Source organism: Equus przewalskii, chromosome 6, assembly GCF_037783145.1.
Source record: "Equus przewalskii isolate Varuska chromosome 6, EquPr2, whole genome shotgun sequence".
Classification (NCBI taxonomy): Eukaryota; Metazoa; Chordata; class Mammalia; order Perissodactyla; family Equidae; genus Equus; species Equus przewalskii.
In genome coordinates this window covers 33,901,081-34,012,611 of record NC_091836.1, presented here as the reverse complement: position 1 = coordinate 34,012,611, position 111,531 = coordinate 33,901,081, and the positions used below count along the sequence as shown (strand labels likewise).

Here is a 111,531-nt window from a genome sequence, read left to right as displayed (position 1 = left end):
CTCTTCCTCCCCGACCCACGTTACCTTATCTTGGCTTCTACATTCTCCACCTGAAACAGATTCTACCAGGCCCCAATATTCCCTTTTCCCCCTTCACATGACCTTCAGATGTAATGGAAATAGACAGGTCTGTTATTGCCAAGCTGTATGTTGCTTTTGTGACCATTGGGATATTATTCATCCTCTCTGCATTTGTTTTCTCAGCGACAAAATGTGACCATCAACATTTCCCTACCTACCTCATTAAATTTTCGAGCTTAAATGAGACCATGCGTGGTGAAAACAGTCTGTAAGAGCACTAGGTGAGCAGAGGTGTGTCTGGGGCATCTGTGAGAAGGGCTCTGTGCTTAACCTTCTGGGCTCCTAGGAGGGTCAGGAGATTGGAGGATGCCAGCTCATTCCCCATCTTCTTCCTCCCCGCTCCCTCCGTACATACCACACCCTTCTGGTCGGGCCTTTCCCCCTAATTCCTGTAGACACAGCTGCGGGCGCCCTTTCCCTGGAATTTCTTTCCTGTCATTCCCAGTCTCAGGAGATGCTTCACAGCAGCTAATGAATAGCTAATAGCCATGCTAATGGGGCTCTGGGGCTCCTCCTCCAGCACCTGGAGTACTCCACACACGAAGACACACACATTGCCCAGGTCTCCTTTCTCGCCACCTTTGAGTCTCCAGCACCGTGCTCACTACTACATTCGAGTAGGTGGAGGCCCAGTGATGCGGGCTGAGGAGGAGCCCGAGGGAAACCACCGGCAAAGGCGTCAGGGAAAGCGGGAGTTCCCGACGCGGCCGGCAGGGGGCGCGATGGGGCCTCTCCCGAGGCTCCCGGCGGTCAGCTCTCGCCGCCACCCCGCAGCGCTAGGCGAGAGCACGCTGTCTCAGTCATTTATTAATCACCGTAATTAGCGGTAACGACCTCGCCGCCGGCGCTGCCCGCCCGCCGCAGCTCTGCCAGGGTGGGCCGGCTGTGAGTTCCACCTCTGAGGGGCAAACTTCTAAGTTTCCCTGAAACGGTCGGCGTCTCTGTCGTCCTCTGTGGCAAACACATCCAACGTTTTGGTTTCTTCATCTCGTCCTAAGTGAGTTCTTGGAAAACTTAGAATCCCGAAGGAAAACCTGCTACCTGGGTGGGTCACTTAGTTGGCCTGGCCTGGCCCAGGCCCGCCGGCTACCTCTGCCCTCCCTGCTGTGGGTCCCGGCCTCTCTTAGCTCCGGACTTGCCCATCACCAACACGGTCCTCCTCACGTGGGGTGGCGGCGGGGGTCGGTTGGGGAGGTGGGGAGTAAAGCCCTCGACCTCCCGCCGATATCCCCACTCAGGTGCTCAAGGCCCCAAATCATCACTTGGTCTCCACTACTGGGGAGGCCGTGGGAGGCGCCCCTCCGTCCTGGACCTTGGGGCAGAAGCGCTTTGGCCTCCCCCTCCACGCCGCCCTCCCATCTTACCCCCATCCCCGGATTCGACGTCCCCATGGGGCAGGGTCTTACCGTTGAGAGAAGAATCGCCGGGGGGCAGCAGGCTGTGGTTGAGCGCCGCCATGGAGGAGTTGAAACCGAAGAGTAGGTCGCTGGAGTTGGAGATGTCCCCGGCCAGGGAGTCCGCGAACAAGTTCATCTGCAGCAGCGTTTTGAGCAAGTAGCGCAGCATGGCTCGACCCGACTGGGACCGGGGCGGGGGGCTCGGGGCCCAGCCCCTGGGTCTGAGACCCGCGGGCCAGGAGCCGTAAGCCCCTCCACAGCCTCTGCGCGCTGCCCCAGCCACGGTGCCGCTCTCCCGCCGGCGCGCCAGGGTCCGGTGCGTGCCTCCGCGTGCCCTCCTCCTTCCCTCGTCCTTCTCTCCACGCCCCAGTGCTGGGGTCCCCCGGGACCCGGCGGGCGGAAAGCAGGTGCCACGTCGATCACGGCGTAATTAAGGGATTAATCCGCCTCCCTTCACCCTCCCACCCCTACCCCGACGGCCACTAGCAGGGCCAGAGACTAGAGTCGCGCAGCGCGTGAGTTGGAGTCCCCGCCCCGCGCCGCGAGTCCCGAGTCCCGAGTCCCGAGTCCCGCGTCGGGTTCTGCACAGTGCAGGAGAGTTTCCCTCCCTTCTCAAAGCACTCAAGATGAGGGACGAGGCTCTGTCGGACTCTGCCCTTGCCTGACTTTAGAACAGGAATCTCTCCTCTCTTGTCCTGGCCCTCAAGGAAACTGAGGCAAAGCGCAAGACCTCTCCTCTAGCTCTCAAAGCCCTGGCTCCCGTTCCTCCCAAGTCCCGGGGCTTATCGGCGTAAGTGCAGGAGGCTGCGCTGGTCTGGAGCGGGAGTTGGGGGTGGGTGGAGAATAATTTCCCTTTGCCCCGCAGTCGCCTAGAGGCCAGAGCGTGAGGCGGCGCGTCTTGATCCGGGAGTCCTGCTCCAGACGCCCTAATCTAGTAGTTCCTGCAGGAGACTCAGAACAGGGATAAAACTGGAGGGGAAAGCCCAGGGAAACCCAGGCATCTCGCACCTATTTGCATACTTCTCGCATCTATTTGCATACTTTTGCATTACTCTGCTCTGACGTGTTTCATTAAATTTTTTTACCCTTTTGAGGAGACTGAAGGGGGCCTAGGGAGTCCGGGACAAAGAGAAAGAGAGCGATATTGTTTCTGTAAAGGCAAATGCAAGAGAAGAGATGGAGTTGATGGAAAACTCGTGCAAATCTGCTCAAACCTGACAAAGGTCGTCCTTCTTGGGGGGGGGGGCGGGGTAGGGGGAGCATGACCCCCCCCCCCAGTCCCAGCATGCTTCTGACTTTTCTGGAGTTCTTTTTACCTGAAGATCTCCCAGTCCCCCACCCCTGCAGACACACACACACGCACACACACACACACACACACACTTTCCTAGGCTGGAGATGGTTGGTGTTGGGGTGTCAGGGCAAGAGAGGGACCCGGGTCTTCCTGTCTGGGGTAAGGCCCTGCTGATGGCTGAGTGCCCCGGGTTCTGACTCAGCCGTCAGCCTCAGTGTGATGAGACCACCTTCGTTGGGCGGCTGCTTCTGACCGGGGAGGGGGCAGGTGAAGAGGTCGCGATCCAGAGAGGTGGGCGCTACACAGTCATAGACCCCAGAATAAGCGGAGTCAACAGTTGGAGTATTTCAGGCAGACAGCGCTCAAGCGAACCGGAGACATTGTCAGGGGGTGGGGAGCTTGTCTCAAAACGCCTCCCTCAGTCCACACGCCGGCTCTTGGGGCCTCAGACTAACGGGCATTTAGGTGTCCTCCTACCCCCTCGCCTCAGCTCTGCGCGTGACTTCGCAAGGCTGGAAACAAAAATGTGCTGGGGATTGCAGGGCGGGGACAGCCCCAGGGGAGGCAGCGCCCTGGGAGCTGTTCTTTCAGCACCTCGCCTGCCCTGGCTGGACTAGCGGTCTGGTGCCCCGAGGACGACTTGAACCTGAGCGGACCTTGAGGCTGGGACGAGTTCGGGTAGCGACACATTCTTTCTCAAGTACCAGGATACTATGAGATGGGATTAGAGGTCTGTCCCTTTCTCTAGGGCCAGGCTTCATTCAGGTAAGAGAGATGGTAAGGGATGTATGTCCTCACCAGAAATATATCCCTTCAGGAATGACCAACCCAGAAGTGAGTTTCAATCCTAAATTTGCCAATTAGAAGACATCGCCGCTCTGGACCTCAGTTTCCTCGTCTGTTAAGGAGGAATCGGACTACTTGCTCTACTCTGACACTTCAGATTCCCAGTTCAGGGGCCCTCTGTTTCTCCTCCTGCTGACCAGAGTTACTGGGGTTCCAGCTCACCAGAGGCTGAACCAGGACTGAAATCCAGCATCCTGGCAGCCCTGCTCTGGGGCTGGCAAGGCTGCTGCAGACAGGAAACCGCATCCCACCATGCGGCTCCTGCCCCATCCTAATCCCCTGATTTGCTCCCAGTTGGCCTCTCAGCAAACACAGGGCCTGCCAGCGTCTAGGGGCTTGTCACCCTGTTAGCGGATTTGTTCCTGGAGACGGCGCAGTTAATTGGCCCTTTATGTGGGGATCAGGACGTATTTGCTCAGGTCTCCCTGAGCGGAGGCTGCGACTCAGCCCGTGGGCAAGCCTGCTTCCTAATGCCTGTCATCCTGGGTTTGGAGGCTGGACAAATAGTGGGGCCACTCTCTTCCTTTCCAGGACTCTCCTGGCCCAAATCTCCTGTCCCTCTTCTACACTTCACTCCTTCTCTGTACTCTCTTTTTCCTCTTCCCACCTTTTTTATTGATTTTGTCTGCTCTTTCCTTCTTTGTACTCCCCTGTATCTCTAGAATACTCACCCTTTAAACCAACTGAGACATAATGCCAAAAGAGGGAGGAGTGCTCACCTGGGGTGTACTGGAGAATGAATACCTTCCATCCATAGCATGAGCTCCCTTACCCCGACCCTAGTGGTACTGGAACCCTGGGCCTGACAGGGGATGGGGCAGAGAAGGCCCAGCCGGGATCGCACATCCTTGCTCTTCTTCAGCCCTCTCCTCCCCTTCCCTTCTTTACTTAAGGTCACGGGGGAAGCCCAGAAACTGGCCCTGCACTCTTTCAAGTCCAGCTTCTCTCTGGGCTGTTCCCACAGGCAGTTCTGGAAGGAGATTACTCGTCTCCTCACTGCCTGCCCCTCCCCACCCACAAATTACCAACACGACTCTGGCTTCTACCTCTTGCTTAGAGAGAGCAGGTAACTCACTGGATCTGCCTCCATTTCCTGACCTGTAGACTATAGGAGCTTGTACAGCACCTCAAACACTCTGAGTATGTGCACTGTCAGTGGAGGGCCTGTGTCTGGGAGTCCATGCAATTTGTTTATAAGTTTCCACCTTAGGCTGAAGAAAGAATCAGAGTTGAGTTCAGGGCCTCTCTCTTCTGCTGCCTCAGGAGACTACTTCTTTTCCAGGATTTTTTAAATAATACAGTCTGCACTTTAGAAAGGGTAAGAAAGAGAAAAGGAGGTTTTGAAGGGGAGTTGGCAGAAAGAGGAGCAAATAGCAGGAGGCAGGGAGGATAGGAGGAGTTGAGTCTGTAGAAATGGACGGTAAGTGTATTCTGACAGGGCTATGGCATCTGGTGGGAAGAAATGTGTGTGTGTGTGTAGGGAACTACTCAAGTGGAGCCACAGAAAAGAGCCTGGGACCAGGCGTTATGTGGTAGATGCGGAAGAGGGATATTTCTTTCCCAGCTTTGTATTTTGGGTGAGTTGGTTTGCAGAGGAGCATGGAAAATGGGAAAGGGAAATCAGTATGAGTAACACAAGAACCCTGCACAAGAGTGGTTTTTGGGAATCATGAGCCTCTAAAGGAACTCTTTGCCCCTCCCCTCAGCACTGGTGTGTGTGTGTGTGTGTGTGTGTGCGCGCCTGTGTGTGTGTGAGTGTCAAGGGAGGGAGTAGCTATCCCAGACCAACTTCCTTGGCCTAGTGCCAGCACATAGGCCAGAGAATGTGGCTGGGAATTTTCAGTGACCAAGCTGGGGGCTGTATGGGAGGCTTCTTGGTGGTCCAAAGTCTGCATGCCAGCTGGTAGCGGATGAAGCTGCTGGCATGTAATTGCCCAGGAGGGCAGTCTGAGGACAACCCCCCTGTCTCACACTGATTACTGCCACAGACTCTCCTTAGTGCATGTGTGCACGCACGCGCACACACACACACACACTGCCCAGTCCATTTACATCCCCCTAGAGCTTGCAGCCTCCCATCACTCTTTCTGCCTGGGCACTGATACACACTGAGCATATGTGTGTTTTTGCGGGGGCGGGAGGGGAGCACAAAACTAACATCTGTCCCCCACCCCACTAGGCCCTGCCTGTGAATGACCCAGCGGGGTTGCTGGCTTCAGAGTGATGATGCCAGGGGGCAGTGACCCAGCCGTCAGGGGCCAGAGGGCCAAACAGGAGGGGGGATCAGAGAGCAAAGAACAGGCACCAGGCTAGAAAGCAGACAGCAGGAGCCTGCTGCCAGCAGGAGCCAGAGTTTGTTGGCTCAACCCCCGTAGCTGCTGAGATAATAAGCCAGGGCCCCCTGCCCAAGAGTACCCCTTTCCCCACAGGGTTCCAGTGGAGGAACCTGTGGGGAGACACTTTGCAATACACTCCACCAAATCTGGAAATCTGGAGGCAACTGGGCAGAAATGTCCACATCCCAGTACAAAGGGAACAGTGACTAGGGAGAGCAAGAGCTTTCTTGGTTCCTTTTAAACAGCTTGGCTCAGAGCAAGCACTCATAAATACTGGTTTAGTGAAGACATCCGATTAACTAGTTAGTCCTCACAATTCCTCTCAGAGCCCACTAGCCTTCTCTGCCTCTCTACCTCTCACTCCCCACTCCCTCCCTCTCTCTTTCTCTTCTATATTACTTTCCTAAGGCTTCTGTTACAAAGTACCACAAATAAGGTGGCCTTTGACAACGGAAATTAATAAATTTCTATATAATAATAATAATTTATATATTATAATTTATATATTTATATCTATTATATAGAAATAATAATAATTTCTATATAATAATCTCACAGTTCTGGAGGCGAGAAGTCTGAAGTCAAGGTGCCAGCAGGGCTATGCTCTTTCTGAAGTCTTTAGGGAAGATTCCTTCCATGCTTCTTCCAGCTTCTGGTGGGTGTCAGCCATCCTTGGCATTCCTGGGCTTGTAGATGCATCACTCCAATCCCTGCCTCCATCTTCACATGGCATTCTTCCCCATGTGTGTCTTATACGGACACCAGTCATTAGATTAGGGTCCACCCCAATACAGGGTGACCTCTTCTTAACTAATTGCATCTACAAAGATCCTATTTCCAAATAAAGTCACATTCTAAGGTCCTGGCTGGATATGAATTTTGGGGGGATACTATTCAACCCAATATGCCTCCTTTTCCTGTTTTCTTCCCTTCTTCCCCTCACATTATTCCTGATGCTCTCCTAGGGAGATAGCGCTCCTATTTTGATGGTTTTAAAAATAATTTTATTATTGTAGGTATAATACATACTCATGCTAAAATATCCAAGCTTAATAAGAGACTATAAAATGAACATTCAAAGTCCCCACCACTCTTAAGTACTTCTTCATCCTACTTGCCTGAGGTAGCTACTAATGGCTTCTTGTGTATCCTTTCAGATTTTTGAAAGCATATATATCTCTATCCTTTTTAAAACACAAATATGATTATACTATTTGTACTGCTTTGCAACTTGCTTTTTTTAACTTACCAAGATTTTTAGAGCATCCTTTCATATCAGTATGTGTATCTCCATGTTTTATACTTTTTTTTTTTTGGAGGAAGATTAGCCCTGAGCTAACTACTGCCAGTCCTCCTCTTTTTGCTGAGGAAGCCTGGCCCTGAGCTAACATCGTGGTCATCTTCCTCTACTTTATATGTGGGACGCCTACCACAGCAAGGTGTGTCAAGTGGTGCCATGTCCGCACCCAGGATCCGAACCGGCGAACCCCGGGCTGCCAAGAAGCAGAACGTGCGAACTTAACCGCTGCACCACCGGGCTGGCCCTCCATCTTTTATACTTTAATGACTGCCTAATAATCTGTTGCAGAGACTTATCATACATTTGGAATCAGGCCCCTATTTATGGAGATTTGAGTTTTTCTGGATTTTTTTAAATAAACAATGCTACAAATAAATATCTTATACATATATCTTTATACACATGCATATCTGTAGGATAAATTCTTAGAAGTGAAATTATAGAGGTCAATAATAGCTAACAATAGCTAATATTTATTGATTGGTTCTATTTATTCATACATCCAGCAGACATTCACCAAGTACCTACTATGTGCCAGACACAGTTCTCAATGGCAGAGGTACAGTTGCGAGAAAGATAGACAAGGAACCCGACCTGAGCATTTTGCAGGCATAATCTTGTGTAATTCTCATAGGAACCTTATGAGGTACTATTATCGCCACTTTTCAGATGAGAAAATTGGACCTAAGAAAGGACAGAAGGTAAAGTAACTTTACTTAAGTAAACTGCCTAAAGTTACATAGCAAGATGTTTGTGCATTTGAAATTTCATCAATATTGACAAACTGCCCTTCAAAATATTGCCACAAGTGCCAGTCCCACAACACTGTATGAAGGCACCTATTTGTTCACCACGACCAGATATAAAATTTTTCAATTTTTTATAATTCAATAAATGAAACATGCATTTCATCATTTTAATACTCATATATTTAATTCTGAGTAAACTTGAGCATATTTCATATGTTTATTGGCCATTTGCATATTTTTCTGTGATTTGCCCTCTTATGTCCTTGCAGACAATGTATTATCTGTCTCTCATACATATGTTGCAATCCCCACCACCACCCAGTTTGTCATTTACTGTTCACTTTGAAATACTTTGCCAGATTTTTAAAAATAAAATCAAATGTACTAATATATTCCATGATATCTTTTTGGGTTTGTGTCATGCTTAGAAAGGCCTTCTTCAAGCCGAGATTACAAAGATAGAATCCTTGCTTTCTTCCGATAATTCTAGGCTTTAATATTTTACACTTAGATCTTTGATGCATCTGAAATTTATTTTGATATAAAGAGTAAGGTAAAGATATAGTTTTTTCCCCTAAAACAGATAAGAAACTGTCCCTATCTTTCCTTCACTGATTTGTAGGGCCATTTTTCTTATATGCTACATTCCTATGTAAATTTTTCTCTACCTCTAGAATCTCTGCTGTGTTAGTTGATCTAACAGATCTAACTGATCTCTTAGTACTATGACAGTACTTAATTGTTCAATTATTATAGCTCTGTAATATATTTTATTTTCTGGTAGTTTCCTTTCATTACTCTTAATGCTTAGACTTTTTCTGGCTATTCTTGAATTTCTTTTTAAACAATCATAATTATCACTCTATTAAGTTTTGGGAAAAATCTTTTAGATAGGGGCTGGCCCCGTGGCCGAGTGGTTAAGTTCACGCGCTCCACTGCAGGCGGCCCAGTGTTTCCTTGGTTCGCATCCTGGGTGCGGACATGGCACTGCTCATCAAACCACGCTGAGGCAGCGTCCCACAGGCCACAACTAGAAGGACCCACAACGAAGAATATACAACTATGTACTGGGGGGCTTTGGGGAGAAAAAGGAAAATAATAAAATCTTTTAAAAAAATCTTTTAGATGTTTTTATTGCCATATTGAATTTATATATTAATTTAAAAGATTTGACATCTTTACGACATTGATCCTTTCTTTTCAAAAAATAAAGTATTCGTTTATTGACTAAACAAGTATTTATTGGTTATATGGTTTGTCCCAGGCACTCTTTTAGGAGCTGGGGATACCTCAGCTATCAAAATAAACCAAAGACTCCTGCCCTCATGGAGCTTACATTTTAATGAGGGTGACAAACAATAAGCAAGATAAATAAGTCAAATATATAGTAAGTTAAGTAGTGATAAGAATTGTTTGGTAGTGGTGGGAGAAGCTAACATTTTAGATGGAATATCCAGAAAAGGCTTCGTTGAGAAGATGACATTTGAGTAAAGACCTTAAGGAAGTAAAGAAATGAACCATGGGGCTATCTTAAGGAAGTTATTCCATGTAGAGGAAACAACAGATGCAACAGCCCTGAGACAGTAGCAGGACTAGTGAGCTGGAGGAAAAGAAAGGAGATCTGTGTGGGTAGAGTAGAGTGCATGAAGGAGAGAGACGTCATGAGTGGAGAGATTACATAGAACCTTGTAAGACAGAATAAGGACTTTCGTGCTTTTTTGAATGAGATGGGAATCATTGGAGAGTTTTGAGCAGAAGATTGACATAATCTTATTTTTTACTAGGATTTCTCTGGCTGCTATGCTGAGAATAGACTGAAGATGGGGCCAGGGTAGAGAAGGAAAACTAGTTAGAAAGCTTTTGCAATAACACAGGCAAGTGATAATAGCGATTAGGATCAAGGTGGTACCAGTCACGATGAGAAGTAGTCGAATTCTATACATATTTTTAAAATAGAGCTGACAAGGTTTTACTGAGATGAGGACACCCAAATGCATTGTAGAGTCAATGGGTAATTTTAGGAAATCAGTTTTGGGCATGCTAAGTCTGAGATGCCTGTTAGAAATCTCAGTGGTGTTGTCACATGGGCAGTTGCATGAACTAGTCTTGAAGTTCAGAGGAGCAATCTAGGCTAGAGATACAAATTTGAGAGTCCTCATCATATAAACGGCATATAAAGCCACAAAACTAGATGAGATCATCAAGGAAGATAGGAAAAAATGGACAGGTCCAAGGACTAGGCCTTTCTGTACTTTTACATTTAGAATTTAGGGAGTTGAGGAGGATGCAAAAAGAAAACTAAGAAGGGTCAGAGACATATGAGGAAATCTGGGAGAGTGTGATGTCCTGGAAACCAAGTAAAGAAGGGTGAGACCAGGTGAAGGAGGAAGGAGGGTTCAATGGTCAAATGGAGTAAGATCAACCAGGATGAAGACTGAGATTAACCATAGAATTTAGTGATGTGGATGTCACTGTTGACTTTGTTAAAGGCAGTTTTGGTGGATTGGTGGAGGCAAAATCTTACTGGAAATTCAAGAGTAAATGGAAGGAAAAGAATTAGAGTTTTGTTGAAGTGGGAAGATTTGTAGGGAGACAGTTGAAAAAGAAGTGGGATCAAAATTTTTTTTAATAAAATTGGAGAAACAACCTCATGTTTATGTGTTGACTGAAATGATCTAATAGAGAAGGGAAACCCATGACCCAGAGAGGAGAGCGGAAAGTTACTGGAACAATGTCCTTGAGTGGGAGAGATGGGGGTCTAGTGCATAACTGAACAGGTTCACTTAGTAAGGACACACGATTGTTCATCCACAGGAACAGGACAAAGGGTACGGTGCATGGACACAGACATAAGTAGGTGGTAAGATGTAGTGGTGGGAGCCAGTAGAGTTCTCTTCTGATTGCTTCTCCACTCTCCATGAAATAGGAAGCAAAGTTCTCAGCTAAGAGTGAAGATAGGGGAAGAGGTGTTGGCAATTGGAGGACAGAGGAAAGTGTATGATAGTCACTTAGGAGAGAGGAGAGTTGATGTCTATGGAAATGCAATATAATTGCTGGGCAGCATTAGAGGTCTGCTTTAGGTTAGTGATCATGAATTAAAGGTGAGACCACTATGCATAGCTTTGTATTTTTCTCCAGGTACATTCAGCTGCCTGAGTGTAGGTGCAGAAGTGGAGAGTTAGATTTGCCCAACTTTGTGGATTAGCCAAACAAGCTCAAAGAAGTGAGAGTCAGGTAGGGAAGTTGAGAATGTATAAGAAACTTATTCCAATGATTGACCACAGGAATTTAAGCTGAGTAAACAGGGAAGTGGGGCCATGAGTTGATAAATTGAAGGAGTGACGGTGAAAAGAGGTTGAGATGAATGGAACAAATTGAGATCATTGAATTGTTCTGGTGGGGTCTAAGGTTTGTTGGAACTGGAATATCAGAAGATGTAGGGGGCCGGCCCCAAGGCCGAGTGGTGAAGTTTGTGCACTCCACTTCAGCAGCCCAGGGTTTCATGGTTCGGATCCTGGGTGTGGACATGGCACCACTCATCAGGCCACAATGAGGCGGTGTCCCACATGCCACAGCTAGAGGGACGCACAACTAAAATATACAACTATATACTTGGGGGATTTGGGGAGAAAAAGCAAAAAAAAAAAAGAAAGAAAGAAAGAAAAGATTGGCAACTGTTAGCTCAGGTGCCAATCTTTGGAATAAAAAAAGTGATTGGAAATGAGAATGCTTGAAAAAAAGATCATGGAGTAGTTCAGTCATTGATTATGACAAAGTCCACTAGAGTATGACCACAGGAATTAGTGACTAAGGTAGAGCAGACAGCAAGATTGTGGGAGGAGAGGTCCAGAAGCTGAGCAGCAAGGATTCTAGATGGATCATCTAAGTGGTCATTAAAATCATCAAGAATTAGAGCAGGGGAAGAGTTGGTAAGAGACATTGATCCGGGAGCTAAAATCTGCAAGGAGTGAGATGGAATGGCCCTGGAGTCGATAGTGGGTGGTACTGAGATGGTGGGTAGTAGAGTCTTATGACATTAGACTCAAAGATGTGGAGGTTTTTAAAGAGCAGGAGGGGTGAATGGTTCAGATTAAACAATAAGGAGCAAGGAGTATGCCTATCCCCCTTGAGGACCAGTGGTACAGGTTTGCGGAAGAAAATATCTGCCTCATTTTTATGTCCTTTAATAATTTTAAGGTTTTCATTATGTAGATCTTGAACATTTCTTGTTTGTTTATCCCAATGTTTATTATTGTTAACAATTATAAACAGGACCTCTCTTTTGGAATCTTTCTAACTTCTCCATATCCCCCTTAAACCCTGAACCTCAAACTGAGCATGCCACTCCGGTGAGTTTCTGAGACATTTCCTCAGCTCTGTACCTCCTGCCCATCTCCACCACCACTGCCTTAGTTTAGGTTCTCATCATCTCTCACTCTGACTATTGCAACCTAACTCCCTGCATTCAGTCTCCCCCTGAGAATCCATCCTCTCCTCTGTGCTTCAGGGAGTTGTCAAATATTTGTTCAACCCCCATTTACTAAGCACCTACTAAGTACCAGACACTGGACTACATGCTTGTCTCTAATGTTCAAATCTGATCATGTTACTCACCTACTTAAAAATCATAGTCCTCAGTTCCTACAAGATAGACCTCAGTTGTGTGAGGTCATACTCTGGATGCTGTCTGCCTTTCCAAGATCTCCATTATCTCACCCCGTTCTCTCTGGTTATCTATATCCCACTACCAAGCTACCCTTTGTTTTTAATGTGTTGTGCTCACCCTACTTCTGATGTCTTTTCTTTTGCCATTCCCCATTTCCTCTTCCTGAAATGCCCTCTTCCCTCCATTCTCTGCCTGCTGGATTCCTTTCATCGTGGCAATCCAGCTTCAATCGCCGAATTAGTGAAGACTTCTCTGACTCTCCCAGACTGTAGGGTCCTCCCAGAACACTTGGTTTATTCCACTGCTGTATGACTTAACATATGATGTTTTAATTATTTGCTTAGATGTCTATCTTTTCCATAAGCTCTAAGTTCCCCTTAGGGAACAGGAACTATATCTTACTCATTCTTGTACCCCTGTTGCCTAACATAATGTGTAGCATGTAGTCAGTGCTCATGTTAATGAAGACATGAATTACGTGAATTATAATAGATAGCATTTATTGTGAACTTACTTTTGACAGGACTATTCTAAGTGCTTTACCCATTTAATTTCCTAATAATTCTATGAAGAGGTACTGTCGTTACCCTCATTTTACAGATGGGGCAGAGAGGTTAGGTAACTTGCCCAAAGTTACTTGGCTAGCAAATGGAGGATCCAGGATTTAAACTCAGGCTCACCCTACACCTGTATGCTTGGTATACCACATCCCTGTGAAAGACCTGCATCTGAGGATAGCAGAAGGAAGACGCCCCCTATTCTCTCCCCCCAACATTTCACTCTCTGTGCAACTCTAGTAATAGAGTGACTTTTACAATCACATTGCTGAGTATAATCCACTAAGACTTCCAGATCTTTTTCTGTCATTCGGGTTTTATTGTCTAAACCCCTTAGTCCCTGGTACCTTTCAGTATTAAACCTGCCGCTCTTTGTATTTGCTCATTTCTGTAATTCCTGGCACTTCCGCAGTTTCAGGGAAGTCAGAAATGGACTCTGTTCTTTATCATTCTCAATCCCTCGCTTTCTCTCTGTCTCTCTCTGTGCATGAGCATCAAATTCACAAAGGAAGAGACCAATTAAGATCTTCAAATCCCCTGCAATACAACAGAGGATGTCTCATTTTTCAATTAAAGAGGAAAATTCCCTTGCCTCTAATGATTTACATTCAAAGGGAAATGCTTTTGTGTTAAATATACATGTGAAATGTTTTCCACGTTACATCACTGAGTCTATTCTCTGTGTTTCTTTGGTTGTTTCTGTGTGTGTTCAGAGATTTATATATATTCACCTTGAATACTGGACCTATCTCTAGTATCTACAGGAATCCTTCTGCCCTGGAGCCCCTCCTTCCACTGCTTTACACTGATCTTGGTTTTCTACATCATAAGGGGCTCTGTTTCACTGACATATCCTGGAGCTCAATCCTTGGAATAAAAATGACTCCAGGATCTCTACGGGCTCCCACAGAGAAGCACAGCCTGACCTGGAAAAGTCCAGCTTCCTTGTGACCTCATTCGCTATCTACACAATGAGTAGAGACGGAGCTAGATTTTAGGAGCATGCAGAGAAGTCACTATTCTGACAAGTCACGGGAACCTACTCTTCCCTTCTGTCCTTTCTTTCGTGTGTCCCTCTCTTTTCCCGTGGCTTCTCTTTCATGTCTCTCTCTCCTTCCATCTTCCCTACCCCCATCCTGCTGCCTCTTTATTTTTAAAGGCTTACCTCCTAGGTCCTGATTGCATAGCTCATAAATATTCAACATTTCCTAGAAGCAACCTCTGAATGATATTTCACCACTCAGTGTTCTTCCCGCATCTAATCAGAAATGGGGCTAGACATTTTTCAGGGTCAGTTGCCTCCACGCCTCCTCCCCCTGGCCCTGCACTTATCAGCATGGGGACCTAATTTTCTTTTCCATGGTCTTAATCATAAAGGGACTGCCTACTGTGACTTTGGAGCGCCTTATGGATTCCAACCTTGATAGGCTCTGAGACTCCTATCTCTAAATGTGAGAATTTCCAAATACTCCATGATGAGAAGGTTTACCTATTCCAGGGCAATAACCCTGGCATTAGAAGAGGAGGAACCATAGGAAGGGATCTGGAGTTACATTCCTAATAGAAAAATTCTAAGCACTGGCACATTGAAGACATTCAGTAAATATTTCAGTTGTGTTGAATGATTTCCTGTATGCATATGAAGAAAAATGGAAAGAAAAATAAACCAAAATATAAGCAATGGTTGAATTAGATGTGAGGGAATGCATACACAATTTTTCCATCTTTCCACCACTTAAAAATATTTTGTTAATTAATAAGGGAAAAATATATACTTATCATTCTTATAGGGTTAAGTAGAGGAAGGAGAACAGGCACATTATGGGTGGGGGGCTCTCCTCAGGACACAGAGCTCCTGCCTCAGTGGGTACCCACAAGCAGCCCACACCCAGGCAGTGGCCAGTCTCTTCTTTCCTCCATTGGTTCAGAATGAGGGACAGCAAAGCCACAGCTCTTTGTATTGGGTGAAGGAGGGAACAGAGAGGTGGGAATAGGAAGTAAGTGGAGGGAATTAGAGAATGGTAGGTCCCTTTGCAAATATCCTCCCCAAACCTCTCTTCTATGACATTTTAAACAAATCTCATCCAGGCTTGGCCTGAATCCTTCCAGAGATAGGGAGCTCAAAACCTGATGGGGAAGCTTAGCACAAGACAGGGCAGCTCCGGCAAAGAGAAGGGCTCTGTCTGCAGATACCTGCCTCGTCCTTTGGGCTTGCTTCTAGTTCTGCCACTAACTAAAGAATTGGTTGGGAAGTGGGGAGAAAGAGAAGTAGGATCAGGAAACAGAGATGGAGTCCAAGAATTAAGGAAAAGAAAATCTCTTGGTAAGATTCCAATATTGGTTGAGACACTGGAGACTGAGGGCCAAGCTCATCTTTTAACACTGCCTTGAGCCATCTCTGCCCAAAACCCACAAGGGGACTTAGATTGGCAGAGGTTGGGGATGGAGTGGGCAGCAATAACTTGGGCCAGTATCCAAGGAAGCAGCTTCCTAGCCCCCATTTAGGTCCTATTTCGGCACAGCTTAGGTTGGAGACCGGAGTGGGGAATATTCCATGGGGCTATTTCAAAAGGCCAGGGCTGCTGTCAGAGGAAGCTGTAAAAGTGTGTGTGCCTGTGTGTGTGTGTGTGTGTGTGTGTGTGTGCGCATGAGGGGGAGGGTCGATGTGGGGACAGGGCCCATGTGTTTTGGGCTCTATTAACTAACTCCCTCCCATCCATCACAGCCTCCCCCCGGGCCGCTGCAGCCCTGGCAGCTGGGTCACCCCGGGGAGGCTGGGCTGGGGGTCCCTAAAGGGAGCCAGGCTTCAGGCAGAGCAGCAGAGACACATGTGTGCCTGGCTGGGTTGGGACTGGCGCCTCATTGAGAAGGGGGCTCTCCAAGCTGGGCTTCATTAGGGCAGTGGCACTAATAGGGGAGGGGGTGCAAGGGGCCAGGCTGACAGCCAATTACTTGCTCGTCTGCATTATGGATTAACCCATCTGGGCCTGGGAGATTGGCTCTGAAAGGGGCACAAAAGGGGGGGCGTGACCACAATCACATACTGAATTATCCCGTCTGAGCGCAATTGTCCACCAACAAACGGGGCCTCAGGATGGGTGACCCCCTTGGGTTCTCTCCATCCCCCACCCCTCACCCCACAGGAAGAGCCAGAGATAAACCGCCGCCTAGTTAAAAGGCAGGGTCTGGGACAAGGAGAACAAGGATGCCATTCCACAGATGCAGGGAATTTAGAGGAGGGGCCTGGGCTTGAGGTTAAGCCAGAGAAGCCAAAAGCTAAGCAAAAATACTCCCAGGAGACATTTTTACTTCAGTCCTCTACCTCAGAGACAAAGCATGACAAAAGAAACTCACCTATCTGAAATACCCGACAGAGAGTAGAGGCCTCAGCCAAGCCTAGGGGAAAGGAACAGAAGGACCCTCAGAGTCAGGTGTCTCAAACCTCACCCATCACCCCTTCTGAGGCTAATTGATTCCAGACATGAATAAGGGGCTCTCAGATGGGGTCTTGGAGGACCCCTGCCCTGCTCTGGCATCTCTGATGCTCTCCCAGTGGGAGTGCCCTGCACCCTCCCCCACACCTCCTCTTCCAGGAATAAGCCCAGGGTGCAGGGTGATGGAAAGAAGAATGGGAGGGGGCGGCAGGCAGGGGGGCTCTCTCCTCTGGCTAATCCCCTCATTACCATCTCATAATCAGAATCACGCTTTCAATGTAAATGGGGATGTTAAATATTGGTTTCTCTAGACACAGCTCCTTTGGAGAAAATTATTGATGCTCCCTCCTTTGCCAGTGCTGGCCGGCTCCCACAGTGAGGGGGGTGGTGTGGAGCGTTAGTCAGGGCTAGGGGCTTAAGAGTCTGGTTACTGGGGAAGCTGGCTGTGTCTGACAAGAGGGAGCAGACTGATTTGTTTTTAGTTGGCCTGGGCAGCCTCAATTTCCCTGATCCAGCAGAAGAAACTCATCCAAAGGAAATCGGCTCATTTCAGACTCATCAACACTTTGTTGTAGCTGATTGACTTCTGGTCTCAAATCACTCTTGACTGGAGATCAATATGGAGTTGTAGATCCCAAAGTCAGCTGCGGGGGGGCGGGGGGGGGGTATTCATTGGAGGACTCAGGCACCTTGCCCCATTACCTATTGCTAGAAAACCCTGGCACGCCCAGGGGAAGTGCCCTGGACTCTCCTTCTAACCATTTCTAGATACAAAGCACAACATAAAGTTACAACAGCTTTTCACATGCAAAGCTTCATGCTTGTCCTCTTACAGCAGTCCAGTGAAATGTGGATAGTAGTTACCATTCCTAAATGACAGATGAGGCTCTGAGTCATCAAGCAACTCAACCAGGCTCACACGGCTGGTCAATGGCAGATTCATATTGGAATACGGTTCTTTTGAGTCCAAAGTCATCCCCCTCCCTTTGCACTATACTCTATCCTTTAAAGTTGAAGCTACTACACCTATGCCACTTGTGGGCACACAGAGACCCTTTGGTGTGTCCATAGCCTGACCATAGAGGTGTGTGCATTGAGGGGTAGGTATGGGGGGCTCAGCGAGAGGTCATTTTCTGCTCTGCTCTACCACTGTGGTCAGGACACAGGCCGCAGAATGTCCGAGAGGCCATCACACTGCCTGTTCTCTCTCTGTTCAGGGCGTCCATCCCCCACTGCCTTATCTTTACCCTGGATTCAAAACTGGGAATGAAAATAATAATAATAATAATAGTGGCTTCTTCTCACACTTGCTTAGATTTTAGTTTGCAGTCCTTTTTGTGTGTTATCTGATTAGACCCTCACAATCACCCTGCAAGCTAGCACCATTGCTCACTGGGTAAGGACACACGTTCTGGGGTCACCCTGTAGGATCACTTCCCAGCCCCACCGCTTAGTAGCTGGGTCACCCCAGGAAGCTGGGTGATCTCAGGCAAGTGATGTCACGTTCCCTTCCTTAATGTCCTTATCTATGGAATAAAGATGATAATAATAGAGCCTACCTCCTAGAGTTGTTGGGATCGATAAATGAGGTTATACAAGCCAAATGCTTAAGAGTAGTGTCTGGTACTTGCAAAGTTCTCCGTCAACGTTAGCCATTTGGGTGGGCGACGAGTGTGATCCCATTTTACAAGTGCAGAAGGTGAGGCTCAAGGACTAAGTAATTTTTCTAAGGTTACTCAGTTGGTAACGATAGAGTTGGTTCTTGAGTCCGGAATGAAATCTGCAGGTGGTCCGGGACCGCCCAATGTTCCTCAAGGAGAAAAGAAGTGGGCGGCCTCCTAAGGTCCTTTGTTGTGTTTTAGATGGTAAGGGAAGTTCTTTTTCCGTTTAGCAGAGTTAGGCACAGGCAAGGAAGGAGAAGCGAGCTCTCCACTGCGGCTAGTGTGAGGTGGCGGCGACCCCTCCCCTCCCGCGGCCAGAGGCGTGAGTGGAGCCAGGGGCACCATGTGGCTGGCGCTAAGCCTTCCCTGAAAAGAGAGGGCGGGAGATACCTTCGGAGGGCCCCCTCCAGGGCCTCTGAGACGCCTTCCGCTGCTCAGCTCCCTTCGTTTAGCTTTCTCCTCATTAACTCCCCGGCCTCATTAATCAGCCCCGATGAAATGCGCCCCCGGGAACCCTGCCCGCCCGCTCCGCCGTTTGGCGCTTTAATTATCCTCCCAGCGGGAGAAGGCGGGGTGGGCGATGCGCGAGTGCGCGCGCGCGCGCGCGCACACACACACACACACACACACAGGTCCACGGATCTCTCACACACACATACACTGGTCCACACATCACACACACACACACCGGTCCGCGGATCTTACACACGCACTGGTCCAGTACGGCGCGCGCGCACACACGCCGGTAGGCGGATGGCCTAGCCAAGCAGGGCTCCGGTCGTGATCCAGGCAGTGCAGCAGACACTGGCCGCGGTTCCCAGGATGCTCACATCAGCCCCAGGCAGCCCTAGCATCTAACTGGCATCTGTGGGAGTGAATTTACTATGGTGCTGTCATTTAAATCAAGTCCCCGCCCTACAAGGGAAGGGGGAGCTTACTTCTGACCAAAAAAGTCCACAAACCTTCATCTCTTTGGCCTAATTTCATTTACCCACCAAATCCTCCCTGATGGCCTACTGTGTGTTTCAGTTCTAGGAGTTGAAGATACAGATGCAGGGCCTGTCAGGCCTCAGGAAGCTCCCACATGGTCCAGGAAGGAGATAAGTGAAAAAACGAAGCTAATTTGAAAAAGCAAAAACAAAAACAAAAATCCAGGATGGCAAGGGGCTGTTCTTAAAGAAAGCACAGGATGCATAGGAGAGCAGTGCAGGACATCCAATGCAGCCAGGGCATGCCAAAAAAGGTTTTTCAAAGAAGATCAAAGCTTGAAGTGGGACTTAAACTATAAGTGGGAGTTAGCTGGTAAAGGAGTGGGTGCTTAAAGAAGCAAACCACAAATACAGACAGCACTGTGTGTGCAGAGGACAAGTCAGTCTGGCTGGAGGACCGGGTATTGACAAGGGGACAGCATGAGGTAAGGAGGCAGATGTGGTAAAACCCAGCTCATGAGGGCCCTGTATGCCATGCAAAGGTGAGTTAGATCTAACCTACAGGCAATGAGGAGTTGCTGACAGACTTTTAAGTCAGAGAGTGACATGATTAGACTGATGTTTTGGAAAACCTCTTTGGGATTGAGGAGGATGAATTGGAGGGGGACAGGAATGGAGGCAGGGAGGCTAATTAGCAGACAAGGTGACTGACTAGGTGTGGGAGGCAAGAGAGAGAGAGGAGTTTGGAATACTCCCAAGTTTCCTCAGCAAAGTGTGCTTTGGGAATTGGGAGGCAGGTTATCTTGAGGTGTTCCAAGGTCTCTGACTCAGCTCAAATCGAATGTAAGGCAGAGTCCAGCTGGTTCTCGCCTCTGGGGAGGCAACCAGGAGATTATCTTCTAGTCCCAGGTAAATAAGTTACTTCATCAGTTCTCTCATCTGTGAAATGAAACACAATTGGATCTGGTTTACAAACTTATACCTGCAGGATCTGGGGAGATAACAGAAAAGATCTGAGCAGACCAGGACAAGAACAAATGCCCACTAAAGGGGGCAATGCCCTTCCACAGATGCCATGCTGGAAAGGGGCTCAGGATTGCCAGATCATCTACAAGAGAAGCCAGAGCTCAGTACTTTCATTCTTTTTGCCAAGGAAGATTAGCCCTGAGCTAATGTCTGTGCCAATCTTCCTCATTTTTTGCTGAGGAAGATTAGCCCTGAGCTAACATCTGTGCCAATTTTCCTTCACTTTATATGTGGGTCACCACCACAGCATGGCTGACGAGTGTAGGTCTGCGCCTGGGATCCAGCTGCCAAAGTATGGAACTTAACCGCTATGCCATGGGGCCAGGCCCCCAGATCTCAGTATTTTTAATATGATATTTCCTAATTCTAAAATATCAATGCAGTCAAGACATACTTGGTTTGAAAAACATCAAATATATTTAAATCCAGGGGCTGGCCCCGTGGCTGAGTGGTTAAGTTCACACGCTCCTCTGCAGGCAGCCCAGTGTTTCCTTGATTCGAATCCTAGGCGCGGACATGGCACTGCTCATCAAACCATGCTGAGGCAGCGTCCCACATACCACAACTAGAAGGACCCACAACTAAGAATATACAACTATGTACCGGGGAGCTTTGAGGAGAAAAAGAAAAAAAAATAAAATCTTTAAAAAATATATATTTAAATCCATGAGTTTATAATGATGTGATTAAAAAATCATTGCTCACCTTTAGATGATACTAAGGAATCAAGTTATTATTTGGAAAAATAATGAATAAGGAAAAGAATCAAGCATTTACCCTACTTTTCCTATTGGGAATGCCCCTCAGGATGAACAAATAGTTGATGACAGGTTTTCTTTAGAGAAATATTCCAGCTAATAAATGAAGATGGAATCACAGAATTAGAATGTCACAATTTGGCATTCTCTAATGAAATAATGGATCTGAGCGATGATTATCACTGGATGCTAATATAACAACAACAACAACAACAACAACAAAACAGACAAGCAGACATTACTCCTGATTCAATTAAACCATATTTTCCATGAAGTATTCTTGCAAAAAAAAATCAAGCATTAATTGATCAAGGCTCTATATCTAACAACCAATTTACAGGAGATATAAGAGCAGAAGAACATGTTAAATGACACCATGGGGATACATTCAGTGGAAAATTCTACAGAACAAGTGACCCAGTTTCTTCAACAAATAAATTGCAAGGAAAAAAAGAGTTTAAAGGAGAAACATCAGGTGAAAAGAGACATTGCACTGTATGGACTCATTTGGATCCAACGACAATGAAGACAAACAGAGACCATTTAGGAAGTTTGACCATTGATTATATATTTTAGATGTGATAATGGTATTATTGTTATTATGTTATTCAATGAGCCCTTATCTTTTAGGACTATATTGAAATATTCACAGAAGAAATATGATTTCTGAGATTTGCTTCAAAATCATGAGGGGAGAGTGAGGGAATAGATGAAGGAAGATTGCCTTTGAATGGATAAGTGCTGAAGCACTTATAGTACATGGTAGTGGGTACATGGGGGTTCATTCTATTCTTCTCCCTAATTTTGTATATGTTTATTATCCACAATATGCATTATCCCTAATAGAATGTTTAAAAAATACTTTATGGGCCAAAATGTGTCTGTCCTTCCATTTGATTCGTGGGCTGCCAGATCGTGGCCTCTGGATCTGATGACTTCAGCGTCCATTCAACTCTAAATCACCCATGAAGCCCAACCATCAGTGGTGGGACCCTTTATTACTGGACCTCTTTCCCAAACCTTTTCTGGTCCCTTCTCAGGTCCCTTCCCAAAGGTCCCCGTCTCCCAGGGAATGTGATACTGTGACAGAGGGGAGCACTAGACAAAGCCATCAAGACCAGCGTGAGATCTCTAGGACAGAAGATGCCTGAAGATTAGGGTACTTGGTGCTGGGAATTAGGAGCTGTCACAACTGGCACTTAAGTTCTCCGCCTGCGTCCCTCTTCTATCCAGTTCCTTTCCTCAGAGTAAAAGGTCCGGAGAACATCTGGCCAAACCTCCCACCTTTTACCTCAGCATTCCAGAGCCCGAGCAAAGGCATCCATGGCCCAGGGAAAAAACAAAAGGCAAGAACCTTCCTTGGAACAGTTCGGGTTAGAGAAGAGGGTCGTCAATCTGGGGAGACAGAGGATTTGGGGCAGGGGAAGGGAGCGAGTGAAAGTCCCCTTATCCACAGGCACGCGGGAGGGTCAGTGTTGGAGACTGGCATAGTGCTATCTCTGTGCAGTCCCTTCTTATTGCAGCCCCTCCCTCCCCTCCCGCCGTCTCCCACCGCAGTGAACGACCCTTCCCGCGGCACGTGTCTGCGGCGCTAGCTGCTCCTTTCGAGCAGAAGAGGCCAGCAAGGAGAATGAATCGCACGAGCGGAGCGCAGGGGCGGCGGCCGGCCGCGGAGCGGGGCCGGACAATGGGCCATCAGCCGAATCCGCGGAGAGCGCGCTCCCAGGGCGCGGCCCGGCCCTCCCCGGCCCCCGCGGGCCTCCCATTGTTCCCTGGCTCCTCTGCCTGCCCGGCTTTGGGAGCCCAGATTGGCGCCGGCGTTGGGGGCTTGGCGAGGCGTTCTTGGCGGCCGACTGGCCCGGTGTCCTCTGCCCAGCGCTCCGCGCGCGGCGGTCAAGCGTTCGGCCCTCCCCCGCTCCCACCTCCTCCGTCTCCTGGGCCGGTTGGGGTAATGAGCCGCCCTCGGCCTGGCCCCAGCGCCATTGTGTATACGTTGGGGTGAAGCTGGGTCTCCGCGGTGCGATGGAGGGTGACTGCGCGTGCGGCTGCGACCCCCGCTTCACACCTGCTCCCCGCCCCCAGCCCGGGGCCGGCGCGGGTGTGTCCGCTTCCTCCCCGCGGGAGGGGTCTCAGCTGGGTCTGCACTTGGTAAAGAGGCCGTGGAGAGGCCGGCGGCGGCCCGAGGAGGAGCTATAAATTTGGAGCAGATGCGGCCTGACAGTCACCCAGCCCGGGGAGGTGGGGGAGGGCTCTGTTCCCCGCCCAGGGCCCATCTACTAGTCTGCAGGTCAGTTAGCCGGACCCCGGGCTGAGGTGACCCGGGACTTCAGAGATAAGGAGCCTGTTCCCCCACCCCCACCCCCACTTCCGCTCTTTGTGTGCCCACGCGTGGGGAGGAGGAACCGAGGACGGGGAGATGCCTGAATAAGCTTATTACTTTCCTCCTAAAAAGAGTGGTTTCTTCAGAAGAGACTGACAAACTGCGCCCCTGGCCCTGAGGTAGCACTTTTTGGCAGCAGCTGAGAAAAACGCAGAAGATAGCAGAAGCATGCTTCAATTGGTGGTTCCACACTAAGTGCCCATTTTGTGCTAGAAATGCAAGGAAGGGGAGGCACAGATGGGACGGGGGTAGGGTGGGAAAGTGTGGCAGAATAATACTAAGGAATAATGCCTGCCATGGGTAAGTATTACATGTACTGCAGCACTGTACATTTAAATAGCCTTTCCCTTTAAAGTAGTATTCTCTCCATCCAAAAGAGGAGGGAGCAGGATGCAGAGTGAGGCCAGGGGTTTGATGGAGTTAGTATTCGATGGAGGTATCCCAACCACAAGTGGAGGGGGTCGGTGCTAGAGGGGGCTTCCGACTATACCACACTGCCAGGGAGGGGAGATGGGCCTCCCATGGATCTGGAAGGAAGTGGAGACAGTTGGAGCTGGGGGGGGGGGGGGGCGGGGAGAGGGGTAGGCTTAGCTGTGGTTTATCTCACCTGCCGTGGACACCGTAGGGCTCCCTCTCTAGGAAATGAAGGCTAAGTCCATGTTTCCAGTCTGAAGATCTTGGTACCAGAACCAGTTTGACCTAGGGTGAATTTGGGGGTTAGTGTCCACAATACCCGTGCCAATCTGAGTTGGCAAGAGCCTGGGCAATGACTCTGTCTCCTCCCTTTGTAGCTGTTCCTCTGCTGCCTCTAACACTCTGTGGGGCTAACTAGATTGGCATGTAGGATCCATTACTCCTTCCGTTTGCTTCCACTCCCACCAGTCTGCCTGGTCCACATCCACGTGGTTTTCTAGACTAGTGGTTCTCAAACTTTAGCATACATTAAAATTACTGGGGGGGGGGGGAGTTTTAAAATACTCCGAGAGTTTCTGATTCACTTGGTCTGGAGTAGGGTCTGAGGATTTGCATTTCTAGAAGTTTCCTAGGTGATGAAGGTGCTGATGCCTGGGACCACACTTTGAGACCACCAGCCTGGTGGGAAAGGAAAAGTAAGGGCTGGTGAAAGGAGGAGGAAGTGAAGTGTGTGCAGTGCTGGAGAAGGTGTTGGAAGTACAAGCTGCCAAGGGTACTGGAGTATCTTCGCTATCTGTGAGGGATAGATAGGTTAACTCCCCAAGGAATTGGGGGCATATTCCAGAACTAGCCCAGTGTGTGTGTTTCTTTTCTGGAGACTTAGCACTCCCCCTAATGGACTCTAATGATTCTGCACCCTCCTCAGCCTTTCAAATGGAAGAATTACCCTAATTTATTTTCCCAGCCTAACTTGGTCATCCATTCTTCTCTTTGTCACTAAAGGAGCAGGGGTGTTGTCTTACACAATTCTGTTTGCAAATTGATTAGCATAGGTTTTCGTACTCAACAGTGACGTAGTGGACAATTGTGTATGAATGAATGAGTGCTTGCTTTCTTCTTTAGGAGAACCCAAACACCTACCAGTTCCCCCCTCTTCACTTTTGCTTCTCCCAGCTGTTCTAAAACAACTTCAAAGGTGATTTAAGATGGTTGAGTTCCAGATATTTGCTGAAATATTCTCCTCAAGGTGTCAGTATCTTATTACCAGTTAGGAGATTTTGGCCTGTGGCAAGCAAGTCCCAAATCAGAGGCTGAGGACAGGTTTGCAAAAATAGGATTTAAAAAAAAAGGGGGGTGAGGGCAGGGGGCGGACCTGGAGAGAGAGATTAGATGAGAAAAGCAAGTGGCATTTTATTTTTTACCACCAGGTGGCAGACCTTGCCTCATTAATGAGAATTAACCATACACTTGAAGCCTGGCCTAAACTCTACTTTTTTCAAATCAGAGCCGTGACCAAAGGGCTGTTTCTCCACTTAGATGACTCCGGAGCTGAGGGAGAGCGGTTGCTTGGAAATCCCTTTGTAATTGCTGCCAGTGTACTTGAGTGATCCCTTGAGCTTCCTCCTTATTGCTTGCTGAAACATTCCGAGTTTTTCCTTCTGCAAAGAGGTATACCCTCTTGTAGATGTAGGAACATGGGTTACTTAACTAAGAAAAATGCAAAGAATATAACTTCAAACCAGAGGTTTCTGGCACCACATAAACACGTGTCAGCCCTAAACCACTTTACAGTCACATCCCTTGGCTTCCTTCTCCCAGGCTCTGTCTGGCAGGCTCCCTCCACTTCCCACCACCCAAGAGGTCTTTGTTCTGTTGCCCATACTGACTTTCCTCAAACTAAAAATGAAAGCTTTATTCTAACTCTAGAATCCACTCAGGCGCCTTCTTACTAAATTCCAGTTTGCAATCTAATAGACATGCAGATGGTCTCTATTATACCCCAAAGGAGTGCGACCCTCAGCTGATACTCAATATATAACAAAACCTAAATCATACGATAACTGTAGCAAGAGTTACACATGCACAGAGAGAGAGATCTATATCTATCTATCTATGCCTTACTGGAGAGCTCAACTCTTTGGGAGAAGGGCAGATGAAGATTTCTGTTGTATACACTTTTCTCGTCTCCAGTGTATGTACAACTGATACTGAGACTATACTAGCCTCCACTGCAATGCCAAGGTCAGAGCAGATCTATACCTTACATAGGAGACAGGAAATTGTATAGACCAATATCATGCTCTCTAACTTAGGTGAGATATGACCCTTTTAGCCTGCAGGGGTCATTCTTTCTCTCAGTTGATCAGCTTTAGCTCTCCCCCCTCATTTGGGAGTGGGCAGATCTGAGGTGCACACTGACGATCTTAGGCTAAGTAAAACTCCCCAGCCCAGAGTACCTCACTGGGCAATTCTCTGCCCCTGCTGCAGCCTCCTTGTTCACCTTAAATGTTTGTAGATATCTGCAATAAAGATAGAGACTATGAAAAAAATACAAGATGATTAAAGCAGTGCCCATTCGGTTTTTTTCTGTGTAGATTAACTGAGTCAGTCAAAACATTTTTATGGAATGTCTGCAGGGCACATGGCTGGTACTTCACCCTTCATTGAAAACCCATTAAAACAATTACCAGGTCATGCTTGGAAACTTTTTTCACAAAGGAATTTGCTTTAGTTGCTGGGCTGGCAGGAACTAATTTGAGGTGCAAAACTAACAACCTCTTTTGTACGAGGAAGGCCTTATGTAAACCACCACGCACTGCAAATAATATATGTGAATTTACTCAGACCTGTGTCTGAGCGTGTGGACTTAAAAGCTATAAGCCTATTGGGATGATGTTCTTATAAGGGAAGAATAATTTTAAAAGTTAGTGAATCATCTTCCACTAAGCTTCAAAGTTAAGTGTTTACCTGGAAGGTTGTGCCATGGTTATAGGCCATTAGTGACCATCAACAAATAAAATTGTGGTCACATCTGTAGCACTTATGGATTGGCAAACCTCTTAACTCTTATACCAGGAGACTAGGCTCAGAAAAACCCACTTTTGATTGAGATACTGTTGATCAAAGCAAATAGCTAGACTCATTCAAACGAACATTTGATCTTTAAAATTAATTTATAAACATAAGGAGATTTCATAAGTTTGTTTATTGTTTTTTTCCCACTGCTAACTTTAAGAACCTTTATTAGCATACGTACATAGACACAGCTGGTTTGTTTAACAAGGAATTTTCGTTACCCACTTAAGGCACTGAAATAGGACTTTCTCCCTATATCTTGAAAAGCCAGGCTGTCTGGCAGAGATGCAGTTTCAGGGAGTTGTGGGGTCTTATGAATGGCTCACAGTTGTGGTAGGGTCCCTACCATTTCTGTTCCTGTCTGTTGATTCTAGTCCCAAATCTTCTCTGCAACCACTGTCCAATCCTGAATTCTCTACTGTATCCCCTGCCTTCTTAGGGCAGGAGGAGAAAGAGTCGAGCCAGGCAGAGGTCCTTGCTCCACCTTTAAAGAAGGATACACTTTCCATCGTATTGTATGACTGTGGTGACTGACATAGGAAAGTAGTTTAGGTTTAGAGCATAAGCTGGGGTCAGACAGTCCCACCATCAAAGTTCAGATCCATTACTTACCTGTGATATGATTGCGGCAAGTAAGTTAACTTCTCTGAGCTGGGGCTAATCTTCTCACTTGTAAAGGGAGGCTTAAATAAGATAATGCATGTAAGATGCTTCGAAGAGTGTCTACCAGAAAGTGTCAGTGAATAGAAGTTCTTAGTCTCCACCAGACCCAAAGCTCTGTGACAACAGAAGCCTCCTTCATCTCTGCTGCATCAGGCGCCTTTGGGCAGAGCTTTACGTGTGATCAAGAGGGTATGTGTGCACTTGCAATACAGCAGAGAGCTCACTGAACTGTCAGTAAACCAGGTGCCTCAGCATAGCAACTTTTTGTGTGTGTGAGAGGAAGATTGGCCCTGAGCTAACATCTGTGCCAGTCTTCCTCTATTTTGTATATGGGATGCCACCACAGCATGGTTTGACTAGCAGTGTGTAGGTCCACGCCCGGGATCTGAACCTGTAAACCCTGGGCCACCGAAGTAGAGCACGCGAACATAACAACTACACCAACAGGCCAGCCTCTGCTTAGGAACTTTCTATTCTAGGAAAAAGTTCTGTTTTAGGTAGGAGTCAAAGATGAGCAAGACCCTTTCCTTTTCTTCTAATTATTGGTAGGTTAAGTGAGGTCCTTTCAGAGAGAGACACTGAGACAAGCACTAGAGTGCAAGGAGCTTATTTGGGGAAGAAGATCACCAGTAGGAAAATAGAGGTGTGCAAGAGAAAGGAAGGAAGCCAATAAAGGATGAATTGTGGGTAACTGGGTTTAATCCTATTGGGGAACCCTGGGAGATGGTGTACGGCACTTCTCAGAGATATCCCAAGTGAGGAGTAAGGAAGTTGGGATATTTATTTACCAACTCTCCATTGTTGGTTCAGATCTGCTTCTGGGAACACTAACGGTTGCAGGCATGGCCGTGCAACAGAGCCCTAGAGGTCTATACTGCAGCTTTCCTAATGGTGCTTGCAAGAGGGTCTACATGGCATACACATCTACACCAAACACCGCTAGCACTGTCAAATCTGCTGGTCATATGGCTCAAGCAGCAAGGGCACTTAAACTGCACCCAGAACCTGCTGCAGTCTGTTCTTGCTCTGGGGTCCCCTCAAAACTTGCAGCCTTCAGAGTCACCCAATACATGGATTGGAACAGTATTCCCAAATGTGGTATATGCTGACTCCAAAATCCAGAGGCCTACCAGTACCATGCTTCTGAGTGGCAGGAGAAGCAAGGTGCGTTAACTTAGCCTCCTACTAGGAATGGGTATCTTGGCATGCTCCGGACGACTGGCCCCCTGAAAACTTCACTGATATGGCGGGGCCCTGAATCATCTTAGGGTTCATTTCTTCTCCTCTGGTATTCAAGTGATCCCATTAACATAATGCCATCAAAGTAGGGGAACTTCATGGTGTTCCATGTTGTACATATGGAGACAATTAAGGTCTTTTAGGCAATTCTTTGAAGCTGCTATGGGAAACACCCTCAACATTCTCAGAAGCCCTAGTTGAGACAGTCCTTTAGGCATTACCTTAAATCATTCAGGAGTCTTAGCAAGGGTTCTTACAGCCATACCCTGGGTTTGATTTTTGGCTCGGACTCCTTTAACTTTGAGAAATTTTTACCAGCTGAGAAAACTGGTAAAAATTTATGTTTTCCAAACCAGCAAATCCTTGGGCTTCTATATCTCCTCTAGAATCTGCTTGTCAGTGTAACAGTTCCTCTTTTGCTGTCTCTCTTCCTGTCCTTTATCATGCACAGTTAGAAAAAAGCCAAATGGCACTTTCAATATTCTGTCTGGCGACGTCCTTAATCATATTTTTAAAAGTTCATTAGGTACATTTTCTATCTTTCAAATTTCCACAGGCAACATTTTGCCAATTATTCTATCACTACGTAACACAAGTTGTTCTTTTCCAGCCTCTAATAACTATTTTCTCACTGCATTTGCCACCTCCAGCAGCTGTTTCTTTCCCATTCCTCCCGTCTCTGCTAACAGCCTCTTTGGTGTTTTTCCATCCTCTCGCCACCAACTGGTCCAAGGGCAGAATTCCAAGAGCATGAGAGAGGAAGCTACAAGCCTCTTGAGGTGAGGCTCTGGGACAGCATCCCTTCTGCAACATTTTATTGGTCAAAGCAAGCCACAGAGCCATTCCAGATGCAAGGAGTCGGGGAATAGACTCATCTCTTAATGGAAAGAGTTGTAAAATATTGTAACAGTGTTTTTCAATCTATAGCAGACATCTTTACACTAACATGTGGATACATCTTTAGAATAAATTCCTAAAAGTGAGCTCACTGGGTCAAATGCAAATATATATTTGTGAAATATTGCCAAGTCACACTTCACAGAGGTTACACCAATTTTGAACTTCACCAGCACCATATGAGGGTGCCAGATGAGGTCTCCTCAGATCTCACAATGCACTGTGTTATCACATTTTTTTCTGTGCCAATGTGACAGGTAAAAATGGCATCTTCTTGTAGCTTTTATTTGTATTTTACATATTATGAGTGAGAGTGGACATATTTTATTTACTTAAGAGCCAATTGGTTCTTTCAAGTACTTTTTTAATTTGAAACTGGCTATTTGTATGTGTGCCATCTTCCATTTGGCTTGTAGGTTTGGCTTATCACCTCGCAATGCACTCGACAACTTGCACATGTCGATAGTGGGATAGTTGGATGCCAATTCTGGGACAGGGTCTCTTGAGTCTCTGAACTAAAAATTTCCTTAAATACTCAGTTTTGATCTTGCTGAGGGTAACAATTCTCTCCTCCCCTGCGAAGAGCCAGTAGTATGAGGAGACAATGGATGAGCTCAAAGGGAATATGTGGTTCTCTCCCTGGAGAAGACCTGAGTTTCTGATATTTTCTTCCAAATCTCACTACCCTCAAAGGAGAAAATCATGTGAGTGGGAGAGAATCCTTAGTCCTAACTGTGAAGAGACCTAGTTGCATTCAGTTTCCCAAAAGGGGCTAAAGGAGAGCTGATGATACAGATATTCACTGCATATGTGTTATAACTGACTTCTGTCGTTGTGAGCCCTGGTATAAGGAGCTCTTCATTGAAGCAGAACACCTGTGTTGGAGTCTAATGACCTTGGACAAGTGTCTTCCCCTTCACTTCCGTTTCTTCACCTGTAAAAGGAAGATGATATGACCTGTTTGAAGCTCAAATGTGAAAGCAATTTGCAAAGGTAAGTTGTACAAATATTTAGTGTTATGATGTTCAGCTAAAGGTTCTGGACCATCCAGGATCTAATGCAGGGTGTGATCTAAATTGGGGGCTTGGTTGGGATGAGGTGGTGTGAAGACTGAGTGATTCTAAACCATCATTGCCTGCAGGACACAACTATTTCTTTCAGCCTGACATACTAGATATTTCTACATAATCTCTTCTAATGCTACCATGAGCAGCCAAACTCGAGGTTAAGGGCACAGCCCTCCAGACTGCCAACTCTGTCCAAGACTTCAGGCACCACCTGCAATTCAAGGACCCCAAGGGCCACCCTCACTTCAGACCCGCTGGCTACAAATTAGTGGCTCTCATGACCACTGTCAGGTTCAATAATTTGCTGGAATGACTCACAGAACTCAGGACTTCTGACTATAGTTTTATTGTAATAAAAGAGTATAAATTAGAACCAGCTGGAGGAAGGACACATATGGCAGAATCTAGAACTAAGAGGATTGCAAATGCAAAATTTTGTGTCCTCAGGAATGTGTTTTCCTCCTGGCATCTATGTGTGGTAATATACAGAGTATTCCCAACCCAAGATGCTCATCCATGTGCTTTGTATATTCAAGAAACAACAAAAAGGCCAATGTGACTGAGAGAGCAGCAATAGCAGATAAGGTCAGAGAGGTAACTGGATGGAAGTGGGAAGACCACTTAAGCAGTTCTCAAAACAATCTAGTCAAGAGAAAATGGTGATTTGGAACAGCAGTGAAAGCTGTGAAAAGTCAGATTTTGAATTCATTTTGAAGGTGGAACCGACAGGATTGGCTAATAGCTTGGACACAGAGTGAGAAAAAGTCGCTGATAATACCATGGTTTTTGGCCTCAGCAACTGGAATGATGAGGAAGACTGGAAGGAACAGGTTTAGAGGGGGAAGATTGGCAACTGTTTGGTACATAGAGTTTGAGAAGCATATTAGGCAACCATGTGGAGATGTCAAGTAGGGAGTGTATTATACGAGTGTGCGGTTTGGAAGAGAGGCCTGGCCTGGAGCTATAAATTCAAAAGCCATCAGCATATGGATGATTATTGAAATCCGTGTGGAGACTGGATGAGATCACCAAGGAAGTGAGGGTAGATAACAAGGACAAGAGGCCTAAGGTCTGGTTCTAAGGCAGCGGCAAAGGAGACTGAGAAGGAGAAATTAAAGTGGTAAGAGGAAAACTGGAAACGAGGAGAGTGTAGTGTCCTGAAAGCAATGTAACAAAAGCATTTGAAGGAGGAAGATGAGATTAGCTGTGTCAAATACTGCTGCCAGGTCATGTAAGATGAAAATGAGACTTTGACTATTGAATTTAACAACATGGAAGGCATTGGTGACCTTGACAAGAGCAGTTTCATTGGGTTTGTGGGAGATCACAGCCTGACTGGAATTGGTTCAAGAAAGAATTTGGCAGGAGGTGGGAGGAAGGAGACAGGAATTGAACACGAAGTATTGACAACACTTTTGAGAAGTTTTGCTTAAGAGGGAAAGAGAAAGAGGACCACTTCAGGACCAGCAGTGTGAGGAACCCTCTCTCCAGTGAAACAACCACAACTGGTGGAAATTATTTTTTGAAAATAAAACCTTTAAGTCCCTAGAAGTTGTCCTAAGAGTGCATAGCAAATGAAAAAATATTTATTCAAGAAAAATCCACTAAATCTCGGTTTGAACAGGGAGAGTCTGTGGCACGTAAGCTACAACTGCTGGCTCTCTCTTGCCCACTCCCCCAGCTCAGCATGAGAGAAGCTCTGCTCTGGGCAGCAATGGCCATGAAGATAGGGATTCCTTACCCCCAGCTCTCAGTCAAGAACTATGTTATCTCCCTGTACCAGCATTTCTCGAGTACCTCCAAACACTGTTACAGCAGCTAACTGCCAGGGAAGTACTGCCAAGAGGTTGAGGGCTTGCTTTCTTCACCAAGCCCCCATTTGTATGTCAGAGGCTCAATTTTGCTATGACGGGCCTAGAATACTGAGGCCCCAATCGCCCTCAGCCCAGTTCACTCACAGGGCAGAGATTCCACATGGGGAGAGGCAAGTCAAGAAGACTGGAGGCTTACTACCCCCACCCAGTGCCCTGCAGAGGAAGATCACTCTGAGACATATGGACCACTGTCCCTGCTACCAGCTCTGAAGCAGTAGTGTAGAGATTTTGCCCAGGGGGAGTGGTAGGCCATAAGAACAGAGAGTGCCAAGACTTTCCCCAAGGGAACTGACTTTATTTGGAACAGAGTGTGGGGAAGTTCAAGCCTAGGAGCACTCTTGAAAATAATGGGGATTTTGGTGGTAAGCAATTCAAAGGAGGCTGGCAGCTCGATGAGGACAATAAGCAAAATTGTAGACCAACAAGTTTAGCAAGGAGAACTAGGGAAAGAGATAGCTAAGAACAGCCCCCCTGGGGTTAGGATAAACCTCAAAGACTAACCTCAAAAACTACCTGTGCAAAGAAGACCAGATTTAATTGGTTCAGACTATGGAGCAATTTGTGCCCCAGCTCATTGTAGAAAATAATAGATCAATCAGCTGGCAATTAGTGGAGCCTAGCAGTTGAGGGTAAATATAGATGCAAAAATCCTCAAAAAATTGCTACAAACTGAACCCAGTAACATATAGAAGGGATAACACATCATAATCAAGTGAGATTTAGCCCAAAATGCAGACTTGTTTAAACATCTGAAAGTCAATTGATAAAACTCACTATATCAATAGAAGAAAGGACAAAAATCACATGATCATCTCAATAGGGGCTGAAAAAGCATTTGACAAATCCAACACTCCAATGTTCCTTCATGGTAAAAATACTTAACAAACTAGGCATAGTAGAGAATTTCCTCAACCTGATAAAGGACATCTATAAAACAATCACAGTTAACATCATTTTCAATGGTGAAAGATTGAATGCTTTCCCTGTAAGATCAGAAATAAGACAAGGATATCTGCTCTTGCTATTCCTATCCAACATTGAACTAGAGGTTCCAGCCAGGGTAATTAGGCAAGAAAATGAAATAAAAAGCATCCAGATTGGAAAAGAAGAAGTAAAAAAATCTCTATTTTTAGATGACATGATCTTATATATGGAAAATCATAAAGAATTCACTAAAAAATTATCAAGACTAATAAACAAGTTCAACAAGTTTGCAGGCTACAAGATCAGTTATATACATCAATAGTATTTCTAGACATTAGCAATGAATAATCTGAAAATTAAATTAAGAAAATAATTCATTAAAAATTGCATCAAAAAGAATAAAATACCTAGGGATATATTTAACAAAAGAAGCTCAAAACTTGCACTCTGAAAGCCACAAAAATTATTGAAAGAAATTAAAGAAGACCTCAATAAATGGAAAGATATTCTGTGTTCACTGTTTGGAAGATTTAATATTGTTAAGATGGCAATAATCCCCAAATACATCTACAGATTCAATGCAATCCCTATCAAAATCCTAGATGGCTTTTTTTTTGCACAAATTAACAAACTGATACTATAATTTATATGGAAATGTAAGGGACTCAGAATAGCTAAACCAATCTTGAATAAGAATAAAGTTGGAGGACTCTCCACAATTTCAAATCTTATTATAAAGCTACAGTAATGAAGACAGTGTGATAATGGCAAAGTGATAGACGTATAGATCAGTGGAATAGAAATGAGAGTCTTAGAAATAAACCCTTACATTATAGTCAATTGATATCTGACAAGGGGGCCAAGACAATTCAACGGGGAAAGAATAGTCTTTCCCACAAACAGTGCTGGGACAGCTGGATACCCAGATGCAAAAAAACAAAAACACGTTGGACCCCTTCTTCACAAATATTTAATATGAGATGAACAAAAGCTTAAAATAGTAATACAGGAGAGTGAGAGATGAATGAGAGAAATGAACTGATTGCCAAACCATATTAAGGGCCCTCTTGAGGTCAGCAATCATCATTTACTTGAAAGGCAGACTAGTCAGCCTGGTTTAGTGTCTTTTCTCCATCATGCAGTTGCATGATGCTGGTGTGGAGTAGGCGGACAGCTGGATTTAAACAGGATTGTGATTTTGCCAATGAGTACTTCAAAGAGAGAAAGCAACAAGTGAGTTGAGAGATAACAGCCCTCATTTACAAGGACTGGAGGAAGAAGCTGGGGACAGCCAAAGTTGAATAAGAGCGAGAAACTGTAGAGAAAGGTCAGAGAAGAGATTGAGGATTTAGGAACTTTTTCTAAGCACCGATCGTGAACACCAGAGGATACAGGAGTTTGGAGGGGTGGATAATGGAATTAGAAAAGAGAATTTACAGAGTCCCATGGGCATTAGATTCTAAGGTGTTTAGGATATCCCAGGATTCCTGGGCTTCTTCTGGTGACTTAAACAGGTGAAAGGACTGGATGAAATTAATCCTGATGGTCCCAAGTCAGTGGTGGCAAGATTGGGTTATCAGCGTTGGGTTGGGTCCAGGTTTGAGGGTGGGAGACCTTCCTTAGCAGCATGCAGATGAGAAGAAATAGCAGCAGCTATATTTTATTAAGTGTTTGGTATGTACCAGGCTCCATGCAAATTACAATTCATCAGTATCTTATTTATGCTTCATACTTTCCTATGAGGTGGGCATTATGTCCCCATTTGGGAACAAAGTGACATAGTCTACCTTCAGTATTACAGTGTCCCACAGGTGCTGTAGCAGTGGGAGAGAGGAAAGATAATTGCATTACTTCTTGCAACACTTTTTAAAATAACTATTTTCTGGTTTCTTAAATATTACAAAATCATCATTTCTTTCTTTGTAAGAAAACAAAGATACACAACAACAAAAATGAAAACCAGCATCAGCTATAACCAGTACTGAAAGCTGTTGCATATTCTTTCAATCCTTTAAAAAATTAATAAATGTATGTAAACCTATTTTTATTTATTTTTCTTTTCCTTCTTTCTTTCTTTCTTTTTTTTTTTTTTTGAGGAAGATTAGCCCTGAGCTAACATCTGCCGCCAATCCTCCTCTTTTTTTTGCCAAGGAAGACTGGCCCTGAGCTAACATCCATGCCCATCTTCCTCCACTTTATATGTCGGATGCCTACCACAGCATGGCTTGACAAGCGGTGCCACGTCCGCACCCAGGATCCGAACCAGCGAACCCTGGGCTGCTGGAGTGGAACATGCAAACTTAACCGCTGCACCACCGGGCCGGCCCCTATGTAAGCCTATTTTTAAAAAAATTATTAATAGACTTTTTTAAGAGCAGTTTTAGATTTACAGAAAAATTGACCAGAAAGTACAGAGTTCCCGAACACACACACACACACACACACACACACAGAGTTTTCCCTATTATTAATATCTCCCTTTCCTGTGATATCTTTGTTACAATTGATGAACTAACGTTGATACATTATTATTAACTAAAGTCCATAGTTTACGTTAGTGTTGGCTCTTTGTGTTGTAGAGTTGTAGGGTTTTAACAAGGCATGATGTCATGTATCCATGTGTGTATGTCAGTATCATACAGAATTGTTTCACTGCCCTAAAAATCCCCTGTGCTCCATCTATCCATCCCGCCCTCCCTTCCTGCCCAACCCCTGGCAACCACTGATCTTTTTTACTGCCTCCATAGTTTTGCCTTTTCCAAAACATCATATAGTTGGAATGTAGCCTTTCAGACTGGCTTCTCTGACTTAGCAATATGCATTCCTGTCTTCATGGCCTGATAGCTCATTTCCTTTATTTTTTGAATAATATTCCACTGTGTGGATGTACCACACTTTATTTTCCCATTCACCTGTTGACGGACTTCTTGGTTGCTTCCTGTTTTTGGCAATTATGCATAAAGCTGTCACAAACATTCATATGAGGTTTTTGTGTGGACATAAGCACCATTGCTGGATCATATGGTAAGACTATATTTAGCTTTGTAAGTGGTTTTACCATTTTGCATTCCCACCAGCAGTGAGTTAGAGTTCCTGCTGTTCCACATCCTTGTCAGCATTTGACATTGTCAGTGTTTTAAATTTTAGCTATTCTAATATGTGAGGTGATATGTCATTGTTGTTTCAATTTGTATTTCTCCAATGATGTATGACATCGAGCATCTTTTGATGTGCATATTTTCCATACATGTATCTTCTGTAATGAGAAGTCCATTCAGATCTTTTGCCCGCTTTTAAATTGGGTGGTTTGTTTTCTTACTGTTGAGTTTTAAGTGCTCATTATGTATTTTAGTTACAAGTCCTTTATCAGATAGGAGTTTTGCAAATATTTTCTCCCAGTCTATGGTGTCATTTCATCCTCTTAACAAGCTTATTATTCTTGATTAACAAAACAATATTATGAACATCTCTCTAAGTTAATTCATTTACTACATTTTTGTCAGAATAATATTTCTTGGAATGAATATAGCAGTGTTTGTTTAACCAGTCTCTTATTGCTGGGTTTATGGGTCCATTCTAATTGTTGGTCTTGTACATGACGTAGAGGTGAACAATTTTGTAACTAAATCTTTGTGTGCAATCTTACTTTCTTAGTATACATTTTTAGGAGTGGAACAGCTGGATCAAGGAGTTCTTGTTTTTGAGCTTTTGGTATTTATTAAAATTGCTCTACAGAAAATTTCTGTCAGTTTATATTCTCATTAGCAGTGTAGAGAAAGCACCTATTTCCCCAATCTCTTGTCAAGTAGGTATTGTAAAATGCTTTAGGAATGGAAATAGCTTTCTTTCTTCTTCTGAATATAAAAATAATTCATGCTTATGCTATCATTTAAAACTATTTGCAAATTAAAAGGTTAAAAATAGTATTTCATTATTTTAACTTGTATTTCTTTGATTGCTAACGAAGTTAAACATTTTGTCAGGAAAAATAAATTACCTTTATCCCACTTAAATGACACTAATATCATGGATCTAATAATTGTTTCGTGATAATATTTATAAAATAGCAGTGGAATACTTATTCCAACATGGTACTCTGCTGGGTATTACATAAATATGTATAGAAGAATCAATCCCTAACCATTAAGAAATCACAGACCAAGAAAGTCAAGAGCCAGTCAAAAAATGTTTATTGAGTGCCTACTATGTGCCTGGAACTATGTTTTCATAACACTTTATTGAGGTATAATTAACATACAATGAATTTACATATTGAAAGTGTATAATTTGATAATCTCTAACGTATGCATACACCTGTGAAATCATTGCCACAGTCACCTTGTTTGTTTCCCATCTCTCAGGGTTCACTGTCCTGTGTTGTCTGACATTCTATGTCTTGAAAACCATTGTTTCATATATTTTGTCTAGTTTTCTCGTTATTTAAGATAGGAGTGTATATTCATTCTCTGTTACTCTATCTTGGTTGATGACTAAAGCCTGCCTGGTACTATTCTAAGTCCCTATTAGAAGGGAGAAAAAGAGATAAAATCCTTGGCTTCAAACAGCTTACATTCTAGAGGAGCATGGTGGACCATAAATACATGGAAGAAAGATAAATATGGATAAATAAATGATTTCAGAAAATGTGTGTAAATCAAATAAGATGGTAATGTGATAGAGAGGCAGTAAAGGCTTCTCTGGGGAGGCGACATTTGAGCAGATGACTTGAAGAGCTAAGATAAGAGTGTTCTAAGGTAGGGATATATAACAAGTCCAAGGGCTCCCAAACGGAAATAAGCTTGACTTGTTTCATAGGACAGATACAAGGCCAGTGTGGCTGGAGTGTATTTGAAGTGGGAGATGAGGTTGGTGCTGTAGGGAGGCTGAACCTTAGCGTAATAAGGGCCTTGTAGATCATTGTTCCAATTACCTATTGCTGCATATCAAAACACCCCAAAAGTTGGTGGCATCGAACAGCAACAGTCATTAGTCTTGCTCATGAAACTGGGGGTGCCTGGAGTCAGGCAGGCAGCCCTTGCTCAGGCTCTCTCACATGGCTGCAGTTAGGTGGTGGCTGGGGCCAGGGTCATCTCAGAGCTTCTCCGTTCACATGTCTGGAGCCTGGGCTAGATAGACAAACAACTGGAAGCCGGAACACTGCTGGTTCTTTGGCTTTCTCTCTCTCTCTGTGGTCTCTCCACGTGGACTTAGGGTAGCTCAATTTCTTACATGGTGGCTACAGGTTTTCAGAGCAAGTATATCAACAGAAACTGGCAGAAGCTTCAGGGTATTTCTAGCTTTGAAAGTCACACAGTGTCACTTCCACATTTGGTTCATCAAGGTAGTCACCAAGATTCACTCAGGTCCAAGAGGACGAAACATAGACTCAACTTCTTGTTGGAAGAGTGTCGAATAATGTGTGGACATGTTTTAAAACCACCACAGTCATGGCAAAGGGTTTGGATTATATTTTTACAATGGGAAGCCACTGGTGGGTTTTTAACAAAGGAATGATGTGCAACGATTTACAATTTTCAAATACCACTCTGTCAGGATTACTAGATGCAAAATCAACACACGAGTCAATTGTATTTTTATGTACCAGCAAAAATAGTTAGAAAATAAAATTTTAAAGTTGGCACCATTTACAAGAATGTTTAAAAAAATACCAACTACTTAGGAATAAATCCAACAAGAAATGTGTAAGACCTTTATGCAGAAAGCTATGAACAATTGTTGAGAGAAACTGAAGACTAAATAAATGAAGGGATATAGCATTTTCAAGGATTGCAAGACTGATTATTATAAAGATAGCGTTTTTCTCAAATTGGTCCATAGACTCAATGCAATACCAATCCAAATACTCATCGCTTCTTCCATAGAACTTGACAAGCTAATTCTAAAAGGCATATGGAACTGTGAAGGATCAAAAATAGCAAGCCATTCTTTTTTTTTTTTTTTTTTTTTTCCAGATAGACTGTTTGTGTCACAGTCAAAAGCTTCCTGGGTGGATGAATCTAAACCTAAATCACTTCCTCGCTCTACTTGATTCCATTCCTTCCACGGAGAAAGATCCTCACGTAAAGAGAGCTGAGAATCACTGTAATGAACTAGCCACTGTTGAAGGAGGAGGAAGAAAAGGAAGAGGAGGAGGAGGGATCGTCTCTACTTGACATAAGACTTATCATAAAGCCGGTGTGACTCATTATTAAGGCAGTGTGATATTGCCACAAGGAACACAAATAGAAAAATGAATACACAAATAGACCAATGTAATAGAAGGGCCCAGAAACAGACCCATGCACATATGGACACTTGATTCATGTCAAAGATGGTATCGCAAAAGAGGGAGGGAAAGGATGGTCTTTTCAGTAAATAGAGTTGGAATAATTGGGTATCCACACGGAAAGAAGGAAGAAAAGAAGGGAGGGAGGAACGGAAAAAGGGAGGGAGGCAAGCATATACTCTGCAGAAATACTTGCACATATGCACTGGGAGACATGTACAAGACTGTTTGTAACAGTATTATTCATAATATCCTAAATTAGAGACAACCCAAAAATTCAACAGGATGGATAAATGTGATATATTCATAAAATAGAGTACTTTACAGCAACAAAAATAAATAAACTGCAGCCTCATACAGAATAGATGAATCTTAATTAAAAACATAACACTGAATGAAAGAAGCCAGACACAGAATACATGTGATTTAATTTACAAAAAATTCAAAACCAGGGAACTCTTTTAGCGATGTGTAATAAAGTGATGAAGCTGTAAGGCAAGGCAAGCCAGGATAGCGGTTATTTTTATAAGGGAGATAGGGGTTAACATTGGGAAGGGATTGCAGGGCAGGGCTTCTAGAGGTTCAGCTATATTCTACTTCTTGACCTACATGGTGGTTATGTAGTATTTGCTTTATAATTCATACAGTAGTTGTATACGTATTTTATTTACTTCTCTATATGCATGTTATATTTCACAGGAAAAAAGTTCTAAAAACCCAAATTCACTTTGGCTATTGTGTAAGCAGGCAAGTGTGCAGGCATGAAGTCCAGTTGTCCAGTGAGGACAGGATGGAGGCTTGGACTAGGGTTGAGAAGTGGTCATATTTAGGAAATATTTTAGAGGTAGTCGTAACAGGACTTGATGTGGAATATGAAGGAAGAAAAAGATAAAGCAACAAACGTACTGAGAGTCATAAAACAGTGAGAGAGTATGCAACGGAATTAACTAAGTTTTTGAAGCAGAAAACTCATGTGAAGCGCTCAGTTGTGTGAGCGGGTATTAGATGGAGGACTTCTGTCCTTTCTTAGGGGAGGCTTCACAGAATAGCTGAGAAAACAAACACTTGACACAGATTGTGGAGGAAATGGATGAGGGGATGATACAATTAAGAGAGCTGTTGACACTTTACAGGTAGAAGATAGTGTGTAGTGTTCTATACTCTTTCGCACATTGTTTTATTTTTGAGACATTTCATACGTTCTCTTTCAAATAGATTTTTATCTACTTATGACTATCATTTAGATCCAGAATAAAAGGTGTAGCACATTATGTCAAACACAGTAGCCATTCCATAAATTCTGATTGAACTATGAAGTCTTGAACAAGCATATCACACAACCCCTGGAATCCAGGATCAGCCGTGGTAAGCCAACATGACACACACATGATCCTGGTTGCATGTATAGCAATGTCTCTATACTACAAAATACATATTAGTAGCTTTTACGTTAGTGGCTTAGTTTTAACTTTAGGATGTTACAGGAATTTAACGTTTTTTTTTTTTTGAGGAATATTAGCCCTGAGCTAACTACTGCCAATCCTCCTCTTTTTGCTGAGGAAGACTGGCCCTGAGCTAACATCCATGCCCATCTTCCTCTACTTTATATGTGAGACGCCTACCACAGCGTGGTTTTTGCCAAGTGGTGCCATGTCCGCACCCGGGATCCGAACCGGCGAACCCCAGGCTGCCGAAGCAGGACGTGCACATTCTACTGCTGTGCCACTGGCCGGCCCCCTGAATTTAACTTTTGATACAACTTTTTCTCATTGGATAGACTGACGGGTGTGGGAATAAAGGAGGGGTATATAGAAACAATGTCTAGAAACAAAAGTCTGTGGGAAGGGAGACTCTTAGTCAACCCGCTTTATCTAGTAAGCCTTCCTGCATGAGTCAGAGTCAGAGTTGATCTGAGAATCATCCAGAATTAACAGTAGAAGGAGGGAGGATCTTTTTCAGGCTTGTGGGAAAATGAGAGCAGGATAAGCAGTGATTTTAAAACTCTCTGGAGTCCCTGATTTAGTATTTGATTTAGGCATGACTCTCCCTTTCATACTCAATACTTTATGACATTAAAAAACTTACTGTTGGGCTGAATAAGAGTGAATTTTGCTTTGACAGGTGTTTGAGATTACACTAGGGCCCTTGAGAGAACTGAAAACGAGAACACTGAAAACCAGTGATGGAGAGAAAGCAACAAAGGAAAGATTCTATTAGCTAGAGCACAGGCCAAGTGAGATCACAGCTAATGCTCACACAATGTTTACTGTGGACCAGGTACCATCCTAACGGCTTTACCTTTAACTCACTTAATTCTCACAACAATGTTGTGAGGTCATCCTCATTTTATACATGAAGAAACCAAGGCACCGGGAGGTTGGTTAAGTAAATTGGCTGAGGTAGCAGAACTGGAATTTGAAGCCCAGCATTCTGATTCTAGAATCCATACTCTTAACCAAGGTGCTTAGAAACAGAGGAAGAGACAGCATAAATTCTAGAACTTCTTCATGCTTCTTTATATAAACTATGGTGGCATTTTAACAGGAGGAACGAAGACAATCATCTTCTCCACTTCATCCCTATTGCTTATTCCTTCGGTTTTCCGACAACCATATTCTCATGGGTGATTCTGAGTTAAAAATGTAGCTGATCTCAGCTCTATTGTTTTTTTTAACCTAGCAAATATTTGCTATTTTAAAAAATGTTGTATGCTTAATCATATATGAAAAAAATCAGCTGAGGCTTTTAAGTTAAAGATCCAAAATAACCAATTAGATTTTTGTTTCTGCAGAATATTGAAATACTTTACAGCTATGTATTGGATTTGGTGTGCTAATGTCCACTAAATTGCAGCACTTTAAGGGGCATCCAGGAGCAATTAATACACTAATTACTAGAGGTCACAAGAGCTGTCATAATTGACAGTCTTCTTTTTAATCTCCTTATAACTCGAGTGTGTCAAAAACAGTGGGAAAACGATGCAACTTCCAAATTAGGGAGGATGGAGAACGGTATTGGAAACTAACTTTTCAGCAGGGCTCCAGAGTTCATACATATTTAAACTACAAACTGTACAAATGCAATAAAGATATCTAATTCTTCTGCAAACGGTCACGCCTACCCAGGCTAACTGGAACACAGATCATAACTGGAACCACAATTGCTGTTCTTCAAATAATGCGCTTGGGCTTCTTGAAAAGCTACAGCGTACAAACTCCAATACTGCTCCACAACCGCTTTTTAAAGCCTCCCCCAGAAATGCTCTCCCTTCAGCCTTGGCGCCTTACTGGATATGCCCTCCGTAGGTTTCCCCAGTCTCCGCCCTGGACGTCGGCCTCTGCACCCCGGGGCCAGTTTGGAGGGAGGACAGGCAGACGGGAGGGAGAGAGGAGAGCGAGCGAGCGAAATGGTCAAGTCCTCCTTAACTCCGGGCCCCCTCGCGGGCCTCACCCCTCCTCCCGGGGGCTGAGATTGGAGAGGAAGTGGGAAGGCTCCAATCTGTTCCTCACACCAGCGCCCTCATGCCCCCACCCTTCTCCTCAGCTCGGGGCTTCGGCGCGCCTCATCCTCGCCCCTCGCCCCGGGAGAGGGGCGGGCGGCGCGGCAGGGCTCGCGGAGAACGGCCGGCGGGAGCTGACGGCTTCCGCCCGGCACCAGGCGCCCGAAGCCACCCGCCCACCGGCGAGCCAGGCCCGAGGGCAGCCCCGGAGACCGCGGCGGCCGGATGCGCGGGTACGTCACTTCCGGGCGGTGCAGCGGCGGCCGCTTGGAAGATGGCTGCGCCCTGTGGCTCGGAGCTGCCCGCCAACTCGCCGCTAAAAATCCCGAAGATGGAGGTGCTCTCCCCGGCCTCTCCTGGTGGCCTGAGCGACGGAAATCCATCGCTGTCCGACCCTTCCACGCCTCGGGGTGCCTCCCCGCTCGGGCCAGGCAGTGCGGCGGGCTCGGGGGCAGCGGCGTCCGGGGGTCTCGGGCTGGGGCTGGGGGGCCGCAGCGCCGCCTCGTCCTCGGTCTCCTTCTCCCCTGGTGGCGGCGGTGGCGGGGCTGCGGCAGCCGCCGCCGCCGCCTGCCGGGGCATGTCGTGGACGCCGGCCGAGACGAACGCGCTCATCGCAGTGTGGGGCAACGAGCGGCTGGTGGAGGCGCGGTACCAGCAGCTGGAGGGAGCCGGCACGGTGTTCGGCAGCAAGGCCCCCGGGCCGGCCATGTACGAGCGCGTGTCCCGGGCCCTGGCCGAGCTGGGCTACGAGCGGACCCCATCCCAGTGCCGGGAGCGCATCAAGGTAACCGGCCGCCCGGCCTGGGGCAGCGAACCAGAGGCAGAGAGAAGGCGGGGAAGCGGGCCTCGGGGGCAGGGGCCGGTCTGAGCGCAGGGCTCCCCTCCGGGGCCCGGTGGGCGATTCGCATCTCCTCCGCCTTTTTCTTCTCTCCCTGGGAAGGGGGCTTTTTTCCAGATGGCCGCCAGCCCGTAGGTTTCCTGAGTTTGAAGTTGGGCGTGCCTGCCGCCGCCCCTCTTTCTTGCCAATTGAGGATGTTCCTGCGCTCTGAAGTTGGTAGTTTCTCATTGTGCGCCGTGCGGCAGTCCCCATGCCGCTGGCGCCTCTCGCCCCCACCGCCGGGGCCCCTCGCTTTGTTCCAGGCGGAGGGGCTCCCAGGCAGAGGCTTACCAGCCGGGGCGGGACTGAGGAAGAGCAGAAGAGAGGGGGCCGGTGAGCCCCCAGTTTAGGAATTTTCAAATGAGTGGCAGTGGCAGAGCTGTACAAAAAGCGCCTTCGGACGACTGGCCTTTGTGTCAGTCGCCTTGCTTCTAACTTGAGTTGCGAGGACAAGTAAGACTTAAGATGCTTTGGAGAATTGGAAAGGCTCGATGGTGGCCAGATAGTAGTGTGTCGATATCGTGGAGTTTGGTGCACAATTAAAGTTAGCCTGGCTGAGAGTTGGTCTGGAATTTGGAGTGGCGGTGCCTCTAGAGTTAGATTGGCTTGAGGCCCTTTTACGTTTCTGACTAAGCTCCTTCATGAAAGCCAGTTTTTCCCTGCTTTAGTTATTGTGCCCGATGTGGTGACTAGTAAAGCTCTCAGTGTGCATCTGGCTCTCCTTGTGTTATCTGAACGTTTAAATACAGAGGCTTAATTTGGGCTGGAAATTAGCACCAGCCTCGTTATTGTTTTGCTGTTTCTGCTGACTTTCAATCCAGGCGTTCAAATTTGTTTTATTGGCAGATATGGAGTTGTTTTTTAGGTAAGCTAGTTCCCTCATCATAGTGTCTCGTAGATTCTGGTAGGATTCTTCCTCCCAGTTTTCATTGAACCACTTCTTGTTCACAGTCATAGTACCTGTGCACTTCCTTTCTGGTAGGATGGCACTTTTACCTCAATTCCTTGGGGGTAAAACCCAGTAAGAACAATCATAAGCACAGTAAAGGAGGAGATTGCTCCAAAGTTCAAGAGATCTTGGCTCAAGTACTGTTCATCCTGGGACATTGTTGCTTAGAAAATTTGGTCCTAAGATATTTCAAACGTGTTAACTTTTGTTCAAGGAATTTGGCACCCATTTCTGAATTACAAAATTAAATTGGTTTACTTGATAACATGTACCTTTGGGTCTTCTTATGCCCCCCTCTTTTTTTTTTTTAAACAAAGATGTCATTAAAATAGTAGCTTATAGACAGGATTAAAGTAGTGGCTAATAGTAGGCTCTGCTCTTTTAATCCCATTCATTGTTCTATTCAAGGTCATTAAGGTTAAATTTTGGGGAGAGTTTTTGCACTGTACTGGTTAGCGTCTATCCATGAACTTCTCTTGACTTTAGAAGTGCACCTTAGGCATTTGTAACTGTTTTACCTTGATCGATTTTTGTCCATAGAAATTTCCCAATCAAAGAGAAAGTGTTGTGCTATCAAAACCTCACTGAATGTAAATCTCTCCATAAAATCGTTTCTCAAATGACCAAGAACTGTCTAGTTGGATTGCATCCTTGTCCAGTTATGAGAAGCATAACCTAAAGCAAGGAAAGGAGATTGAGCTTCTCTGAAGAATTTTTGAAAGAGGATCAGTTTACCTGTTTCCAGAGAAGACCAAACTGACCTCAAGCTCTTAGAGTATTTTGAGAATATGTACGTGATGATGATGGGCTCTCTGATCCACAGTAGCTGATGAAAAGGAGCGCAGATAATTGTTTGGATTTTTTTAAGTGCTCTGCTCAAGTGATTTCAACCAAGGAACCAAACTTCATAAACTGTGTTGGTCTTTCCTGCCAGAATTTAATCTCTGTAGAGACAAGTTCTGGTCTCTCCTATTTGCTACTGTATCTTCAGTGCCTAGCACATACTGGGCATTAGATACATATTTATTAAATTCACCAAATAAAGTCTAGAAGGAGAATTTTGGAAAGTATAAAAATCTAGAGCAGCGTTACTCAATCTGTAACCCAAAGACATAGATTCTGAATCCCAGTTTGAAAAATACTGCATTGAAAACTAAGCTCTCCCCCTCTAGGAGAATTTAGTATGAATGTTATCTTAAGCATGGAAGCAAATGTGATCACTGAAATCATAGCCTTTCACAGTTGTGAGGTGGATGTCCAAGTAATCCAGATTATGTTTATGAAAATAAAAACACAGCCTTACAAAATTCTCAGAGAATCCCAAACCCCTGAAAACAAATCTTTAGATCTCAGTTTCAGAAATGCCGATTAGAACAGATGAGTAATTCAGAGATCTCTTTCACTTTATTGTGTTGATAAGAACTGTAAGAAGAACTTCAGTAATCCTTTTTGCTTTAGATTTTACAAAATAGAAACAAAACAGTGCAGTAAGATATGGACTGTGAGGAAGTTCTTGTGTGGACTAATGTGGCTTACTTAAATGTGATCTCATGTCGGCGGCTCCCAGGGAAGGAACCCACCTTGTGCATCAGTTGTATTTCTGGTCTAATGTATTTAAAGATTCTATCAAAATTCAATTATGAAAACGCAGTAAATAATTTCTTTTAAGTTTGAATGGAGGGAAGAGAGATATATATAGTAACTTTGGTTTTTCCATGAAATTTTCCCTTAATCATAGTTTCAACTGTTGATGTAGCTGATTTCATTTCATTCCATGAGGGCATCAGAAAGCTGAGTCTTATCCCAGCCTCTTCCCTGACCACCTTCCTGAAAGACCTTAAAGCACATCACTTCCCTTCTCTGGACCGTGCCTCAGTCCTCTTTTTTATACAGTAAAAGTATTAAAATTGTACATATGGGAATTGAATTAATAACTCTTGGATTTTGCTACAAAGGCACTATTTTTAAATACTGTTCAAGTGAATATGTATATTTCTACACACACAGAATTTTAACATAAAGTCAGATATAAACATTTGTTTATTGCTGCAAAGAGTTTCATTTTCAAGTCTGACATGTCCTGTTACTCCATGTGCCTGAGACTGCCTTGCTACACAGATTATTGTTTGGTTCTGAAGTTTTGATGCTTTTTGTTTGTTTACCAGAAGAAAGTTTGTCCACCAGCAATTCCAGCCTAATTTTGGAGTCAGATAAACAAATAGGTGGTTTTCTGTCTGGTCATTCCATTCCCCTTTTCTATAGGCCTTTTCTCCATATCTCCATTCACCAAATACTCGAGTGTTTATTATGTGCAGGGCTGTCTGCTAGGTGTTTGGATGAATAAAAGAACTGTAATATACACTGCAAGAGCTAACAGTGAACATCAAAGAGTTAAAAAGCTGTACAAGACAACACAAGTGATGGTATGCAATGCATTACTTGATTAAGTGTCATGTGACTAAAGCAGACAATAAGTGTGATGACTTCAAAGGAGGGAGAGAGCTCATCACAGTCCATACTGTAGTAGTTGAAAGATCTATCTGAACGTGGAATTCATGAACACATTCACTTCTGAGCCAGATGCTGTATTCACACTTCAGTCAGTGAATCTGATGCACTGCAAAACTCCTTCTCACGTCCCATATTTTTGGGTGTTCTCCAGAAATTTGCCTCTTGAGAGTTGGCTAAAGCCAATGTCTTTCAAACAGATGTGTACTTCTAGCTCTGCCTCAAGATGAAATGAAATGCAAGGTGATCATATGACCTAAAAAACTTATTTTTGCCAGATCAGTGCTGGTTGCTCATCAGACAAATTTAAAAGTGATAGGGAGTCTTCTGCCTAGCAAACAAAATGGTTCATTTTTTAGGGACGTTGCTTAGATTTATTCATCAGTAATTGTCATAATCTTTGGAACAAATCTCGTCCTTTAGCAGACAAATCACAGTATAGTCTATTTGGTCTTTTATTTTGGCTATCAAGCTTTGTCAGTATTTGTTTGTGAGAACCAATAAGGCAAAGATAGCTTGGAGCCCAAAGATACCTTTGCCCCTCTGTAAGCATTTTAATAGACTCTGCCCATCTCTGAGGACTTCTCTCTGGGGTTTGCAGACAAGCCTTTCCCTCTGCCTTATTGTTGACAGATTTTCAAGAAATGTGGTATACCACGCAGATAGTTTGTAAGAAAGATTTAGTCAGATTTGTTTCCTTCCATTTTTTTCATACTTAGTTTCTGTTGTTCCCATGCCACTGTTACCCGCAAGCTTGTGCATTCTTGTTTGCTTGTCTACTTGTGAGTCTGACAGGGGCTTGATGTATATCCTCGAAGAATAGACCATCTTAGACTACTGACCATACGCTTATATTTAGGCTTTCAGTTTTGGAGGTAAGGGATCTAACAAACACATGTTAAAACTGTGAATGAATAGGCTTCTGAGTTTATTTCCTGGCATTTTGGAAAATCTAGTAAAGAGTGGAGTGAAATATTCTGGATCTTTCATTAAGAGGATATGTAAAAGGCAAAAAGAATTTAGAAAGCACATAGTACAAATAGTGCTGTTCCATAGAACTCTCTGCTGATGAAAATGGTCTATATCTACCACAGTTCAGTGAGATAGCCACCAGTCACATGGGGCTGTTCAGCCCTTGGAATGTGGCTAGTGTGCCTGAGGAACTGAATTTTTAATTATATTCCACTTTAGTTAATTTAATTTTAAATTATAAATTGCCACATGTGGTTAGTGGCTACCATATTGAACAGTGTAGGATGTAAGTTGTTATTCAGAGTATTAAAGAAGTCTTTATTTTGTGAAAGGATTTTCTTGGCTATACATTCATATCTCTAGGGGGAGCTCGAAGTTCCTTCTTGTCCTCCCTGTCACTTTACCCCTGAGTAGGAGCAACCTTGATAGAAGTCAAGAAAAATGATCTACCATTCTAGGAGGAGGAGCTTTTAGTGCAAGGAATACAATATTACAACTTTAGTTGGCTGGGGCAAACAGTGTCATCTTCTTGGTTGTCTCGGACAGAGCTGTCCAGTAGAACTTTCTGTGATGATACGAGTGTTCTGTTTCTGCACTGTCCAACAGCCACTGTGTAGTAGCCACTTGCCACAGGCGGCTATTGAGCACTTGAAATGTGGCTAGTGTGACTGTGAAACTGAATTTTTAATTTAAATTAATTTAGATTTAAATAGCCACATGTGGATAGTGGCTATGGTATTGGTCAGAACAGCTTTGGAATAAATAGTGTTCCAATTTTTTGCTTATATATTCCCAAAAGAGTTTTGAAATCCCTGTACTCTCTCAAAGACTTTTAAGCTGACATTAAAATTTTTTCGTCACATGTTTGAAAGTTTACAGGAAGTTAACAGGATATAGGAAATATTAAATCTAGTAAGAGATGAGTAAGATGAGGATTGCCTGTAAAATTTATTGAATAATGTACTATGAATCTGAAAAATCCACCCAAATTTTTATCTGTAGGTTTTATCAAATGTATTTTGAAAATGTTGATGATCAGACAGTATTCCACTTAGATTTAAAAGAAATAATATCACTAACCTGTATTGCTTTGGTTATTCTAAATTCAGGGGCCATGCTTCACACCTAAAAAATACAAGACTGGGAATGACAGTAATGCCTGAGGTTTTAGGGTGCCTTCATCAGTCATTATAGAAGGATTATGGGTACCCCAGTTGAAGACCAGTGCTTTAGATCTCTGAGCATCTTTTTGATTCCTTTCTTGGCTGATCTAGTGGGACTAGGCCCTTGAATTCCACTGCCCTTAGGAAATGGGAAAGATGTGGAACTTAATTCTTGACTAAAGTCCAAGCATGTGGGGGAGGATTTGGAGATCTTGCCCATTCCCTTGCATCAGATGAAACTGACAGATTCATCTCAGGGTTTCATTAAATACTAAAGTCCAAAGTAAGGACTTAATTTTTTTTATCACCAACAAATATTTGGGTGCCTCCTGCAGTAGGCCCTAAATAGAGCAGTGTACCATTTACTGTCAAGGTGTCCACCTTCCACTGAAGGAGTCAGGCTACTAAAGCACCAGTTGCAGTATCGTGAGCAAGGTCTGTGTATTGTGTTGATGGTAAGCTCATCGTGCTACAGGCACACACATGAAGGGCATGCCATCTTAGGCTTTCAGGAGGTGGATTCTGAAGGTGAAGTGGCATTGAATTGAGCAGAAGTGAGTAGAGATAGATGAGCAGTTGGGATAAAAGCCCAGAGGCAGCATAACCTAGAACGTTGCAAACTTCAAAGACAGTAAGATATATTTTGTCCAAGAATCCAAAACTGGAGGTGTCCAGTTAACGGCAGTTGTTCCAGAAAGTTTAAATGATCAGCTATTTAAAAAGTCATGCCTTTCAACTGAAGAACAATTTGCTATACTGCATGGCATTTGGTGAAGCTATGACTGTGAATGAATGGTTGGTGGTGTCATAAAGAACCAAGATAAAGGGCAGAGCAGATAGTTTTGGAATAACTAAACTAACTGTAGACATAATTCTAGATTATATCTATGTTTTGATAAATAACTTTTTGATGTTGAATTGTAGTTGTGCAAATATCCATTGTATATCTCATTTCTTAATTTACATACTGGAAAGAAAAACCAAAGCAATGCATCTTTTTGGACATACAAGAAGAAGAAATAGATTTTATCCTGTGGTCTAGTACTCACATAATGTATATATAACTGAAACAAATTTCACAAAATAATAATGATTATAGCTAACACTTACTATGTGCCATGCACTAAGTGCTTTACAAATATTAACTTATTTAATCCACATAATGACACTATACTTAATTATGTGCAGTACACTCTGATATGTTCTATTCTATTTGAATGCAGATTATGTGGCTCCAGAGCCTCTTGAGTAACACAAGCACAGCACGGGAAGCACCCAGCACGATGCCTGCACCTGGTAGGCCCTCTTTCTCCACCCCTCCCCACATCCTCCTTCTCCCCAGGACTTCTCAGCAGCGCCTCCCCTGTTCACCCCAGTCTCTCTGGTACCTCGGGTCTTTCCCCCACCCCAGCCACAGTGTCACTTGTCTCCACAAGTTCCCTCACCTAAAACTGGTGCAAAGAAAACCTGAGGGGATGGGGGTGGCCGCTCCCACTGGTACTGGGCAGCGGGCTTACTCCTTGGGGACTGGCAGCTCAGGGTCACGTTGGTCCCCACACGGGGCACGCCCAGGAGACGGCAGGATGGAGGAGCTGGAGGAACTGAGGGAGGGGAGACTGGTTAAAAACTCACCCCCAAGGGACCAACAGACCCCCCAGCCCCCTCCTCCCACACACATACCCTTCTGTTGCTCCATTTGCCCCTCCCCCAGGCTTTGCATCAGCCACTTGGGAGAGACCTGCCTGGCCTCCCATGGGGGTGGGGAGATATTGGAGAGGGTGTGCTTCTCACTTACCCAGCACATTGAGTTCTAAACTTTTGCTGCCATGGCCCCTCTCTTTGCCTTGACTGTCGTGCACGTTCACAGAACAGAGGTAGGACCCGGAGTCTTTCTCCTGGAGGCCCTGCAGCTGCAGTGACACATTCCGGGAGGGCATGGGGTAGACCAGGGATGCTCCAGGTTTGCTTGACAGGGTCCCACTGATGTACGCCAACACCTGGTGGGGCAGAACACCTCCCCGTTACTACCTGCCTGCACTGTGCCCGCAGATTAGCTAATCCCCCTCCTCCAAACTGGCAGTCTTCAAATGCCCCTCACCTGCACCCATCCCCTCTAACCTGTACCAGCCCCTCATTCACCCCGTCTTCCTAGTCACCCCCTCACCGCCCCAGGTCCTCTTCACCAGAACAGCTCTTGTTCCCTATACATTGTCTCTTCATCACCCACTTGCACTGTTTAGAAAGGTGGTCAACAACCCACTAAAACTGATTTCCCAACCCAGGAATGGGCAACCTGCAAGTAGATGAAAGACGATTAGAAGATACTGAGGTGAGATTGTTTTTTTCAATCATTGTGCTCTTTTTCTTTTAGACCTAAGGTATCAAAACTCCAGAAACATCATTAATTTGGAATGGGTCATGTCTCAGATATTCTGGTGAGGTGTTTTATACCATATAGTTCTAGATAGCTGGAGCCTAGGGTTTGAGGGAAGAGAGTCAAAGGAGGTGGGAAGTGGTAAGAAATGAGGCTTGGAGACATAAGCAGGAGGTCAGATGATGTGCTAAGGAGTTTGGACTTTGTCCCAATCATCAAAGAATTTTAAGCTGAGGGTTGACAGGGTTAGTCTTAAGTTCTAGAACTGGCTGTACTGTGGACAGTGAATTGGAAAGGGTAAGACTGGAAACACAAAGATCACTTAAAGGCTTCTTGCAGTAAGCTAGACAAAAGGCCAAACAGTGGCAGTGAAAATAGAGAGAAGAGAACAGATTTCAGAAACATCAAAATCAGTGGGGCTGTTTGGAGAATCTGAAAATTTTAATTTATAGGATTTATTAGATCTTAACCTGTCATACAACTCACTATGTACTTCTCTACCAATTTACGCAGAGGATTCTTTGTTGTGGCCCTCAAAGATCATCAGTAGTTCATAGCTTAAGTTTTTGGAGTTGGTTCTAGAACCCAGTGAGATCCAGCTAAAACCATTTTAGGACAGTCGTGTCTGTGTTATCTCTAGGATATACTCTGTACAGACTCTTGGATTCTGATCTGCTCTCCAGTCTTCAGGAATGATGATCCTGCCTTCTTTTTTTCTAACATTACCAGAGAGCAAGAACTAAAATTCAGATCTAAGGTTTCAAATGTTCATTGTCACACAGGCACTCTGAAGGATGCTCACATCACTAGGTTGAGGTGGGATAGGAGTTTTTTTCCCTTTTGGAAGGTTATATCTGTGTAATGTTTAACAAATGTTTCAAAATGGGAGAAAAAACTTCTTGAGTTTCAAAAACAAAGACCAGTACTATAAAGAGCTTTAACTTTTAAACAACTGATTGTTAGGATTGCTGTGATTATTTATTTCTGTTCTGGGGTTCATGCAGTGTGTTCTTCTGCCTACTATTTACCATTGCAAAAACTTTATTCAGTGTTGAAAAATGAATGCTTAATAAATCTGTGCCTTATATGCATATGTTACAAATTATCTGGAGTTTGTAATCTATGCAGAGTCTTCCCCATCTAATTGTTCTGAATAATTGAAAAATGTCTGCATATTGGAAAAAGGCATGTGTTTTAATCTGTATTATTCTTACCTATTTGAGTTAAGAGAGTTCTTGAGAGCCAATGGAAAAACTTTTTTTTTCTTGGCACTAATCAAGTGAGTGTTATTTTGTCACTTAGAGATGCATGTTGTTATTCTTTAGTAAGATACAAACCTCTGTTTATTCTCAGCCATCATTTTAGGAATAACAGCCATCATTTTCATATATGTGTTCTTGGCTGTATTCATAAATTACATATTTTGAGTTTCCAAATAATATTTCCTTCAATATAAATTGATACAGTAGAATGGTAGTTATTTACTTAGGTATGTTTCCTAGTTACATTTTCTCAGCCTTTGTAAGACTGCTTTGTTGTAATAGCCTGAATTTTTGAAACTCACAGTATTGTTTCTCTACTATCTACCTTCACATTGCTTCATTTATCCAAATAAGTCAACTATGTTTGTAATTGATATTAATAAAACCAGAATAAAGTTCATATCTACCAAAAACTGCTTTTATTATTATTATTTTAAATTTACAAATGCTTTTCTGTAAATGGAAAGAGCTTGTTTATGATTTAGAAAGAAAAGTATGATAGGTCAAAAAGTCCCTCAACCTTTTATTGATCTCTCAACTGCCATAGACAACCTTAAGGAAGTTTTATTCATTTATCCACTCATTCAGCAAAAGTCTGTTGAGCTGCTTCTGCATGCTAGGCATTGATTTAGGTGCTGGGAATACATCAGTGAACAAAACTGAAAAAACCCCCTGCCTTCAAGGAGCTTAGATTTTGGTAGAAAACAATATGATCTTTAAAATATGTAATTTAGGGGGCTGGCCTCTCCTGGCCTAGTGGTTAAGTTCGGCGTGCTCTGCTTAGGCAGCCTGGGTTTGTTTCCTGTGCGTGAACCTACACCACTCATCGGTGGCCATGCAGTGGTGGCAACCCACATACAAAATAGAGGAAGATTGGCATAGATGTTAGTTCAGGGCAAATCTTGCTCAGCCAAAAAAAATTTTTTTAAATAAATAAAATATGTAATTCAAAACAATTAACACAGTTAGAAAGAAAAGCCTCAAATATGATATTCCTTGATATCAGCCTTATTGACCTCAGAAAGTTTGAGGTTTCTACCTTTCATTATGAATTAAGAAATAGAAATTCATTTGCCTTTGCTTTATTAAGAATGATTTACATGATTTTATAGTATGCCTTTTTATTGTGATATGTCCACTTGTCACTGAGGTTTGCCCCACCAAGCAGCAAAGTACAACATTGTTAGCATTCATTCAGTCATTAGATAATGAGCACCCCTGTGCTGGGTCCTGAGGTTCAGCCTTCAGCAAAACCAGGTAATGTCTCTTCTCGCTCATGCAAGTTAGGAAACATGGTTAATAGTTGGACTTTGAGAGATCAGAGTTGTGCCAATTTTAGAACAGCATAAAATATTCTTTATATAAGTAATATAAACCACGTTAAAAAATTAAGACAAAAAGTCAAGAGAAAAATGTTAACTTCTTCACTGTAGCATAAGCACATATGCATGAAATGTTATTTTTCAAGAAGTGATGGTGAATCTGATTTTAATTCCTGTAAATTTACATGCGCCAAAAAAGGAATGAGAGATCTATGTGCTTTCTGTTCTTTTGAACTCTAAGAAAATATATATGTCATTACTCCTCCTTATTTGATTCATGCTGAGTTTTGCCTGCCTCCTGCTTTTTGTGAACAGGTAGCCCAGCCAGTGGGGCCTACTCCTCACTCTGGACTGTAGTTAGGGAACCTTTCTTCCGGCTTCATTTATATGTTAGGGTGTTAGTCCCCATATTCTTGCCAAGACTGAACCTTTGGAAATGCTCAAATGATTGGCTTTTATCTATAAAAGAGGAAATATGAGCACAAAGTTGAAGAAGCTATGATGATGTAGCCAGGTGTTTCTGAAACTTGAGGAATGTGCGGGCAAAAACATGTTCATGTAACAATGTTACTAAATATGCAACAAACCTAAATGTAGGTGTAAAGTCCTTTTACTTATAGATCTCACGTATTATCAAACAAAAACTTTATAAAACACTTTAAGTACTAATAAAACTAAAAGTCAAAAAAATCAAGCTAGCATTCCTTTATGGGATGATGTGGCTTAGCTGAAACTTACTTGCCTTTCCAAAGGAGGTTCTGATACTGGCTGCTGCAGTGAGGTTCTTTTGAATTTGTTGTTCCTACTGTGTGCTTTGTGATAAAACTGTGCTGCTACTTTTTCTCTACTTGGACTAACCTGTATACATAAGGCAGCTTGCTCTCCATATGGTGCCACTCTTACTGTTTTTGTAATAATAATAATGGCTAACATTTACTGAGTTCCAGCTATTAGGTGGACACTGTTTTAAATGCTCTACTTGTACTTTTTCATTTAACACAACAAATCTGTGATGAGGTACTGTTAGTAGCCTCACCCTACAGATGGAGAAATTGAGGCACAGTGAGATTAATTTGTCTAATGTCACAAAGCTAGCAGGTGGTGAAGCTAGATTAAGCAGTGTGGCTCCATGCTTTTAACCACTTGGTTATATTGCCCCTTTATGAATCATCAGCTCACCTTTATTAAATTTTGACAATTGAAGTGATATTTTGGCAACAGGGTGATCATAAACAGTCATAAATGCAATACTAAAATCACAGAGCAACACCCAGATGGACATCATTATGCTCATACATGTTTCTTATCATAGAAATAAACACAAATTTTAAAAATTCTTGCAGATAATTCATGGTGTCCTAAGTTTATAAACATAATGAGAAACATTGATTTGGAAGTCCCAAGGAGGAATTTAAAACATGTTGAAACATAAATAAAGCTTTTGTTGTAGAATAATCATTGTTATCCATTCAAGTCTTTATATAAATGATTATATTTATTGGACTACCAACTCCCCTTAAAGGAAGTAAGGAGAAACATTACAAAGTAGAATTACTTTTTGACAGTAAAAGCAGGTAATGATGTGGCTTACCAAAGGAGACCATGGAATGTCCACTACCTTATGCCTGCCATTGTCCACCTGATGTCTAAATGGTTTGGGTACTCTTCTTTTTAGAGGTGATGGGGATGAGATAGACTGTTTTATAATATATAATATAAATATACCAAAAAGTGTATATGCATGTGAAGAAAGCTAAAAATAGAACCAGAAAATAAGAAGTCAGAGAGTGCAAGGAGTATAGCAGTAACCCAGGTAAATACGGTTACCTCAGCTATATATTAAAATGAGCTATGAATTTCCCAGCAATTATGGCAAAAAGGTAAATACAGTGACTTTCTATGCTTTTCAATGTCTCTGAAGAGAAGCATACAGCATCCTACTTTTGCAACCTAAGATGAATTTAAAGATCCTCTGATAGTGAGCTTGGATAAGCTGTTGACTTTCTCTTAGTTGTCTTTTCTGTTAAATAGGGATACCCACATGCCTTCCCTATATATGTGCTGCACTGCCAAGACCCCTCCTCCAGGAGAGAGACATGGTCCCCCCAGCTGACCGGAGCACTGATTGATGAGGCTTCTGGTTGAATTCCTCCCAAGAATTTCCTTTTGCCCAAGGGAGCTGTCTACCCCCAGGCTAGGCCCCCTCTCTGGTGGCAGCCTGAAGCCAGTCACTGGTCAGTGCCGAAATACAAAGTACAGCCCCCTTGCTTCAATTCAGGACAGCTCTGAGGGGTCATCCAAGTTCCTTTAGGATTAGCCGAGGGCTTTGCTACAACTATGTCTGTCTTCAACTTTCTCTGCCCGGTCCTGCTCAGTCTTTGTCAGGTGGTGTTCTCAAGAGCCCTTCCCAGTAAACCTGCACACGGTCTCCTCAGAGTCTGTATCCTGAGACCCTCTCTTTTAGGATTATTGTAAAAATTGGGAATAATAAATGTAAACTGCTAACCCAGATCTCAGTGCACAGTAGGCATTGAGGAAATGGTCGTTGTGGTTCACTTCATACATGGATGTTGAGCTGCATATGGAAAATGTTTGATTTTTGTAAAAGGTACAGACTTTTTCATGTGGCCATTGCTTTTAGCAATCCTCATAAAGGTAAGAATAAAATACAAAAATTCTATCAAATGAGCTATAAAAAGTGTTATCACCTGGATTTCTTTCTAACAACTTCCTCAATAAATTCAGTTTCCCAAGGACAGATGCTTAAACTTAAAACATGTTATTTTCAGGTTTTTCAATAAAAGGGTATGTGTCAGGATATGAGGGTGTATTCTTTTCATGCACTTAGACCTGTAGTTTATACCATGTAAATGCAAAAAAACCCACACTTTTTGAAGTAATTCAGTATTTACCATTTTTTAACAATTGACTGAATCTTGACTTAATGCTTGTACCCAGATATCTCGATGGAGGATTTTTAATAACCTTACTTTTTTGATGATTTATCTAGATGTCAAGATTATTTCTTTTTTTCACAACCAAATATGTAAAATTTGCTAATGGAAAAAATCTGTATTATAGGTTACCTTTGCATTATAGATGGTAGTTTTTAGTAAGAAAATAACTGCAAAACTGAGAGAATCATATGGTCAACATATGAAAGAAAGAAAATGGCCATCAATTTCAGGAGGGAAAACCTGCCCTGCGGTTTCCCTCTTAAGCATTGGTCTCATGAATAGAAGAAAGTGCCTTTGTGTTGGGTAAGCAATACAATGTTGTTAACAATAAAGCTGTTTGAGGTTGTTTGGTAATGTGTGTGTGTGTGTGTATACATGTGTAGTTCTTAATTTTTAGACATGGTTTATTATGGAACAATTAGTGTGTAATGCAAGGTGTTTTTGTATGGGAGGGCTTTAAAGATAAATGATTCTGCTCTGCTGTCCTAGAAATATTTTAGATAATTCTCTAGAATGTGTTTTTTTTAGTTACTACATATACGGTGCCCCAGGTTATGAAGTACTGAGAAAAAGATTGGAGAGAGCTGCCAACGTAGCAACTTGAGAGGTGAAGTAGGAGTCAGATGAAAATAACCTCTAATCCAAGTCAGTTCTTTACCAAACAACTGATTGTTTTCCCCTTTTAGGTGGGGAGGAAGTTCTAGGCAAATAGTGTTATCTATCTTTGATGACTAATTTCTGTTGCTGCTTATGTCTGAAATAGTTAAGTAGTTCAGTATACCCTGATTTTTTGACCTGTCTTGTACTAAATAGAGAAGCACTTGAGGATTCCATGTCTAGAAGGATTCTTGTATCCCAAAGAAGTCCTTAAACATGACCACGCATACTAGGTATGGCTTTTATAATGTTACTGCCAAGATGAGATGTTGTGTGAGTAGCCATATGATTTACCTACAGTGTAGGGTTAAAGGCTTTATGGTCACATGAATATAGTTCCTTGAGCAATGGAAGATGTGGGGGTTTTGGTTTTTTTTTGTTTTTTTTTTACAATTAGTGTTCTCCTCCTTGAGGGTTTTTTCTTCCTAATCTGAATGGGCAAGACCTTCAGCTGCTAGCATGGAGGAACCTACAAAATTTAGGCATTGACACTCACTGAGAATCAAAATTTCTTGAATTATTTGTTCTTTGCAAGAATTTTTCCCTCATGAAGACAGTACTGACCAGTTATAGACAGAAAAGTGAGTCGTTGATAGCCAGGTTCGGAATGAAGTGCCAGCTAATAGGATTCAGCCCTGGACAGTCCCCACAGAGACTGAGGCTGCCGAGAGGTAAGATCTCTTGGTTTCTGGTGGTCATTCTTCTGTTTGACCCTATTAAAATTCAGGGAACAATTGAGGCTTTTTCCTTTTCTATCTTTGACAGAACTACTTTGTATTCTTGAATATTTTATTTAGTTTGTAAGGCATAAGAAATACTAAAATTTGGGTGGGGCTGCAGAGTTGCATTTGGCAGGTGACCCCTCCCCTGCAAAGAAAAATGTAACAAGGTTAGATGTTTTAAAAATAGCCTTGCCCTCTACAGCTAGGCCTCCTTTGTTGCAAAGAAATTAATTTGCTTTGCTAATTGTAGCTGTATCTGTTTTATACCCTATTCTGCTCCTGCTTTTTTCAAAAGGTTGTAGGAGCCCTACCTACCTTGGATTCGTTGATTTATAAATATAATCGACTATTGTGATTGAATGATGAGTTTCCGGATTTTCTTTGCTAAGAAAAATTTGATCTTCTTGCTAGTAATTTACTACTTCGAAATTACCTTAATTCATTTACCTAATAAATATACTTTGAACAATCCTAACATGATAGGCACTGTTCTGGACTCAGAAAACAGTGAACAAGACAGGCCTAATGCCTACCTCATGGAGTTTACAATCTAGTGGAATGGCTCCCTTAGGAAACACTTTGTGAATGGCATTTGGTAATTTTTAGATGCCATATCCCTTTGGAAGAAGTACTTGTCTTGGGTCCTTGGCTCCTCATTTTTTAAGTGAGGAAGTTGGACTAGATAATCTCTAAGGTTCTTTTCCTTTCAAAACTTTTATTATGTTTTGAAAGTTGGAACTTTATTCGCCGTTAAAGCCTTGGGCAGCTCTACCCCCTCCTGTCAATCAGTATTTATAGAAAGTTATATTAAAGATATATTTGACAAAGATAGAGACACAGATAGGTAATGAATACTATCAAGTGCTGCAGGATTGTCAAATGAGTTAAGGACAAAGTTTGAAGACCATTCTTCTTAGTAATTAAGAACATAGTGCTTACCATAATATGAACGGTTTCAGCAGATTAATAGAGCAGACTTTGATCCCATTGGGTTAAAGACTGAATTAGTGGTGCTAGCCGGTGGCGTAGTGGTAAAGTTTGCGCACTCCGCTTTGGTGGTTTGGGTTCGTGGGTTTGCATCCTGGGTGCGGACCCACACACCGCTCCTCAAGCCACACTGTGGCGGCGTCCCACATAGAAAATGGAGGAAGACCAGCACAGATGTTAGCTCAGTGACAATCTTCCTCAAGCAAAAAGAGAATCGAAGATTGGCAACAGATGTTAGCTCAGCCAATCTTCCTCACCAAAAATAGAAATAAATAAAAAGGATTGAATTAGTGTAGACATTGCCTATTCCTCTGAGACCTTTTAGTCTTTAGACAGTGTTAAAATGTAAGATGTTAAATCTTAGCCTTTGTGACTACTAAGGAATGTAGTCAAGACTTACTTTCCTATACTTGTTTCTAGATGTGTGAATTTCCCTGTTCTCAGTTGTTACTTTAGGTAATTTATCTAGCATCTATATAGATAAGTTAATCAGATAATGATTGATCAAGTACTATGTGATACAATTGGAACAGATAATCAGCATAATTTATGAATTGTTTAATATTGCTTAATTGCCACTTTAGAAAAAGATTTCTTCCCCAGCAGGTGGGAAAAAGTGCTATATTTTTGTGAAGGGTAAATGGATATCTTTCTATGCTTTTACTGATAGAAGTTGTTCCTTTCAAGAAACAGGGGTATTTGGCTAATTTGCCTCTTAAAGGAAGTACTAATGCTGCTTTATCTCAATGAGCAGGACATTGAGCAGTCTGGACAAATTGTACTTAGACTGGCTTGTCCCAATCTGTAGAATCTCTTGTAAAACCTAAGACAAATTAAATCCACCTTATTTTAGGTTTTCTGACTAATACTTGTTACATTCTTTTATGTAATAAACAACCTCATGGTATAGAGCAGTTTTTTCACTCGAGGTTCTTATGTGGGCCTTTCAGAGAGTTCCTGTTCCCTTTGAAATTGTATTGAACAGTTTTGTATGTGCATTTTTCCAGGGAGGGGATCCATGACTCAAATAAGTGAAGAACCTCTATTGTGGAGAGGAAAAGGAAAAGGAAAATTTAAGAATAAAATGATCTTTCACCTGCCAAAACTTCCTGTAGCTCCAAGAACTGGGTGGGGGAGGGGGTGTTGTGAAGCAAGTGCTGTCTTTTTTCATTTTTGGGGTTTTTGTTTGGTTGGTTTTAAAGGATTGAGGTGATTGGCAAGTCAGTTTGCCAGATTTTAATATATAGAAAATCTAAAAGTTCTGCTGGCCCCAGATGGATTTTGCCTTAGGTGACTTCCTAATCTTTAGTTACAGTTCTGTGTCAAGAGTTTATATAGAGTAATTTATACTATATTCTTAACATCCCTCTTACTGTGTGCAGAAATGTGTTTATTTATTTAATTTCTGCTTTTTCAGGGTTTTTTCTTTCCTACCTTTGGTGCTCACAGTAAGAAAATAAAACTAATTAAAGAAATTTTGAGTCTTTCTTAAAGATATTGAAATAGACTCTGTTTTTTCACCTCAATTAACTAAGAGCAACTAGTTTGTAATAGTTACAATAGTTTAAAGGAAGAAAATAGATCTCTTTCACAAAGACTTTTTTTGCTTCACAATACACAGCTGCTTAGACTGAGGTATTGTTTTTAACACTTTAATAAACAATCAGTCACTGGAGACTTGCTCCCAGTGTAATTTTCCCTATCTCTTGTGGAATATAAAATATGATTTTTGAGACTTCGTTTGCAAATAAGTGTATTTTTTATTTAATCATTTGGGTTAAAAGGATCTCAAATTCACCATATTTAGTTGGCAGAGGGTTGAGATAAACTATATAATCCATTTCTAGTATGGCCATTTTGACAACTACATTTGAAAATCTGTTTCACTGCTTGTTTTTTCTTGTAACATTGTTTCCTGCTGTTGTAACTAAGCTGTCCTCCATGCAGTGTGACTTCATTTTTCCCCTGACATCTTAGACTGATCATGCCAGTGTTTTCTTAACACATTTATATAGCTATTATGCCTTATTTCTATTCCTCTTTATTATATACCCTGTTCCACCTGCAGTCCGTTCTGTTAGAACAATGGTTTTGTCCTGGTGATTATTTTATGACTGTGTTAAATGGGGCAAATTTTGAGAAAATGCTTGAGCCAGTAGCACAATTTGTTGGCATATGTCCATATGATTTATTTAGTTTGCTTCCTACTTTGCTATACCAGGGAAGAATTCAATTCTTCCCACTTCCCGAAAGTCAAAGGAGGGACTAGAGGACACTGAAGCAAAAGAAATCTTTTTACCCCAGAAGTAGCTTATATAATGTCAGGAAGGGCTTTGATGAAACCACTGGCCCTACTTATAGATCTTATTTTCCAAGCCTTTCATTATTTTATTTGCCCTTTTCTGAACTCTACAATTTCCCTCTCTTGTAGCTGGTTCGATGCCCAGAACTGAATGCTGTGCTCCAGCTGTGGCCTCACCGGTGCTGAATAGAGAGGAAGAGCCACCTTCATAGCTTACATGTGATTCCTCTGCTTATACAACCCAATACTGGATTTACTTACTTTGGCAAGATAGCTGCATTGTGCACTGTATTTAATGTTACGTGTACTGTAATCCTGGGTCTTTCTCTGCATTGCTGCCGTTAAACCCCCAATCCTGCCAATCTAAAACTCCTGCCTTTGTTTACCTGCCCTCCTCCCCCGTAGAACCCCCTTACATTCATCCACAATGAATGTCATCTTTATTCTCTCATTTCCTTTCACTCTAATCTTAAACTTTGGCAAAACTTTCCCTGTGTCTATAAATTGTCAGTTGTCAGCCATCTTATTTTTCTCCCTGCTTTGGTAATGGGATGTCTTTCAAGTCTTTTCTCTGGTTCTCTGCCTTTTAAACACTTAGTCGTTAAACACTTGGCACGGTGGATTTAGTAAGCATTCACTTGGCATTTCTTCCAAATCAAATACCTATGAACTCCTCCAATTTGACCACCCGGTCAAGTTGTTTCCTATACTTTAGTTCTTCTATCCAGATTATCTGGACTCTCCTGACTTCTGTCCCTATGACTTCATTCAAGATATAGTACTATGTCATAGTTCTTCCCCAGGGAGGAGACAGTAATATTCATTTGCCATGGGAATGTCTAACAATAAGGAAAGTATTGTTCTTCTTAATTGTGAATAGAATAGTCTTTAATAATATTAAACAAATTCTTTCCTCCCAATATCTTAATTTTTAAAAAAATGCTAGAACTTATGTTATATAAATTTCTAAGATGAGTGAGGTAAAGGAAGAAGGAAGGGAAGCAACGTTTTTGTGTTGAATAGGAAATGGTTCTCCAAGAAAGCTAAATAGAGGTTCTTGTTGGGTTTGAACAAGAACCTGTCTGAAACGGGAGATGAGACTTCGTTTTCCCTAGATTCTGGAGCATTATTATCTTAATCTCAGATTGAGAGTAGGCTTTAAAGTTGCTTTATTTAGGACTGTTAACACAGTCATACAATCATTTAATTGTTTGCTTTGGTTAATCATTTGGAGTGTGGAAAGTGTAACCTTTTCTGATTTATTATGAGTGATAAGAATTGGAAGGTCTCCCTTGTCCTTTTTATCCATTTCTAAAGTCCCTCTAGTTTAACTAAATCCCAGTGTTTCTTATAGTAGCAGTCAAGCTGATGTTTGAGTTCTTCCCTTTTTTTTAGTTGATGTGTCCTATTTAAACAGCCTTCGCTTAGGTCTTTACTGAACCAAGAAGTTACCTTTTATGTATATTTATGTCTTGAGAGAGTTAAAATCAATTTGGAAATCTTTTTAATATTATTTCAATACATCAGATTCCTATCATATGGATTTAGGAGTTAGCAAACATTTTTCCTCAGACCCCTAATAGATATTTTACATATCAACATATTACACGATTAAAGTGTATTACAAAGTCAGAGGTGGCAAGATCTGTTAGGCTTTCTCGATGAAATATAAAATATATCATCTGACTATTCTTTCATATCTAAAACCATTAGATATTGCTAGTTTCCGTATTCACAATTACATAAGCCAAGTGAAATTTTAAGCTCAATTTGGTGCTTTCAAAGAAAGTAAATCTTTTCTGTGGTTTCCCACCATGTATATTGTCAAAGGTTGGTGGCTTTGCTTATGCCTATGTCACATCCTGATAAGTGTGGCACCTTTCTTCAAAGGAACAATAGTTTTATTCCTTGACTTTTGAAATAACCTTCGGTGACAGAACCGACTAGGCTCTTCTGTGCTGAATACTTTTCTCTAGGCAGCCAGTACATAGTAAGCAGTGGCATGGTTTCCATCTCCATTTATGGCCTTGGAAGGGTGAAAGGGACATGGCTGGGACTCTCCATTTATGGTCCTTAGAGGAGTTGAAAAGAGTGGTTGGGGTGTTCTTGGAGGCAGAAACTAGATATTGTGAGATAAAAATAAGTTGGTAGGAGATGTTTGCAATTCAAATTCCTATCCCTGCGAGGAGGGCAGAGGGCACTGGGAAGGGGGAGTATTTATGCAGAAAGTCAAATGAGATCTGCTGCAGGCATTTGTCGCCTTCCATTGGAAGGGTTGTCCATGACACATTTCCCAAGTTCATTTCTGATTTGTTCTAGAAAGTTCTGTGTTATATAGTTGTGACTGTCCTTTACAAAGAGAAAGACGGAACACGTTTAAAGAGTGTATTATCAGTTCTTTAAGGCATCATTTGAGGCAGCAGAAGAGTTCTCAAGAAAGGGAGAATGAGGCAGGTGCTTCTGCAGGGGGTAGGCTGGCTGGTTTTAAGACGGTTTATGACTCTAATCATTATTTATGTCTGAGGAATATCATCTTATGTGTTACGCTTTTATTATTCCTTTTTGCCCATCTGGATTTCTGGCCTCAAGGGACAGATCTGCAGAGTATTTGACAGAGTGCCTTGTAGTTTGTCAACTGTGATTTAAAGATACTGAACTTTCATGGAGGCTTTATAAAGATTATTAAGAGTTGTTTTAGTTTGGTGAGAAAAGGTGATATATTGGCTTCTGGAGAGTAATTTCACATTTAGGAGAAATTTGTAATCTGGCTAATGTGTATAAATTAAGTATGAGGTGAACTGGTTTTGCACAGTTGAGTTTTGGAACTACCAGGGAGAAAGGGTCTTGTCTCAAAAAAATTCTCAGAGTGAAGCCCAGTAAAGTAGAAGGGAGTCAGAGGAGAGAGACTGAATGTAACTAAACTGAATTTGGAAGCTGGGACTAAGTCCTTGATTTGTGTTTGGAATATCATATAAGATATGCCAATAAACTAAGGAAACTGGGCTAATAATCAGAAATATGCATTAGCTGACCATGAAGAGAATTGAAGTGTTGTGCAAGATAATAAAATTATCTAGGTTTTATCTGCAGACTTGCATAATGATATTTATTTGCTGTGCCATGAAGCAGAAAAAGAAGTGAAATACCACCCTTCCACCTCACTTTCCCTCAAAAAAAGAAATCATTGGCCTCATTTATTGAGTTGTTTAGCTGGAAGTTTGAGTTGGCAGAATAGCCTAGTATTAGTGGCTAATTTTTAGACATAGGTATTAGTGTATTGTTTCTTGATAATTGACGTTTGAGGATGGGAATTGGTAGCATTATTGATTTGACCTCTTTTAAATTTTAGCAACTTCCCCAAAGACAGAGTGAGTTAGTACAGAATATGAACTATGGAAGTAATATGTTTTACTAGCTAATTCGTTTAGGTAATTTTTTTTTACCCTGTATTCCTTCTTAATCAATAGTGAGGAAGGTTATATTCTTTGCTTTGGGAAATTCTTCTTTCTGTCCTCTCTCCCCCTCACTTTTTCCAAATTCTGGGCACAATAGCAGCTCTTTCTCTTCTGTGGTAGGTGTGCATCCTATTGGCTGGCTGGTATTTCTTGTTTTCTTTTTTTTTCTTATTCTTTTTAAAAGGGGGTGGGGGTATAAAAATATGTGTATGGGGTACATGCAATAATGTTGTAATGTTTCTTGTTGTTTAATGGATAATTAATTGCCAAATAATTGTTTGAATTATAACATGTTTGAGTAAATGCTAAATTAGTATTTTTTTCCTAATATAATAATGAATTTGAAATCTAGCATTCCTGTAACAATGTGTCTATGTTTGTCTGTCTGTGTCTGTCTAATAGTAATTAATGTCTGTGGTCCGTACCTGGAAGAGGAAGTACAGCTTTAAAGGAATAACAAAAGACTTTGTGTCTTAGACCCTTCGCAGGTGTTACAGTCGGGTGAAAGAACATGGTGTTGGGAAAAGAAAGAGCAGTTACACATTTGAACAGTTGGAACAGGTGTTTGGTCAGGGAGGATGGGATGCTCAGCCCTGCCAGCCTGTACTTATTAACAGTAGTGGCTTGTACCAGGAGCTGGAGTCAGATGGCAGCACTATGGAGGAGTATTCACAGGAGGACTGGGGAAACCACAGTCAGGAGCTCCATGGCTATCCCACAGATCAGGAATTGGGTAAGAAAGCTAATATATATGATACTTATCTCTGTGTGTGTGTATGTACCTTTATATATGCACCAGTACTTAATATCTCAAATATCTTTTGATACTGTTCCCACTGTCAGCAAAAGCCGTATAGCCAGTGTCTTTGGGGCAATTTGGGCGTCCTTGGCTTAGCCTTAAACTGTCAACTAGTGCTTGGTGTTGGTCATTTGGTGATTTGGGTAGCAGCAAAATTCCTAAAGACTCAGAAGAATTCCTAATTCTGAGCTACACAAGAAGCTCAGGGACAGGTAGACTCCTATGCAATTTTAAATATCCTGCACCTCCTAGTTCTAAAATGACTGCCGAGAGTATTGACTCTTGGATCAACTGCTATAGATGTAAATACCTTTTCCTTCCTTTATTCCAAATACTTTTTCTTTTCTGTTTGTGATTTGGAAAAGGTGTACCCCCAGACTTTATTCTGAACAAAAAATGAAGGGAAGCCTCAGTTTATCTTGCTAAGAGCTGGTATTTGAATTTTATCAGTGATCATACTCCTTCAAACCTCAAAAGGGATCCCATCCCAACAGTAGCTGGAATGATTTATGCATAGTCTTAGCATTAAAAATGAAAAGAAAACTCCTGCCATCAAATCTAAACTTGTGTGGCTTAATTAAGAGGGCATATGTGGTTGCTTTTTTGTTTCTTTTTGCAGTAAATGCTCCACTTTTGATTTTCATAATTTGGAAGTACGAATCAAGTGTCTGCTGCGGTCACTGTGCATTAATAGCAAGTGTATGACAGTGCTCACTTACCAGTAGATGTTCTGGGTCCCCAGGGAGGTACTCAGGCAACCTCCAAGGAATAAGTAGGACTGGCACTGTAAATGTGCTTCCTTAGCTTAAGATAATGTCCATGGGCAGAATTTATAGAATTCCTGATGACAGAGAAAAAGGATTAAAAGGTAATATTTCTTAGGACTGCTGTTTTAAAAAAGAATCTCAAATATTGGGAGAGAGACAGAAGAAAGAGGCTATAAAACTGTAAGGCTAACACAATATAAGAGACAGACTTAAAGACTGGAAGAATAAAAAGGACAGATGCTCAGTGATCACTGCCTATTAATTTCAAAACAGTAATAAGGTCTAAATTACATTGGCATCCCATAACTCTGGTTTTAACCGTAGAGAGTTAAGTCACCCAAACTTGGGAAAAAAATAACACGCGGAGTATATTGATCCTGATTTGGGGGGAATATTTGCTCTGTAAAACCTACATAGAAAACCTAAATAGGACAGAATTATTTTCATTCTTGTTCCTTTAAAAACCCATGTTTGCAGTGAAATTAAGCTTTAAGCTCCCAGCTAGAAATCCGCTGGTGACCTTGAAGAATTTTATACTTGTAGAGCTTGTTTCTGATTGTGCATATAAATGTATGCATCTCATTATATGAGAGTAATATTTATAAGTCTGGCATTGGACAAGGTTTGACACTAGAATTACGGCCTCACGTTGGAAAGTATGGAATGAACAGTAAACATTACTTATCTACATAAGTGTATGCCACCACTTAGGAAAATATAACTTGTTTCAAAAAACTTTGCTTTTCAGATGATATACCTGTCACAAAGAGAACATTAAAAATAAAACAAGAGTCTTCTGAAGAAGCACAGTAAGTAGATACTTCACTTTTCTAGAGTGTATTTATCGGAGTTTAATGACCATTGGGAAGGTCCAGAAGTCATTGCTGTAATTAGACATGCTGTGGGAGTTAGAGCCATGCCACTCAGGGAGCACGTCTAGTCATTCTCATCTTCTTAGCTTAAGTTTTCTAGTGGTTAGTCTAAAATGTATATAACAAGAAGAAATAAATGTGTTACATGAAAATAAGCCTGTTTATAGTGTTTGCCTGTGTGTGAATGTGGATATCTGGATGTTTAAACAAGATACAAAGATGAGCTACAGGCCCCTGAGTTTATCTGCAGTTAGGTGAAATGACCGGAGGGCCAAAGGGACACTTAAATTCCTTATAATATTACGTTTTTGGAATTAAAAAGCAAGCTCTTCGATGACCCATTTATACATTTAGAAAAGGAAGCAGTTGCTGGAGGAAAGACTACGGAAGTCCAGGGCCAGGGTCTTTCCACTGACTCATATCGCCTGATCTTCCCCCAACAGTTCAACCTTACTCTTTTGTAAGAACATCACAGTTCTCTGAGTTACCAGTGATCGTGTGTTTGCGGTTCTTTTAAATAACTTTAAGTGAGTCCCTGATTAAATTTAATTACTGAAGAGAATATATTAAAAGATAAATTTAGGGGCCGGCCCGGTGGTGCAGCGATTAAGTGCACATGTTCCACTTTGGTGGCCCCAGGTTTGCTGGTTCGGATCCTAGGTGTGGACATGGCATCGCTTGGGAAGCCTAGCTGTGGTAGGCGGCCCACGTATAAAGTAGAGGAAGATGGGCATGGATGTTAGCTCGGGGCCAGTCTTCCTCAGCAAGAGGAGGATTGGCAGCAGATGTTAGCTCAGGGCTGATCTTCCTCAGGGGAAAAAAAAATTTTAGGGGTAAAGTGAAAAACAGCTTTTTTTTTTAGCTGGTAACCTTGTAGTATTCATAACCCCAGTTGCTCTTGTATACTTCATTCCACACATGTGATCTCGATGTTTAAGAGAGAGTGGAAGAAAAGTAGAGAGGAAGAGGCAAGTTGGAAAGGCCTGTGATAGATGACAAGCAATACAATGCAGAAATATTAGTTGTTTTCATTCAGCAAACCACCACCACCAGCCCTTTGCCTTTTTCAGAATATCTCTTTGAAACCAAAGAATTCCCACTGTCAGCTGATTCCATGTCAGGGGAGAGGGTGAAAATTTAGGGATCGAGAATTGTTCCCCAAAATTATAACTATTTCCCACTCCTCAAAAAAGAAGTTTATCATTCAAATCAGTAAGTTTGAGGCCATCACTTGTTGGGAGCTGGGTCTCTTTTAAAATTGTGACATCAAAATGTCCCAAAGGAAGGGAAACTGACAAGTTTGACAAGTATTTTTAAAAATGAGTTATTACAGGGGCCAGCCTGCTGGCGTAGTGGTTAGGTTTACATTCTCTGCTTCAGTGGCCCAGGGTTCATGAGTTCAGATCCTGGGTGTGGACCTGCACACCGCTCATCAAGCCATGCTATGGTGGCGTCCCACATACAAAGTGGAGGAAGATTGGTACAGATGTTAGCTCAGGGACAGTCTTCCTCAAGCAAAAAAAGACAAAGATTGGCAACAGATGTCAGCTCAGGGCCAGTCTTCCTCACAAGAACAAAAAAGTTATTACAAGTCCATACCTTCAAACCCGTATTCTTCAAAGAATTTGTTGTTTCTTTCACTGAAATGACCCGTCTCTCCCTTTAACCCCTGGGCACCCACAGGAGAGGCCCAGTTGATGTAACTGGGGATGAACTCAAACTTCACAGAGTTCGTGTTACCAACCGAAAACCGCCTGAACTTTTCTTGTGGTTGGAACTTGAGAAATGAGGAAATACAACATACGGTTTTCAGGAACCATTTAAATAACTGGGCCTAGTTCTCATTGTGCTCTATGGCTTCGAAAAGCTGATACGAGTCTTAAGCCCAGGGAGCTTCAGGCTGCGATCAGATCAGCAGAGCAGGCTCTACAAAAATCTTCAGCCTGTGCTGCCTCTTCTCCAGGTTTCAGCTCACAGGGTGACAGATTTTAGAGAGGTTCCTAATAGGAAATTTATTTTCCAATGCAACAGTTTCCTCAGAACTGTTCCTTATTGATGAATTAGGGCTTTGACAGTGCTGAATAAAATAACTTCATTTGGGCATTGGATTTTCTTACTCTGTAGTTGTAGGTGGGATTAGCCTGAATTAGCGGACATACCCTGTAGTGACATATACCATCCTTCATCCATGAAGAAGAGTCACCACTTATTTATCAAGTACCTGCTGTAGTCAGGCATCAGGATACATCAGGGAGTAAAACAAACATCTCTGCCCTCCATCCCAGCTCCTTAGCCTAGTCCTCCTTGAAGTATTTCACAGGAGGATGAGGAAAGATGGTGGCTATGAAAGGTAGTTTTTCTGTAAAGCATAGACTTCTGCAGAAATGTGGTCCTCTGTCTTAGCCTCACCAGCACCACAATCTAAATATGAGAAGAGTGGTCATCGAGTGCCTTTGTGTACCCCGAGAAGAGGAACAGTTCGCCAGGAATGCAGTGATGTCATCTAGATGGCCACTCTGATACTGGAGAAGCTTTCGAGAGAAACTAAAGGGTTGGGGATGAATCCAGGGCAGTCTTTGGTTCCAAGAAGCAGCTGATAACAAAATATTAGCTGTTTGTCATCTCACACACAGTCAAGAACAGTGAGAGGAAGGCTGAGAATGACTCTGGGGAAGATCCCCTAGTTTGTTCCAAAGGCGCTTCCACCGGAAGGTATGAGAATTTACTAGGAAAGTTTTAAGGATCTGTCTCCTCCCAAGAAGCTGTTAGCGAAGCAGCATGTACACCCTCTTTTCTTGCCTATGTCTGATTGTATGTGAATGTGGTAGTTGAGTATTTTTGCAGTTTAAACCTATGATTGATGTAGAGTATAATCGTTTAATTAATATTTAACAAACTTCAATCCTCCAATATCAAAGTTTAGCCATACCTGAAACAAACTTGTAATTACATGTCCTTATATATATGAATCATGAAGTATCAGTTATAATTGAGAGTTAAGTTGCATGTGAAACAAGAATTTTCCTGTCTTTTTTGTCTTACTGTTAACTATCCAAATCAAAATTGAAATACTTTCTATACTTTTGCTTCCCTTTATAAAATATTTTCTAGAACAGTCTCAATTCATTATCTTGCATTTTTCTCTCTTAAAACGTAAGCCTGATATGGACCTTTCCATCTGAATTCTCAGATCTTCAATCTGTGCCAAACTGACAGTTCTTTTTTAAGTTTGGGAGTAGTAATGATTTTCAGACAAATAGAAGAAAATGTTATTTTGTTTTTGTATCAAGGCATGAGTCATAATCAGTTTTATATTTTCCTACAGTAAGCATCTATGGGTCCAAATTATTGAACTTCCAGGTTAAAAGTTAAGCTATTCATTGTTGTAAGTGACACTGGATGCCCTTCTGAATGTAGCACCCTTCACCTGCATCTTATGATCAAGAGTTACTAAGTGTAATACAGCCAGACTATACAAGTCATGGAAAGCAGTTTATCATTAATTCCTAGACAATTCCTAGGGGTGAGTGTTTCTCAGATTTTAGTACTATGATTATCTAGACCTGTACTGTCCAATATGGTAGCCACCAGTCGCATGTGGCTATTTAAATGTAATTTTAAGTTAAATATAATTAAAAACTTAATACCTCACACTAGCCACATTTTAACTGCTAATGGCTACCACGTTGGACAGCTCAGATATAGAACATGTCCATCATTGCAGAAAGTTCTGTTGAACAGTGCTGATCTAGACACCTGAGGAATTTGACTTTTATTTCTCTTTCTAGGAAGAGAGACATCATGCAGAATATTGTACAGATTTTGGAATCAGTACAGTTGAAATGGGAACTATTTCAGAGCTGGACAGACTTTTCAAGGCTTCATCTTTCTAATAAACTGGCCATTTTTGGAATTGGTTATAACACCCGTTGGAAAGAGGATATCCGTTACCATTATGCTGAGATCAGCTCCCAGGTACCCCTTGGCAAGCGACTCCGGGAGTACTTCAACTCCGAGAAGCCTGAGGGGCGTATCATTATGACCCGAGTGCAGAAAATGAACTGGAAAAATGTCTACTACAAATTTTTAGAGATCACTATTAGTGAAGCTAGGTGCCTGGAGCTGCACATGGAAATTGACTGGATACCCATTGCCCACTCCAAACCAACGGGTGGCAACGTTGTTCAATATTTATTGCCAGGAGGCATTCCCAAAAGCCCAGGCCTTTATGCCATTGGCTATGAAGAATGTATCGAGAGGCCCCCCTCACCCCACATGGAGCGACGTTCCCTGGACGCCGGAAAGGAGGGCCGGATTGACTTGGAAACCCTCTCAGCACAAGCCTCATTACAGGTGGAAATAGAACCCACCCGAATTATCTATTGCTACCTCGGGATTGCTGAGGTCAGGACTCTGCAGCAATGCTTATTTTTACATTTCCAAGCAAATACTAAAACCTTCAGCAAAGATTGGGTTGGTATTAATGGGTTTTTGTCTCAGAACTGTATTGTGGATCCTGGAGTTTCCCCCAAATCCATCTATATCAAATTTGTAGAAGTAGAGAGGGATTTTCTTTCCGCTGGCTCTTTGGTTGAATGCCTGGAAAAAGCCATTGGATACCCCTTAAAATTTAACAACTGAATGTCATCCTTCATAAGGATTTGGGCTCTTACCTCCCTCTTCTCTACTCACTTCTCATTACCCAGACTGTCCTTCATCCAGATGCTGCCATCAGACTCTTCATGGAAATTCTTTCCACGATTGGGCCAGTACACCTTCTAAGGAATCATAGTAGACTCTGGGCAGAAAAAACAGACCTCACCTGAAAATGCTCATTTTGAGCAAGCAAGATATACAGCGAACTTGCATGGTGGGTCAGCTGTTTCTTTTTTAAAAACAAAAACCAATTTTTAAATGGATTTTAGAGCCCTAATATAAACAAATGTAGGTACATTCCATATTGGACAAAACTTATACTTTGAGTTTCATATGAAATTGAAAAATTGTATTTTTTTCACAATGTTTCATTTTTACACATCTCTATGTCTCTATATAAGTATTATTTACAACCCTGAATAAATAAGCAATAGATAATGGCAAGTTAAATCTTGAGTCACAGTAAAGAAGACTGTTTTTCAATATCACACTTAGCTACTATTGTATATAATTTAGTTTCATTTTTTTCACCAACCAAGTGTTTTGCTATTCCCAATCAGTGTTGCCTGCAAAGACCTTTGTTTCTGTGATGTACCAACTTTATGGTTGTGTTGCCATTTAAACTTTTTTAAAAAAAAACAAATTAAAGGAATTCCTGGCCTCTTGGCGTCCTAGTTGAGCTTTTCGTAGCAGAGTTGTAGTCGCACTGGCAATGGGGGCTGTGCTCTGACTTTGCTGCTAAGAATGAACAGAACAAACAGCAGGATGTTTCAGTGCCTTTCGCTCTCTGTATCCCACTAACCAATGTCATTATTTCTTGGCAGAATTCCAGATGTCATTGGACATTTCATTTAGTATTTCTTTTTTGAAAACCACTAGGATATTCCTTCTGACTCTAAGTACATGAATTTGTAAGAGACTTTCAGTCCTCATCTTTACACTCAGTAATCAGGGGCATCTCTCTCAAGGGGTCCAAGTGGAGAATTGATGTCATCATGCTGCCCATGAAAAAGGAGAGAAGACCCCCCACATTTTTTTAAATGATCCATAGGATAGGACATTGTAAGGTATCACTCCATTAGGAAAGTAACCATCACGTTTAGATCTTTCAGAGATTTCTCTGGGTCAACTAGCATTCCACTTAGAGGTTAGTACTCCTGGCTAAGAACCAGCCTACTAGGAGGGTGGTCAAGGATCACTTTGGTCTCGTGGCAGGGCCTTGATTGATTGGTTATTTATCTTCCATGATCCCCCAACATCTCTCAGGTGCTCTACTTTAAATGGACTGAAAATCCAGGTAAGAGCTATAATTCTCCCCATTTTTCTACACTTTTGAAGATAAAATTGCATATTGGTAAAATTAAAAAAAAAAACACGCTTTTTTTTCTGTCCTGCAACCTGAATGGTCTCAAATCAGTTCAGTGATTGTTTTCATTCTGATATCGCTTGGTTGCTTGCTGCTTATTTATTTTTCTAGTGGCAAAAGAGCTTATAATCCATGGGATAACTGTTATTAATGTCATTTCAGTCTAGGTGTATAGAGTTGGCTGTTTTCTGATGTGAGCTGCTAAATGTGAGTGCTTGTTCAGGGAGAGTATTGATATTCTGGAATGTTTGAGTGTAGTTCCTCATCTCCCTGGGCACAGTCTGTAGGCATGGGCCTTAGGAAATTCTCATGAATTTGCTCTTTTTTGGAACTTGGAATTACAGACCTAAAGGCTGAGGCTCCATTGACCATCTTGTAGCAATAATCTCATAGTATTCAGTGCTAAGTGCTGCAGAAAAAAAGCATTATTACCAGGAGTACTACATGGCATCCCCAACCTTTGCCACTGACCAACCCCAGAACTAACATTATGCTTCATGCATTTTTTCTTTCTTTATTTTTTTTTGAGGAAGATTAACCCTGAGCTAACTGCTGCCAATCCTCCTCTTTTTGCTGAGGAAGACTGGCCCTGAGCTAACATCCGTGCCCATCTTCCTCCATGCTTCATGCATTTTTTCTCTCTCCCACTTAGCTGGGGCAGAGCACTTGGGGAGCACTGAGGGAGGATGTTTTGGACCTACCTAACATTACTGAGAATGGGGCACTGCTGGACCACCATGAGCAGCACGGAGAAGATGGCAGAGACGGACCCACTATGTGTTTTCACCATTTGGCTTGGGGTGGCTGAGGGGAAGGGGCAAGAGGACAAAGCTGAGCTTTGGGAAATGGAGACTTGGAAAGAAAGTAGCTTGCTGATACTGAATATCCTGTCTCTTTGGCCAGAACAATCTAGAAAAGAGGACAGCAGCCTGTCAGATAACTATATGAGCATTGCTAAAATCAAAAAGTGGAGTATTTAGACCTTAATGAAGCCTTATAACTGATTGAAGGGGGATGGAGACGCTATTCAAATGTAAGAATCAGCATTAGAAAATACTTTAGAGATAAAAGATGAGGTTGATTGGAAGAAATCTAGTGACCTGCGAGTCTCTTAACACATGAAACTCTGGACTTAGTTCTTGCACACAACATGTTTATGCAAGCAGTTCCCAGGTCACTCACAGAACACCTGTGCCAACATGCTCATTTTACACAGGGGTGGAGAGCAATGTGCACCCTAAAATTCATCTTAGCAAAAACTTTCAGAAAGTAGTAGAGCTGCTCTGGTAACTTCTAGCACTTGACTGCCTCAGGGTCAGAAGAAAAAAGTGATTAAATAGGAGACAGTCTGGAAAGTTCTTTGGGGTGAGGGCAGTGAAAGTGAAGGGACTGCCCCTGTGTCACATGGAGACAGTCACTGCCTACAGATGTTTGGTTGCAGCTTTCCTTCCAATGTTGCAAATTATTTGGGATCCAAATTCTGAAGGAAAAGTTAGCTACAGAGTGAATGTTGAGGCTCTACCCTATGTAGCACTCGCTAGGATGAGCACAGCCTGTGTAGTGCTTTGGTGTTCCTGGGAGGTACAACTAGAAGGCTTTGCACTGCATTTCTTGGAAGAAATTACTTATTTGGGGTGACTGTAGTCTGGTCTGGAAGCAAAGGGATGTTTACAAGAGGTAGTTTGCAATGTAGACTAAAGTCAAGAAAAATTTAGATAGAATAGAAAAACCAAACCAATAGCCCCCCACCCCAGACACTCACCCACAATCTACTTGACAATTCCAGGTTTGTAGGTCCCTGGGCAGTTACCTATTTCTGTTGCCTTTGCTGCCACTGAGCTGCCAAGTATTAGATTCCAGGGTTTGCATGAGCAGTCTGGCGTTTGCGTAGGCATTTCTCAAAGCCACTGCCTGGTAGGTATTTGAAGAGCAGCCAGGCAGGTCACACTAGGAAGAAGCAGCTGAGAGGGTCTGTGGGGCAATGTGTAGAAAAAGACCTTGTGCAGTGCAGGCACAAAGGACACAATGTTAAGAGCATAACTGTGTGGAATAAATGGAATCCAGGAGGCCTGGTTGCTTTTCTTCCCAGTCAACTGCCACCCAGAGCAGACAGCGCCAGGAGTTACTGGTTATGCGTTCTGCCCTGGGCGACCTTTGCTCGGTGGTTGAGCTGGCCCCGGATGTTTGAAGCATCTTGATTTTGGCTGTTGGACCCAGAGGCAAGAACAGGTGCGTGCCTTTCTGTAGGGGAGCCGCGGCCGCCAGAGGGCGCAGAGGGGCCTTTTGACTGAATGGCTGGGGAGGCGGGCGGGGGTGGGGTCGTTAAATTAAATTCACAGCGAACGAGATCTAGAGCCGGGAATTAAAGGATCAGAGCGGGCCTGAGGAGGGATGGGAGGCAGCGAAGATACAGGGGATAAAGAAATGGAGGGACTGTGTCCAGTCTACCTTCCCGCAGCCGCCCCCTCCTCCCCAGGCAGCCTAAGACCTATATTTAAGCCCTTCTTTTCAGAGGCGAGGAGCTGGGAACAAGGCTTGTGTTTCCTCAGTTTCCCGCTCAGCTCCCGGGGCTTCCTTGTGCCAGTCTGTTACCTGCTCGGGGTGTGAGGCACAAGACCCGGGTGACCCTCGGGCCTGGGTTTTAGGGAGTTTCGGAGAACCTGCCGAGAGCCCGCCTCTCCGCCGGCGCGGTGCGGCCCCAGGCCTCCTCCGGGCAGCCTCGGGCGGGGGGCGCGTGCAGGGCTGGGCGGAGGCGGCCGTGGCCCTAACTCTCCCCCGACGAGCTCCTGCGGCCGGGTTCCCGGGGCCCAGCCCGCGCCTGGCACTGGGAAAGCGGCGGTTTCGGACAGCAGAACGGGACCCGCGCGGCCGGTACTCTGGCCCCTTCCTGCCGCTCCTCCCCCCGCACTGCGGAGTCCCAGTGGGCCCGGGAAAACGCGGTTCTCCCCTTCCTCCAGGAAGGCCGCCCGGGTTAGGCCGAGGACGCCTTACCCCCAAGCTCGGAACCAGTTAGTCGGGCCAGAGCTCCAGCCGTTTACGGGGTCAGTGGTGCGGGTGGCCCCTGCACGTCGGATAATCCCCAAACCTCCTTCCCTTCCTAGTCCTCTTTCCTACCCCACACTGGCCGAGGGGGAAGGGTATGGCCGCAGTGTGACGGTTCAGGACCCTTCTGTTTTCCCCTTGCCGCAGGGCGCCACGACTTACCCGGCCCCACCCTACGTCCTGACCCGGTAGAGGCCCCAAGATCCGGCCGTCGGAGCGCGAGGAGCGCCCCCCCGCGGCAGGTCACCCGCGCACTCCGCCGGAGAGGACGGCGACCTCTCCGCCCCCTCGAATGCCCCGCCCCCGTGTCCCCGTCGGTCCCCACCCGCCACCGGCACACACGCACAGACTCTGGCTAGAGCCGCCCTTGGTGTCAGTGGCCCGGCTCCCGCGTCCGCTCCGGCTGTCGTGCATCCTCAGCACCTGTCGGTTGGTGTGTCCCGCAGCCTGCACCCCTGACTCCGTCGGGGCCAGGGAAGGCCATGGTTTCCCTGCCCGGGCCCCCTGCGACCAACTTGCTGCGGTTTTTGTTCCTGGGGCTGAGTACCCTCGGTGAGTGAAACCCGGACCAGGAGGGGACTTGAGATGGGAGATGGGGTGAATCTGACCCTGAGGGAGGTGGTTTTGGGTACTGATGAGGACCGGGGGGGGGGGGGGGGGGGACTCCTGCCTCTGACTCTTGCCTTCCCCCAGACATGTCCCCCACCCCCGCCACTCAGGGCATCCCTGGCCGGTGCTGACTTCTGTCGGGGACAGCTCCCACTTTGGGTGCGGTGTGCGGGGTGAGGAGAAGTTAGGGCATCACCTGGGTAGACCTCTGGGGTGAGCTATCAGAACCATTCCTCACCCCAACTCCCCACCTCCACCCAGCAGAGCCGGATGAGCTGAGCTGCTAGATGAGACACTGGCTAAAGAGCTTAAGGACTTAACTCCAGCCCCCTCAGGTCCCCCCCACCCCACACACAAACTGATGTGCAGAGCCCCCAGGAATTCCCTGGTCCCCTGAGCTTTACACACGCACTTCATGTCAATTCCCCTGCTTAGATCCTCCCTCTTGCCCCCTCCTCCTGCTTCCTGCCCTGGGAATCAAGGGAGGTGCCCCAAAAGCACGACCGTGAGGTCATTTGGGACACAGGAAATGGGGGAGGGGTTCAAATGCCTAAAGGACAGAACTGTGACCCCCCCCCACCACCACCAGAGCTCTATTACCCCCATTCGTTCCCAGAGCCAAAGGGACAAAGCAAAGAGTCAAAGAGGAAGGGCGCCTCCTTGAAGCAAATTCTTGAGGAGTGTTGAAGGCTTCCAGAGGCACCCAGGAACTGGGGGTGGCCCAATGTGACATCTGGGGAGAAAAGGACCCTGCAGGAACTAAACCTGTTATAAGCCATTTCACTTGCTACCTCCCAGGCTTTCTTGCCACTCCTCTTCAAGGATCCTGAATGAGGGTGAAGGCTGGGTTTGTTGGAGATGGCTTTAACTCCTCATTTCTCTCAGGTTGCAAGTCTCCGGGGCAAGTAAGGCTTGGAAAGATGTAGAGTGTAATTCGGCCACGGTGATGAGGACTGAGGTGGGGACCACTTCTCAGTCATGTCCCCTTTAGCTTGGTTTTTGCTGCAAGGGTGTTGTGGCATGAAGTATTAGGGTCCCCAGACAAAGTGTGGGGCTCAAGAGCAGCCAGCAGCACCAAAGCCTATACAGCTCCCGGCCCCTCTAGGCTTGGTGGGCCTGCCCCAGGATCCCTCAACTTCTCAGCCTGCCTCTCCCAACTTCAACCTGAGCGCCTCTTTCCCTTCTGCCTTCTACCCCCAACTCCCCCATCCCCCTACCTGCTGGGCCTCCGGAGCCGGGGAGAAGAATTCAAGCTTGCCGCCGGTGCATGGTCTGCAGCTCTCCTGCAACCCCTCCTTTTTCTATCCGAACTCTGAGCCTCAGTTTTCATACTGACGGCCCAGGCTCAACGTTCCGGGGGGATTGCCGAGCTCCCGCCAGCCGGTGGAGAGTTAAATGGCCCTGGGGACCCACGGCGCTTCGGGCAGGCACCCGGCGCTGCCCGACGGCTCCCAGCGCGGCCCTTCCGTCCCGCGCGCTCCTCGGAGGCTCAGCGCTGCTGCCCCTGGGGCGTGAGAAGCCCGCGGGGGGAGTTTCTCAGAGAAGGAGGGAGACTAAAAATAGTCGGCCTGGGGAGCCGGCCCGTTTTCGTTCTCCGTCGGCCCGCGCCTGCTCCCTCACTCTCGGGCCCGGAGCGGGCCAGAAGGGTCACTCTCTTGGGCTGCTCCTCTCTCCTTCGCTCAGACCCAACCACCTCGTTTTCCTCTCCCTATGGCACCGTGGACGCCGGGAGTGAAAAGGGACGAAGAGTTGGGGGCATCTGCTCGAGCGGACACCCGGGACGGGGGCGGGGAAGCCTCGGGCCCTCTTCAGCCCCTAGTTTCTGACTGGCGGCGTAGGACAGGGAGCGTTTGTTCCTTACTATCTATTTTAACCCCCGTCTACCTTTTGTAAAGTGAAATTATAAATGCGGGACCTGGGTGGGTCGCTGGGGTGTGTGTGCGAAGGAGGCTGGCGCCCCTCCCGGGACCCAGGCAGGTTGGCCGGCGGGAGCTGGTTCTGGCCGCAGGGAGCGTGCTGCAGGAAGGCCTCGGAAGAGCCGCCACCGCCCGCAGGCCTCCTGGCGTCCCTGGCTTCGCCCGAAGAGCGAGCAGGCGGGTCCCCAGGGGGCTTTGGGCTCCTTGAGGCGGAGGTTGTTTTCGCTTGTAGAGCCTCCGGTCCAGTGGCCCCCCCCGTCATTGTCTTCTGGCTTATCACTGGGCACAAGTTTCCTGCCCAGCCCGCAGGGACCTGCCAGGAAATGGGAAGGGGGTGCTGCAAAGGCCAAGGAATAGGGGTGGTGGTTCGGTAAAGACGCGCAGCCGGGAAGCGGTGGGGGCGGCGCGCATCCTGGCCGGATCTGCTCCTTGGCCCTCAGAGGCCTTCGGTCTGGGCCTAGAAGGGCGGAGAGCCGGGCCTGCGGACCCTGAGCGCGCTTTGGCCGCCTGGTCACCATGCGGAGGTGACGTCTCAGACTCTGGTGCAGGAGTGCTGAGGCCTTGGAAGAGCAGGGCCAAGGACTAGGGCGGCCAGCATACTCAGGCCTGGCCGGATACAAACCCAAGGTTATTCCCCCAAAGGGCTTAGGATTCAGGCTGCTCCGTTGCCTCTCTGAAGGGCAAAAAGTGAGTGTTCCTGGGCGCCAGGGTGCCAGTATTGATTCGATAGTCCACTCCTTGAAACCAACACCCCAGTGCACCTCCTGAACACTGGACACACGCAGACACAAGCTTTGTACTTGATTATCAGGGGCCCTTCATTCGTCCCAGCTCTGCTGTTATTCCCTGTGACCTCAGAGGATCCGTCCAGATCGCTTGGGCCCCAAAAGGGCCCTTGGGAGCTTTCTGGGTCTCAACTCTCCGCTTTCCGGGGAAGCCCACGTGTCGGGACGGAGCGGGAGGCCAGGAGCACTGCAGCCACTGGGCCAGGCTGGGCGCTGGGCCGCTCCAGCCTCTCTCGCTCTTGCTCGGAGCAGTTCAGAAGGAGCCGCGGGGTTAATCAGTAACGGGGCGGCCTCCCAACCCCCTCCGCCCATGAGGTTGAGAACGCAGGAGCGAGGAACGCCGGCGATCCTGACCGGCGTCACGTCTGCCCCATTGGCTCTCGCCCCGGGGGAATTCGGGGAGCAAGTGGGCTAAGCAGAGTGTACATCAAACGTATTACATCTCCCCTTCCTCTTGGATGTCTTCCCCTCCTCGCTGGAAATCTGCCCCCTCTTCTTGGTGCTCCGAAACCTGCGCCTCTGGATATAAATAAATGCATAGAAATGTGTCCCTATCCCCGCTACAAACCCACAGGCTGAGGTTGGGGAGAACGAGCTCTGATGGAATTGAAAGCAGGACGCTAATTTAGCGGGCCCTGGGCGGTCTTCGAGGCCTCCAGTGGCGGGACCTCGCGAGGCTCGTCCTTCCTGTCCGCAGGACTTTCGTGACCCTCTCCTCCCGCCGCGTTGGGCAGGGTCTGCGGAGCGAACCGGGAGCCAGCCCTCCGCGCTCATGCCTCGCTCTTGTCCCCAGCGTCCCCCTCGCGGGCCAAGCTGGACCTGCACATGCCCGCCAGCCTCACCGGGTTGCAGGCGGTAGAGAGCGCGGATGTGGTGCTGCCGGCCTGGTACACCCTGCCAGGGGAAGTGTCTTCCGCTCAGCCGTGGGAGACGTCCACCGTGATGTGGTACTTGGTACAGGAGGGGAAGGATCCGGACCAGGTAAGGGAGGAAAGCCTCTCAGCCAGAGGCCAGCTGCTGCGCCCCGTCAGGGCCGTAGGGAAGAGCTGTCTACCGTGGGGCGAGGGACTGGCCAGGGAGTAGGGTCCGGCAAGAAGTTTCAGGGAAGAGCTAGGTCCTCCTCATCGGTTCTATTTTTGTTCTGACCTTGGAGGGTTCCCAAAAGAATTCTCTTTTTCCCAGCTTTCCCTAGAAATCCAGCACACAAAACACTGAAAAGTAGAGTGGCGTTTTACTTCGCTTTCAGGGTGGGGAAGTGAGGGTTGGGGTTTGAGGAAATGAGAAGGGTTAGGGCAATTATCACACAACTTTTAAAGTTGAGCATCTTTCTGTTTTCACATTCTCTGTGCTTTGAACACTGTCACAGGCCGCTTCTTTTCCCAAATGATCATCTGTCCTGCTGCCCCTTTATATCCTCCTGGAGAGGCAAGGGTATTCTCCTCTCACAGTCTCCCACCTATCCTCCTTCTTGACATCAGACTTATGCTCAAAGGTGGATTTACCCAGAAGCCAATGACACTTCATTTTCAGAGCCCCTTGCTTGCATGGGCTCCTTCCAAGGCCCCAGAAAGTGTGTTCAAGAGGTCACTTGATAAATAGGGGGTATCTATGAAAGAAACTTAGATCGCAGAGGTAGATCCAGGTTTCACAGGGCTTGAACTTATACATAGGGGAGGGGCATCTTCTGGAAAAAGATTAAAAAACATATATATTTTTTTTTATCTTGGATCTACCCCTGCAGTCTAAGTTTCTTTCATACATACTCTCTATTTACATTAGCCCTTGCAGATTATACCACCTTTCTAAACACCTCCAGTGGGTGATGAAGAGACAATGTATAGGGAACAAGAGCTGTTCTGGTGAAGAGGACCTGGGGCGGTGAGGGGGTGACTAGGAAGATGGGGTGAATGAGGGGCTGGTACAGGTTAGAGGGGATGGGTGCAGGTGAGGGGCATTTGAAGACTGCCAGTTTGGAGGAGGGGGATTAGCTAAGCTGCGGGCACAGTGCAGGCAGGTAGTAACGGGGAGGTGTTCTGCCCCACCAGGTGTTGGCGTACATCAGTGGGACCGTGTCAAACAAACCTGGAGCATCCCTGGTCTACCCCATGCCCTCCCGGAATGTGTCACTGCGGCTGCAGGGCCTCCAGGAGAAAGACTCCGGGTCCTACCTCTGTTCTGTGAACGTGCACGACAGTCAAGGCAAAGAGAGGGGCCATGGCAGCAGAAGTTTAAAACTCAATGTGCTGGGTAAGTGAGAAGCACACCCTCTCCAATATCTCCCCACCCCCATGGGAGGCCAGGCAGGTCTCTCCCAAGTGGCTGATGCAAAGCCTGGAGGAGGGGCAAATGGAGCAACAGAAGGGTATTGTGTGTGGGAGGAGGGGGCTGGGGGGGGTCTGTTGGTCCCTTGGGGGTGAGTTTTTAACCAGTCTCCCCTCCCTCAGTTCCTCCAGCTCCTCCATCCTGCCGTCTCCTGGGCGTGCCCCGTGTGGGGACCAACGTGACCCTGAGCTGCCAGTCCCCAAGGAGTAAGCCCGCTGCCCAGTACCAGTGGGAGCGGCCACCCCCATCCCCTCAGGTTTTCTTTGCACCAGTTTTAGGTGAGGGAACTTGTGGAGACAAGTGACACTGTGGCTGGGGTGGGGGAAAGACCCGAGGTACCAGAGAGACTGGGGTGAACAGGGGAGGCGCTGCTGAGAAGTCCTGGGGAGAAGGAGGATGTGGGGAGGGGTGGAGAAAGAGGGCCTACCAGGTGCAGGCATCGTGCTGGGTGCTTCCCGTGCTGTGCTTGTGTTACTCAAGAGGCTCTGGAGCCGCATAATCTGCGTTCAAATTCCAGCTCTGCTGTTCACTAGCATGTGACTTTGTGCCTCCATTTCTTCTTTTGTAACATGAGGATGTCAATAGCTCTGATTTGACCACACCAGCTATAAAAGACATTTCGGGGCAATTGGAACATTTTCGATATGGAGTATTAGATGTTTTAGAGAATTATTATTAGTTTATTAGGTGTGGCAATGGTATTGTAGTTGTGTGGGACAATGTCCTTAGCTTTTGGAGATTCATGCTAAAATATTTATTTTAAAATATCTCATAAAAAGAGAGAAATGAAATAAGTATAGCAAAATGTTAGCAATTTTTGGATCTAGGGAGTAGTCATAAGAATTTTCATTTTGTCCATTTTTCTACTTTTAATTGGACCATTGTTATAATAAAAGTTATTTATTTTTATTTTTTTGAGGAAGATTATCCCTGAGCTAACATCTGCTGCCAATACCCCCCCTTTTTTTTCGCTGAGGAAGACTGGCCCTGAGCTAACATCCGTGCCCATCTTCCTCTACTTTATATGTGGGACGCCTGCCACAGCATGGCTTGACAAGTGGTGTGTAGATCTGTACCTGGGATCTGAACTGGCGAGCCCCTGGCCACTGAAGCAGAACCAGCCCCTGTTTTTTTAAACAGTGCTTGCCTCATAGGTTTGATGTGAAATTTTCGTAAGTTAGTACATGTAAAGAACTTAGTCTTTGGTGTAGAGTAAGCAGCCAATAAACTTTAACTGTTGTAGTGATAATTTCATATAATCCTTTCAACGTTAAGTAGGTCATATTACCCCCATTTTACAGATGAAGAAATTGGGACCCAGGGATGGCAAGTAACTTGTTTAAAGTCACACGGCCTATTCTGGAACCTAGGTTTTCTAATTCCTAGCTTAGTGTTCTTTCTCTCTCATCGCTCTGCCATTCAGAAATAAAAGTAAAAATCGTGTTTTGTTTTTTCGGGGCATGACTTCCTCTTTAGCCTCCCTTCAGATGTAGACTGGGGATACTGAGCAGTGGAAATGGAGAAGAGTATTGAGCTAGCAGTTCTGCAGCTGGGAGCAGAGCCCAGCATGCTGGCTGCACACCTTTCCCTTCATCAGGGAACAGACAGCCGAGTCTCCCAGAGGGTCAAAGAGGACATTGCAGAGGAGGGGCAGGATTTTTTCAGTAGGAAAGAGGGTCTGTGGACTCATGGCTAAATTGTGTCCACAGATGCCACCCGCGGGTCTTTAAGCCTCACAAACCTTTCCACTTCCATGTCCGGAGTCTACATCTGCATGGCCCACAATAAGGTGGGCAGTGCCCAGTGCAATGTGACCCTGGAAGTGAGCACAGGTCAGTGAGGGGTAAGTGTGGTTAAGGAGAAGATTGGTAATGGTGGGGGTGGGGTTGTAAGAGAGGCCAGGAGGCCTGTCTGCTGGGGCCTCTCATTGTAACAGGACAAGGAGCTTGTCCTGGTCAAATGTTTGTACGTATGTTTGGTCAGCGACTGGCCATATTCTATTTAACAGCCACCCCTCTTCTTAACAGGCAAAAAGAGTGCATGAGTCTGGTGGCCGACGGGTAGTGGGATTGGAGAGGGGTAGGGAGCAGCTGGGTGTTTCCCTCTGACACCAAGGTTTTTCCAGGGCCTAGAGCTACGGTGGTTGCTGGAGCTGTTGTGGGAACCCTGGTTGGATTGGGGCTGCTGGCTGGACTCGTCATCTTGTACCACCGCCGGGGCAAGGCCCTAGAGGAGCCAGCCAATGATATCAAGTAAGTGTCCCCGGTCTCCGCTGAAATGGGGTTCTCCTAGCTCCCCTTACAGAGGCTGGATTTTCAGGCAGCTTTCATCTAATGCAAGGGTGGGCAGTGGCTGAAACATCATTTCTATGGGCACATTTCAAGGGAGAAGGGAGTTGAAAGTGGGGGGAAGGAAGAGTAAGACAAAGCATGTAGAAACTCTCCCCTCTTCCCCCTTCCAGTTTCTGACCTCGTATTACTTCTTTGATGACTAGGGAGGACGCCATTGCTCCTCGGACTCTGCCCTGGCCTAAGGGCTCAGACACAATCTCCAAGAATGGGACCCTTTCCTCTGTCACCTCAGCACGAGCCCTCCGGCCACCCCAAGGCCCGGCCAGGCCTGGTGCACTGACCCCCACACCCAGCCTCTCCAGTCAGGTCCTGCCCTCCCCAAGGCTGCCCAGGACAGATGGGGCCCACCCCCAGCCAATATCCCCCAGCCCTGGGGGAGTCTCTTCCTCTGCTCTGAGCCGAATGGGTGCTGTCCCTGTGATGGTGCCCGCCCAGAGTCAAGCTGGGTCTCTGGTGTGATGGCCTAGCCATCTGGTTTCTCTCTTTCCTATAGGGGTCACCCCTAGCACAGAGCCTGAGTTTTGGGAGGGTGGCCACCTTCCAGACCTCCAGTCCTCTGTCCCCACCTTTCTTTACTGTGGGAAAACTGAGTTTCAGTTAAGACCCAAACTTCCAGGAGGCAGAAGAGGAGGAAGTGGACCTGGGATTAGGAAGAGCCTTGGCCCCTGCCCCCGCCCCCCCCCCCCCCCACAGTCCTCTCTGTGACTGCAGTGGAATGCTGCTGAGATTGGCTGCCCCCCAGGGCCCTGGTGGGGACTGCCAGTCAATGAGTCCTCCAGGCCCCCTTGATCTGTCCTCGACCCCTATCTAACATCATCCTTCACTCCCACTCCAGCTCCCTGCATTAATATAACCTGTCCTGGTTATATTGGCTTGGTTGGGTTTTTTTGGAGCAGGGGTTAGGGAAGATATTTTTTATCTTGAAACTAACTTGAAATGTGTGTTCTTGTTTTTATTTTGCTAATTTCAATAAAGATACATTGTGTTTGTATGGAAAGTCAGAGTCAAATTGCCTTTTCAAACTTAGAATTTCCAGAAGTTGAACTTTACAATGATGCAAAGAGGACCCTTACCCAGGCTGTGTACTCAGGTGGAGGGCTTCTCCATGCAGCCTCCCATCTTACTGCCTCAGGATAGTTCTCCTAGAGTCCTTTTTTTTTTTTTTTTTTTGCTTGAGGAAGATTCGCCCTGAGCTAACATCTGTGCTAATCTTCCTCTATTTTGTGTGTGGGTCCCCACCAGAGCATGGCCGCCAATGAGTGGTGTAGGTCAGTGCCAGGATACTGAACCTAGGCTGCCAAAGCAGAGCCTGCTGACCTTAACCACTAGGCCCCGGTGGGCTCCTCTTCTGGAGTCTTTAAAAGGGTTATTTGCTGTAAGGTGGCATGGGAGAAGCACAAAGAGCCTGAGAAGACCCTAACCCACTTGGAGCAGCAAGGGGATGAAATTGGTGCACTTTCTGCTGGATTTGAGTGCTCCTTGTTTGGGCGGCAGACACTTAATCTCCTGCTTCCTCTTCCAGGGCGGGGGCGGGGGCGGGGGGGGGGTGGGGTGGGGACTGACATGCTCCCCTTTCCCAGACCATTGAATCCTTGACACAGACATGTTCTTGCCCATCCAGTAGTGACCCCCCTTGTACTGAGGGAGAGCTGGGCATGGGATGTGGTGCAGTGTATGCCCCAGTTCTGCCATACCCTTTCCTACCAAGGGTGGCTCTCCTCCAAGTCTCAGTTTCTCTGCCCATAAAATGGAGTCGCTCTAGGAGCAGGGAGGTGGTTGCAGTTTCCATGGAGACTCCTAATGTCTTCCTCATGAGATGAAAGTGCCAAAGAAGGGATCTCAGAGGCGAAAAGGAGAGAGGCTTGGAAGGAACAAGAATCTCTGAATGGTCAGAAGGGGTCTTCAGCCTCCGGCTCATGCGCATAGTGTGAGGCCCCAAAGTGGTGACGTCATTTGCCAGCTCTCAGATTATCAGAATGCCTTTTACTTCCTCCAGGGTCACTCTTTCCCCACAGAGCTCCAGTTCTGATCCTTTCCCTTTAGGGTGCCCACCCCAAGCCCAGCCCTTTTCCCAGGGCCTGACAGCTTCAGAAATTGGGAGGAAGAAGACAGAAGAAGGCAGTAGGGCTAGATTGACTCCAGAGTTGGGCCTGGAGGAGGGAGGAGCATTTCCTTACCTGAGGGCGTCTGCCTCTCCCCTTGTTTGCTCTGAGATAGCCAGTCTCGCTCCTGCCCAGCACAAGGAGACTGCCCTGTGGGCACTGCCTTCCCTCCCCCAGACCCAGATACGCAGACGGACCAACAGACGGCAGGACGCGGCCATGGCCCAGCTGCCGGGGCCCTTCCTCTTGGGGGCCTTGCTGGGCTTCGTCTGCATGAGTGGTGAGGAAGGAGGCCGGGCGGGACCCAGGGAGAGGTGGGAGCAGAGGCCCGGCTTCCCCGCCTCCTGAGGCCTATCCGTCCCGCCGGGCGGGCTGCTGGGGCCTGGGAGTCGGCGGGGGCGAGGCCGGGGAGGGGGCGTCGAAGGCCGGGAGGGCGAAGCACAGATGCACGCAAGCCGGGAGAGAGTTGGGCCTCTCCGGGAGGGTTTAACCACCGCAGGACTCTTGTTTTCCTTCCCCCACAAACACACCCTCTCACCTAGCCGGGTATCGGTCCTTTCACCCACAAAAACCCGGCTGGGATGCGGCTCCTCCCTCCCGGAAACCTCAGGTTTCGAGTGAGAAGGGAGGGATCGAGGGGAGGGAGTTGAGCTCTGGGGAAGGAGGGAGCCCCCAGCCTCCGCTCTGAAAGCCGTGGGGTGGGCCGGACCTCCAGACCACCTGGACTTGGAGCCGGCCGGCCTCCGCTCCCCTCTGGCCCTGGCCGGGCGTCGTCTGAGCGCCCCTCCCGCAGCCTCCCTCTGCGTCCCCAGTGCCCGGGCCAGCCGTGGAGGTGCAGGTGCCCGCCGAGCCCCTGAGCACGCCGGTGGGCAAGACGGCCGAGCTGACCTGCAGCTACAGCACGTCGGTGGGAGACAACTTCGCCCTGGAGTGGAGCTTTGTACAGCCTGGGGAGCCCATCTCTGCGTCCCATCCCGTGAGCTGAGAGCGACTGCGCCAGAGTGGAGTGCGGGGCCTCCTGCCTCTTGGGCAGGGGCTGGGGATGGGGTGGCGGGGAGAGGCAGGAACAGAAGGCCCACTCATGGTGAGGGCGCGTAGTCGGGAGAGTGCGTTTTGGGGGTCAGTGTGCTTGGATAAAAAAATAAGTGAACTCTTTCTAATCTTCTCAGGACTGCCGTCTGCGTGACCCTCCATCACATGTATAGCTCCGTACTCTCTCCAACTTCCTCTCCCTTAGCTCCTGTATCCGACTCTCTTGTGTCAGTGCAGTCCCAGCTGCGGTTAATAAACCCATTGACACTGAGAGTTGTGATTCGTAGTAGGATATGCTGCCCCTTCCAAGAATATTAGCATTAATTTTTTTGTTTTTACAAATTGAGAGATCCATGCGTAACTGAAAGAGTGAATCTAGTTCATTTAGCACCTGGAAGGGGTGGTATTTGGGGACAGATGGACCTTCATGGTTCTGGCCACCTAGCTGGTAGCCAGAGTATCAGCCTCCCTGGCTGGCGTAAGGGAAGGGTCTCTTATACTCAGTTTTGAGAAAGGACTGCAGAGTTGATGCCAGGCAGAAAAAGGCACATATGTGTGTCTTCTGCTTCTCCCCAGATCCTGTACTTCACCAATGGCCATCTGTATCCAACTGGTTCTAAGGCAGAGCGGGCCAGCCTGCTTCAGGATCCCCCAACAAGAGGGGTGGCCACCCTGAAACTGACTGATGTTCACCCCTCGGATACTGGCACCTACCTCTGCAATGTTAACAACCCGCCAGATTTCTACACCAATGGGTTGGGGCTAATCAACCTTACTGTGCTGGGTAGGGCACCCTGGGGACCTACCAGCCCCCACATGCCCTGAGCTGACATCTGTTGCCAATCTTCCTCTTTGCTTGAGGGAGATTGTCACTGAGCTAACATCCATGCCAATCTTCCTCTATATTATGTGGGATGCCCCCACAGCGTGGCTTGATGGGGGGTGCTGACCTCGAAACAGAGCTTGCAAGCTTAACTACTATGCCACCGGGCGACCCCACCCCCATCCTGATTTCCAGCCCAAGCACACATTGGCACTGGGGACCCCAAGGGAAAATGCCTCTTTCCCAAAGTCTTCTAATCTAGATGGTCATACTCCTGCTCCACCCTCCACAAAAAATGCTTCCTGCCTCGGTCCTTGCTAACCACGGGTTCCAGAGAGAAAGCCCTTCCCATATACATAGGGATCTGAGTCATGCCCCCAGCTGCTGAATCTTTGGGGGTACCTCCCTCTTGTAGTTCAGATTCTGTCCCTCCCTAGGTCAGTGGCAGAGAAGAGAAGTGGCCGTTAAAGGAACAAGGGCCCTATTACTAAGCACTAATTTGTGTTCAGATTTTCTGTCTTACCCCAAACTAGAGCCTGCTCAGAGATGAGCAAACAGAATAAACCATTAAAGAGGCTGAAGATGTTTAGATGGAAAAGAGAAGACCTAGGAGGTGGTGTATGACAGTGGCATTCAAATATCTGAAGGGCTGTCCTGTGGAGGAGGAATTTTTCATTTCTCTTTGTGGACCCAGAGGACAGGAACTGGGACCAATGGGTGGATATGACATTAACACAAATTTTGGCTCAACATGAGGAAGAATTTTCTAACAATCAGAATTTCCAATAGTGGAAATTTCCTGGGGATGCAGTGGTATGTGAACAGAAGTGGACCACTCTTTAGTAGGGGTATTGAAGCAGGAAATCTAGCACTTAGTGGGCATAGGGATAGAAGATCACTAAGGTACTTTCTGTGATTTTTGCAGTGCCCCCCAGTCGCCCCTTGTGCAGCCAGAGTGGTCAAACCTCTGTGGGGGGCTCTGCTGCGCTGAGATGCAGCTCTTCTGAGGGAGCCCCCAGGCCAGTGTACAACTGGGTGCACCTTGGATTTTCTCCTACACCTTCTCCTGGCAGCATGGTGCAAGGTAAGGGCCCAGCGCATCAAGGAAGAGGGGACTCAGGACCTGGGCAAATCTGGTCTCTCATCTCCACACACCCACAGCGCCAGTTCCACGCCTGGGGTGAGACAAGGGGCTAGACCTTCTCCCTGCTTCTCCTTTGGCTTCCTATATCGTTCCCTTCTGTCTGTCTTCCTGCACAATCTGTGACTGCGTGATCCTGCGAGCATTTCTCAAACTAAATGTACTCCTGATATCTTGGAAGAGAGTGGAAAGTAGGTGCGTTCCATGATTCCCACTTGTCTGTTTTGGGGGGATTTCTTTGAGATTTCTTAAGGGTCATGAATCATTCCCCACCTTCTCAGAGAGGAAACTGAGGCAGAGTAGCATGGACTGGCTTGACTCATTTAGCCAGTTTCTTTGTAGGAACCATATAACTGGCTAAGAGCCTTGGCTTCTCGGTGGGTCCTCATGCTGGCTCCAGTGCCCTGTCTCTCCTTCCAGCCCCAGCAAACCCCTTTATAATCCAGAGAGCCCTCCAGAGCCCCCCTGGTGTGTGCTCTGTCTTCCAAAGTGAAGGAAGCAGTTTAGAAAAGCATTTGGACCAGCTTGGGGCCACCCCAGGGGATACAGTTTCTAGCAATCAAGTCTTTTCCCCCCAACCAGGAACCTGACATCAGCCAGTAAGCACCCTGCTCCGATTCCATTGCCAGTTTCTGAACCCTTCATGTGTGTGCAGTCTCCCCCTCCTCTGAAAAGGCAGCTGTGTAGGGTGGAAAGAACGCAGAAGTTGTGATGGCTTTGGCATTTCCTCTCTGGGTCACCTCGGACAATTACTTTCCTTCTCTGAGCCAGTTTCCTTACTAATGAAATGAGGTGACTCTCTTCCTAAGCATGAAATGAAATCTGCTGTTGTCACAGCAGGTGCTCACTGTGAGTTGAATGAGTGATGGGACACTTCCTCTTTACCCTCTAGATGAGGTGTCTGGCCAGCTCCTTCTCACCAATCTCTCCCTGACCTCCTCGGGCACCTACCGCTGTGTGGCCACCAACCAGATGGGCAGTGCATCCTGTGAGCTGACCCTCTCTGTGACTGGTAGGGCATGCCAGGCAGAGGCCAGACTGGCAGGCATGGGTTGGGGAGGCTGTGTGAAGCTATCTGATGAAGGGCCGAGGAAGCTCTGCAGCTCTGAGGATCCTGTGTCTCCCTAGAACCTTCCAAAGGCCGCATGGCCGGGGCTGTGATTGGGGTGCTCCTGGGTGTATTGTTCCTGTCAATCGCTGCATTCTGCCTGATGAGGTTCCAGAAAGAGAGGAGGAAGAGGCCCAAGGAGACATATGGGGGTAGTGACCTGAGGTGAGCAGGAGGGCTGGGGGGTTATGCAGAGAGGGAGGAATGGGCTTCAGTTGACAGTTGGTGACTTCAGCCCTCAAACTGACATCTTTAGGGGCATTTCGGGATCAGGAGGGCTGCTCAGCCCTGGGATTTGGTGGTGGGGGTGGCAGTACAGCCTGTGTATTTGAGTGTGTGAGTGAAGTGTACGGGTGGAGGGGTTGGGCCACCAGCTGCCCTCACTCTGCTGATACTTAAAAGAATTTTTCCTTTTGTTTTTAAGACCTTTTCATATACATCGACAGGACGTGGATGCCAAGAGTTGGGTTTGTCCTGAGCACCCAGCTGAGTTTAGTTCCTCTGTGGGCCAGTAAGGAAAGGAGAAGCAAAAGCTGCCTCTGTCATCCACCTTACCTATTAGTCATGGGCTCCAGAATAGGGATCGGAGCAATATTTCTCGAAGTGTGGTCCCCAGATTACCTGTGCAGAAATCACCAGGAGCTTGTTAAACATTCAGATTCAGGACACTTTCTCTCTCCTAAAGCAGAATCTCTGTGTGTGTGTGTGTGTGTGTGTGTGTTGTGGGGTGACAAGTTTGGAATTTTCATTTTAACCAAAGTTCCACAGATGATTCTCATGCACGGCAAAACTGAAAAGTCCCTGGGTCAGAGGATGGGGTCCTTTGAGGGACGCTTGCAGCCTTCACTAAGAATTTGCTTATATTCATCAGGGAGGATGCCATCGCTCCTGGGATTTCTGAGCAAACTTCTCTGAGGGCCGACTCTAGCAGTGGCCTCCCAGAGAGAACCCCCTCTGCCAGCACTGTGACGACCACCAAGTCTAAGCTCCCTATGCTTGTCTGACATCTCTCTCGATCCCTGAGGAGGAATATCAAGAATTAAAGACTTTGGGTACCATATTGACTCCCTCTTCTTTCTGCCGGCACAGCAAATTCTCCTACACGGCCCAGGCCCAGAGTATTACCAATAAGGGAAGGAATGACCTGGAAGTCCGAGAGCTGATGCGGTAGGCGGGAAGTTTGCTTGGCTCCAAGGAGTAGGTCTTAACGTAGGTCCCTCTCTTATTTTCCCCCTCCCCACCTCCACTTTTTGGTTTGGTCAAATGAGACTTGTTCAAGATTCAAGCAGTGGCCTTGTGCACCCAAACTCCCTCCCCTCTGGCACCCTCTGAACACTTGGACATTCCTCTTTATTGTTCACATTCCAACCCAGCACGGTCACATGCACACACACAGATAAAAAACCTTCCGGCCACAACCCCAGGAGCCCAGCGGGGGCGGGGCCAGCAGGGGTAGGGGCGGGGCCGCGGCAGACCCCTCCTACCGAGCCTCCCAGGCGCTCGGCGTTTGCGCAAACAGGAGAGCTGGAGAGGCGGCTCTCAGGATGCGCTGGGAAGAGGGGAGGGCAGAGTACAGGCAGGCGTAGGGTTGGGGTGCGAAATAGGGCCTTCCCTTCCGTCACAGCAAGGGGTATCCGACACCATAAAAACCCTCCGCCCCTCTTTCCTGGCCCCAAATCCAAAGTTCTGGGGCTAGGCAGGGGCGGGTACAGCACAGAGACGCAGGGCGCCCCTATTGGCTGCACACAGAACGAAAGGACTTTTTTTCTTTTCTTTTTTTTTTAAGGTTAGTGTACTTGGACGACTCTTAGGGCGCCCTCCGCATTGCGCACAGGGAGGCTGCGGAGGCAGAGCTGCATGCTGGGTGCGGGGAGAGGTGGGCGAGAAGCTAAAGGAAGATTTGGGAGCGCGGAGTTTGGGGACAGGGTGGGGAGGGAGCGCAAATGGGGACCATGTTAGACTGAAGAACTAAGTAAAAGGGCACGGACTTAGCGACTCCTCGACGGAGCCTGCCTGGGAGAGGGAGTCTCTGGGGACGCAGGGAGGGCTCCTGAAGCTGGCAGGTTGGTAGGAAGGAAGGGATCACAAACACGGCAGGGAAGTCTCGTCACTGCGAAGGGGACGCGGCATCCATCTCTCCTCGGGAACTGAGGAGAGAGAAAATCTGAGCACCTGCCTCTCCCGGTACTTCCTCTCCTCCTCCCTTCTCCCTTCCTGAACCAGAACAGTAGGGCGGGGAGGACCGGGGGACCCAGTCACCTAGAACCCACCCCCACCCCGAGTCACTGAGCTGAAATGAGCCTGCGGCCGGTACGTGTGTGCGCTGCAGTGTGTTTATAGCCCCCGGCCGGGCTTGTGCAGCCACACGGAGGTGACAGCGTAACTGTATTGGTCCAGGTGTGTCCCCATCGCAGCCTCAGGCATCTCGATGTATCAGAAAACCTGCAGGCGCAGGGTGCATTTTTCTCGGCTGGGAGTGAGTGAGGGCGGGCAAAAGGGAAGGGTTGGGGAGTTGGTCCTTTTCTCCCACTCAGGGCTTCCACCCTGCTTGGGAGTCGTATTCATTACCTTCGAAAATGCTCAGTTCTTCGGTCCAGGGCGGGGCAGAAGGGAAGGCGGAGAGAGAGAGAGAGACAGGTGAGCTCTCGGAACCCGCAGCACACTCAGCCTGCTCCCACCACTCACCTCACGTCTCCGGTTTCTAGTCCCCCACCCTTTGCTCCCTCCACACCCCTCTCCACCCCCGACCCCAGCCCGCTGTTTGTCTTCCTCGGTCCTCGGAGGAGGAGCGGGGGCGCTCTCAGCGGTCCCGAGTCAGGGAAAGGAGCGCCTGCGGCCCGTCGCGCCCCGCCCGCCTCACCTGGCCTAGTCTCCGCTGGGGCCTCCGCCCGCGCCTCCCCGGGCGCCCCCTGCGCCGCCCGGCCCCCCGGGGCCCGGGCCCTTCCGGCCGCGCTCTCCGCTCTTTATCTTCTTCCGCGCCATGTGGCCCCGGAAACTCGCCTGGATTTTGGCAGCGGCCGCGTTGGCACCAGGATCGTCCAGTGGGATGTCTAGAATGTCGTCGTCCGGCTTGGAGCAGGCGCTCTCCTGGGGACGGACAGGGGGTACTTTTAGGGTAACTGGACCGAGACACGGCGGGGATGGGGTTGGAGGAGAGCCGTGGGGGATTGAGACGAGGGCGACGCGAGAGTGGGAAGTGCAGAGAAGGGAGCCTCCGGCGTGGAGAAGGGCTAAGGCAAGGGGCCGGGCGCTGGAGGTGGGTGTGAGGGGTGGGGGGTGTCTCCCTCGTGGGCAGCGGCAGGGAAAAAGGAGGGTTCAGGGTCAAGTGGATACAACTCAGGAAAGAGAAATGCACGGTCAGATAGGCTACAAGACAGCTAGATAGCCCTGAACCAGCGAAGGGCCCATCACTGTCAGCCGAGATAGGGGAGCTGCAGAGCTGGCTGGAGGATGGGATTGGAGGAGCAAAGTAAACAGCAGCAGGGACTCCTGGAGAGGCTGCTCCTCCCCTTGTCCTCAGAGGGGCCTCAACCTCTGAAGGGCCCCTTTTGAGTCCCAGCATTCCCTGGGAAAGGGTGTAGAAGAATCAGCAGGAAAAGTCCCTTCCCTGAGTAAAATCACACCAGAGCTCAAAGCTGGAATTAGGGTGAGGACGGGGCTACCCTTCAGGGAGTCAGCCTCCCTCCACCTAGGAATAGAGGCCCAGAGACTGCTTTACCGCTGACTCTCCATTTTCCACTGCTCCCCAGGATGTAGAGAGGAGCTGATCTGGAAGATGCTACGGAGAAAAGGCTTCACTCCAAAAAAGGACAAAGAAAAGATAAGCAGGCACGAGAAGCTCTTTCCATGATGTGCACATGAGGAAGAAAGGAATTAGGACAATAGCTACCATTTAAGCACTTCCCTTGTTCCCAGCACAGTAACACAGTGTTTTACAGACGTTATTTTATTTAGTCCTGGCAACAAAGCTATGACGTACTTTTTATTGTTATTCTAGTTTACCTCTAATAAAGCTGATGATTAGAGTGCTTATAAACCTACCTGAGGTCATAGAGATAGTTATCAATGGCCCTAAGAGTCAAACTCTTATATATCAGAGTCTAGAGTCTATTTTTAACCCCTACTCTGTAGGATAAGTAAAGGTGGTCAAGAAAATGAACCAAGCTCTACCACTTCTAACTGCATGGTCTCTGGCAAGTTATCTAATCTTTTCCTATCTCAGCTGCTTCATCTGAAATCAGGATAATAACATCTATCTCTATGGGTTGTGGCTAAGAGTCAACAACATGATATATGCCTAAAGTTTCTGGCACAATCTAGTTGCTCAATAAACAGTAGCTATTATTATGGTTCTTTTAAATAATAATACATTAATGTGAAACAGTTGTTTGTGTAGGCCAAAGGTGGTCATATAAAAATAATTTCAATCCTAATAATAATCAGACCCACCCCATGCCCCAGGTGTATGTTTCTCCCACCGCCTGCCCTAGCTGAGAGGAGAAAGGGTTAGGACACTGATGGTATGGATTGCAGAGGCAAGGTTCTGGAATGGAGAGGGCCTCAGCCCCGAGTCCCTTTATTGCTTAATATTACAGCGTTAATGTGGGCGGGGATGTGGATGGGCATTTCTCCTGTCCTCTGACTCTCTGGCTTCTAGCAATTTGCCTGCATTTTTTTTTTTTTTTTCTTGCCTGAAGACTTCCACTGCTTTCACTGTGTTTTGCTTTTCCCGCATGAGATGATCGAGGTCTCTAGTAATAGTAATTCAGTTCTATTCCTTTCCCCTCCCCGCCATCACCCATCCAGTTCCAGAAGTGGGATGGCTATGAGTGGGGCTTCGGTGATCGTTACCCCACCAGGTTCTGCCCCAGGAGCACAGGTTGAAGTCCCAGATACCTAAACCCAGGCTTGCAAATGGCTTCCCTCACCGTGCTTCCCAAGGGCTTCATTCCCTGGGCTTCACAGTAATTCAGTTTGTGCTCAAGATGCCCACAATTGATTTAAATGCAGTTAAAAGGAGGCCAGTGTGATTGTGGAGGGGCCCGCCACACTCCTTTTGTCTTTCCCAGGCTTCGTGCTCTCTCCTTGACATTTTATTCCCCACCTGTAATCAGAAATAACTCTTTTGGGTTCCTTGATTCTCAGAACTCAAGCGTTTCTTGGGACAGTCTCAGGGAACAGTGAATCTTCTCCTCAAAAGAGGACAACTATCAAAAACATTCCGGACCCACCTCTCCGGATGCAGCTGTGGAGGCTGAGCGCAGGAAGGGACGTCTTCCCTCAACCATGCTAAGACCGACCTGCTGTCACCACCCACCCCAGCTGGATCCAGAATGGAAACCTGGAACCAGAGGGGATGACACCCCCAACACGCTGTCCCCCCCTCCAGAATCAGCTCCCTCTCCCTCCAGCTGAATTCTTAGGGAAGAGCTGCTTGGTGGCCTGTTCACAGGCAGAACTGAAGGGAGAGTAAAAGGAATCGGGACGGGTCATGGTGCCTGGGCTGGTGCCTCCAAAGCCCAGATCTGATGGCGTGTGCCTGGGAGCTCTGTATGAACTGGGGGGCCTTGGAGCGGGGGGCGGGGGAAGTGCACTGGTGGGCAGAATAAGAGCCATGGTTTCTGGTTCCAAATGGGCACATCACTTCACTTCTGAGCATCTCAACTTCTACAGCAACAACTAGAACTTGGCCTAGGTGAATAGTCATCTTCAGCTCTCAACTCCTAATAGCTTTAGGAATTATCCCTGCCTACTGCTTGTTATGTGCCAGGCCCTGTGCCAAGCACTTTGCACGCATTACCTTATTTAATCCCCATCTTAGAGGTCAAGAAATAGCCTCAGAGACATTTTCTAACTTCCCCAGAATCACACGGCTGACAAATGGTGATGGAATTCAGAAGCCTGTGCTGTTAACCACTGCCTCAGGGCAGGTAATTATTTTATGAATTCAGCTGGACCAAGTCAACTAGACCAAGCAAAAGTAAGGAGTAGGATCCAAAAGAAAAAAATGTTTCTTTGCCTTTTCATATTAAGTGAATGCAGAAAACTCATATATATGTGGCTATGTAAATTAGCAACTGGTAATTTGAATAAGAGCTCTGACTCTTAAAATAAGCAAATCTATTTTCTTCTTCTCATTTCTGTTTGAGCCTCCTTACCAACGAGAAAGAAGGAAATACAGCAGGACTAGGTGTTTCCCAAATACCCAGTCAGACAGTCAGCAAGGAGAGCCGCAGAATGAAAGATGAAGAGGGACCTGCCACTAGTCCACCAGATGCACTCTGTTCTCTCTACATGTCCGGCTCCCTTCCAGCACCGAGCCCAGCCCTCCATGGAATCGGGATGCCCAAACCCAGCCCTGCCCTAACCATCTGCCCGTCACCCCTTGTCCTTCTTCTTGTCCGTGTCCGCATCCCCCTCCCTCCCACAGCCTGGCAATGGTGCTGTCTTTTGCTCACCCTTTAGCCCTGCAGACCCAGGGCAGGGCCTGAAAGCCAAAGGCTCCTGTGTACAGAATGCCTGGAGGAGGTGCCCCAGGGCCATGGGCCACTGGGGAAATTGTGTATTTGTCTCCTCTGTACTGTTTGGGTGGTAGCTTCTCCTTTTTTTTAGGGACACTCATTCCAACCATGCCTACCAATCCCTCAGTACGGCTTCCTGGGCACTCAAGAGCATGGTCCAGGGCAGACCAGGGCCTACAGGCAGTGGCCCAACATCCTACTCTAATAGCTCCTGTAGGCACCTGTGGAGACAAGTTACATTCCTTCCCCAACTTCTTGGATCCTTTGCTCTCTCATCTCTTTCCACTGACCATGGGTCTTGCCTTCCATTCCCCATCATTCTTACCATCTCAGCAATATTCCCTTCCCTGCCCCCCTCAACCGATTCATATCCAGAACCCACCACCCATGTATTTTCTCTACTTCATAAAACACTGCTGGAGGTGAAGCGCTCTTCCTCAGTGGAGCCCAGGAACCTCCATTAAGAGCCCATTCCTCCGTTCACAACTAAAAATTGATTCCTAGAGAATAACAGATGGAGAAAATACTGGCAGCAGATATGTTATCAGGCCTTTCTCCAGGGCTGGGATTGTAGATGACTGACGCTTCTTTTTTATACTTTAGTTTTTACATTTTCTATTATGACCATATTACCTTTTTAATGAGAAAAAAATCATAATTATTTAGAGCAGAAGACGAAGTACAGCTATTTGAGTCACACAGGGCTATGTTCAAACTCTGCCTCCACACTTAGAAGCTACGTTGCCTTGGGCAAATTATTTAATCTTTCTAAACCTCAGTTTGCACGTCTGTAAAATGGGGAAAATAATATCTACCTCACAGAGTTGTGATGGCTAAATATAAAGTGCTGGGTACATGGTAAGCATTCACAAATTGACAACCGTTATTGATATTAATAACAGATAAAATCATAATAACAACTACAACGACTTTCTCCTAAATTTTTTCTGCCTCTTGGTACCCAGATATAGGGGAAGTCTCAGCTCTTATAAACTGGGGCCTCCTTCCCTTCCAAGCCTCCAACTTTTTTTTTCTTTTGTAAGCCATGGGGTGGAGGGTGGCGGAGCAGATAAAGTCGTAACCTCTTGTGTCATTAGCTGGGGTGACGGAATGAGAATACAAGGATTTTGGAGTAGTCTTTCTCCATGTGTAGGGGCAATAAATAAACAAATAAATTTTATATATGTTTGATCACTCTACTCCTCTAGTGAGCCAGGAGCCAGGTCCTGTGTCAGGCGCTTTCATACAGAGTCTCTTAACAGCAACCTACTTTGGCATTAGGCAGTTGCCAGCATCCAGGTCTCCGTGTGGGCGCTGGCAAAATGCAGACACTTCCTTCCCTCACCAGCAGGGTTCTCTCGCGGTCACTTCACCCAGCCCCCTCCAAGGCGAGAAGGCGTTGGCGGGCCAACCCCTCCCTAGAACCACATTGACTAGGCTCTTTGCTACCCATCATCACTACTAGGCTAACCAATATGAAGCGACTATCTCACCCTTCGCTGTACAGGGCACGACGATCAAGAGAATCATCCTGTCCGCCCACCGACGGCGGCAGCAGAGATATGGCGAATTAGTGGGGGCCAAAAGCCAGGGGAAAGGAGTCGCCGCAGCTTTGCTAGGCAACGGTTTCTGGCGTCTCTCTGGGGGAAGTTCCTCATCTCGTCTAACCTGCAGCTTCCCTGCTGCAGAGCCCTAGCCGAGCTCCCAGTCCAACCTAGACTGCCTGGTGGATGGGCGCCCAGACGCCCCCGTCAGTCAGGGAGCATTTTTCCAAGGGCTTGCAAGTCAGACGGGCGCCTTCCATCACTCACCACCCACGTCTCAGCAGGCAGCCTTATCGCTCCTAGCTCTTCTGCACCCACTTTCATCCCTCACTCGCCCTCCAGGGGGTTCTCAGGAGCCCCTTACCCCAGACCAAGCTGAGCGCCGGTCCCCCAGTCCCTCTAACTTACGGTGCAGCAGTCCATGCTGGTGTTGGAGGTCCTTGGCTGGGGCGGAGGCTGGTGCAGGGCGGGGGTGGGGTCTGTGTCGTGCTGGGTGGGGACTCTCGGGCCGTGGGGCGCCCGCCGACCCGCGCCGAACCAGCAGCTCTGCTCTCAGGTCCTCTCTCCCGCGCTCCGCTCTGCTCGCGAATGTAACCTGAGCCCTGCGGTTGCGAAGCCAATCAGGAGAAGGCTTCAGCAGGGTGGGCGGGGAGATTGGAGGGAGGACCACTCCCCCTCTCGGCTCCCTCCGCCTCGCTCCCGCTCCTGCCCCAACCCCTCTGCCCACACACTTCCATCCATTCCTCCTACACAACCCATCCTCCTAAACTCAATCCCCTTGCTTTCTGAGGCGGCAGACTGCCAGGCAGATATATGTCGGCGCAGGCAGAAGGAGGCCCCCGATATGCTGGGCACAAATACACTCACATCTGGGTACAGCACCCCTCCCACCCGTATAAATAAAACCACACACCCCTCACCCACTCCTCACACTTCCCCAACGTAGCTAGAGTCCCAAATATGGCTCCCTCTAACTTCCCTCCCCCTCAGTCCTCAAAGAAAAGCCCCCTAAGACGTGCAGTAAACAAGTCCCATCATCGCTCTGCCGTAGAACGGAGAAAGCTGTCGGCGCACAGCCCGGTGGTGGGCACACGTCAACGCAAAAGCTCACCAGCCCCACATATCCATATATGATACTCCCCAGGCTCACTAAAACGTGCCTTTCTTCAACTTGCACACACTACAGACACAACCTGCAAAAATAACTGCACAGACCTTGTGCACACACACTGTGCAGATAAAAACAGATACCCTAAGTGCCCGCGTGCGCGGGCGCGTGTAATCACCCTACCCGAGAGGCCTGCATTACACATCACCAATCCATCCATCCATCATCTGTCTGTCCATCTAGCTAGCTAGCTATCCATCCGTCCATCTATCTGTATGCCCTGCACCAAACAATCATAGATGCACAACACCCATTTTGTATGTATTTGTGTATGGATACTGACTTGGGAGAAACCCCCTTCCCTCCCTCTCACCATATCAGACTCTCCCTTGCCTCTTGATACACTGCTTCAGAATAAGACAAAAACTGGCCACCCCCACCCTTGTCCCTGGGAAGAAGGAAAATACCCTAAACCCCAGTGTAGGGAACTATCAGAAGTGGTGGGCTCTTTGGGTCCATGGTGGAGGAAGGATGTGGGCTTTGTGAGAGGCTGGGAAGGGGAGATATGGAAGGAGCATCTTGGAGGGGCAGCCTGCCACTTTTGTGGTCACCAGCCTGTCAGGGTACTAGGGCTGGCACAGTGGCATGTTATGTGGATAGGGTGGCCATCTCTGAGAAAACTAAAAAATCTTTCTCAGCTAAGGTCCCAGAGAGGGGAAGGGAGAAAGGATGGCTGCTGCTCAGGCTTGTTCACTGAAGCAGAACACAAAGGGGAAACTGCCCTGACTCTGGATGGGACAGGGGATCCTGAAATAGCACTGCAGTGAGTCCACAGTCACTGGCCAGTCATAGCATGGCTGTTACATGCTTTCTTCCTACCTGACTGTTTGGGTCACCGGCTTTGCTTGCCAAAGGGAAAATGAGTGGGAAGGAAATTCTGGTGGCCATTCATGATGTGAGGACAGGGTTAGCCAGCTTGGGCCCTCAAGTTGAGCTGGATGCTGGCTGGGATTCCAGGGCTTGGGGTGTAGGGGTGTCTCTCTCAGCCTGTTTAGGACCCACCCACCCTTGTAACTGAAAATCTGTTCCCCAATCTGTCTCTGGCACATCCTCCATCCCCCCACCTCCACCAAATGGCAGGATGTCCTGGGAACTCAGGCCCTTCCCTAAATGATGGGCACATCTGGGGCCCTAGGTTGTGCCAGTTCCCATTGGACTTCAACTCCAGAATCCAGAGGAGAGAGGGAAGGAGGACATTGGGGGAAGAGTGGATTTCAGGCCTGGACTCTGAGCTTTTCTTTTCCCAAATTAGAGCTGAGGAATTCGAGATTTAGTGAGTTTGCAGTAAAGTCTCCCAAGTTGCTAGGCAACATCCTTCTGCAGGCTGCGCTGCCTCTGGGCCCTTCTTCCTGCTGGTCAGAGCTGAAGGAGGGGTATCTTTACAATGCCCCTCCCCCCCAAACTCCCACACCGGCAGCACAGCCCTTCCCTCTTCCTAAAAGACACCTTCATGTAGGGTGAGGGCATCTCTGAACACTCACTGGCCCATGGGCGACCAGGTATGGCAACTGTCAGTTCCATCCACAAAACAACCATTTCAGCAAGAGCCCACTTGAGGTACCTACGTAGAACTAGCCACAGTGCTTGCCCTGGGGGATGGGCAGACTCCAAGTGAGAAAAAGACAGAGAAGAAGGCAGAGGCCAGAATGAGAAGATAGACACACACACTCAAATATCCAGAGGCAGGAGCCTCATTTAAATGACACATCCATGTAGACCCAGAGGCACAGACACACACTGTCCACACATCCACAAAGACACATGCTCTGGGCACTTTGCCATACACTGATGCCCAAAAACATGCACAGAAGTGGACCCCTTCACCGCCGTCTATCCAGGGCACGTACATCCCCTGGTAAGGGAGACTTCTTCTGGATTAGGTGACCAGGGTTTGTCAGCAAGACGGGCTGGGTGGAACTCTAAACTTCTGATTCTTGAATAGATGAGTTAGAAAAAGGGACAGGTGCAGTGTGGAATGCCTGGGTCTGGGCTGCTTTGAGGAGCAGGCTGCCTCCCTCTGTGAGACTCTGGACCCTGGCAGAGCAGTGCCAGATGACACTCCCCACGGAAGACTGCCTGGCCTAGGTCTGGGTGCTAGTGTCGGCTTTTGGAGTATTACCTACTAGCCAGCTGGGCTTGGCCCCTGTAGTTGTTTTCCTTGACTCTGAATTTCATATCTCTCCTCCGTCTTTGCTGGTCCCAATAGCTATTGAAGGAGAAGAGCTGCAGGCCTGGAAAGGAGATGAGCTGTGGAGGGGCTGGGTTAGAGAGGGAGCCGGGGCATGTGGGTGCAGTGGGCTGGATCCAGCAGGGAGCATGGGGGTGGAGGGGCACAGAATAGAAGCCAAGGCGGGCAGAGGAGGAGATGGTTAGACAAAAGAGAGGTTAAAATATGGAGTGGTGGAAGCTTCCAGGGTCTAATACAGACACTTCTTGGGACAGATGGAGGGGGATTTGGAGAGAGTTGGTCCTCATAAGCAGGGAGAAAAGCCAAGCACGTGACAAGCTGTTTGTTAGTACTTGTGGCTTCCCCTCCTTGCAGTGGGCACTTTCTGAACATAACATCCCAGCTCAAGCCCACTGAGGGACTCCATGATAAGGCGGGGGTGGAAAGTAGGAGGCCTGTGCCGCTGGTGGAGCTCATCTGAGGGCTTCTTAGGTCAGGATTTTACCCATTTGAGTGGAGGGAGTGGGGGTAGCAGGAAATTCAGTTTTCTCTGCAAATATTTCAGCTTTTGCTGTAGTAGTATTTTTAGCAACTTGGTTGTCAGAGGAGGAGCATGGGTACATTTTTAAAGGGGCCTCTGCGAGACTGGAGGCCTCCTCCCACCCTCACCCCACATGTCATAAAGGAGACGGGGAGAAAGCGCATGCCTCAAAGAGTGCATTCAAATTGAAAAATCGGGTTTGCTGGGCATTAGGCAACCATTAAGTCATCTTCACCAATAGGCGTTATCCATCAGCTGCATCATCATTATCATTAGCAGCATTATCAACAACAGTAAATATTTCTTGAACTCCTGCTGTGTGCAGGGGGCTGCTAGGGACGCAATCTAGAAGGCTTAACATAATATACTCGGTAGGACGGGGGAGGAACTAGCACTTCTGAGTGAGTACTAGGTGCCGTGTGTTGTGCTAACCATGTTATATATGTGATTTCTTTTAATTCTTACAACAATCCGGTGAGTTAGGCACTATGTTACCTATTTTACAGACGAGGAAGCAAAGGCTTCTAGGGGCTGAAGAACTTACCCAAGGTTGCATCGTCATTAGACGGAAGAGTTCAGATTAAAACTCAGAGCAGAGTACTGACATTACCCTAAATCTGCATAGCGCTTTATAAAGTGTTTCCACAGCCATGATTTAATATGGCGCCCTTGAGAACTGAGTGAGGAGTCATTAGTATTTTTAACCCCTTTTTTCCTGAGGGGGAAATGAGGCCTAGAAAAGTTAAATGACTTGTGACTTGTCTGGTATTAGACCTCTAGTGAACTGCAGAACTAAGGCTGAAGCGCAGGAGTTCTAACTTTGAATTCAATGTATTTTCACCTCTTAACTGCTCTGTACAACTCCCAGCACTTGCACTGAATTAGATAGAGTGAGTTACAGTGAGTGGTTAACAAATCAGACATAGTCTCTTCTCTCTTGGATCTTCTAGTCTGGTAATAAAAGTGCATGTGTGTGTGTGCAAGTACGTACATATATATAGCTATGTATACATATGTATGTATAGATATAGATGTATATATATGCCTATATATATGTATGAGATGTATTTATATCTCCTAAAGTAATAAATGATAGATGCCACATGAATAATGCAGAAAGTAAGTGTTATAGGAGTTGAGATGTGAGAGAAAAGATTGAGATTTTGGATGATCAAGGAAGGCTTCCCGGATGAGGATGGGTTGGAGGAAGAATGGGATTCAGAAGAGTAAAGGGAGCTGGGAATGGGCAGAAGGACATTTCAGGCAGGAGCAAATGTGAGCCATGCACTGCATTTGGTGTCACTGTTAGCTCATGCTACCCTGGTCCAGAAAGGCCCTGAGGACAGCACTCTCAACCTCCTTCCCCTCACACAGGGTTTCATGTCTAAAGCTCAGCACCCTGACTTCATCTGCGGTGACATATTGGAGCCGGCCAGGACCTCTGGATGCACACCAAATGCGTGATCCCGCCTGCTCTGCAGCCCTGCTGTTCTTGGAGCTCTAACACACACCTACCCCTTGTTCCTACTGATGTGCCAGGTGTCTGCTTCCTCCACCTCCACCCCCTTTTTTCTGTGGGTCTCAGCATAGTTCACAGTCCTGGATGTGGTTTGCTCCATGTTCCTATATTGCTCCAAACATCTTGTTTTCGGTGACTCCACTTCCCTTTCCTCAATTTGCTTCTCTACCTTTCCTTATGAATAAAAGCTAGTGATGGCTAAGCAATGTGTGTACCTACTGGGCCTACACATCCCACCTATAAACGTTGGACCAATGCAATCATTTTTATGACAAGGTAACAACCATTTTGATAATATTTTAACAACAAACTTTAGCACAAACCTAATAACCACCTCCATTTTGGTCCAGACAAATGTCTGTTTTAAATGGTTTTTATAAAAAGACTTACATGAGGTATAATTCTTGCCTTATTCCTTAGTCCATTTAAAGACTCTTTCTCCTTTTGTGGTTCAACTTGACAGTCAGATAAAAGAAATTCCTGGCTCTACCAGTAATGTGTGTTCAGTGAGGTTCAGGCCATTCTCCATGTCATCGTCTACCTTAGGGCAGAAAGGGGAAACTCTTATCCAGGAGATAGAGACCCTCTTAAAATTATCCAGAATGAGTGTCTCTGGAGTGTGTGTGTGGTTAATATGCCAGCCTCACACTTCTCCACGCCGACACTCTCTAATCTGAGAGCGTGGACTCGTGGTTTTGATCTTGATCCACTGGCTGTGGCTGCCATTCATTTGACATCTACCAGTTATTGCCTTATATTAATACTTTTTTTACTTTTTGTTTTATTTTAGAAAAATTTAAACACATGCAAAAGTAAATAAAGTAGTATATAATGAACTCCACTGTACCCCTCACCCACATTCAATGATTCTTAGCTCATCCCCAAAGTTATTTGAACTATATTCCTTACGATTCCCCCATTATCATTTCATTCACAAATATTTAAGTATGTGTCCCTGAAATATAAGGGCTCTTTAATATTTATTTTTAAAGCATATGTTCATTAGACTGGAAGCACCATAAGGAAAGAGATTTGGGCTGTTTTCTTCAGCATTGCAACCTTAGCACAATGTCGGGACGTGGTGGATACTCAGTAAATATATTTTGAATGATTGAATGAATAAGGGGGTGAATGAATAATATTGTCAAGAAGAAGCAAGGGGTAAAGAAAAGTGCATATTTCTGTGGTCAGGCATGATCTCATTTGCAGTGGGCCATGATTCTGTTAGAGGCCCAGGTATGTCTTCAGTAAGAAGTTAGTAGCTGGGCCTTAAACAGGGGGGCAGTGCATCATCTATCTGAGATTCAGGTTTCCATTCTGAGGGACTGAGGCCTATAGACACGGGTTCCTCAGAAGTCCATACTGAAGCGGCACATTCATGGGAGCGGCACAGGAGATAGGACATGACGGGGCCTGAGAGCCTGGGGAGGAGCCAGGCCTGTAAACCAGTTTATCTAGTTTAATGGTTCTGTCTATTTCTGTTTTATTATTTTCTTCCTTTAGCTTGGTTAAGCATTTCAGCTGTGTCTTAGCTATGCAAGGGAGCATTTATGGAAGAGTTATATACTCAGTCTTAGACCAGAGAGCCCAAGATGGAACAGCAACTTGGTGGCAGCAGCCCTTAGTGAGGTATCTTAAGAGGAAGCTGGCTTTCAGGGCATCAGGGTTGGGCTTCGTGGTCTTGCTGCCATGTTCCATTTGGAGATTTTCTTTCCACTGATAACCTTGGAGGTTTTTATTTTTATTTTAAAAAGTGGGAAGTTTCTTTCATTGGGTGGTCTGACATGGTTGATCCCGATTCCTTTAAATAAGTTTATATGTTAATGCCTTTTGCCTACCTGGCCAACCCTATGGTCTGTTAGGTGGATGAAGACCAACCTGCCACTGCCATCTATAAGGAATTAAGGGCCTACCAACTATCACTTTCTTTAAGCCAATACAAATCAACCATCTGAGTGGAGACGGTGTTACCAACAGTCACCTTCTACTGAATTTTCATATGAGTTTCTGTGACGACAGTAACTGTTGGTACGGAAATGTCTCTTACCCTTAGACTTCAAAAGGAAGGAGACATTGAGAGAATTATCCTAGCGGGTTGTCATCCAATATGACCAACATATAGTTGAAGAGATATTAGAACTCAGCCATTGTAAGGGCCTAGGTGGCAGGCCATCTGCAAGAGAAAGCTTGCTTAAGGGTACCACTCAACATGAAAGACGTCACACACCCCTGAAACTGGATCATGATGCAGGAATTTGGGCATTTGGTCAGATGTCTTTCCTTATGTGAAAATGAGAGCAGTTCTGTCCAGATTAACCCTGGTGCTAACGTTGGGAAGTGGTCTTGTTCTGACTTTTTTTGTCTTTTTGGTCAGCCTGAAGCACTGGAAAGGAAAGGATTATTAAATACAAGCTTTTGTTATTCTGCACTTTGGGTGGAACGTTTTAAGTTGAATGAAGTAAGTACTGATAGTTATTCGGGTTGATGTACTTCTGTTATTTTTGCCTTGCCTGCTGTGGAATTACACGTTGGAGTGGGGTGAGAGTGGGGAGTTCTGGAACATGAGATGTTTTTGGATTGGGTTGTTGGTGGAAACGTTCCTGCTGCTTGGAGGGAAGGCATGCTAGGTAAAATTGCTCTGTCCTTTTGACCCTGAAGCCTCAAAGTATTTAAATAGTCTTTTTACAGGTGTTTAATATTCTCATATACCTAGGAGACAGAGCCAAAGACCCGCAGTAGACACAATCCTATGTAGTAGATGTTTCTCAGAAGTGGAAGAGTATAAAGTTTGGTCCTTAAAGAAGAGAAAATGTTTCCTGTTCTGGTAATGGTGGAGCTATGCTACGTTATGATTTGCTAAAGATATGTCAGATCATAACAACAGGAAAGTTCCACATTTGGGATACTGTGTGAGGACGTGTTAGTAAAACTAGCACAGCAGCCATTATTGGTCACCCAGCCGATATCCATGCATTTCGTCTTCTTGCTTGCTAACAGAACTGCAATTTTGTTGGGACGGTCATGGGTCTGGACCTGAGAATGTGTCATAGCTGGTCTAAGCCTGTTTCCACTTTCCCAGCTTTTATGACAGCTAGGGCTGCTCACAAGACCCAGATGTGGCCAATAAGATACAAGCAAATTTCTGCTGAGAAATCTTCTGGGAAAGTTTTTGTTTTCCAGATAGGAGGAGGACGATGTGGTTGGCACCACCTGTCCCCCTTCTTTCTGCCTTGAATACAGACCTGAAAGCTAGAGCTGCATCAGCTGTCTTTTGACCATGAAGCAACAAGTCAAATACCAAAATCATGAGGAAAAAACCTCCTATGTATTTAAGCTATTATCATTCAGGCTTTCTATAAGACTTACACGAATGAATCCCTAAGATGCCATAAAGTACAAGAGATGTTCAAGTGCATCAAATTAACGTACGTATCATTTTGACAAGATGGTGAATGCGTGTGCAAGTTATTTCCAGGGATTCTCTGATGACAGACCCTGAAAATTCTAAGTTGGAATAGCTGGTAATTCAGACATGAGTTTGTGTGATCTTGTGCAGCTTGACTCCCTAATTGGTTGTCCTAGATTGGCTCTGCTTAATTGAGGGAACCATTGTAGGATTCTAAATGACCATTTATAGTTCCTGTAGTCACGCTCAAAGCCTTTGTCCCCTAGTCTCTCTCAGCATTTCTATCACATCAACCTCTCCCAGTTGTCCCATGTCTGGTGTGTGGGCTTGCTATAATTAGAATTACTGGAGATTAAGGAACATTCCTTTAAGGCAGAGACAAGACCCTAGGGATAGTTGAGGACTGAATGGGTTTGGGCATTTTATTTCTAGCCAGATGGCTGATCTATATTGATTTTAAAAAAGCAGTAGGTGTTAGACTCTCAATTCCTTATAAATGGCAATGGCAGGCTGGACTTTATCCACCCAACAGGCCACTGGGTTGGCCAGGTAGACAGAAGGCATTAACATATAAACTCATTCAAGGGAATTAGGATCAACCGTATCAGACCACCCAATTAAGAAACTTCTCACCTCTTTTAATAAAAATAAAACCCTCCCAGGTTAGGACTGGAAGGAAACAGATTCAAGGCAGTGCAGCTGCTCACTCAGAACTTCTTGTTGTGGAGGCTTTAGAGTTCTTGCAGGGCATGGCTCCCCTCCCTCACCATTCCTGCAGACGGTATGTGTGGTCCTCACGCAGCTGCCAGTCCAGTTGTGCTGATAGTCTGAAGGGTTAATTAGGCATCCTTAGGACAAAGATTCTCTACCAGTTCTTTGGCTAAAGTAGGCTTGTCTCCTTTAAAATGGCCATTACTTTTAACCACTACATGGGAATGCCTTGTATCTACAAGCAGAAACCTCTGGGACACTGGAGGGCACTGATTATTATACGTTATTATTATTGTAAACCAGTACATATATACAAGGACTTCTGAATTAACCTCAAATTAAAGTAAAGATTTCCTAAGTCTTGAAGATCTCCAACCATTTTCCTGGGAGCACTTTCTGTGCCAAATATTTATTACGGACATTTGCTGTGTGCCATCTGCTTTATACCAAGGGCATCGCATGCTTGTTGATCAAGATTCTCCTAGTTGTGAGGGATAGAAACCCAACTTACAGTAGCAGAAACATCAATTCACTGCAGGGGCAGAGGTGGAGCTTCAGAAACAGCCAGATCCAGGAATACAAAATCATATCAAGACTCTCTTCTTCCCTTTTTGTCTTTTGTCTCTGCTTCTATTTGCATAATGCTGCCATCTCCATAATACTGGAACTATGGCAGCAGACAGCTCTGAACTTAAACCATTATAGCCTTGGGACCAAAGAGGAAATATCATTCTTCAATCCCAACTCCAATAACAATAATTGAAAAATTCTCAGGACAGGTCTCTGATAAACCAGACTCAGGCCACAGGCCCCTCTCTGCACCAATCCCTGTGGCTAGGAGAATGAAGGATTATGATTGACCCAGCTTGTGGCACAACCATGTGACCAGCTGGATTATATGATTGGCAGTGCCCTCCAGAGCCATTTGGTTAGAGTGGGGGAAGAACAGTTCCACCAAAGAAAGGGTTGTTACAGACCAGGCTAACTGAGTGATGTGTGTCCATCTCAGTACGTTATGTCATGTAATGCTCACAACAGTCCAGTGAAGCAAATACTATTATCCATGTTTTACAGGCAAGGAACATGTGAGAAAACAGAGATCTTAAGTAACTTGAACAAGGTGACACAGCTGGTAGGCAGCAGAGCTGGGATTCTACTCAAATCTGTTTAACTTCAAAGCTACTCCATTATCTGGCCACCTCTCCTACTTAGATGAATTTCTTCTCAATCTGTGTATCTTAGAGGCATGAAGCCATTAAGACAAATTACTCTATGTTTGCACATTAGGCAACACCTTCTACCCTCTGCTCCCTTCCAGGAAAGGCCATCTTGGCGTTTAGGTTCTTTTCATGCTTCTGCTTCCTTCTGCAGTTAGTAGCTTAAACAAAATCAGGGACTTATTGGGCCACTTAACTGGGTTGACGTGGCTGGACTCAGGGGCTTAGAGTGGTGGTGTCAGGTGTCTGTTTCCCTTTCAGCAGTGCTTCCTCTGTGTCTTCCACAAAGTCTCTCTGTGTTAGATTTATGCTCAGATTGGTGAGAAGGCTGTGGACAGGCCCAAAACTACAAAAGAAAAAAGACCATCTCTCTCTGTGTATCCATATACCAAATTTTGTGAAAGAGTCCTGCACAGCCCTTCTTAGGTATGTGCCCATGTTACTGAAAAACGCTCCAGGACAGCATGAACTGGGGCAGTCCTAGGACGGGATGCTGGAAGTCATAAACACATCCACATCACTGCCTAACAAGGTGGAATCATGGAGAGTGAAGAGCTGTGGTCAGATCCCTCCCTCTCGATACTCCCCTCGCACTTTGTGTGAACTTTGTTAGCAGTTCCCATACTGCTCAGTAATTGTTTACATCTTATCTTCCCCACCAGGCTGTGAACACCTGTAGAAGGAGGATTTGGTCTTTCATTTTGACATCTCAGCATCTAGCATCCTGCTTGACATATAGGAGGAACTCAATACATATTTATCAGATGAATGAATATACTAGAATGCTGTGGTTTGCAATGCCATAGGGAAGAAAACAAGCAATCTTCAGAGGTCTGGCACGAACCACAATAATAAGGCTCCACTTAGATGCCATTGTATAATTTACAAAGTAAATGATAACTACTTTCCTCCCCAATTTTATATATGCATCTCATTTAAATCTAAATACAATGAAAATGTATGTACCACTTCTTGTAAGCCTGTACTTAGCTGGGTGTAGAGGAGGGTGAGGAGGTTACAGAAGTAGAGGATGCGATCTGTAACGAGAGTTTGTTCTTGAGGAGAGGCAAGATAAATAACACAATTAGAAAACTGCTCCAAGACAATACATCATAAGTTCTTCCATTCAAATTGGTGCTCAGGTGCTCCCTGAGAAGGTCCAGGGTCTATTGAGTTTCCAAGGAAGA

At 45.7% G+C, this 111,531-nt stretch overlaps 4 protein-coding genes and 3 long non-coding RNA genes across 34 annotated transcripts; 4 read left to right on the top strand and 3 right to left on the bottom strand.

Moving 5' to 3' along the window:
- The first annotated feature begins 43,311 nt into the window (after positions 1–43,311).
- MSANTD2 (Myb/SANT DNA binding domain containing 2) lies at positions 43,312–73,614 on the top strand. Of its 18 annotated transcripts, none has more exons than XR_011540915.1 (7): positions 43,592–44,136; positions 51,045–51,117; positions 52,104–52,150; positions 62,534–62,623; positions 66,493–66,592; positions 68,174–68,234; positions 72,086–73,614. XR_011540915.1 is itself a non-coding variant. In XM_070623339.1 (4 exons), the coding sequence occupies exons 1-4, from the start codon at positions 43,375–43,377 to the stop codon at positions 72,936–72,938; spliced, it is 1,932 nt and encodes a 643-aa protein (XP_070479440.1). In that variant the 5' UTR covers positions 43,334–43,374; the 3' UTR covers positions 72,939–73,614. The 18 variants fall into 18 exon arrangements, 6 of the variants coding, with proteins under 6 accessions (XP_070479440.1, XP_070479441.1, XP_070479442.1 ...); XR_011540914.1 differs by having other exon boundaries at positions 66,337–66,592; XR_011540913.1 differs by having other exon boundaries at positions 62,534–62,669; positions 66,337–66,592.
- Positions 46,564–49,849, bottom strand: LOC139083874 (uncharacterized). The gene is made up of 2 exons (XR_011540931.1): positions 49,739–49,849; positions 46,564–47,902 (listed from the first exon to the last, which is right to left on the bottom strand). It is a non-coding gene; the product is annotated as an uncharacterized lncRNA (long non-coding RNA).
- Positions 50,817–79,487, bottom strand: LOC139083872 (uncharacterized). 11 transcript variants are annotated; one of them, XR_011540927.1, is made up of 6 exons: positions 77,524–77,633; positions 76,130–76,290; positions 67,378–67,499; positions 60,055–60,232; positions 51,617–51,818; positions 50,817–51,422 (listed from the first exon to the last, which is right to left on the bottom strand). It is a non-coding gene; the product is annotated as an uncharacterized lncRNA (long non-coding RNA). The 11 variants fall into 11 exon arrangements; XR_011540929.1 differs by having other exon boundaries at positions 76,130–76,266; positions 77,524–77,622; XR_011540928.1 differs by lacking the exon at positions 76,130–76,290 and having other exon boundaries at positions 77,524–77,651.
- On the top strand, positions 77,080–86,341 carry ESAM (endothelial cell adhesion molecule). Its single transcript, XM_070623346.1, has 8 exons — positions 77,080–77,360; positions 77,509–77,913; positions 81,465–81,652; positions 82,717–82,918; positions 83,116–83,271; positions 84,703–84,825; positions 85,119–85,245; positions 85,488–86,341. The coding sequence occupies exons 2-8, from the start codon at positions 77,844–77,846 to the stop codon at positions 85,801–85,803; spliced, it is 1,182 nt and encodes a 393-aa protein (XP_070479447.1). The 5' UTR covers positions 77,080–77,360; positions 77,509–77,843; the 3' UTR covers positions 85,804–86,341.
- Positions 86,342–86,501: 160 nt separating this feature from the next.
- Positions 86,502–92,608, top strand: VSIG2 (V-set and immunoglobulin domain containing 2). Its single transcript, XM_008521087.2, has 7 exons — positions 86,502–87,726; positions 88,259–88,422; positions 89,055–89,262; positions 90,227–90,385; positions 91,335–91,454; positions 91,571–91,715; positions 92,422–92,608. Exons 1-7 carry the CDS (start codon positions 87,321–87,323, stop codon positions 92,552–92,554), a joined length of 1,335 nt encoding a protein of 444 aa, XP_008519309.1. The 5' UTR covers positions 86,502–87,320; the 3' UTR covers positions 92,555–92,608.
- A 271-nt stretch (positions 92,609–92,879) lies between these two features.
- On the bottom strand, positions 92,880–100,219 carry NRGN (neurogranin). The gene is made up of 4 exons (XM_070623347.1): positions 100,024–100,219; positions 94,411–94,637; positions 94,119–94,136; positions 92,880–93,697 (listed from the first exon to the last, which is right to left on the bottom strand). Exons 1-2 carry the CDS (start codon positions 100,036–100,038, stop codon positions 94,416–94,418), a joined length of 237 nt encoding a protein of 78 aa, XP_070479448.1. The 5' UTR covers positions 100,039–100,219; the 3' UTR covers positions 92,880–93,697; positions 94,119–94,136; positions 94,411–94,415.
- On the top strand, positions 94,530–95,586 carry LOC139083873 (uncharacterized). Its single transcript, XR_011540930.1, has 2 exons — positions 94,530–94,665; positions 95,300–95,586. It is a non-coding gene; the product is annotated as an uncharacterized lncRNA (long non-coding RNA).
- Positions 100,220–111,531: the final 11,312 nt, after the last annotated feature.

What these genes read in the sequence shown, in the direction of transcription:
- VSIG2 (XM_008521087.2), top strand. Translation starts at nt 87,321, where the DNA reads ATGCCTTTTACTTCCTCCAGGGTCACTCTTTCCCCACAGAGCTCCAGT. An exon ending in GGGCTTCGTCTGCATGAGTG is followed by an intron (nt 87,727 to 88,258) that starts GTGAGGAAGGAG and finishes CTGCGTCCCCAG; the next exon opens with TGCCCGGGCCAGCCGTGGAG. An exon ending in AATCAACCTTACTGTGCTGG is followed by an intron (nt 89,263 to 90,226) that starts GTAGGGCACCCT and finishes TGATTTTTGCAG; the next exon opens with TGCCCCCCAGTCGCCCCTTG.
- MSANTD2 (XM_070623339.1), top strand. Translation starts at nt 43,375, where the DNA reads ATGCCCCCACCCTTCTCCTCAGCTCGGGGCTTCGGCGCGCCTCATCCT. An exon ending in TCCCACAGATCAGGAATTGG is followed by an intron (nt 66,593 to 68,173) that starts GTAAGAAAGCTA and finishes TTTGCTTTTCAG; the next exon opens with ATGATATACCTGTCACAAAG. An exon ending in GAGTCTTCTGAAGAAGCACA is followed by an intron (nt 68,235 to 72,085) that starts GTAAGTAGATAC and finishes TTCTCTTTCTAG; the next exon opens with GAAGAGAGACATCATGCAGA.
- ESAM (XM_070623346.1), top strand. Translation starts at nt 77,844, where the DNA reads ATGGTTTCCCTGCCCGGGCCCCCTGCGACCAACTTGCTGCGGTTTTTG. An exon ending in GACCCTGGAAGTGAGCACAG is followed by an intron (nt 84,826 to 85,118) that starts GTCAGTGAGGGG and finishes AGGTTTTTCCAG; the next exon opens with GGCCTAGAGCTACGGTGGTT. An exon ending in GAGCCAGCCAATGATATCAA is followed by an intron (nt 85,246 to 85,487) that starts GTAAGTGTCCCC and finishes TTTGATGACTAG; the next exon opens with GGAGGACGCCATTGCTCCTC.